The sequence below is a fragment of the Lissotriton vulgaris genome, unplaced genomic scaffold (assembly GCF_964263255.1).
Source record: "Lissotriton vulgaris unplaced genomic scaffold, aLisVul1.2 SCAFFOLD_2698, whole genome shotgun sequence".
Taxonomy (NCBI): domain Eukaryota; kingdom Metazoa; phylum Chordata; class Amphibia; order Caudata; family Salamandridae; genus Lissotriton; species Lissotriton vulgaris.
Window position 1 is genome coordinate 80,184 of NW_028241065.1, and position 144,179 is coordinate 224,362.

At 47.6% G+C, this 144,179-nt stretch overlaps 1 protein-coding gene across 2 annotated transcripts; it reads right to left on the reverse strand.

Annotated features, from left to right (window-relative positions):
• Positions 1–4,708: 4,708 nt before the first annotated feature.
• Positions 4,709–113,530, reverse strand: LOC147672117 (uncharacterized). 2 transcript variants are annotated; one of them, XM_086948022.1, is made up of 3 exons: positions 113,345–113,530; positions 63,252–63,417; positions 4,709–7,464 (listed from the first exon to the last, which is right to left on the reverse strand). In XM_086948022.1, the coding sequence occupies exon 3, from the start codon at positions 6,170–6,172 to the stop codon at positions 5,213–5,215; it is 960 nt and encodes a 319-aa protein (XP_086804148.1). In that variant the 5' UTR covers positions 6,173–7,464; positions 63,252–63,417; positions 113,345–113,530; the 3' UTR covers positions 4,709–5,212. The 2 variants fall into 2 exon arrangements, with proteins under 2 accessions (XP_086804148.1, XP_086804149.1); XM_086948023.1 differs by lacking the exon at positions 113,345–113,530 and having other exon boundaries at positions 4,709–5,641; positions 5,726–7,464; positions 63,252–63,357.
• Between the last annotated feature and the right edge of the window lie 30,649 nt (positions 113,531–144,179).

Genomic DNA, 144,179 nt, shown 5'->3' on the forward strand with positions numbered 1-144,179 from the left:
AGTAAAACCGCTGCCGCTTTTGTAGTGGGTTGTAAATAGTGTGATAACGCAAATAGTGATTGAGTGTTGTGTGACGTTGACCGTGTGGGGATGAATCCTGCCTGGTCCGGTAAAACTAATTTTGTCATCAATGGCGTTAGGCGAACTGCTAGTAGTTTCGCTAGAATTTTGGAGTCAGTATTTACGAGTGATAGCGGTCTATAGGAGTCACATTTTTCCGGGTCTTTGGAGGGTTTGAGGAGAGCCTCTTGAAGCGTGGGAGGTAGTTCTTTCTGGTCGAACGCTGCTCCAAACATGCCCACTATGTGTGCAGCAAGAAGATCTACATACTGCTTGTAGATTTCATTGGTGTAGCCATCTGGGCCAGGCGCTTTACCGTTGGGAAGGGTCTTAATTACATCAGTGACTTCTTCCACTGAGATTGGCATCGCTAAGTACTCCCTATGTCCGTCCGATAGCCACCCTATTGCTACATCATCTAGATATTGGAGAATTTCGTCCCCTGGTGCAGTCGGTTGCGATTTGTATAGTGAGGAATATGTGTCTACAAAGCTATGCAATATGCCCTCAGCCTGTGTGTGTATTTTTTCCATCATCCGTTTGGATCCGTAGCACAGCCGAGTGACTCTTGCCTTCACATATTTTATGTGCTAGCATCCTGCTGGCCAACCCCCCTCTCCAAATGTTCTTGCGGTGTGTTTTCGGTCTAGATATTTAATTTCATCTTCGACGAATGTCTGATGCTCTGAATGTATCTGTTGCAGCTCAGCTAGCAAGACGGTATCCTGTGTAGCTTCAAACTCTGTCTCAAGCTCTCTCATGCGTTTTTCACGTTGTTTTATCTGGTGTCGGATGTCTTTTAGTATGCCAATGGTAGTTGTAATACAGACCCCCCTTATAGTGGCTTTGAAAGCCTCCCAGAGAAGCACCGGGTCATCCACCACCGGTTCGTTTATGTGAAAATATTCTTTGATCGCTTTTTTTATAGTATCATCATAGACATTATCAGTAAGTGAGACCCTGAGCTGATGGTGAGCAGAGACCTGGGGGTGACGGAGGAGTGCGCGCTGGGGTGGAGGGGGCGCTACGTGGCCCTTGTGTTGAGCGAGGCGCAACGGGGTGGAAGGACCTGGAGGTGGTGGGGGGGCAATGAGTAGAAGGGTGAGAGCCTGAGCTGATGGTGAGTGAGCGGGGGACCTGGGGGTGATGGAGGAAAGCACGCAGGGGTGGAGGGGAGAGGGGGCGCTACATGTCCATACTGCTGAGCACGGCACTATAGGGGTGGAAGGACCTGGGGGCGATGGAGGGGTGAGGGTGTGAGAGGTTGAGCTGACAGTAATGGTTATTTGAGGGGTTACCCACTGGGGTGACTGAGGCCATCCTCTGCAGTACAGCAATCAGGTATTTCCATTCTATGGAATCAAAAGCCTTGGCGGCGTCGAGTAAAACCGCTGCCGCTTTTGTAGTGGGTTGTAAATAGTGTGATAACGCAAATAGTGATCGAGTGTTGTGTGACGTTGACCGTGTGGGGATGAATCCTGCCTGGTCCGGTAAAACTAATTTCGTCATCAATGGCGTTAGGCGAACTGCTAGTAGTTTCGCTAGAATTTTGGAGTCAGTATTTATGAGTGATAGCGGTCTATAGGAGTCGCATTTTTCCGGGTCTTTGGAGGGTTTGAGGAGAGCTATTATTACAGCCTCTTGAAGCGTGGGAGGCAGTTCTTTCTGGTCGAACGCTGCTCCAAACATGCCCACTATGTGTGGAGCAAGAAGATCTACATACTGCTTGTAGAATTCATTGGTGTAGCCATCTGGGCCAGGCGCTTTACCGTTGGGAAGGGTCTTAATTACATCAGTGACTTCTTCCACTGAGATTGGCATCGCTAAGTACTCCCTATGTCCGTCCGATAGCCACCCTATTGCTACATCATCTAGATATTGGAGAATTTCGTCCCCTGGTGCAGTCGGTTGCGATTTGTATACTGAGGAATATGTGTCTACAAAGCTATGCAATATGCCCTCAGCCTGTGTGTGTATTTTGCCATCATCCGATTGGATCCGTAGCACAGCCGAGTGACTCTTGCCTTCACATATTTTATGTGCTAGCATCCTGCTGGCCTACCCCCCTCTACAAATGTTCTTGCGGTGTGTTTTCGGTCAAGATATTTAATTTCATCTTCGATGAATGTCTGATGCTCTGAATGTATCTGTCGCAGCTCAGCTAGCAAAACGGTATCCTGTGTAGCTTCAAACTCTGTCTCAAGCTCTCTCATGCGTTTTTCACGTCGTTTTATCTGGTGTCGGATGTCTTTTAGTATGCCAATGGTAGTTGTAATACAGACCCCCCTTATAGTGGCTTTGAAAGCCTCCCAGAGAAGCACCGGGTCATCTACCACCGGTTCGTTTATGTGAATAGTATAGTATCATCATAGACATTATCAGTAAGTGAGACCCTGAGCTGATGGTGAGCAGAGACCTGGGGGTGACGGAGGAGTGCACGCTGGGGTGGAGGGGGCGCTACGTGGCCCTTGTGTTGAGCGAGGCGCAATGGGGTGGAAGGACCTGGAGGTGGTGGGGGGGCAATGAGTAGAAGGGTGAGAGCCTGAGCTGATGGTGAGTGAGCGGGGGACTTGGGGGTGATGGAGGAAAGCGCGCAGGGGTGGAGAGGAGAGGGGGCGCTACATGTCCATACTGCTGAGCACGGCACTATAGGGGTGGAAGGACCTGGGGGCGATGGAGGGGTGAGGGTGTGAGAGGTTGAGCTGACAGTAATGGTTATTTGAGGGTTTACCCCCTGGGCTGACTGAGGGCCCGGGATGAGGGAGGGGAGTCCCCTTGAGACATCGGGAGCACTGTTTACAATGAGGATTGGAGTCGTGTGGGTGTGGGCAGGGGGTTGCGTAGCTCCTAGTGTGCGCTCGTGCCATAGTCAATAAAGTGTCAGAGAATGGAACAAGGTTCTGGAGAAATGTTTTTATAATTAACACATGTATAGCGCCCATTGCTTAATTTGTGAATACGCCCCCAGCCCAAAGGGTTGCTCAGAAGCCCTCAGCGAACCGGGCCTGTCTGCTGCTTGTGAACAGCACTTGTGCAGCTGACCTTCTGCCCTGATTCCTCACCTTGACAAACATCCTCGACCAGCACTCTTTCCACCTTCCGCAGGGATTCGCTGTCTCATTCAAATACTTTTCGAGACTTGTTTTTGTCGCTTACCAAGTAATCTGCACAAACCTGTAATTACAGCGCAGTTACCTGGCGCTCGTTTACCGGGGAGTCCCCAAGGCTGGCTGCGATGAAAATGTAATGTAATGTAATGTATGTGTTCTTGTAAAGCGCACTGCTGCCCTGAGGCGTCGTGGCGCTGTAGATCGCTGGGGAACCCGTCCTGGCTATCCCTGTGAGATGGTCCCTACTGGGTATCTCCAAGGTGAAACCAGGCATCCCCGGCGAATGTGGGGGGCCGTTGTAGAGATGAGGCAAGCTAATGCCCAGAGTTGCCGAGTGTGATCCCTGGTTATAGTAGGCACCGAGGCGAGAATTATCGAGTCCGCTGACCCTGGTCCACGACCCTGCCGCGTCGGGAATTGAACCCTGGTCCCGGGCCGTTCTCTGCTTCCGGGTCTGCCGCCTCTAACCAGTGAGCCACACCACTCCACAACAGGCCCGGGCTATTTATTGCCGGAGTAAATGAGAAATATATCATTTACCGTGCTCCCAAGTGCCCCGACATACCTTGGGGACCGGATCACTGACAGCTAAACAGAAAGCAGCTCAGTATCCGGGCTGTGACTGAGAGGGCGGGGGCTGCCCGCGCATGCGCGCTATTTGTAATGAAAAGGGAGCCCCGGTGTCAAAGCGAAGTGCGGCAGCTGAAGTCCTGGGTCCCAGGAGGGGGCCCGGGTGAAGACCAGTGGATAGCACTGCGGGGCTCCCATGCCTAAGGGGAGAGCCCCGTGTGTGCCAGGTGATGCAGAGACAAGAGCACCGTGAGGTAAGGGGAGAGAGGGGGGGAGGGTGTGTGTGTGTGCATGCGCGCAAGTGTGTCTGTGTGTTATCCACTTGCTACCAATGTGGGACAGGAGATGTGCACGGCGTTTGGGTGAACGTGCGCGCTCACATGGGGGATTCTCCTGCACGTGCCCATCCCCTATCTCACATTGCGGCACCAGGGGGTGGGGTGGGGGGTTGTGGTGTGTGTCTCTATGTGTGCGTGCGTGTGTGTGCGCTCGTGTCTCTCTGTGTGTGCGCTTGTGAGTGTGTGTGCGCATGCGTGTGCGAAAGCAGGGGGGGTGTGACTGTGTGTGTTGGAGGCTTTCAAGGGAGACAGGAGACGGTGAACGCGCGCGCGACCTGATCCGATTCCTGAGACTGCGCATGCCCATCTCTTGTCTCCCTTTTGGCTCCTTGTAAGCAGAGCCGACAGCTATAGGTCTCGCTCTGCGACAGGGCTTTCGCACTGTATCGCAGGTGCGAGACCTAAAAAAGCATTTGCAATGCAATTGCGACGGAGATGATCAATATTCAGCACATAGTTGGTCCATGGTACCTACTGAAGATATACAGGCATACTTCCACATTCATCCAGTGCCTATTTCTATATATATGCACTGTCTAATTTTTAACATAATTGTACAACAGTTGCTACATTGTAAGGACAGACCAAAAGAGTAACATCAATGTAATTGTTGTCACATAGTTTCACAGTTAAAACGTAATCATTATTTTAATGGCTGAAGAATTTGTGTCCTCATTAGTTCTACATCAGAGCTTCAGAGGTAAATGTCATGCACTGCGAGGGTTAACCCAGAGAGCTGCAGCTCACATTCTCCTGCTTTCACTTTTGCTTTTCTACACAGTTCTCTGGCCACTGTCACAGAACAATTAATGATGCATAAAATGACAAAAACCACAGCCAGCTCAGGAGACCTCATTTTGTGCTTGTTAAATTGTTTTGAGTGTGTTGGGTTTATATGTTTTAAAATTAGCTGAAAATAGACTTGTTAGTCCAAGCATTGTTCATGGTGTTGCCTTTACAGGTAGCATGGTCCGGTGTTCTTGGATTTCTTTCGTTAAAACTCTCTCACAGAATAAAAACCAACAATGTTTCTTTACTTTTAGTCCACTTTGTGCTAGTCTCCCAATGGGTTTCGTGATATTTCATGTTTTTCCTAGCTGTAGGGAAATAAACAATAGCACAGAATAGACATGTTCATTGATGGTGATAGAGTGCTCGCTGATTTTTTTTTAGGTTTGAAGACTGACAAGAGCTTTTTGCACGTTCACTGCCATGATATGGTTTTTCTCCTGTGTGTCTTCGCTGATGAATCCTTAATATTGAAGTATCACGAAAGCTACTTCCACATTCACTGCAATGGTATGGTTTTTCTCCAGTGTGTGTTCGCTGATGTCTATGTAGGTCTGATAAGCGACAAAATCTCTTCCCACATTCTTTGCACTGGAATGGTTTTTCCCCAGTGTGTGTTTTCTGATGCCGCTTTAGGTGCGATAATTTATAAAAACTCTTCAGACATTCACTGCAATTATATGGTTTTTCCCCTGTGTGTGTTTGTTGATGATACTTTAATCCTGAGGAGGAACTAAAACTACTTCCACATTCACTGCAATGATATGGTTTTTCCTCTGTGTGTGTTCTCCATTGCTGTTTTAAGTTTGTTAATTGACTAAAGCTCTTCAGATATTCACTGCAATGATATGGTTTTACTCCAGTGTGTGTTCTCTGATGACATTTTAGGTGTGATAATCGATTAAAGCGCTTCAGACATTCACTGCAAGGATATGGTTTTGCCCCAGTGTGTGTTTTCTGATGCCGCTTTAGGTGCGATAATTTATAAAATCTCTTCAGACATTCACTGCAATTATATGGTTTTTCCCCTGTGTGTGTTTGTTGATGATACTTTAATCCTGAGGAGGAACTAAAACTACTTCCACATTCACTGCAGTGGTATGGTTTTTCACCAGTGTGTTGTCGATGATGTACCTTTAATGTTGATGAGTCACTAAAACTACTTCCACATTCACTGCAATGGTATGGTTTTTCCCCAGTGTGTGTTTTCTGATGCTGCTTTAGCTGCCATAAGTTATAAAAACTCTTCTGACATTCACTGCAATGATATGGTTTTTCACCTGTGTATGTTTGGTGATGATGCATTAATACTGAAGAGGAACTAAAACTACTTCCACATTCACTGCAATGATATGGTTTTTACTGTGTGTGTGTTCTCTGATGCTGTTTTAAGTTTGTTAATTGACTAAAGCTCTTCAGACATTCACTGCAATGATATGGTTTTACTCCAGTGTGTGTTCTCTGATGACGTTTTAGGTGTGATAATCGATTAAAGCGCTTCAGACATTCACTGCAAGGATATGGTTTTTCTCCGGTGTGTGTTCTCTGATGCTGTTTTAGGTGTGATAATTGATTAAAGCGCTTCAGACATACACTGCAAGGATATGGTGTTTCTCCAGTGTGTGTTCTATGATGTCGTTTTAGGTCTGATAATAGACTGAAGCTCTTCAGACATTCACTGCAAGGATATGGTTTTTCTCCAGTGTGTGTTCTCTGATGCCGTTTTAGGTCTGATAATAGACTGAAGCTCTTCAGACATTCACTGCAAGGATATGGTGTTTCTCCAGTGTGTGTTCTATGATGTCGTTTTAGGTCTGATAATAGACTGAAGCTCTTCAGACATTCACTGCAAGGATATGGTTTTTCTCCAGTGTGTGTTCTCTGATGCCGTTTTAGGTCTGATAATAGACTGAAGCTCTTCAGACATTCACTGCAAGGATATGGTTTTTCCCCAGTTTGTGTTCGCTGATGACTCATGACTTTAGATGATTCCGTAAAACTACTTCCACATTCACTGCAATCATCTGGTTTTTCCCCTGTGTGTGTTTGCTGAAGCTCTTCAGATATTCATTGCATTTGTATGACATTTCCGTTGTGTGTGTTCTCTGATGCAGCTTTAGGCTTGGTAAATATACTCTGTGTTTTATATAGCAGAACCCCCATTTCCTTTAACTTTCATTCAACTGTGCTTTTCGCTGATTGCTGTGGAATGGCCTGAAAGAGTTTAAAATATACCTCTAGCTCTGACTGGTGGTCTGATATCACTTTAGGAAGCAGAGTACTGCAGTAACCACCTCATGATCAGAGCTGGTATTGGATATGTTTACACAAGAAGTGGTTGATCAGTGTTGCCTTCATTTTCTAGAGGTCATTTCTTCATCTTAAGGCACAGAGTTGCACAGCTGAGACTCGTAGAACCACCGAATTGCCCTTGACGGTACTTCCAAGATCTGTCAGTTTATGTTCAGGTTCGGCTGCCTCTGAGGGCTCTTATGTTTTCCTGATTACTGAAACTCAATGTTTCGGACTTTGCTTTTGTAGAATTTCAGTATTATCTTCATTATTCCTAAACATTTTGTGCATTCAAGGATTGTTTTCTGTTGGATGTAAAGAGATTTAAATTACTCATATGGAAAATACCGGAATGTGCATATACAATTTTTAGTTGATTGTAAAAGCATCTCATTTATTGCTATTGTTGAAACTTATCAAGACATATTTAAGACACATTTAGCCATACAGAGATATTTGCATAAAAGTTTCTTTGAACATGCCACAAACTTATTTTTATCAGCAAAGGTGTTCATAGTGTAACTTTGCAAAAAAGGGCACTCGCATAGCACACATATACTAGTTACAGCTTTAGGTAGATGCATATGGTCAAAGGTTTGTTAAAACAAGAACAGCTCTTGGAGTAAAAGATGGATCAGGAACACTCAAGACAGCAAGGTGGGCAAAAGGAAGTTGTGCCATACATCAAATCTTATTGCTCACGGAGGTGCCTGGCTCTATTTACTACTAAATCCTAACTCTTTTTTCAGGAGGATTCGCCTGGCTGTTGTCTCAAGGCCTGGTTAATGGGGGCCTTTTGTGCGCTGATTGTGTTTGGGGCCCTTGTGGCATAAAGGGGCTCTATCTGGGCCTTGTAGGCACTGCATCATGTATCAATCCTCTCCCCATATAAAGTCCCTGCCCAATCTAAAATGGCGGCGCCTCTAAGACTCTAGGAATATAGATATCGACATAGGACTTTGCATGTCCTTCTTATGTACATGAAAGAAGGACTATCATGTTCTATAGCTTCAAAGTATTTCCACGGTGGCGGCCATCTTAGAATGATGTTGTTTACTAATTTTGCTTAGATTTCCAGACTGGCTCGGTCTATCGAATTTCTAAGTGCATCCTAGGCCACTGTTCATTCTATCCCCCTATCCCTCTAATCTGGATTCTGTCTTCCTAATTGCATAATCTAGTTTGACCTAATGTATTTCAACTTCCCCTTTTTATATTCGCAGATGAGCCCTCTCCTGAGGATTTTTTGTTTTCCACCTAGTAATCACATGCATATAACGCTGGGAAGCCTAAAACAGAAAGAGTACCTTCTCTCTTGACATCTTCTGTCATTATGCTGCTGTTTAATGGGCTGTCTTTGTAGAACGGAGTCATCCAACTTTCCTCCAGCCACCCCATGGTTTGCCCCATCCCTTCCTTCCTTCCTTCCTTCCTTCATCTGACCATACCCCCTTCTCCTCATATCCCCTCAGCTTCCCCCCACGTGAGCATTGAGTACCCTGGTCCCTCCCCTCTTTCCACTCTGAAAATTTGGTGCCCTTAGCCATGGATTACCTTTCTCTGTGTGAAGCAAGCACACAATGTTACTCTCATCTTGGTACAGTGGTAGTCTAAACGCTGAAAGATGCAATCTAAGATTGAGTGAAGGGTCATGGAGATTCTCTTCCTTGCTCGAACACCTCCAGCACCTGAGATCTCTAAGAATCATTTACAACAAACACATGCATAGCTCAAAAGCAAACTTCCTTAGGAAACTGATAAACAATGCCAGGAATCGACCTAAAAACTGTTTGAACTCGTTAAATTGCAATCTAACAGGAAACCCAACCTACTTTCTGGGTCTTATCTGCAGCCTAACTGCGAAGAACTTGCCGCCTTCTTCCTGGGAAAGACGAACAAAATTGAAAGTGACTTAAAGACTGCATTGGATCTCCCCCCGATGCTTTCACACGTCAGTCCCCTCTCACCTGTGTGGCCTGAGCGTCCTACACACACCCCCAAAAATATTGCTGCATGGTGTTCATTCAAATCCTTTGATGAAACAACCATACTAAAAATCCTGTCAACACTTAAACCTTCACAGCACTTCAGCGATCCGCTTCCTTGAAATCTCTTAATTGAGATTAAAACCTCTCTTCTCCCACTCTGGACCAAAATAGTAGATGATTCATTAATTCAAGGCAGCATAACAGACTACCTCAAGTCTGGACAGATAACCGCCGTTCTGAAAAAACCCACTGCAGACCACACTGATCTACATAACTTCCGCCCTATCTCTAGCATCCCAACTCTTTCAAAGCTCCTCTAGAAATGTGCCCATACCCAGCTATGCAAACACAGAGCATGTTCAACTCTTAAATCAATACCAATCTGGATTCCTTCTGGGACGCAGCACTGAATCAGCCATGACTCACATAGCTGACGATGTGTTACACAATGCTTGATCAAATTTAATCCTGCCTTTTAAGCGTCCTTGACCCGTCATCAGCATTTGATGACTTCAAGTCAGTTGCTCAAGCCCTAGTGCTTTCCAGGCTGGACTATGGAAATGTAACCCTTTGCGTGCCGCTCACTGACCTGCTCTCTGTGCCAAAAACGAGGAACTGCTTATCTGCCCAAATCTTGAACCGCACTCCCTGGAGCAGAGGTCGGCTGGTGGGAGCGTCACTGCAATCGGCAGTTCACCATCTCGCTCTCAGCGCGACCCGCCCAGGTAGCAGTGCATTGGTTGTGTCTACGAACAGCCCACCGGGGGACTGCGAGGCCCAGAAACCACCGCTCCTTGCAGCCGGCGCCTCTTCCCCCGGCGGCCACGCCCACTGATTGGAACGCTGCTTTATAACCTTTCGCGACACCCGCTGCGCGGGTGCCGCTCACTGACCTGCTCTCTGTGCCAAAAACGAGGAACTGCTTATCTGCCCAAATCTTGAACCGCACTCCCTGGAGCAGAGGTCGGCTGGTGGGAGCGTCACTGCAATCGGCAGTTCACCATCTCGCTCTCAGCGCGACCCGCCCAGGTAGCAGTGCATTGGTTGTGTCTACCAACAGCCCACCGGGGGACTGCGAGGCCCAGAAACCACCGCTCCTTGCAGCCGGCGCCTCTTCCCCCGGCGGCCACGCCCACTGATTGGAACGCTGCTTTATAACCTTTCGCGACACCCGCTGCGCGGGTGCCGCTCACTGACCTGCTCTCTGTGCCAAAAACGAGGAACTGCTTATCTGCCCAAATCTTGAACCGCACTCCCTGGAGCAGAGGTCGGCTGGTGGGAGCGTCACTGCAATCGACAGTTCACCATCTCGCTCTCAGCGCGACCCGCCCAGGTAGCAGTGCATTGGTTGTGTCTACGAACAGCCCACCGGGGGACTGCGAGGCCCAGAAACCACCGCTCCTTGCAGCCGGCGCCTCTTCCCCCGGCGGCCACGCCCACTGATTGGAACGCTGCTTTATAACCTTTCGCGACACCCGCTGCGCGGGTGCCGCTCACTGACCTGCTCTCTGTGCCAAAAACGAGGAACTGCTTATCTGCCCAAATCTTGAACCGCACTGCCTGGAGCAGAGGTCGGCTGGTGGGAGCGTCACTGCAATCGGCAGTTCACCATCTCGCTCTCAGCGCGACCCGCCCAGGTAGCAGTGCATTGGTTGTGTCTACGAACAGCCCACCGGGGGACTGCGAGGCCCAGAAACCACCGCTCCTTGCAGCCGGCGCCTCTTCCCCCGGCGGCCACGCCCACTGATTGGAACGCTGCTTTATAACCTTTCGCGACACCCGCTGCGCGGGTGCCGCTCACTGACCTGCTCTCTGTGCCAAAAACGAGGAACTGCTTATCTGCCCAAATCTTGAACCGCACTCCCTGGAGCAGAGGTCGGCTGGTGGGAGCGTCACTGCAATCGGCAGTTCACCATCTCGCTCTCAGCGCGACCCGCCCAGGTAGCAGTGCATTGGTTGTGTCTACCAACAGCCCACCGGGGGACTGCGAGGCCCAGAAACCACCGCTCCTTGCAGCCGGCGCCTCTTCCCCCGGCGGCCACGCCCACTGATTGGAACGCTGCTTTATAACCTTTCGCGACACCCGCTGCGCGGGTGCCGCTCACTGACCTGCTCTCTGTGCCAAAAACGAGGAACTGCTTATCTGCCCAAATCTTGAACCGCACTCCCTGGAGCAGAGGTCGGCTGGTGGGAGCGTCACTGCAATCGGCAGTTCACCATCTCGCTCTCAGCGCGACCCGCCCAGGTAGCAGTGCATTGGTTGTGTCTACGAACAGCCCACCGGGGGACTGCGAGGCCCAGAAACCACCGCTCCTTGCAGCCGGCGCCTCTTCCCCCGGCGGCCACGCCCACTGATTGGAACGCTGCTTTATAACCTTTCGCGACACCCGCTGCGCGGGTGCCGCTCACTGACCTGCTCTCTGTGCCAAAAACGAGGAACTGCTTATCTGCCCAAATCTTGAACCGCACTCCCTGGAGCAGAGGTCGGCTGGTGGGAGCGTCACTGCAATCGGCAGTTCACCATCTCGCTCTCAGCGCGACCCGCCCAGGTAGCAGTGCATTGGTTGTGTCTACGAACAGCCCACCGGGGGACTGCGAGGCCCAGAAACCACCGCTCCTTGCAGCCGGCGCCTCTTCCCCCGGCGGCCACGCCCACTGATTGGAACGCTGCTTTATAACCTTTCGCGACACCCGCTGCGCGGGTGCCGCTCACTGACCTGCTCTCTGTGCCAAAAACGAGGAACTGCTTATCTGCCCAAATCTTGAACCGCACTCCCTGGAGCAGAGGTCGGCTGGTGGGAGCGTCACTGCAATCGGCAGTTCACCATCTCGCTCTCAGCGCGACCCGCCCAGGTAGCAGTGCATTGGTTGTGTCTACGAACAGCCCACCGGGGGACTGCGAGGCCCAGAAACCACCGCTCCTTGCAGCCGGCGCCTCTTCCCCCGGCGGCCACGCCCTCCTTCCGTCCTCCATATCTAGCCAGTCTCTAACGCGCCGCGGGTCGCGCCGCGGGTGGCAGCCCGGGGCGAAGACCCGGGCAAAGACCGGGCCGTTTTAGGCCGTTAGAGGCTGGTAGAGACTGGACTGGGCCACCCCCCTTGACACCAATATTATTCTCCGATTCACTGCTTTTAATAGCAATATTCTCACGACTTACCTCATCCCCACAACCTAAAAAGAATAGCAATGGTCCTTACGAGAGGGAATAAAACTAAAGCTAAAGTCCCCAGCGCCGCAGGTAAATTGCTTGGTCCCATGGATGACTTCCTAGCGAAGGCAAACACGCTCATAGACGAAAGCATAACACTCATTGAAGAAAGGGTCTCTCTAGATCTAGCATTTGCTAAAAGATCCTCACTAGGAATCCTGGCGGAAGCCAGATCTCCAGCGCTAGGAGTCCCAAACGCAGAGTTGGTCCCAACTAGAGAGAGACGCAGCCTACCAAACACAGTAGATCTGTCGGTATCTCAGCTAGCGGACTCCCAACTCAGCTTCGACCTAGAAAAAACCCCCGAACTGCTTCCAACAACTCCTGCAGAAATCTCATCGTCAGAAAAAAGACTAGAAAGGGGTAGGAGGGAGGGAGCAATCAGTAAGAAAAGGGCACCAAGAAACCCAACTATCCCAGAAAACTTGGTAACAACATCAAGTATCCCACAAATTCAGGATGATAGGGCGACACATGTCGAGATCCTAGCGTCAGTCCATCAGGTAGAGAAGGACCCATCCTCCCTGATAGTTTTGGACCCTTACTCCACAAAACAAACCCCGGTGGATCTGAACGCTGTTGAGGCTCAGGAACTAACACTCTCCAGCATAGCCAACGTAGTCAAACATGCGCTACAACCCTTAGAACATCGGTTAGCAACCCTAGAATTGCAAATTTCCAAGCTTCTAAAAAATCAGCAGTCACTTCTACCACCATGTCCTCAAAAACCACCACAAAACAATAGCAAAAAACCAATAAGCTCCAATGCATCAATCGCCAATCCACCTTTACCCAACCCACAACAAAAGACCCTCAGGATAACTACTCCAAATTTGTTGACCAATAATAACACCTCAAATTCAACCAAAACAACAAAAACTGTAGCAGCTCAAAGCTCTACTAGCAACCCACAACAGACCACCGTTTTGATTTCCCCAGCTGTGCCTGCGACAACTGTGCCTGCTACTACTGCCGCAATTCCGACGGCACCGAGCAGTACAGCCAACAAAACCTCAGGGAAAACCACGCATAACGCAACAACAAAAACCATACCCCCCCCGTCCGCGCCACCTAAAACACCTGCGGGCAGGCCCAAGAGAAACACTGCGGGGAATCCTGGTCCACCAAGATTCTCAGCAGATTTCCCTCCAGAGGCCTCACCCTATATGGCAGTTATGGCTGGAGTGCCAGAACTAATAGATCTTACCCCAGAACCGGTCTGGTCTCTGAAAAATAAAGTTCAGCATTGGCTCCAGACCAACCGCCCAATTCCATCCTCCTGGCGCGGTAGAATCAGATCCGTAGCCAGGGTACCATGGGTGGGCAATACCCGAAAAACCATTCCCGGGGACTGTATCACAATCACTTTCGAGGACCCTCGAATAGCGGATTATGTCTGTGCCTGGGAAGACATCACCCCAAATGGAGGAATCAAGATCAAGTCCCTCCCCTTCTTCTATCCCTTCAGGCAAATAGACAGTTATACACAGGAGCAGGAGCCCCCTTGGTCCGTCCCATTTCCCAGGCAGGATGACTTTCCAAATACCACTTATAACGGCCCCCATAACCAATACGAGCCAGACTACTCCTGGCACCCAGTGAGACAGCGCCGCCAGGGAGGAAGGTGGGACGACAGAAGACCTTATACACATTGGCCCCCACATAGAGAGCAAACACGATGGGACCCATGGCAAAACATCCCACTAAGTAATAGGTTTAGCGGCCTAGAAATGGTCGACTGACCACTAATAGAAATACCTCCCATTGATACCCAATTATCTCCCCCTTTGCAGCCCAACATTACCGCCTCGCTTACCAGTAACAAGAACACGATAACCCCAGAAGCAGAATCCACCGATGACCCTTCATTTCTCATAGCTTCTTATTGGAACATCGCGGGCCTCCGAAATAAAATCGAGGATGGCTCTGCGCAGAAGTTTTTAGCCCCATGCCAAATATTTTGTCTCCAGGAGACATGGTCCGTAGAAGAACTCCATCTACAAGGCTATAAAACTTATAATGTTCCAGCCCTAATCAGTACAATGGGCAGACCAAAAGGTGGGTTAGCCATCTATATCTCAAATTCCCTACCTCTTAATAAAGTGGCCACACTTTCGCAGGACGCCAACCATCAAATCCTATCACTTACTTTTCCTAACAAAGACACTATTATCCTGACCAACACATATAATAATCTATCGGAAGAAAACTTTATAATTCTCCTCACTACCATAACCGATAAATTAAAACAAGTACTCCATCAGAGCCCTGCAAATAAAGCAACCCATTTAATTTGGGGAGGCGATTTCAATCTTCATCCTTGCACAGCTCCCAACTTACTGTGTTGTGGGATCGTGGACGACTTTAATGTTCCACTAGCACACCTCGCACACTCTAAACTGGGAAACATAATTAACATCGCCCTATCAGATCTGGATCTCCAGATTGCCAATCATGTAAAAGCAGATCCAAACGAATTCATACCGACCTATGTGGGTAGAGGACATAAGACAACAGTAGACTTCATATTTCTCTCCCAAACCCTAATGTCGACATTTAAAGACTTTGAAGTCATTGTCACCCCCCTTAGCGATCATGCAGCCTTAATACTAACTATGCCCATGCCTGCCAACCTTTCACATAAATCAGAGATGGCGACCACTCTCAGGCAGAACAACATAGAGGTCGGTAAACGTAATGGACTAACAATCAGATGGGCTAAAATTAACCCAAATGACATAATGAAAAAATTAGTAACGCAGTCCTACTCAAACATAATGAAATGCCTGGATCTCACAACTAGCCATAAAGAAGTCTTGAGAAATTTTAATCTAATATTAGACGCTATAAAAGACCTGCTCACCACAAAACCTAAAATAAACCGCCCCTCAAAACCAAAGTGGTTTAATCATAACTGCACAGCGGCCTTATCAAAGCTGAAATCCGCTCTCAAAAATAATCCACGTGATGCGGCTCAGATCCAGCTGCTCAGGCGCCAATACACAAGGGAAAGAAAGCTGCGAACTGCACAACTAAAGCAAAAGCTATGGGATGATCTCCACCATGGCGCAGTCTCACAAAACAGTGAGCTTTTCTGGCGCACGGTCAGAACCCCATACCTCACAGACAGAGATACCCCAAAAATAGAAGTCGCTATCGACGAAAACACCTGGGTCTCCCACTTTGAGGAAATCTTTAAGAACACCCATCCAACAGAATCCCCTCTCCCCATGGTAAATTACCCTATCCTGGTCCCTTTTGATATTTCAGACCTTATAGACGCTCTGCAGAGTAGTAAAACAGGCAAGGCACCAGGACCCGACGGGGTCCCGGTGGACCTTTTTAAAAGTAATCAAGATCTCTGGGCCCCCATCTTAACTAGAGTATGTACAGCAGCAGCAAGTGAGGGAATCCTAACATCTTGGACAAAATCAATAATGGTCCCCATTTTTAAAAAGGGGGACCGACAAGATGTAAAATGCTACCGGCCCATATCACTGCTGGATTCTCTCGGGAAAGTAGTGGGGAGAGTGATTCTTGAGCGCCTCCAGCAGTGGACTGAGGACCGGGGCATAATTTCGGATATCCAATTCGGTTTCCGAGAAGGTTTTGGCACCCTAGAGCAGGTCCTTAACCTTACCCTAATAATGGGGAAATATACACAGGCCATCCCTACCAAGATATATATGGTCTTTGTTGACCTCTCCGCAGCTTTCGACTGCGTTTCGCACAGAAAGCTGTGGAGGGTCTTAGCTCAATTGGGAGTAGATCCACCCCTTTTAGATTTTCTCAAAGAGCTTTACACTGGGGCCACAGCCAGAGTACGCTTCGGAGTCAATGGTGAGTTGACGTCCCCGTTTAGCGTAGGGCGCGGGGTCAGGCAGGGATGCGTCCTGGCCCCCTTCCTCTTCTCACTCTACACCAACGGCTTAGAGGAGGAGATGTTGAGGGGGGCCCAGGACCTCCCACGCATAAACCGCCGCCTGATCCCAGCCCTGCTCTACGCGGATGACGCCGTCATCTTAGCGCGAACACCCAAAGAACTTCAGAATGCAGTGAACAGATACACGTCCTTCATGGGCAATTTAGATCTAAAAGTGAACGTAAAAAAAACGTTCGTAATGACTGTTGGCAGACATCGAAAAAGAACCTATCCAATAATCCTCAATAAGCAAAAGCTTGAACCTACCCCACACTATCCCTATCTGGGGGTTATGATAGATGACCAACTCTGTTGGAAGCAAGCAGTGAGCACAAGGGCACTTTTATTTAGGAGATCAATTGCAGCACTAATAACTTTCTCCCAGAAACTAGGCAAGAGGCCTCCAGTAGAGCTCCTTAAGATTTACAACGCCAAATGCCAGGCAATAGCAACATATGGTGCAGGAGTCTGGGGGTATACTGATGTTAGCCCTATTCAGAGGGCGGAAAACACCTTCTTAAGATTCTTGCTAGCCACCCCCAAAGGCACCTCAATTTACGCAATGCACCTAGAATTAGCCATACCATATCTAGAGGATTTAATTAAAATTGAACCTCTGATGCTGTGGCGCCGCATTTGGAAATCAAACAAAAATGCTCTGACTCAAGCCATCATCACAGATTCAATGAATATGGACAATTCTGCAAAAATAAAGTGGCTCCTATATGTTAGGAACTTTCTTACTGATTTAGGCCTTGAGAAGTACTATTTAGACCCGACATCTATAACGGACATTCCAAAAAAAGTTCTTAAACGTCAAGCATTATGCCATTTGGAGTCGTTAAGACTCGCATCCAACTCGACAAAAACGGCAGTGATCCATTCAAATATGATCCAAGTAGCCTTTGTCATTCATCCGTACTTAGAACTTCAAATGCCAACCTACGAGAGAATGCTCATCACAAGATTTAGGCTAAATATATTCTTTAGAATGGTCACCTTCCCGTCACAAAACTGTTGGGAGGCTATCCTCCCGCCCTGTCCTTGTGACGGTATATCAATGCAGTCGAATTTGCACGTGATCTTGCTTTGTAAATACCACCAAGCCCACAGAAAGATCTGGCTTTTACCGATACTAAAATCCTGGGGATTGCGACAATGCAGACCTGCCCTTTTAAGACTGCAAATGTTGGAAACACCAAATGTCTGTTATTTTATTAGTAGTTTCTTAAAGTGTATCATGAAACACAGAACGAATCTCTAAAAACCTTGTCAGTGTGAGAATAAGCGGTACTTTGCACATTTTTGATTAACTTTTCTCTTTTTAACTATGAAATGAATTTTATCAGAAATATATGTAACAAGTGTATTTTTACTGTGTTTGCTATTTTGTGTACTTTTATGGTTTTTCCACTGTGAACAAGCCGAATAAAGATTTTATATATATAACCCTTTGCGGTCTTCCTAGGTCAAAGTACCCCCCTTAATGCCTCCCTTAACTCAGCTGCAAGGCTTATTACTGGATCTGAATGAAATAACCACATCACACCTTATTTGAAATCACTAAACTGGCTCCCTTACGAGGCACATATACATTTTTAAATTGCCTGCAGGACACACAAAGCCATACACTCCAACACCCCGAGGTACATTGCACAAAAACTGGAGCTGCCTGGTGACTCTAGAACCTCAGGAAGCACCACATGCAGAAATTCAACAAGAAAAACTTACATGGCCCAATTTGAGGCACCAGACGTGATGAATTTGAGAGAATGGATACATGTGAAGTTATATTGCCGCTTCATCGATGATATCTTCTTAATTTGGGACGACACTCAGGAATCATTGGAACACCTAATCAGAACTCTCAACCAAGTTGAGGCAAGAATACAATTCATATACAAAATAAGCAAAGAAGTAATTGATTTCCTGGACGTCAGGATAACTAAGACAGATAATGGATTTGACATGGAACTGTACACAAAGTCCACAGACCGAAACAGTGCACTCAGTTACACCAGCTTTCACCCAAGGAGTCTAATAAGGAATTTACCGCTATCACAATTTATTCGGATCAAACGTATATGTTCCAATACACAAACGTGTGAAAACACCTTGGAAAGACAAGTCCAAAAATATGAGGAGAGAGGATACCCAAAGGCCATACTTCAAGAGCAAATACAAAAGGTCTCATTAATGAACAGAACAGAATTGTTGAAACCACGGACAAAAAATCAACAAAACAGAATGGTATTTGTAACAAAATACACAACCCAATCACACAGAATCAAAAACATCATCAACAAAAGATGGGAACTATTATCTATGGAGCAAGACTTTAATGGATTATTTAAAGAGCCTCCATTACATGCGTACACCAGAGGATTGAACTTAAAAGAAAAATTGAAATTCAAACAACAGCCATCATCAACGAGAATAAACAAAGGAACAACACGCTGTCTCAATTGCATTAATTGCAACAACGTAATAACAGGAAGTTCATGCACTCACCCAACCTCAGGAAAACTGATCCAGTTAAAACATACCAGTGACTGTAATTCACAGAACGTTGTGTACGGGATTAAGTGTCCGTGCGGAAAGATGTACATCGGGAAGACGGAACGGAAAATAAAAGTTTGAATATCAGAACATAAAAGCCGAATTCGCAACAACTCCCTAACTTCACCATTGGTACACCATTGGACACAAGAGAAACACAGTATCTCTCAACTTAGATTCCTAGTTTTGGAACAGGTACCCTTAAAACAAGGAGTTAACAACCATCAAAAACTATTGCAGCGTGAACTTTTTTGGATCAAATATCTTAATACCATGGTACCAATAGGCCTTAATGATAAATATGATTTAGCGTGCTTTCTGTAGGGTCAGTAGATGAACTGAATAGCAAGGGAGGCATAACTCAAAGCGATTTTCTGATTTTTAAACTCATTAACCAAATGTCAATGTGACCATAATGTAATATCTTGGACAAACCTGCTATCAACTGTATGTATATAATAACATGAGGTAACCTGACAACAACGTTATACACTTAAAAAACACATACAGATTCCTTCTGTTTCACAGGCTAGCACTAGATTATACAATAAGTCAAGCAGCCAGCTGTATAACATTCATGATCAATCATGATAGTGGTAGAAACAGTTAACCACACAACAGAACGAGTGTTTGATCTCTTTAGAGTGTTGATAACTTTATATTATCCGGAACGCTTAGTTTTTTACAAATAATATCCAGGAATTATAACTAATATCTGGAAAGGCAGCACGAGTTTCTGAATCCTGTAATAACAAATTGTTGTAGCGGGTTTCATTAATGGCAGCAGAATTAGGACCACTCTAAGGAGCGTAGTGAACAGAGAGATACCAACAGATAGTCCGACTTTTATTTCCACCATCACAGAGTTGTCCCGGAGTTTTGCGGAGTGATTTTAAACTCAGTTATTCTCGACACACGCTGATGTGAAAACAACTAACTAGGTTGCGGTTTTTGTTGAGGACGGAAGAATGCTTTAACAGGTATGAGCAGTATGCGTAACGCGGTTATTCAGAGTAATGAACTTGGTAGCACCTAGAGATGAAGGGTAACTGACGGTTATTATTGTTTGTTCTGGTTTCCTCAGATACGAGTTGGAAACGGAAGATAAGGTAAAGTCGGCTTTTTGCCGAGAGTTGATTAAAGCTCATAATTTATAACAATACGGTGCTAAGGCATTTTTCCGTTTTTTGTTTCAGAGATTTTTGGCACATTAACATAAGGTACATTGCCCATTGAGTGGCTGGCTATTCAAAATAAGTTAATAACAATAAGGTGTTAAGGCATTTCCCGTTTGTTGTTTCAGAAATTATTGGCACAATAGCAGAAGGTACGTTGGCTATTGAGTGGCTGGCTATTCAAAATAAGTTTAACACATTATACCTGGTCAATTAAAGAGAAGTTTGAATTTTGTTTTTCCAGAAGCATTGTGTTCAAGGCGGAGCATTGCATTCATACGTCACATACCAGCAACATTAAGGTACGCTAGCTAATATATTTTTAACTAAGTGAACCCCCAAGAACTAATATAGTCAACACACTTACACCATGTTTTTTACTTTTATTTTCTGCAGAATTGCCCCTGATGAAGGCACTCCAATAGTGCCGAAATGCATTGGGCTCAACCAAGGAACATTGATTATATGAATAATGTACAATATTGAAAATGTTGAAAAATTTGAAGAAATGAAATATGCATTGAAATAATGTATTCAAAAGCAAGTTGTTATGAAAATTGTGAATAACAAAACTATAGTTTATATGATGAGGTGAACATGAGCACAAATTTAAAACTAAAGTAAAAAATAAGACATACTGTTGGTTTAAATTGTGTTTAAAAACGTAAAACTAAAAAGGTGTGCAGCACCAAGTGAACAGTGCGCGATTGGGTGGGTATCAATATCCATCATAACGAATCATGATGCCAGCTTCTAACATATGGTGTGGGAGTACCTCAAGCCATGACTACAGGTGGCATGGCTTGAAGTTACAGCCACTATAGCGGAACTCGCAGACCATACATGGTCACCTACTCCTGAATCCTGACTGCTAGGCCTTTGACCTAAAGTAAAGAGGGGGCAAATACTTACACCAGTTTACAGACCTTGCATAAGTACTTTTCAAGAATATGACTCGTTAACGAGTCATTACATCGCGTGGCATTACAACACGGTCGTTACAACAACCGTTTTGTTGCCACGCAATGCCATTACTATGCAAGTCATTACATCGGCTTGCAGTAGATGGCGCGCTAACATTAGAAATGTATAATTTACTACTCCAACTCCAGTCTACGTAACAGTAGGGAAGGTGTTGGAATAGTAAACTATACTATTCCTTTTGTTAGAGCGCCATCTACTGCAAGTCGTTGTAATGACCTGCCTTGTAATGGCATTGTGTGGTAACAGCGCGGTCGTTGTAACGACCACGTTGTAATGGCATCATGGTGTAATGACCGCGATGTAAAGGTCGTTTCCCACTTTTCAAGCGCCAAATAGAAATGTCTTGGAAAGCAGGCTCTGTGCTGGACACCAAGAGGCAGCTGCATACTCTCAGCACTGTGCAGGACCAGAGGCCAACACACTACACATGCTACTCACTGGAGGAGTGGGGAGAGTGGATGGGAGGGAACTGTGATATGTATATCTTAGCATAGAAGCCAAAAACGATATTCGACCACAATGAAGGGACTATGTCCGGGACCTCATGAATGCACAACTTCTGTACAATTGTACCTAAGTATGATGTATATCATCCTGTTCATCTGATCTCTGTTCCCCTGTTGATCTACCCATATGTGTTCCCTGCAGCATCCCCCTTACACCTACTTCCTTATAAGTTATTATTTTATTGAGGCACTGTCTGCTATTAGGATTGGCATGTTTTGTAGTCCTCACCGTCCTCCTTGCCTTGTGATCATACTTTACTGTAATGATGAAAGGATCACCAAAGGCTGGATATATCAAGTGAAGTATTTATTGGTCACAGCTGTAGCAGGTCCTGAGTAACTGAAGATACATAGAATGTCTCAGGCAGGTAAAGCATTGTACATTCTAGACTCAGGTGACATGGGCATATGACATGGCTGATGACACAGTCCAGCCAGATCACCACATTTACCTTAGTAGATCTTGCTCTGAGACTGATGTAAATGGCAATGCTGCCCAACCATGATCGGTTTACATATGTCACATATATGTTATGTTATGTTATGTTATTTTTATTTGTACCGCGCACAGCTGCCCCAGCAAAGGGGCATCCTGGCGCTTTGAGGAGGTAAACACTACACAGCATTAATAGCGGGCAGCAAAAAGAGAAAAGACCTAAGATGAGCTAAACAAATAAAAAGGTCTTGATAGCCCGTCTAAACTGAAAGAGCTCATCGATGGCCCGGATTTGTGGAGGGAGAGAGTTCCACCAGCTCGCCGCCAGGACTCGAAACGAACGGCCACCAGTTTTGTCATTCATGCTCCCTGTAACCTGTATTCCTCAATTCGTTTTTCTTGTTGATGTTTTTTTTTAAAACACCATCATTTTGAACCTATGTGTGATGGTGGGCGTACTGCGGGCCGGAAAAGCAGGCGAGGAGGCCGTATATAGTGAGCTATAGTGCAGTTTTATTTCACAAAAAGGCAGATGGAATGTCACAGCACATGAAAGATCAGGGGGGTCCGTATCCGCTCTCCGCTCCGGGTCTTGCGTGTAGTCCTGGGTCTTCGGAAACTTCACCGACAGCTCCGATGTAGGGGAGGTCCACGGAGGGCGATAAGAGAGGAAACAAAAGGACCGTTAGTCTTATCCTTGGCTTTCAAAGCTATATGCCGAACACCGTCACCCGGGAAGTGATAAAGGGAGGGGAAAGGAAGAGATACCGTGAGGAAAGGGGGACACGGGAAGGCAGGAACACAGGGAAGGGTTGATAGAAAGGGTGTCTGGGTGGGGGGTGCGAGGAAGCAGTAAACGGTCGTCACACAAACAGTGCGAGTGCTGTATATTGATATTTACAGTGCAGGGGTCGTGATTGCTAAAGAGAAGGGTTATTTACAGGGCTTTACAGGAACTCCTAGTGAGCGGGGTTTAGGGAAGGCTTAAGACACTCACCCGGTCCGCCGTAACTCTCCAAGTGAGTTACGGCCGCTCTTCAGCCACCTCCTGTGGGCTCCACCACTCTTCGGTCCACTCCTCGTCGTCAGCCGTCACTTCTTCTTCTCCAGCGCTAGTCTGAGCCTCCTGCCACGATACTCCGACCCTGTGCTCTTCTCGCGTCCTGGTTTTATCCTGGGTTGACTCCGCCCCGAGGGCGGGACTTCCGGGTCCGGAGGGATATGGTTCCTCGGTGCACGTTGTTCTGGTTGGTCCCTGAAGAAGAGAGAGGGGCGGGGAGGCGTTGGTTATGGCTGGCCCGCCGATTCCTGTGTGTCTCATGATGTCTGGCTTGCACATTCGCAATCCCGGTGGAAGGGACGGAGGTAGGTGCGAGGGAGGGCGGTCTCCGGTGAGGGGCGGCGGGGACGCCGTCTCACACCATGGAAACTGAAAACAGAAAAACCTACGCATCTTGATTTCAATGATCATTATCAGAGAAGAGGACTTGCTGCATGCACAGGAGGATTAACAACGAGACCTAGTGTGCCGTGATAGGGCACCAGGTTCAGTTTTCCGTAGTCATGTATTCCAATGGGCTTTGGGAAGTGCAGTCTTTTTGTAACTGTGTTTAACTTGGATGCTGATAAAGCAAGGGATGAAATGCAGAATATTTGAGACTTTCTAAATCTTTAAACTTAGGAAATCTACATTCTGAGCGTGCACACAACGTGAAGTGAGTGAGCACTTGGATTAGAACAAACAGATGGCACCTCTCTCATCTTTTGCTTCCTATATACACGAAGCAGCCTTCCCCTCACACCAATTCTGACCCACTGTGGGAGTCTCAAAGGGAAGAGGACCAACCAGGCGATGACGCTGGATAACGACGGCCTAATCCTTGCTGACAGACACAGAGGTGAGGAGTGGGGGGAGTGGCATTGATCAAGCCCTGCACCGCAACAGAGGCAACTAATTGCCCTGGGGCAGAGACTGAGGACGTGTGAGTGCCCAAACAGCAAATACTCATGCTGGCTATTGGATTGCCAATATTGTGAAGGGGAAGGTTGCAGGGGGGCAGGGACAGATAGATTAATACACCAAACAAGTGGCACATGGCGGGTCGGTAGAGGGAGAAGCACAGGGCCTCCCATACTACCACAGGAAGTGACAGTTTCCACAGCAGCAGTACTCCAGGTGATCAAAGACAAACACAAATACTTGACAGACAATATTTATGGGGTAGGGGTCTCATTCCTTCGTCAATACTTGTGTAACTTATCTTCGCGAGCGATGGAGGCACAGGGGCGCATTTCCTCCCTGCAAGATGTGGCAGGCACCATTACATGAGCATAAAAGACTGAATGAGCAGACAACACTCCTCGAACACTGCATGGAAGATGCAGAAGGCCAATCATGCAGAAATAATCCGTGGCTGGTGGGACTGCCGAAGGGCATGGAAGGACAACAAACCAGGGAGACTGGTTTAAAACATGAATTCCAGGCAGAGTTATATCCGTGCTTTAATATAGAGAGGACGCAGGCCCCAAAACTGCCTCCGTCATCATCTGGAGGGAAGTACCCTTTTTGTATGGTCACACCCATACGTTTTGCTCCAGATACTGTTGGTCAGGACTCTGAAAGTGCACTGGAGCAGGTTGAAATTGCTATATGTGAATTGGCATCCTCAATTGGCAATGACTTTAACCCCCTTATAAGTCCCTAGTACATGGTCCCAATGGTACCCAGGGCATGGGTGTTAAAGTAGTCACCAGGGCCTGAAGCACTATTTATGCCACCCTGAGTAGCCCAGGTAAACTACTAACAAGAGGATGGCCAATGCAGACTGCAGAAGAGAATAAAGTGCTTGATCTTGACTCTGCCTTCACCATGTGTGGTAAAGTCAAACACGATTTTTAATATAGGTCTGTCACCCCTAAAGAAGGCCTCCTGAGGCAGACAAATGGCCGGGCCTGCTTTGGCCCAAGGATCCGAGTACACTCCGAGCTGAGCAAAAGCCAGGCGTCCTTCACTGGCTCGCCCACCTCCATAAAATAATGGAAATTAAGGGCACAAAGGCATAGTAGGATATTATTTGACTATCTACAAAAAAATTGATGAAGCAGCAGTACCCACACCACGGAGCAGAACTCCTTGTTTCAGGATTCATAACTTTCTCACTACATCATATTTTAGTTAGTGTATTATGAGACTAGGTGTTCTCTCCCCAAGGGTCAAAAGAAATGATCATTGTTTTACAGCGCAGTTTTATCATCCCATACTTACTACCAGTGTTTAGTTTGATTTAAGTTTCCATCTGGGTCACTACACAATGGGGTTGTGAGTTGGTCTGATAGTTGGACTCAGGAACTCCTCTCACCAAGAGATATGCCACTGTGCTGTGGAAACTGTCCAGGCTAAGTATAGATTTCACAACCAGCATATTTTGGTAAAACAAAGATTAAATGCTAACCCTCATCGTTAGATGGCTAAAGCTTTCCCACTGCCCATGTCTTGCGGTGAAGGTTTGGTGTTAGAGTCTGCCCACCACAAAATAGAATAGGCTTAGAGTGTGAAATCAAAAAAGCATAAAGCTTCAAAACCCAATTAGAGCTACAGAACTGCCCATAAAGAGTAGTTCATAATACTCAGCTGAGCCCCAATAAATCCAAGTAAAGCAGCAAACAGTTGTAGCAGCAATCTGTCAAATCAAATAGGAAAAGGAATACAATGAGGGGAAACAGCAGCAGAAGTTGCCACAACCATCAAGGGTCTGGGCGGGAAAGGGAATAAGAATAAGTTGTAACTACCTAGGAACACACTAATATAAAAGTCAAAACCATATGTCGTAAACATTGACATATGTTTGCTTGCTCTCATCGAAAGTATGTACCTTGCGACCATCTTCTCTCATAAATCATCGGACTCTGGCCCACATCACCCACTTACCCCATAGTTGGGCTTCCGCTCCTCATCCTAACGACCCTTAATGGCCATCTAGATGTAGATCCTCCCTGTCCGATATGGATATCCATTCTCTCCAACCATTCTATGATCCAGAACACTCCTCCAACATATCCAACTTGCATCAATCCCCACTGATCCATTCCGGGAACCGAGGCTAAACTCTAGACTCTAGAGCATTAAATGAGAACAACTTCACGTAAGTCACCACCACACTATCTGCACCAATTGACACAAACACAAAGCTCAAATCCAGGCTCCTGAAACTGTAGATCGGCAGTGAAACACGCTGCTGACATTGCATAACTCATCCCTGCACAGGACTTGGACCTTGTAATGCGGACTGAAACGTGGCTGAATGACTCAGCTTCTCCCATTCTAAACATTGTAGTACCTACTAACTATGATATAATTCGGTTGGATAGAGCAAGCGGTCATGGTGGAGGCATCGCCTGCTTACATCGCAGCAACTTAATGAACAAGTTACTTACCTTCGATAACAATATATCAGTAAAAAACATTAGTTCGTGATAGATAGACGCATGCCTTTGTCCTTCTTGGGCATCAGAAATTAGTGGGAGTAGCAACCACGACCTACTTCTGGTGCAGGAACGCGCTTGATGGCCCCCTTGGCCAAGGGGGCCGTGACTTCCTGCTGGAGAAGCACCAAATGATCCCTGGACATGCAGTGGTACTGGGGTGGCATGGCTGGAGGGGTAGTCTTGAAGGGGAGGGAGTAACCCCTTCGGACAATTTGTGGCACCCACGTGTCCGAAGTGATATTGCGCCAGTGGGGGAGGTGATGGCGAATCCTGCCGCCCACTGGTGTTTAATGGGCTTGAAAGGTCGTATTAGGAAGACTTTGAGGCAGATGCTGCGGAGGTGGAGGTGGAATGACCCGTCCGCTGGCTCCCTGCACCGCCTCGGCGGGGACCACATCCGGGCCGCGTTGAGGCAGGTTCTGTGCAGGCCTGTGCCTGAACTAACTTGTCGGCGTCCCTTCCGTGGCCACAAAATGGCCGGAAAGCAGAAGTGGCCAGGCGCCTGGTGGAAAGGTCCAAGGACTTGGCCGTAGCCCGGGAGTTCTTAAAGCGTTCCAGCGCACTATCTGCTTTGTTGCCAAAAAGGCGACGGCCATCAAAGGGTAAATCCATAAGGGAAATTAGAACATCCCCCGAAAAGCCAGTAGACCGAAGCAAGGCAGAGCGATGGAGCGTCACTGTCGTGGAAATCGCTCTGCCTAGCGTGTCCGCAGTGCCAAGTCTACACCGTATGGCGAACTTTGCTGCAGCCTTCCCTTCAGCAACAGCCTGGGAGAGCACTGTTCGGGTCTCCTCTGGATACTGAGGCAGCACCTGCACACCCCTATCCCACACAGAGTGGGAATAACGGCACAAGAGGAATGCAGTGTTCACCGATCGCAGCCCTAAGCTGGCACATGAAAACAGTTTCTTGCCAAACTGCTCCAGCTTCTTGGATTCCCTATCTGGAGGGGCGGTAGGGAACGTGCTCTGGGAAGTAGAGGCCTGAATAAGTAGGTTCTCTGGGGTGGGGTGGGTGGACAGAAAAGCAGAGTTGCCCAGAGCCGGGGGGCTGCGCCTGGCCACGTTCCTATCCACACATTGGATGGTCCTATCCCGCCTGTGGTGGGCCAGGACCAAGTGCCCAAAAGAACGCCTGTCAGTGCTTCATTGAAAGGCAGTAGAAGCTCCAAGGAGCTTGCTGGAACGCTTCAGTGAGGAGGTTAGTTGTCAAGGCCATCGTAGGAAGTTCGAGGTCCTTGGCTACCCTACGTAGAACCACACCTAAGTCGCACCCTCCTCCATAGCCACAGTAGAAGGAGGGAGGAAGCCAAGGTCAGGCGATTGATCAAAACCACTGGCATTCCCTAACTCTTCTGCCCAGTCCTAATCCAACTCACACTGTTGTGTGAGAGGGCCCTCAGACCCCTCCCAGTCCTCCCCTTCCTCCATAGCCCGATAAACAGGTCAAAAAGATGGAGACTGGACATAGGGATAGAAATCCCCCATCGGCATCGGAATCGAACAACACCGAACTGGCGCCGTACCGGGGCCAACGTCGTCCGAGGGACCGGGCGGCGTCACGGGCAGTGCCGGTGGGGTCGATGCCGGCAGAGGAGTTGTGAGGTCGACCGGAATCCAGGCCTGGACCCAAGGGGGTCCTGCAACGCCAGCAACAAAGTCGTTGGCGGTGCAGGGGCCAGAGCTGCCGGTAGCACAAAGCAAGGACCCCAGATGGGCCCGCGGCGCCCGAAGGCGCTCCGGCGGGGGCCGACGGCCCAAAGAAAATCTTGCACCTGGGCTTGAGTCGCTCCTGGACCCGGAAAAAGTGGGTAGGACGGGGTTGACTGCACGGGCTCCACAGTAGTCACAGGGGTGGCACCATCTGCAACTTCCGTTGAGTTGTGCGACCGGCGAGAGTAAGTCAAAGGGTGACGATGCTTCTTCGACTTCTTTTTCGAATGCCTCGACTTACCTGACCCCTAGGACTTTGAACCTGAAGATCGATGGTGGTGACTCCGTGACCGGTCCCTTGACTTCCTCCTTGACTGGGACTCGAGCGGCACGGAGCCAACTCCTGGGCTTCCAGCAACTTTAGGGACCGCTCCCGCAAAGTCTTTGTTGCCATGGCCCGACAGTCAGAGCACGACTGGGGTCGTGATCGCGTTCCAGGCAGAAGAGACACACGTCATGGGGGTCAGTCACCGACATCATGCGGGGACAGGCCCCGCAATTCTCGAAACCGGGCATCCCTACCCAGCATTAGGAGTCGATAGACTCGAAAAATAGAGACACAAATCTTCAAAAAACTCAGTCATGGAGGAGCTTCGCGCGCAACCAAGATGGCCGCGTGAGCTCGGGGCTCCGAAGACCCTCCGAACCTCCGGATATATCCTGTCACCTATCCTGTCCCAAAATAGTGGGAAAATATTTGTGAACCGACGCCGACACTGGACCCGTTGTCAGAATTGAAATCCGACTTTGTACGGGACGGCTACGTCGTGTAGAACTCTGAGGTCCGTCGCCTATGTAAGACCTGGGCCGGAGCTGGCTCGAGAGGCGACACTTGGGGGAGACGACGAAGATCTGTCGGGAGTGGGGTGACCGAACAGTAGCTACTGGCTGCGGCGACATCGAGAACGGCTGGTGGGCTCTGGTGAGGCAGGGCGAGAAGGTTTCTGCCCGTGGGCTTGGAACACCGGTGGGCTGGCAAAGCCCCGGTGTGTGTACCGAAACGCTTGCTTGGTGATTAAACATGGCGGGCAGGCCGGAGACCGAGAAGACAAAGCCCAGGACCACCAAGAAGACGCCCTACTCCCAAGTCAACAACATGGAGCGCTACGCCCACCCGAAGGAGTCGCCCGGAGTCTCAGCCAGGACGAGAGAATCAACGCGTGAGAGTTTGCCCGCAGCTCCAGATCCAACACTCCGCGACATAATGGGCGCCATTGAAGGAGTGAAGGCCACCATGGGCCAACAACATGAAGCAATGGCGCACAAGGTCGATACTATTGCGATCAAAGTCAACTTGATCCGTGTTGACCTAGGAAAAACGAATGAGCGGGTCAAGTCATTGGACATTAAGACCTCAAGCCTGACGACTGATGTCTCGGACCTACAGCTCGAGGTCCGGAATGTCAAGTCGGCCAACGACCATTTTGCGAGGAGGCTTGAAGACTTTGAAAGCCGTGCCAGGCGACAGAATGTCCGCATTATCGGAGTGCCGGAGCGATCCGAGGAGCCGGCTGCGGACTTATTCATCGAAGACTTGGTACAGAACCACTTGGCACCCAAGGGGCTGAGTAAGTTCTTCTCCGTTGAGCGGGCTCACAGAGTGCCGGGGTGTCGCCCCAAGGTAGGGGCCCCGCCGAGGCCCATCATCGCGCGGATTTTTAACTTCAGGGACCGGGATGCCATCCTTCAGGCTTCGAGGAGCGGAGGGCCACTGAAGTTCGAGAACTCTAACATCAACTTTTACCCCGACTTTACCCAGTCCATACAAAGACAGAGGCAGAGTTTTATGGGAGTGAAGCGACGGTTACGGGACATGGGGTTGAAATATGCCATGTTGTTTCCGGCTAAGTTGCGGGTGGAACACGAAGACCGGACTCTGTTCTTCGATTTGCCTGAGGTGGTGGGGGACTGGCTTGACTCATTGCCGCAAAAACATCGGGAACGTGAGGAACACACGGAGGGGGCTGATGGTGGGCAAGATTCGCAGGAGTGATTGCTGGCTGCGGAACATTTGGACAATGGGTCACGACCCGGCTGTGCGGTTTGACAATCCTGTGTTCAGTTTTTAATTTACTTTCAAAGTGGGGGGTTCTGGGGGGAATAGGGTAGTCTCCTTTGTCCTCGGGGGCTTTTTGTAGGCTAGTTTTTCTAAATAAGGGCGACAGACACACTGTGAGTTGGGGGCGCTGTTTAGTCTAATGCTGGGGTGCAGGGAGGGGGGAGGTGGGGGTGTTTGGGACTGTTCTTCTTCTCAATTTTCTTTTTCTTGGCAAGGCAGGCGTCTGACTACGTACATGTTTGATGCGACTGTGCCCATTCGGGGTGGCGCAGGTCTTGGGTTTGATGATGGGGGGTAGGAAATTGAATGTTCTTAGTTGGAACATTAATGGGCTGGGGGACCGCATAAAGAGGGGGATTGTGCTTCAAATGTTTAAACGATGTGTTCCTGACGTGATTCTGTTGCAGGAGACCCATTTAGTGGGCAATACATGCTACGCACTTAATAGGAAGGGGTACAAAATGGTGGCACACTCTGGCTTCTCTTCGGGCTCCCGGGGGGTGGGGATTTTGGTGCGCCGAGGGTGGTGGACGATAGAGGACGTTATGTCGCTGTTTCAGGGAGGTGGGAGGGGCGTACCCTGGTTTTGCTTTCGATTTACGTTCCTCCTGGTTTACAAACAGCTACCTTCACGGATCTTGGGGGCGCCATTTTAAATCTCCCGGAGGGACTTCTCATTATGGGTGGGGATTCTAATTCTGTTGGCTCAGGCACTTTAGATAGGCATCCATCCAGAGACCTCCGTGGTGCGCAGAACTGGCTTCCTGACTTTATGGACACAATGAGACTTATTGACTGCTGGAGGCTTTTACACCCTGCCCGGCGTCAATACACTTTCCACTCAGGGGCTCACGGTAGCTTCTCCAGGATCGACTACGTCCTGGCTCTTGCGGCCCATGCACCGGCAGTATCCGAGGCTCGACTTATGGCGAGGGGTATCTCAGACCATTCCCCGGTCTGGGTATCCTTTGACTTTGACGTCGCAGCGGCCGAGAGGGTGGCACCGGTTAACCCATGGTACTTCTGCGACCCTAAGACCCGGGGACTCATGGCCAGGGCTATTGAGTTGTACTTTACCGAGAATGCAGGTTCGGTTCCCTCAGCTATCTCCCTATGGGAGGCGTTTAAAACAGTTCTGAGGGGTGAGGCATTCTCCCTTATAGCGGAGGTGCGGAAGCGTAGGGAAGCGGAGGCACTACAGATTGAGTCCGACATTGCGGAACTGGAGTCCCAGTTGGAGGCCGGCCCGTCCCCGGACCTGCTGCATAATCTCTCCCTAAAGCAATCAGAGCTCCGGGCCACAGTCACGGATGCGGCGAAAGCCATGGGCAGGGAGCAGCAGGGGCGCATCTATGATGTTGGCGATAAGGCCGGTAAGTTGATAGCCTGGCTTGATAAAAAAGAGGGGGCCAACCGCGTGGTTCCTGAGGTACTGGGAGAAGACGGCGTTGCCGTGACTGACCCCGGTGCTATTGTTCAGTGCTTTGCGGAGTACTTCGAGACGGTTTATACTTCGGTCTCTGATAGGCCTGAGGAGGACTCGCGGGATCTACTGAGGGACATAGAGTTACCGAGCCTGTCAGAGACCGAAAGGGAGGACATGGACAGGGACATCACGGCTGATGAGATTGCACTGGCAATACGCTCCCTACGTTCAGGCAAGGCTCCGGGCCCTAACGGGATTCCCGTTGAGCTACATAAAATCAAGCCAGACATAGTTGCCCCGCCGCTGAGAGACATGTTTCTGGAGGCGCGGGAGACGGGCACACTTCCTCCTGACCAGAGGCTAGCTACTATTGTAGTTATCCATAAGGAAGGGAAGCCTAGAGATTTATGCAGCTCCTACCGGCCGATCTCTTTATTAAATGCAGAGCCCAAAAGTTTGGCCAAATTGCTGGCTAACCGGCTGGTCGGCGCAATTGGCGACTTGGTGCACCCAGATCAATCCGGCTTTATCCCGCATCGCAACACCGCCCTCAATCTCAGGAGACTCCATGGAGTTCTCGCGAGAGTTGGTACCCTCCAGGAGCCGGCCATCTTGGCGTCCCTAGATGCTACGATGGCCTTCGACTCCCTTGAATGGTCGTACCTCTGGGCGGTGCTTGCAAAGTTCGGATTTGGTCCAGGGTTTATAGGGTGGGTCAAGCTCCTATATGCAAGTCCTCTGGCCAAGGTGGCAGTGAACGGACACGCATTGGTTCCCTTTGTTCTGGGCAGGGGCACCCGACAGGGATGCCCACTGTCGCCGCTGCTATTCGCACTGGCTCTAGAACCACTGGCCGCGTGGATCAGGTGGCAACCGGACATCAACGGGATTCGCTGGTCCCAGGGTTTTAAGGATAGAGTGTCCCTGTACGCAGACGACATTCTCCTCTACCTCACATCGCCGCGAAAATCCCTCATTGTTGTCTGCGATGTTCTGCGTTCTTTTCGCAGAAAATCGGGACTTGTCATCAACTGGTCTAAATCCCACCTTTACGTGCTGAAGGGCGAGGCCCCTATTCTTCCTCGGGGCTGTGCTATTCAGATTGCAAGGCAGGGGTTCAAATATCTTGGGATCTACATTTCTGTTGACCCTCGACTACGTTATACGAACAACTTGCTTCCCCCTCTCGAACGCCTTAGGCGAGATGTGGAGGGATGGCGGAAGCTCCCGCTTTCCCTTCTGGGACGTGCGGCATTGTTCAAAATGATGTCCCTGCCTCGTTTCCTGTATGCACTTCAGAATACTCTCGACCCTGTCCCATCGCGCTACTTTAGAGAGGTCGAGGGCCTTCAGCGTACCCCGTTGTGGGATGGCAGGCCGCGTATCGCGGTGGCCAAATTGACTTTACCGTGGTATGACGGAGGGATGGCGTTGCCGGACATCCGAAGATATTATTGGGCGTCCCAGTTGGCGGCCCTCAACCACGGCCTCTACGGCCCAGCTCTGAGTCCAGGATATGCCATGGATCGGTGGCTTCTGAACGACGGGAAGTATTATAGGGCTCTGTACTCGAGGTCTCTGGATGGACGTATGACTGGCCCCACTAAAACAGCGGTGCACATTTGGAGGATAGTTACCAGAGCGCAGGGATGGAAGGACAGGCTTACTCTAGCAACCCCCTTGTTTGACTCCGATCTGCTTGGATAATTGTGGCACACCAAGGGCTTTGACGGATGGGACTTAATTGGAATTTCGAAGGTGGGAGACATGCTGGTCAAGGGTCAGGTCAAGTCCTTTGAGGTATTGCAGAAGGAGTTTCAGCTGGGGGGCATAGAGTATTTTCGATATGCACAAATAAGACACGCCCTGCTCTCAGTGAGACGGTTCCCGAGTCGTCCCCTCTGGAGGACAGGGTCCTAGATGGCCATATGCCAGACAGCGCAATCTCGCTTATATACAAAAAACTTATTAATGTACGTACCGACCTCCTCCTTGGGGTGCGAGACCAATGGACCCGAGATGGTTTAGAATTGGATGATGAGGACTGGCAGTACGCGGTCTCGTCCCCAAAGGAGGTGGCAATCCCGGCCAGATTGCGCCTTGTGCAACTTAAGATTCTGCACAGGGTATATGTTACAGGACCTCAGTTAATTCACATGGGTTACTCAGAATACGATCTCTGCAAGCGGGGATGTGGATCTCTCGCAACATTTATGCACATTATGTGGGAGTGTGGGGCTGTAGCGGCCTACTGGAAATGCATACATGAGGTCATGGGCGAGGTCACTGGGGTTGATTTGTTGGCAGAAGCCCGAAGATGTTTGTTGAATGTGTGGGGTCCCACTGATTACGATGGCTCACAGACACAATGGGTTACCCTGGGCAACATGGTGGCGAAGAGAGACATTGCACAAAGGGGGGGAGCGGCTTCACCCCCCATCTGCGTCCCACCCGACACAACACCCATAGAGGAACGGATGTCTCCATAGCCCACCGTTCCAACAAACGTATTGATTGCCATAGGTCCTTTTCCCTCCCTCCCTCTCTCTAGCCTAATGATTGCATTTAAAGTATGTCGAATGTCAACTAGGGCCCAACCCGCCCCTGGAAGCGGTGACGTCGCATTATTAATACACTGCCTTGCCTTTCAACACTTATATAGTGTTTCTGGTTTTCTTTCGTTTTTCAAAAATATAAATTAAACCTCATTTGTTTATGTATTTTATTCTGTGTGCACCATACATATTGATCGATGATTAGCTGCCAAGCCTCAGGGATGTTCGGCTGAATAGCTGTGTACTACTGTGTGTAAATAAAGGTTTTCCAAAAATCAAAAAAAAAAAAAAAACTCAGTCACGGTACTTGCTCTCTCTGGATCTGCGCTTGCTGGTGTGGAAAACGAAAGAACTGCCATCAGCGCGCGAGAGTGGCGTCTAAGTACCTGCTGTGACGCCGGTGAACACGACGCCAACGACGGATGAGGAGCAGAATGACGCCACCTTAGGACACGCAGGGGTACTGCTGATGAAAACTTTCCGGATCCAGTCTGACGCTTGGGGGTAAATAACAAGAACAAAAGCAGAAAGGGACACTAGTTCTACACAAATCGTAAACTCACTTCTAGGTCAAAGTTGCCCACCTCACTGGTCTTCTGCCAAGAGACCACACAGTTATAGTAGACATAATAAAGCACAGAGAGGCAATATAAACATTTTAAAATGCACAAATGCACAGTAGATGAATCAATCCGGAAATGATGTTAGGCATGATCTTTTAGTTTAATGGATTCTTGGACCACATATGAATAGTACACCCAGAGTGCAGCCAACGCGTTTCGCCCTGAATAGGGCTACCTCAGGGCAGTCTTCCAGTTACTCCAATCTTATGAGGTAAAAGAGGTGCCCAGATAATTACTGCAAAAAACTTTCAAATTTGGTGTGTATTTATTCCACAAAAGTGAGTATTCTTCCAGTTTCTATCTTGCTTTGAGTAAATGGTCTGTAATCACTTAAAACCGTGATGTATTAAGTCTCCAGTATTCCAAATTCTGTAGTGTAATCCAAATTCTATTTTCTGGTGATCACTAAGATAGGTGATACACCTGGGGTTAATCAATATCACTGGTCCTGCAAAACCCAGGTATGCAGGTAAATGGTTAGGTGTCTCCCAAATGATAACCCTCATGCACGTGTCTTTATTTCGATCTCGTAGCGGTATATGATGGGTCCCCGCTTATTGAAGTACACGTAGGTGCATAATCATTGGGTTATTTTTTGTATAAAATGCCCCTCCACCAGGAGGTAGTACCTTAGGTTGTGACAGTAGTGATCGTGGATAGTGATCAGTGAGTGCTAGGATGTATAAAAGCGCGGACAGCCAGATGGCACAAATTTTTAATAGGTCTGGATTCGGGTGGCTGCAATGAGCACAGGGATAAAAAGTAGGTGTGTATAAAGATTTGGTTATGAAATCTAACGCAGTCATTTAGTGCAAAAAGAAAAAATAGGTCAACATGTTTCTGCCCTCATAGCCGTGGAGCGGTCAGTGGGCATTCTTCAGGCCCAACGAGTGCTAAGTGTGAGGAATAGGAAAATATTCTAGACCTGTTCCTTGGTGCGAGGTCACTTTGTACCTGTAAGAAAAAACAAGTGTACAGGACAAAACGTAGGAAGGGGGACACAAGGAGGGAAAACACATATGTACAATTGTACCATGCCAAAATCACTAATTCTGGTAAAACAACTAAAAAATGGCAATACTTTCACAGAATCACTGTTGTATTAGGTTCCCATCTTTCACTCTCATGCTTCGGCATAATAGGTGCAGTAATGGTGTTTCTGCGGTTGACTTGAATTGGTGTTATGTACTTAACTCTACAGTGTGGTCTCTCTCTCACGTGCCACACAGAAAACATTCTTAATTCTGTGAATAAACTCTTTTCATGCTGCTATGTCTGTGGGAGTACGCTTACAAATGATATGCTTTGTGTCCCACTAGCATGCCGGAGAAAGGGGCGTGTTTCTGTGCGTTTATGAAAAAATGAAAAAATGAGCGATCGTGTTTTTTATCAGCCCGTTTTGAAGTTGAAGCGACTGGTGCTCTCGCTTTTTATTATCGTTTCAAGTAAATTTAGGGGTCAAACAGGTGAGTCGTGTACAGGTGGAGTTTGCCCATGCTCAAGATTGATATCTATGCTCGGTTTGTATCGTACAAAATTGCAACTATGCAGAATGGGCATCAAGTCCCCACCGCTCAACGGACTCGGAGGTGAGGAGCCGTTTTGCGGTGAAGTGCGACTATCGTGATGTACCTCTTATTCTAAAGCGCATTGTGGCATTGGTTGTAGCTGGGCACGGTAGGGGTGGCTTGCTGTAGGGAACAAGGAAATTTAGTTGGTAAACAACCGAAGGTTATACTTGCGGTTCTCGAAGAAAAAGGCCAGCGTCTGGCAATACCTTCAGCCTTAACTTCCCTCCTCCTGCAGCTTGTGCTGTCGCTGCCTCTTCACAACCGGAACTCCTAGAGTTCGCTGCCGGTGGTGTTTTGAGTCGAGGTAGTGGGAAGCAGAAAAATACTATGGAATTGTAGTTTTATGTGCATCTGAACGAAGAAAGACTATTATTTGTCGTTTTCATTGGATATGTAAATTAATCAGAAGATCATATTAATATTGTACGTTATTATTACCATCAATTTATAAGTATTGCAAAGTACGTTGGGCATTAGGGGGCAGTAGCAGTGGTTTGCTGCTGGTGATGTATTAAGTCGAGGCAGTGGGAAGCGAAAAATTACTATGAAATTGTAGTTTTTCTGAAGGAAAAAAGACTATTATTTGTAGATTTTCCGGAATTTATTGGGTATGAAAAATAATCAATAGATCATATTGATATTGTACGTTGTTATTACCATCAATTTATAAGTATTGCAAATTACGTTGGGCATTAGGGGGGGCAGTAGCAGAGAGTTATTACTGCTAGTCGCTGTGAGGCGGTTAATAGGTGTGAGAGAGTGTCGAAGTACAATATGGGATGTTCATCTTTTATTAAAACTCAGCCATGGAACATTGACATTCAGACCTTGGGTGTCTGTTTTTAATCTATGCACCCAACGCTGCTCTTTTTCAAATAGAATGGTGGCAGCATTGACATCCACTATATCTAGTGTCTCAAGGATGACCCATTGGAGGTCAGATGCAGAGTGTCCAGTTTCAATATAATGGGTAGACATTTTTGTCGTCATTTTCTTACAGTTTATGTTACTGCGGTGTTCACAAAGTCTTATTTTCGCTTTACGGCATGACATGCCAATATACCTTAATTGGCACGGACAGGTAATCATATAAATGATGTGACTGGTGTTGCAATTAGTGTGACGTTTTAGTTTCCACTTCAGATCTGGTAATAGTTGTAGTTCTTTGGTGGGTTTTGTAGTGTCACATGCAGCACATGTCCCGCAAGGAAAATGTCCTGTCACCGGTGGGTTGTCCCATAGGCCTTTGTTTTCTTTTCTTTTCTTTGGTGGGGGTCGAGTGTGAACTAGGAGATCCTTCAAATTTCTACTCCTTTTGTTAGCAAACCTTGGTTTGGACCACTGTAGAGTATTGGATGTGATGATCTTCCAGTTTTTGTTGATCATTTTTTTGACTTGATTAGACACCGGGCTGTAGGTGGTGACGCATGTAAGTCTATCTTCCACAGGTTTTTGGTGTGACTCCAGGAGAAATTCTCTCGGTTGATTCCGCGCTCTTTTTTTGCATTGATTGATTACTTTTTTGGGTTATTGGCGTGCCGTGAGTTTGTGGCATAGATCATTCGCGTGTTGCTTGTAATCAGTTACCTCGCTACAGTTTCGTCTTCACCGGAGGAACTGGCTGTACGGAAGGTTGTCTCTTAAAGGCCGCGGGTGAAAGCTATTGTATGAAAGTAGACTCTTTTTGGTAGTTGGTTTAAAGAAAGTGCGTGTATGTAAAGTATTGGTCTCTGCAAAAATTGTTATGTCCAAGAAATCCAAGGTGTTTCTGTTTGCTGTATAGGTGAATTTTAGACACTCATCACGAGAGTTGATCCAACAATGGAATTCTTTCAGTGTAGCTTCATCACCCTCTCAAATAAGTAATATATCATCGATATATCTTTTCCAGAAAAGTATATATCGTTGAAAAGGGTTGTCCGTGGTCTATACAAAAGTGCTCTCAAAAGTGCTGACGTATAGTCCTGCTATGCTGGGGGCGAAGGTACTACCCATCGATGTTCCATGGCGTTGAAGGTACAATTTGTCTTTCCTTATACTGAAAAAAGTTTTCTGTCAGGGCTAGTCTGCAACATACCAGGACAAAGTGTCTCGGAGTTTTATGAGGCCAGGTAGTACTGAACATGATGGTTTCCAGAGTGTCCATGGTTTTCTGCTGGGGCAGGCTGGTATAAAGACTTTCAACATCTAAACCTACTAGCAGCATAGTGTCTTCTGAGTACTCAAAGTCTTTTAGTCTCACTAGTAGGTCTCGTGTGTCCTTTAAATAAGTTGGTGTTTGTTGGACAAGAGGTCATAGGTATTGATCTGCAAATTGTGACAGTGGTTCCAGAATTGAATTTATCTCCGATACTATGGGTCTCCCGGGTGGTGGCATTTTCTCTTTATGAGTTTTTGGGAGAGAGTAGAAATATGGTGTTTTTGGTGTCTTAGTCTCCAGGTATTCTGCTTCTTTTTTAGACAGCCAATTGTTGGCTTCTGCTTCTTCGACCATCATGGAGATGGTCCTTTGTAATTGGGCAGTAGGGTCCAGAGTTAGTACCTCATAGAATTTTTCATCCGTTAGGAGGTCCATACATTGCTTGTCGTAGCCGGAGGTTGTAAGCAAGACAATGCCTCCGCCTTTATCGGCTTGTTTGATCACTATTTCTCCATTGTTTTTTAGTTCTGTCAATGCTCGTTGCTCGTTCCTAGTGATGTTTTGGAAAGGTTTGCATGTGAGCAGATTGATTTGGTCTAGTTCTTTCATTATTGCCTGCTCAAAAGTGCAAATTTCTATAGGGACTTGTGAATTAAGAGGACAAAAGGTTGATTTATTCCTCAGTGTAGTGTCTCCCTCTGGGGCAGGTGACGGTTGGTCCTTAAAGAAAGCCTTCAGTTTCAAGGTGCGGCAAAAGTTTGAAAGTTCGCATTTGGTTTCGAAGATGTCTGCTTTTGGAGTTGGGACATAGCCTAGTCCTTTATTGAGGACTTTTTCTTGTTCTACTGTCAGGATTTTGTCGGTGAGATTCACTATTAAGTTGTTGGCTCCGGTCCTGGTTTTGCCTTGGTCACGCTCCTTGTTTGATGTTGTCTCGTCTGGTCTGACCAAGTTACCCCTCCTTTTCTGGGCCGTTAATTGGCCTGGCCATTCCCTAAAAAAGGACGTCCTTGTTGATAGTGTTGGTCAGATTGTTGTTGTAATTGTTGGTTCATCTGATTCGGCATCTGGAAGAATGGGTTGGGCCTTCCCTGGAAATGTGGATTAAATGGTAAGAAGGGTATTCCTTGTGGATTGTTCTGAAAGTAAGGTGGGCGCCAGTTTCTGCGTCCTCTTCTGTTTCCTCTTCTGTTTTGATAATTGCCTCTACCTTGATTGGAAAAGTCGTCGCCACTTTGGCCCGAGCTGTCGTTTGAAGAGACACTACTCGAATCGTAATTAGAGGTATTGTCATTGGTTTTAAAATCCTTGCTACTATAAGGATGGATTTTTTCCAAAGAGAATCTTTTTAATTCTTTAGCCAATTTCTGTAATTTGTTTTGTGTTAAATATTCTTGAGCGTCCTTCATCTCTTTATTAATCTCTTCTAGTCTGGTTTTGTAGATGGTGACATTAACCGTATTGTTTAGTTTGGTTTCAATGATCTCAATCTTCACTGTAAGTTCATTTGTTAGTCTTGTAGCTGTTTTAAGGATGAGGACTAAATAGTCCCTGGTACATTTCCAAGAAATGGCCGACCAATCCTACCTGAAGGCTAAGTCTTTGAGGAATATACGGGGAGCGTTAGTCACCCATAATCCTCTAGGTGCTGCGTTCACTCTTAGGTATTCCGTCATGATTATTCCATGTACGGCGGTTCTCACTTGTTCTTTTTTGGCTTCGCTTAGTTCATCCCATTCTGTGGTAGAGGACAGAGTTTGATTAAGGTCGCCTTCTACAAGTAGTGGTGGTCTGGAAAGTATTTCATCAAAATCTTCGGAAGTGTAGCTCAATCCGAAAATGCCCGCCATGGTGAAATACCGCGGGTCTCTGTTGTGAGTGATAAGCTTACTCAATGAAATTCTTCATTGGAAATCTCCCACAGCTGTACGCTGCTTATTCACAAATAATCAGGTCGGGGGGGAGGTAGAGTACTGATCCCTTCAGTCTCCTTAGTTATGCAAATAATCAGTATTGGAAAGGATCACTGGTCCTGCAAAACCCAGGTATGCAGGTAAATGGTTAGGTGTCTCTCAAATGATAACCCTCATGCACGTGTCTTTATTTCGATCTCGTAGCGGTATATGATGGTCCCCGCTTATTGAAGTAAACGTAGGTGCATAATCATTGGGTTATTTTTTGTATAAAATGCACCCTCCACCAGGAGGTAGTACCTTAGGTTGTGACAGTAGTGATCGTGGATAGTGATCAGTGAGTGCTAGGATGTATAAAAGCCCGGACAGCCAGATGGCACACATTTTTAACTTTTAATAGGTCTGGATTCGGGTGGCTGCAATGAGCACAGGGATAAAAAGTAGGTGCGTATAAAGATTTGGCTATGAAATCTAACACAGTCATTTAGTGCAAAAAGAAAAACTAGGTCAACATGTTTCTGCCCTTATAGCCGTGGAGCGGTCAGTGGGCATTCTTCAGGACCAACGAGTGCTAAGTGTGAGGAATTCTAGACCTGTTCCTTGGTGCGAGGTCACTTTGTACTTGTAAGAAAAAACAAGCGTACAGGACAAAACGTAGGAAGGGGGACACAAGGCAATACTTTCACAGAATCAGTACTCCACCTCCCTCCCCCCACCTGATTATTTGTGTTGTTAATGAATGTATCAGCAGTTGTTACTTCATATCGCCATCATTCGTAACGCCGTGTCTCTCGAACCGCCGTCACTCTCAAAATACAATGGAGGCTTGAACGTTTTTTGCCTAACATCATTTGAAAAGTCCGGATAGATTCATCTACTGTGCATTTTGAAATGTTTATGTTGCCTCTCTGTGCTTTTTTATACGATGCCTGGGGGGAATTGTAAGGTAAGGAATCTATCACTAACGTGTTTCTTTCAGATAGTGAAAGCACTACAATCTGACCTCATGCCGTCCTGTGAATACATATGCATCGAGGTGGCTGGTAGCAACAATCACCCATGCAAACTGCATACGTTCTACTACCCGCCTTGAGACAACCTTCCCTTTGCTGAACAGATCATGGATATTATCTCGGCTTATGAAGATTTCCAGGGCACTCAGATCTTCTTGAGAGATTTCAATCCTGGTTTGAGGGCCATTGCCGAACTGCGATGAATTTGCTGACCTAGTTAAGACCACTAAGATCGAAGTTGAACTACTCTCTGGCCTTGAACAACTGTCGATCGGTCCGCTGAACACCCTCCCACCCACTGGGTTGGTTGTCATTGTCCCCATGCAGCCTTACCTCCTCAAAAACAACGCATCTTGGAGTCTTTTCCAAACCTTGGATGAAGCCACTATACGCAATACGCTGGCTACTCTGAAACAGTCTAATCACTACAATGACCCCCTCCCATCCAACCTCTTTTCGAAAGTTAGAACCACTTGCTCCCACGTTGGACACTTTGGACTTCCTTAATGTATCCCAGAATGCCTAAAATCAGGTCAAGTTACCCTGAATTCTAAAGAAACCATCTGCAGATCACACCGACCTTCATAACTTTTGCCTAATCTCTAATATCCCCACATTGGCAAAGCTCCTGGAGAAATGTGTTCTCGGCCAACTATGTACCCACATCCATCACTTCCAACTTCTGGACCAGTGTCGATCTGGTTTTCGCCCGGGCCATAATACAGAATCTGCTTTAACTCACATTGTCGATGATGTGGTAAGAATGTTGGATCAAAATGAATCCTACCTACTGATCCTTCTCGACCTTCCATCAGCATTTGACACCGTCAAACACGATAACCTAATTGACCTCCTGGAACATAGAATGGGGCTGTCTGGGCCTGTACTAAACTGGTTCTCCACATTCCTTCATAACAGATCCCAAAGCTTCAAGGTCAACCAGTCTCTCTCTCATACTTCGCCAGTCACTCTTGGGGTCCCACAGGGTTCAGCGCTTTCACCCACGCTTTTCAACCTCTTCATGGAGCCTTTGAAAGAATTTCTGAAATCATCCAGCATTCACTATCACATGTATGTGGATGACACCCAACTATACCTGAAGATTGCCTCCCTTGAGGACATCCTGTCCCTCAACACAGTCCTACTGGAAACTCAAAGCTGGCTGACACGCAACCACCCTGAAGTTAAACTCTCTCAAAACATAATTCCTCCTAATCGCACCACACAAGCAATCCCAGGTCATTGAACAATGGTTGAAGCAGCTCACTGCTCTGAATTGTAGGCCGCACCTTGTTGATTCTGCAACCTCTCTGGGAATTATCTTAGACAAAAGTCTGAACATGCAGAAGCACACCAGCTCCCTCACCAAAGGAGCGAACTTCCAACTCAGCATTCTAAGGAAACTCAAACTTTACCTCTCTGCTCATGAACTCAAGGCGGCAGTGCAAGCCTTAGTGATATCTAAGCTGGACTAAGGTAGTGTAACCCTCTGCGGCCTACCTAGAGTGAAGACAGCTCCTCTTAGGGCTGCACTCAACTCTGCTGCTAGGATTGTAACAGGTGTCAAGAAATACAACCATATCATCCCTGACCTTTTGTCCTTGAACTGGCTGCCATATGAAGCTCGGATACAATTAAAAATTGCATGCATGGCAGACAAAGTCTTCACTTCAACACCCCTCTGTACCTCGCTCGGAAACTGGAGCTCTCATGCGGTGTGAGAGCCTCCAGAAGCTCCAGCACACTATTGCTCAAACAAACAAAATTCAAGAAGACAAAAACCTACAATCCAGACTTCTCAGGTATAGCACCGAGGATTTGGAACTCCCTCCCCCCTGAAGTCAGGGCGAATCCTTCCATTATCCTCTTCAAAAAGGAAGTCAAAGGGATCTTGATGAAGAAATCTCTGCTTCAGACTGGCTATTCCAGTGGACACTGAGGTCACAGTTGCTGATCTGTTGCCCAGCTTCTATGGTCGCGAGAATCCCTTCATTATTGTGTATTTTTTGCTTTGTTGGTTGTGTTTCTGATTGCTTGTTTCCCTCTTGTTGTATAAACTGTAAAGCGCTCTGATACCCGAGTTGGTCATGTTTGCACTATAGAAAACTTTCAAAATAAATACATTTGAACAGGCTTCTTCCTTCACAGGCCAATAGGATGGCAGGATTCTTCAGCAGCAGACTCAGTTCCACCGTTCCCAAGTAAATACAGGCAGCTGATACTTTTTATCATTTGGTTAGCTACAGACAGTCTTACGTAGTTAAATAAATACAGTATTTGTAAAGCGCACAGCTACCCGAAGGCATCCCGGAACTGGGGGCTGTAGGGAAGATTAGGTGAGCTATTGCCCCGAGTCACATGGTGATGGGATGACCTGCCGCCGGAGCCGGGGATCAAACCGTGAGTCCGGCGTCGAGCATCAGTCTGACACATCAATAATTTTGGATTCTTTGTCAGCGGGGGTGCTTCACCAGAAGTCTGAGAATTGGCCCTTTTACGTGCATTGGACTAAGGAGTCTAGTGGTAGGTGTCCTTTAATATAGACTCTGTCTGAGGGTGCAGGTCTATATTTCTTTTCAATCCTGGGCTTCAAAATTCTGGTACGCACAGGATCTTTAAAGACCTCAGTAGCATGTTTAACCACTCCTTTGATCATGGGAAGAATTTGAGCGGATCTCTGAGACTGCTCAAAAGTATCTAAGAGAAAATCTTCCTCAATGGTTTCACAATGTATGGAGACACCATGGTATGTAGCAGCTCTGTTTATCAGCTGTCCAAAACCAATAGTATCCTCAGGAGGAGAAGGTTTAGATGGGTATGAGGGTGTCTCAGGGACATCAGGTTAATTTGCAGGGTATGGAAAGTCCCACCCAGACGCAGGTTTTGTGTATGGAAAATTCCACGTGCCCTCGCCTACAGGGTATGCAGTGTCTCCTTCCCCGTCCCCTCCACCCAAATCATATTCATCATCATTCTGTGGCGAATGTGGTGACAATGGAGACTGTATAGTAGAGGTTTGAAGTGAAATATAGGGAGGAGCGGGAAAAGGAGGAGAGACAGGAAAGGAAAAGTGCATAGGAGAGGTTACACAGTCCTTCTTTTTGGCAGAAACCACAGGTGTAGGTGGTGTAGCTGCAGGTCTCTTCTTAAGCGGTGTGGCACCAACATGACTGGTTTTCGGGTCGATGAAGATCTTTTTCTGTTGAGGATCTAGTTGAAAAAGGTCCTCTTGAGGCACAACCTTCTTGGACGTTTTTTCGGAGCCGGCGTAGGTTGTCTAGTGTCCTTAGCCTTGGAAGGTATTAGAGCCTCCTGCGGCTTAGGTTTCTGCGCCGAAGGCGTTGTTTTTGGCTTGGAAGGCATGTTCGAGGGCTTGGAGACCATAGAATCAGGCTGTGTGTCTTTCGGCACCGTGTGCGGCTTCGGAGCAGGTGCGTCTTTTGGTTTCGGTTTCGGGATCGAAACAGGTTTCGGTATCAGCACTTCTTTCGGTGTCAGAGCGGAAGGGTGTTTTGGCTTCGTTGCCGACGGAGTCTTGCTCGGTGACGAGGCACCGGAAGGCGGAGGACATTTTTTCGACAGAAGACTCTTGGCGTGGAAGATTTCTTCGGAGTAGAGCCTGAAGGCGAGACTTTCGAAGTAGATGATTGGTCTCGACTGGGCCCAGCAGGCAGAGTGCTGATCTTTGCCTTCTGTTTGGGCATATGTGTGGCCGGGGCAGTAGTACTCACGCGCTGACCCGATGGAATGGAGTCGTCGGAGTCATCTGCCTCGGAGACGATCAGGAGATCGGTGAGTCTTTTTCGGGAACGAGTGGAACCTCGCTGAAGATGTCTTCCGGTGCTGGAGCTGTTCTCCTCATCTCGTGTTGACGGGCCCTCCGGTCTCGGATGGTTTTCTTCGAGCGGAAGGAAGCACAGGCTGTGCAGGTCGACTCGTTGTGGTCCGGCGACAGGCAGAGGTTACAAACCTCGTGGTGGTCGCTATGTGGGAACTTTGCTTGACATTTTGGGCATTTTCGGAATGGAGTCCTTTCCATATGGTGCAGGCCGCACGGCGTCGATAGGCCCAAGGGCCCACTTGGATGGCCGGAATGGAAACTTCGTTGTCGAAAGGTGCCGCAGTCGATATCGAAGGCAGGTAGTATATGTTTTATGAAGTTCTGCGCATCGAAGTTGCAGGCCGGAGCGGAGAAACTTTCATCCGTACCCAGTGGCGGAAAAAAACAATCTGAGGATGGAGCCGATTCCGATGCGCAGTATTTCCCAAGGGAGGAGTCACCTATCGGGACTAACAAAGACTTCATCCGAGCCCAACACCAGGTGGCGATCTAATGCAGTGTACTACTCTGTAGATCATATGCCTCGAACCATGAGTTTCTGGAAAACTATCAAGCACCCTATCAGAATCAGCCGCCCTTCACAACCATGAATGATTCAGTCTTTGGAGGGTGAATTGCATGTGGTATAACAGGAACACTACATGACTCAAAGCTCACTTCTCAGGGATGTACTGAAATGCCAGCCTCTGGGCACACTTAGACAGCTCTTCACCTCCTCCTCCTCAAACTGTTGTCCAGGTATCAGGGCAAATGAGCCTGCAGCAAAGCATCGCTGGCTTGAGGCAAGGGGGTCATCTCCATACTCCTCCAAGCCAGCAAGCACTCTGGTCGAGCCAGTCCTAACCCCACATGAATGTTCCCCATGACAACTATTTTAACAGTACTAAGTTATGTTCCTGCCAAATGATTGAGTCAAAAATTGAAAGGTTTTACTATGAAGTGCTGGAAGAGAAATCATGAAGTTTTTCAATATTTCTGAGTCCGCCACAGTACACACGCTCAGCCCTCCACAGGGCTTGTTCGCCCCACTCACTACTGCCGCTCCTGCCTGCCTTTGCCTCCTCCTGCCTGCAGATTCCTTCGCTCGCTGCCCGCTGCTCCTGGGAATTTCCCGCTGCTCCTGGGAATTTCCCGCTGCTCCTGGGAATTTCCCGCTGCCCGCTGCTTCTTGGAATTTCCTGCCGCTGACTCCCTGCGGCCCGCGCCCCCCTGTGATTTCATTCGCCGCCCCGCACCCGCCACCCAGCTGCTCCTCCCTCCCGGCTCCTTACTTATGACGCCCCCAGAGCGACCGCGCAGCAGACGCGCGCAGCGGAAGCACCGATTGAGCGCCGAAGGTGCGCCAAAGGTAAGCCCGTCTGCGCCCATCCGTGCCTGGACCGCGCCCAGCGCCAGAACCCCTGGCCCCCGCAGAGGCCACCCCACCCGCCGGACTGACGACGCCGCCACCCTCAATGCACTCAACACCGGCCGAACCCCCGGCTGCTACCGAGCCACCCCGAGACGCACCCACGGACCCTTCACCTGCCAGTCCTGCAAGTTCTCCTGCATCCGGACCTGCACCGCACCCACCAAGCCGACCCCCAGCAGCAACCACCTCAAGTGCATCCTGCTCAACACCCGCTCCGTCCACAGACACGCCGTGTAACTCTGGAACCTCCTCGACTCGACATCTCCAGACGTCGCCTTCCTCACGGAAACATGGATGAACGCCTCCTCAGCGCCCGACATCGCCATCGCCATCCCGGACGGATACAAGATCACCCGGAGGGACCGCGCCAACCAGACGGGAGGAGGCATTGCCATCGTCCACAAGAACACCATCCGTATCACGACCAACTCCGACGACACCCTCACAGCCGCCGAACACCTGCACTTCCAGATCCACACCGACCCCAAGACCACCCTCAGAGGCACCCTCATCTACAGACCCCCGGGACCATGCACACAATTCAGCGAAGACATCGCCAACTTCATCAGCCCGCACGCCCTCCCCTCCACTGACTACATCCTCCTCGGGGACCTCAACTTCCACCTGGAGAACAACAACGACCGCAACACCACCACCCTGCTGGACAACCTCGCCAACCTCGGACTCAAGCAGCTGGTGACCACCCCCACCCACTACGCCGGCCACACGCTTGACCCCGTCTTCTCCTCCAGCAAGGACATCTCCTTCAGCCACGCCACCGGACTCCAGTGGACGGACCACAGCTGCGTCCACTTCAGCTTCAGTAGGACCACGATCCACCACCACCAGCAACAGATTCCACGCAGAAGCTGGAACAAGATCACAGCCGACCAGCTCGCCACGTCCCTGAGCCAGAACCCCACCGCCAGCTCAACGAACACCAACCATGCCGCCAACAACCTCACGAGGTGGATCAGCAACTGCGCAGACGACCTCGCCCCACTGAGAGCCCCTCCCAGCAGACCCGGCAGCAAGAAAGCATCCTAGTTCACCGACGAACTCAAGAGCTCCAAGATGAGCTGCCGAGCCCTCGAGAAAGCCTGGCGCAGAGACCCGACACCAGACAACATGACCACCCTCAAGCTCGCCACTCGAAAACACCACCAACTGATCCACACCACCAAGAAAACCGCATTCAAGGAACGACTGGACAACAACGCCCACAACAGCAAGGAACTCTTCAACATTGTCAAAGAGCTCTCCAACCCCAGCGCTGGAAACAACGACATCACCCCATCGCAAGACCTCTGCAACTCACTCGCGTCGTTCTTCCACAGCAAGATCGCAGACATACACAACAGCTTCAGCACACAGCCAACGCACCCTACGACCGCACCAACGCCCCCCACCACCACCCTCCGTACCTGGACCCCGATCAACACTGAAGACACCATCCGCACGATGAACTCCATCCACTCCGGATCTCCAACCGACCCCTGCCCTCACCACGTCTTCAACAAGGCCGACTCCGTCATCGCACCCCATCTACGAGACATCATCAACGCCTCCTTCGACACCGCAACCTTCCCGGAGAGCTGGAAGCATGCCGAACTCAGTGCCCTCCTGAAGAAACCATCAGCAGACCCCACCGACCTAAAAAACTACCGCCCCATCTCGCTCCTCCCGTTTCCTGCCAAAGTCATCCAGAAGACCGTCAACAGACGGCCGCCTTCCTCGAGACGAATGGATCCCTCGACCACTCGCAGTCCGGCTTCCGGGCCAACCACAGTACCGAGACCGCCCTCATCGCAGCCACTGACGACATCCGAGCCCTGCTCGACAACGGGGAAACAGCTGCCCTCATCCTCCTGGACCTCTCCGTGGCGTTTGACACTGTCTGCCACCGCACCCTAGTGCAGCGCCTCAGCAACGTCGGAATCCATGAGAAGGCACTGGAATGGATCATCTCCTTCCTCGCCGGAAGGACACAGAGAGTCCGCCTTCCCCCGTTCAGATCAGAAGCCACCGAAGTCATCTGCGGCGTACCACAAGGATCATCACTCAGCCCCACGCTGTTCAACATCTACATGAGCCCTCTTGCGGCCATCGCACGCCAACACAACCTCAACATAATCTCCTATGCCGACGACACTCAGCTGATCCTCTCCCTCACCAGCGACCCCACCACCGCCAGAACCAACCTACACGAAGGGATGAAAGACGTAGCCGAGTGGATGATGAACAGCCGCCTGAAACTGAACTCAGATAAGACGGAAGTCCTCATCCTGAGATCGTCGCCCTCCGCCTGGGACGACTCCTGGTGGCCCCCTGCCCTGGGCAGCGCACCCAAACCAACGGACCACGCACGCAACCTGGGCTTCATCCTGGACTCCTCCCTCTCCATGACCAGACAAGTCAACGCCGTCTCCTCGTCATGCTTCAACATCCTACGCATGCTACGGAAGATCTTCCGGTGGATCCCCACGGAAACCAGGAAGACGGTCACCCAGGCCCTCGTCACCAGCCGTCTGGACTACGGCAACTCCCTCTACGCCTGAACCACTGCAAAACTCCAGAAAAGACTTCAACGTATTCAGAACGCCTCAGCACGACTCATCCTGGACATCCCCCGACACAGCCACATCTCCGCACACCTAAGAAACCTGCACTGGCTCCCCGTCAACAAGAGAATCACGTTCCGACTCCTCACCCACGCACACAAAGCTCTCCACAACCAAGGCCCAAGATACCTCAACGACCGCCTGAACTTCTACACGCCCACCCGCCAGCTTCGATCGACCAGCCACGCCCTCGTCGCCGTCCCCCGCATCCGAAGAGCCACAACGGGAGGAAGATCCTTCTCCTACCTGGCTGCCAAGACGTGGAACTCCCTCCCCAACCACCTCCGCCTGACCCAAGACCACCTCTCCTTCAGGAAGCAACTCAAGACCTGGCTGTTGGAGCAGTAGCGGACCCCCCTCCCCCAAGCGGCTTGAGACCCTCCGGGTGAGTAGCGCGCTATACAAATGCATTGATTGATTGATTATTTCTCTACAGCAGCAAATCATGTATGTGCCCTGTAGAAAGCATGTTTGAATGAAACATGGAATGCATTGCAGCCAACAAGCTATGTAACATCATAGCAGAGTACAAGATAACTTGTGTTATTATTCCAGCAGAACGAAATGCCATTCCTAATGTGTACGTCATTTTAAACAAGGTGCCAGGAAATGTATGGTCAGTGTTGTTCTTCTGCCAGTTAAAAGACTATCGCCATTAATGTGCCAGGAAATAAAATACTATGGGAAATCCTACTCTATGCCAGGGTGCTGCCTGCCACTGTATTGCAGGTTACTTCCAACATAATCTGATTTATACATACATACTCCAGGGTGCTGCCAGCTATCAGGTCTGCACACAGAAGTCATTGTAGTGTAGTTCCTATATCCCTAATAGGCTCTGCGCATTGGAATAATATACACTATAGTTTTGACATAGGACTGAGGTCAGTATGTCTTTATTGAGTAAATTTACTTAATTACTTGTGTGTGCTAGCTAACTCAGAGGTCACTAGAAACGTTCTCGAATGAACAAGAAGGGATTCGCTTCTGACAACCGCATAAACATGACAACTTTGTCCATTTAACCTGTTGACTAATATCTTTGCAAAGATCTTATAATCACAGTTCAGCAAAGATATTTGCCGATACGAACCACAATTTTTTGGGCATTTGCCTGGCTTCAGGATTAGAGAGATGTTAGCCTCATCCCATGAGGCTCGCATGTTAGCCCCCTTCAAAAAGAACTCGTTAAAGAATTCTACAAAGATAGGTTTTTGTACACTGGCCAGTACTTTGTATACCTCAAGAGGTAAGCCATCGGGACCAGAGGCTTTTCCTTTCTTACCTTGTCTTATTTCCCCTTCCCCAATCTCCTGATTCAACTGCCTGCTCTTCTCTGCTGAGAGGGTGCTACTTGAGCCCTGTCCCAACCAAGCTTCGACCTCATCTTGGGTGGGTTTTAGATCTTCTTGGTATACCCTGCTGTGATAGCTGTGAAAAACATGCTCAATCTCCCTATTATCACTAATAAGGTCGCCAGTTTGTTCACATTTAACCTGGTCCATACTGCTTCTCACCTGCTCCTTTTTGACCTTCCAGGCCAGCAGCTTACTGCAACGTTCACTATATTCGAAATAAGCCAATTTACTGGCGTCCTATTTCTTCCTCATCCTTTCTTGTAGGATTACTGCCATCTTACCTTTTGCTTACTGCACTTTTTGAAGCAGACTTTCCCGGGCTTCTTCGTCTATCGTGGGATCAGTCAGATCTTTCTCTAGGGCCAGAACCTGTACCTCAACTGTTGACAACTCTTTGTATTGTAATAACTGCGTCTTTTTCAGCTGCCAAAGCCCCTAATCTACCCCTCAGAAAGGCTTTATAAGCATCCCAAATTATTCTGTGTGCTGCTGACCCCTGATTGAGATGGAAAAACTCTATTGTCTCCCTAGAGAGTGCTGCCATAACTACTTCTTCTTGCAGAATTGTGCAGTCTAGAGTCCATCTGGAGTGGGGGATTCTCTCCTGTGACTTCAAATGTAGGACCACAGGTGAGTGATCCGACAGATGAACTCTCACATGCTCAACCTTCTGGATCCAATCTACCACATTACTGTTGATAAGGAAGTAGTCAATCCTCAACTGGGGCCTATATTTTGTTATTATAAAAGGTAAAGCCTTTATTTTCCCTACCTTCTGTCTCCAGATGTCACAAAGCCCCAGCTGAGCCATAATTTGCTTGATAAATGTGGACATCTTTGGATTGACGCATGCTCTGCTGCGTGAAGTTCTATCTAGGGAATGATCTAAAACAGCATTAAAGTCCTCTGCCATAGTGATTGGATCCGGAGATTCTATTAATTCTGCTAGCAAATCTCTTAAATGAGAGACATCATCTTTGTTTGGACCATAATATCCAACTAGAGTAAAGGCCTGCCCTTAGCTTTAACGATTAGCCACCTTCCAGCTATGTCAGAAATCTGTGCCCCAAGAACCACCTGTGCCCCTCGCTTTACTAAAATCACCACCCCCTTTGTTACAGCCGTATGGGATGTGCAAGCTACCTAAGAGATCCAGTTTTGGGCCCCGAAAAAGATCCAAGGGCTCCTCCTTTGATAGGTGGGTTTCCTGCACAATGATGATCTGGGCTGAACAATCCTTCAGGTACTGTAGAATTGTGTCCCGCCTCGCTTGTACTCTAAGACCATTGACATTCCAAGACAGGATTTTAATTTTTATTGTTTTCCCTCCCTTCTCTCCCATCTTTCTAGGGGATCAAAGAACCAGCACCAAAATTCCAAACACCTAATCAATACTAAAAACTTTATAGAGGCAATAGAGGATCTTTTTTTTGTCTTTTACTCCACTGCTCCCATGTGAGAAGTTGGCCTGATATATAATGCTCACTAATTCTAGTGAGCACTTTGTATCAGTCCAAACAACCCTTATGGTGATTGGTTGTAAGTCAACCTTATAGACCAGCTATCCTAGTAGGAGAGCAGTCTTAGGCTAAACTCTTTAGGGCATGTGAAGCCAGCTGTTTTACCACATATAACCCTTTGAATACCAAATGAAAGGACACCACACAGGTTGTTATAAAAATAAACAGTGTATTTATTTATAACATACACCTCTGAACTCTTTATGAGGTCAGAGGGCTAAGCACATGGCAATGACTTAGGAGGAATACGAGTAGTCGCACAAATTACAAGAGTGCCTTAGGGGCACGACAAACCATATACTATGAAAATGGAATGCAAAGTGAAATGAAGAATGTCAGTAGGTCCAGAGGCTGGAGGACCGCTAGGACTACGCTACCCTAATCGTAAGTAAGGAGCAGGAGGCCCACGGGACTCACATGCAGAGTGGAAACTCACACGCGAGATGCGGAACAAAGGCTATGGAGCCTACAGTTTACAAAGTTACAGATTACGGACGTTTCCAACTAGCTAGGACAAAAACGACTGTGGAACTGGACACTTGGATAGTCTATCCCTACAGGAGCACCGAGATGCCCACGTTACCTAACCCACGGGCTGCGGGTGTATAGGCTTGAAGTTGTGTCGGGTTTCCTCGTTGATGTTAATGGAGCCTGAAGACAAAGATGCTGGCAGGCGACCAGGTGGAGGTGTTCGGATGGATCCAAGGGCGGATCAAGGAAGATGAAGACCTGAAAGCAGAGGGGACAATGTTCACAGTCACTAGCCCGTGACCGGAGTGGAACCAGAGTGGAACCAGGTGATGTTGTCGCAATCAGGTGAAGAGGAGACGCTTGACTCTGCAGCTGCACGGACCAGGAGGCGTTGTCGACGACCAGGCTGGAGGCACGAGCTGTCCCACGTAGGCTTCTGATGATGGCGGTGTTGGATCGAAGAGCGGAACAACAGGCCTTGGCAAATGCAAGCCCACGCGGCAAGCAAAGATGGCGACTAGCGCGGACCAGGAGGGTCCGGGGTACTTCTCCTTTGCAAGGAAGCAAGGGCCAGTCTGGAGCAACCAGACCAGCGGTGTAGATTCAGGAGTTCGTTGTCAGGAAGGCCACAAGCCAGCCGACAAGTGACCAGACAACGAGGAGAGCAGCAACCAGGCAAAAGGGCCCCACACAGATCTCATGGAGGCTGGGGGTCTGGTCTTTGGTGCAAATGCTGCTCAGGGTCAGGGCTTCTCAAACCCTAAAGTACTTTCTCGAGGATCCCTCGGCGGTCGTGCTGGTAAGCGAAGTGCAGGTTTCTGATGATGGCCGGTCCCACGTGTCTCGTCACACCGACGGATCTCAGCTGTGCTGCAGAGGTAGGTAGAGGTCGGAGAGGTCTGGAAGTCCGAGTCTTGTCGAGCTATGCAGTCTGGTTCCTGGAGGAAGGACGACACAGCAAACCGCGCTTGATGGTGCCTGCTTGTGCAGGGTGGTCACTCCTTGACCACAAGGGAGATTCTTCGGTCTTCTGAGGAGCAGAACGTCGAAGGTCAAGAGTTTCTTCTTCTGAAGAAGTTCAAGATTATCTGATTTGAAATGGGACCAGCTCCTACCTTTATTCTCCTAAAGGGGGCTGCACTCACGACTAGGTCCCTCCCCTGGGTGGGACCAGGAAGGGGGGTGGTTACACCCCCTATCCTTTGTCTAGTTTCGCGCCAGAGCTGGGGCTGGAGTGCCCCAGCGACTGGTTTGAACCGGTGTATGCAAGGGACACCTTGTGTGCCCCAGGCATGTCTCTTTCCTTTGAGCCGGGTCCTACCTAATACACATGTTGATACTTTGCTTGGACCAGTAATGGCTCATGCGCTGTGTTGTCCCCAACGGCTACCAATCCTGATGACAGCATTCATTGAGATCTCACAGAGGCACCATGCTACTGCTGAGGTATGAGAGGAAAGTGGCACACATTCAAATTCAAACATTGCCAATGCTACAAACGCTGACGGCGATGCTTCACATCTATGTGCGATTGACCTTCTTAACGAGGTAATCCAGCTTTCCCCTACAATGGTAGACAAATTCTTTACAGACTTAGAAGGCTTGATGTTTTCCCCAAACAATTACACTGACTTTTGATTTGGCACACAATGTCTGAGAGACTCTGAATTCGACCTTCATTTTTTAATTTTTTCAAAACAAAGTTTCTAACTTTGGAACCCTTTTTTCTATGATTAATTTTTGTTTTCCAAATTTGTACTTTTAAATTTTTGGGCAACAAGTAATCTGCTTAAAGTAGAACTATTCATAGAGAACCAGAATTCTTTGAAAAATCTTCCATGTAAGACAATATTTGACCTTGTCCACATTCAACAAGTTTATATATTCTGCCATGAATTGGTCTCGACTTTTTCTTCTGTATGTAAGAGCCATTTCATAAATGTATTTTCGTGATTTATTCGGATAGCATTTTCAAGTATCAAATGATCTGCTTTGAATGAAACATTGCTTCAAATGCGTACAGCACAAATTCTTCTTTTTGTGTACAACCAATTCCAATGCATTTTTTATGTATTTTGGGTGGGTTTTTAACATATCATGTTTAGATACGTTTTTATGTGTTTAGAACTTAGCAATGTCGTACTTGGGAAAGTGGAGTGGGTGTTGTGTGGAGTTTTAGGCCCTGAGTGAATTTTTCCGATTCATGCCCTTATATAGGTACAATTCACATTGCCCTTATATAGGCATAGAAATCAAAGCCCATGCTACCCAAATACAGGCATGGCTACTTCCACCCGTACCAAACGTCATAACGATTTTTTGGAAAACCGGCTTAAGCAGTTAGGGAACTTCCCCTTGCTTGAATATTGATTTCTCCAAGAACTCAGTTACTTACAATGAAAAACTATTCCCCAGGGGTTAATTATGACGTTCATATGCCTGACTTTACGTCAAACTATGGCATTCCTAAACACCTTCAAGGTATAAATATACCTTCACTTGCTGTGGCAAACTACGGTGGTTCGGAGCAGTTCGGCTATCTACTTGCCTGACGCAGCTCGCTACAGCAAGTGCCGAAGGATGCCGACTCTCCAGCTGACGCACTGATCAGGAAGCTGCCCTGCTCCTGCCGAGAATCCAGCTCCAGTGTTTCCAGCTCCCCTAGCGGGGTGTTGGGAAATCGAGTCCCGAGACTGAGATACCAGACCTCCTTCATTCTAACCAAGGTATGGAGCTGATTAGACCCTAGAGAAACCGTTGCTAGATTCTTGGCAAAGAAAACTAAAACCTATGCTACACAATACCTACTTCTTCCAGCGTACTAGACTTAGGTTAGGTACATTGGGGTAAGCGTATTTTAGAAGCACCAGGGGGTATTTTAGCCTGTGTATTTATGTATGTATTTTTATATGGCTTAGAAACCATATAATGCTCTTACAGTATTATTTCATATTACTGTTTACGCTGTACTCATTATACTTTGAAGTCTGCCTAACAATTGTAGCAGTTCACTTCTCTTGCATGAGAAAGAAGACTGTTCAATAAACCTTTTATTGAAAACGCCTGTCTCTCTATTATCCTGCAACTCTGTAGAAACTAAGCATGCACGATTGACACTCTGAGAGATATATTCTTATTCTTGGGAAACAAAGTTGTCATGTTTATGCGGTTATCAGAAACGAATCCCTTCTTGTGTATACGAGAAAGTTTCTAGTGATCTCGGAGTTAGCTGGCACACACACAATTAAGTTTAGTATATTCGATAGAGACCTAGTTGACCTCAGTCCTACGTCAAATCTATAGGCTATATTATTCCAATGCGCAGAGCCTATTGGAAATATAGGAACTACACTACAGGACAACATGGATTCCTCTGATAACCCTTTTAGTATTGAAGCTAACCAAAGAAATGCAGGAAGTAAGGTAGGAAAACCGGGCCCTTAGACAAGAGCTGGATAGAACACAAACAGAATTTACTAATTGGAGAGACCCACAACCAGGAGAAACTGAACCTATCATTGCTCCCGGTAAATTTGGTCCCTCGTCTTTTTTTCCCCTAGTACATAAGGCCCTAACACTGATCAGAACCTGCAAGTCACCGTGGTAACTCGAACCCCAGTTCCCTTGGCAAACCCGGAACGATTTACTGGTGGTAGTAGTCATTTTACTACTTTTATGAGCCAATGCCAGTTACATTTTTTATGTAAACCGCAGGTTGTTTCCGACACTTCCAAGATCGCTTTCATCATCTCTTATTTAGGAGGTGTAGCGGCCACCTGGGCTAGCCTTTGGTTGACACAAATTATACTTTATTGCACAATCTAGCTGCCTTTAAAACAGCTCTGTCCAGTTTATTTACGAAACAAGTTTTTATTCAAACATCTGATAACTGTCGGGTGTCCCCACAAGTACCTTATTCTTGTGGTGAGTCCTCGCAGAGACGACACAAGCTAATGTCCCCACACACACCCTGTCCTGATGTGATTACAGAGCAAACCAGAATAAGGGTGTGAGTGAAGATGATAGCTAAAAAGGGGCCTGGGACTGGAGGGCTGATGAGTAGGGTAGTGGAGCGTTCCTCTGGTAGGTGGTTCTGTGATAACAGCTGGACAGAGAAAGGGAACACAAGTCAGCGGTATTCTCTGACGTGACAATGACATCTGTCATACACACATATGGAACCCAGCTTACCTCCTCCTTATCTGGCCTTGCTGCCATCATGGAAATAATATAAAGGATAATATAAGCGCTCCTGCGCTGTCACTGTAAATGTCCCAAAGTGAAGCGCCGCTGCTATGCCGAAAGTCTGGTTCTCCTGGGTGAACCAAAGGAAAGTAAAGCGCTCCTGCGCAAACTAAGGAAATATAATGCGCTTCTGCACTTCCACTGTAAAAGTCTCAAAAGCGCAACGGCGCGGATGTGCCAAAAGTCAAGTGCTCCTGTGCATCAAAAGGAAAACCAAAGAGCTCCTGCGCGGTCAAGGAAAGGTCGTTAACAGTTTTTAACGTGTGGTAGTTCATGAGGTTTCACCGAACCTCTTTATGTCTGGAACGGTGCTCCGATACTGAAGCACGCCGAGAAAGTACACAAAGCGCTTTCTCTGAGGGAATCGCCGATGATAAGCGTCCATCCCCGGAAGTGCTGGTGACGTGTACGGACTTCCGGTCGTTGACTGAACCGCTAACTCATTGCGGCCGGAAGTGTGTTTTCTGGAATCGATTCAAACGTCAGTTTCATTCACATGGACAATACGTGGGGAGACGTCCGCATCATTCACACGGACAACAGGTGAGCGGGGATCATAGGGAAGACTAGGAACCATGACACAGACAATACTTGGGGAGACGTCCGCATCATTCACACGGACAACAGGTGAGCGGGGACCATAGGGAAGACTAGGAACCATGCCAATTATGAGTTTTTAAATCTACGCCAGGGGTCCAAGAATCTTTTAACCTATGTAACCAATTTCAAAAGATTGTTATCAGAAACACACTAGCCGGAGGAGAAAAGAATATCTTTATTCCATCAGGTCTTAGAGATGAATTAAAAGATTCTTTGGCACACATTGTTAATTTGCCTGAGGACTACGCAGAATTTTTAGATCTAGTGGTTACGTTAGATCACAGATTGGGAGAGTGAAAGAGTGAAAGACCCAGAAGTGATTTAAGAACTTGGCATTTTAGAGTTGGGAAAAAAGTAACAGAAGAAAAGAACACACATGTGGAACCAATGCAGATTGGTGGTCTGAAAAGACCACTTTCTGCAGAAGAAAAAGAACGCAGGCGAAAGGGCAATTTGTGTCTTCATTGTGGCAAGGCAGGTCACTTTGCTCAGGATTATCCAGTTTAAAACTAACAAAAAGAAAGCTATTGCAATAACAGACAAACCATTGAGCGAGTCGGAAAACTGGATTTCTCAGAGAAAAAAGAGATTGTTTCTTTGAGAACAACTTCAGTACAGATCTCACAGTATGCCACTAATATTGTTAATCGTACTCCGAAGCACTTTACAATTAGGGTAACCTTTATTATAACAATTCAAGAAAGACACAGCTTGGCTTTTCTGATTGATTCTGGGGCTACCTGCAATTTTTTAATATTTGGAATTAGCCAGTAAATTAGGAATAACTCGAGCTGCAAAATCTGAACCAGGACCAGTCAGAGCTTTAGACGGCTCAGCTTTAGCCTCTGGATTAATTAAGTTTCATATCAAACCTTTGACCATAGTTGGAGAAAATGGGCACACTGAAGAAACTGTTTTTGATCTAATTGATACACCCACTTTTGGTGTCATACTGGGAGTTCCTTGGTTAGAACTACATAATCCGAAAATAGATTGGATTAAAAGAACTGTCACTTTAGACTCCTCCTATTGCAGAAATCTTTGTTATTCGGAAACTCAAGATCCCATAATTCCATTATTTTGTTCTGCCTTACAACAAGATTCTCCACAGTTACCCACTGAATATCAAGACTATGCTGATGTATTTGATCCTGTCCGAGCAACTAAATTACCACCACACAGAGTGTACGACTGCAGGATAGACTTGATCCCTGGTACAGTCTTACCCTGTAGTAAGATATACGCCTTAACTGAGCCTGAAAACAAATATTTGAGAACATACTTAAACAAAATGTTAGAGATTGGTTTTATAAGACACTCTACGTCACCAGACTCTTCTCCACTTTTCTTTGGAGCTAAAAAATCTGGCGATCTGAGGGTGTGCATAGATTACCGCGCAGTTAACAAGGCAACGATTAAAAATCATTATCCATTACCTCTTAGCTCAGTCTTGCTAAATCAAATCAAAGGATCAAGTATTTATACTAAATTGGGTTTACGTAGTGCGTATCACCATGGTCGTATTAAGGAGGGAGACGAATGGAAGACCACCTTTCGCACGAAATATGGTCTATTCGAATATACAGTAACGCCATTTGGTCTCTGTAACGCCCCGGCAGCATTACAGTATTTCATCAATGAAGTCCTACATGATTTACTTGATATCTGTGTCATCGTATATATTGATGACATACTGGCCTTCTCTAAGACTGAGGAAGAGCATACTACACATGTTCGCTCAGTTCTACAAAGATTAAGAGACAATTCATTGTATGTAGAACTTGAAAAGTGTGTATTTAACACAAATAAGGGCAAATGTTTAGGTTATTGGCTTTCTCCCGAAAGAATAATCATGGACCCAAAAAATGTTGAAGTAATTTTAAATTGGCCCACTCCCTCTTCTGTAAAAGACACGCAGCGAGTATTAGGTTTTGCCAATTCTGATAGTAGCTTCATATCTAAATTGTCTGAGATAGTGGCACCTATCACTCTATTACTTCGAAAGGGTGAGAAAGTTCAATGGAACCCAGACGCTTAAAAAGCTTTTTTTAAATTGAAGCAAGCTTTTACATCAGTACCTTTTTTGATTCATCCAGACGCTGATAAATCATTCTTTGGTCGAGGCTGAGCTTCCCAAACTGCATTGGGAGGCATGTTAATGCAAAACTATGCTGCAACTGGACATTTACAGCCAATTGCCTTCTACTCGCGCAAACTGTTACCAGCTGAACAGAATTATACCATTGCAGAACGCAAGTTGTTGCCAATTAAAGCAGTCTTTCTTGAATGGAGACACCATTTATTGGGTGCAAAGCATACAATTACCATATTTTCAGACCATAAATATCTCCAGTTTTTCACCACAGTTACGGCACTCACTCCCAGACAGATGCGCTGGTTACTTTTTTTTAGTGAATTCGATTTTGTCATAACATACTGCCCTGGACAAAAGCAACTCCTGTCTGGCGCTTTGTCTAGATTAGTTTGTGAAAAGCATGTTAGTGAAACAAAGAATTCATAAAGTATAATTCCTTCTGAAAAAATAGTTGCAGTCACACAAGCGGTCACCTTTTTAGGCCAAGTTAAATTGAGTGTTCAGACGTTAAATGAACAGCAATGGCTAGCTCAGAAACAAAACACCATAATTGAGGGTTACTTCTTCCAAAATGATAAACTGTTTATCCCTCAAGAAAACTTGCGACAACAGATATTACGAATCATGATATTAGTACAGCAGGACATCCAGTGGTCAATAAAACTTTAGTTATGTCAGCGGCATTTCTGGTGGAAAAACATCAGACAGGACGTCCAACAATATATAAAAGCCTGCCAGTGTGCGCACAACAAAAGTCCTCCCATTCATCCCCTAAAGGTCTTCTACAACCATTGCCCATACCTCCTCTTCCCTGGCATACTATCAGTTTGGACTTCAGCACAGATTTGCCTAAATCCCATAACTTCACTGCAATTTTAGTAGCTTTGGATCTTTTGTCTAAAATGGGGCACTTTATTCCCTTACAAAAACTACCAACAGCTACAGAATTTAGTGAAGTGTTCTTAAACCATATTGTAAAACTACATGGCCTTCCCAGTAAAATAATTTCCGACAGGGGCCCTCAATTTGTTTCAAAATTCTGGAGTCAGTTGTGCAAACATTTAGGAATTGAAATAGCATTATCCTCCGCTTTCTACCCACAGACTGACGGCCAGACAGAAAAAGTTAATCAATACCTTGAACAAAGTCTACGTTGCCTAACCTCCATTATATCGGCTCATTGGGATGAGGTCCTACCATTGGCAGAGTGTTCATACAACAATAGCTATCATGCAGCTTTTGGCTGTTCCCCTTTCTTTTTTATAACTGGCTTACATCCACGATCTATTCCTGCCATCCTTCCAGATTTATGCCTGCTGTGACCAAAAGATTAACAGAATTGCGAGGATTTCAAGAACAAGCCAAGCGTAGTTTAGCCAAAAATAAACAAAAAGGTCAAATTATCAGTCGATAAACACAAAACAACAGCACCACCCTATAAAGTAGGGGACCTTGTCTGGTTATCAACCAGAAATATCCAGATTGAAGGCCCCAAGAAACTAAAACCTAGGTTCATTGGCCCCTTTCCCATAAATAACATTTTGAATCCAGTTTCAATGAGATTAACTTTGCCCTCGGAATATGTCATCCACCCAGTTTTTCATGTATCTTTGCTCAAACCACATGATCCGTTGTAGTGACTGAGGTATTGGTGCTTTTTTGGCTCAGTTATGACCGTTGCCCACCACCATCTCATTATATGCTGCTGTCATTCGAACATGTATGGTGTTTGTCCATTCCCGACCTTTATTTCACCTAGTTGGTAGGGCTTGCCTATAGACTTTGACAGCTTTATGTCCCCTTATATGCTGCTTTTTGCTCTTTTTCTGGCCTAAAGGCCTATGCTCGAGCGATGCCATGTTCTTTTCTGACACCATCCTGCTAAGCCTCTTTAGGTGAAAGGCAATGTTTTAGTTTCAATGTGTTGTTCGCTAGTAGTGAACCAGCAAAGATCGGTTCTTATCGGAGGAATGTGCTCTCTTCGCGCTGGAGCCATAACAAACGCTTGGCCAGCTGCTGTTGTGTGCCAGGTACGGAAAGGTACAGGAATCTCATGAGAACGGTAAGCGGGATCTTCTAGAAGCTTCGAGAGAGAGCTACATTCTATAGTAGTGAAAGCGGGTCCAAGTGAGGGTGAGATGATTGTCTGGTGGTTTTGGCGGTCTGGTGAAGCATCACGGTGCAGCTGTGCAGTAGTGTTTGTGGAACAGAGAGTCCTGACCCAACCGAAGAGGGAAAGAGAGATGGACCTGTCTTCAGATTGCAGATGTCTAATAATATGGTGAGGTGTTCCATGTATGACTAATTTGATCTAATTATTCCTTTATTTTCAGGTTCTATATGTGTGTATGTATATTAATAAGTCATTTCTTTCTATGTCCTTTCATCATTGTGTAATAAAAGACCCCAATTTGCATTAATTCCATTTGTTTGTTGTCACTAAGAGGGGGTGTGGGTTCTTCTTAACCAGGTGCTGTCGTATAGAAAGATGGGTGATTCCCTTCTTACAAGTAACTGATGATGGGTAGGTGCGCTGCTCATGATTAGGGATGACAACATGGGAGAATATATAATTTGTCCTTATTCTCTGTGGAGGAAGGTCGGGCCCCTTTTTTACCAAGTGCTTACAGAGGGATGTGCTAGTTCCCCTCTAGTGAGTAATTGTAGATACGGAAGGGAAATCGGCTCCTAAGCAGGAATACCTAAATTGCTGGTAGACCAACCCAACATAGCGTAAGAGGTATGTACTGAGTTTCACCGGAAAGTGTTGCTGATTCGCACCAGGGTGCATTGCTCGCGTAAGTGCGCGTTGAACGTCGGAAGATGTTGCTGACTTGATTTGATATTTGATTTGTCGGAAGACGTTGCTGATTTGATATTGATTCATCGGAAGACGTTGCTGATTTGATATTGATTAGTCGGAAGACATTGTTGATTTGATATTGATTCGCACCAGGGTGCGTTGCTCGCGTAAGTGTGCGTTGATCGTCGGAAGAAGTTGCTGACCTGATTTGATATTTGATTCTGATTCGTCAGAGGACGTTGCTATACATACCCTCTGAGCTATGATCTATAGTATCTTTAGTTATTTATGTTATTCCTTTCTCAGATAGGTAGTCTGAATGTGGTGTTTTGTTGTTAGGCATTCTGGGAAGGGACTGTGATGAGTAATTACTTTATAGCTAACTAGCTGAAACACCAGAAAAGTAGGAAAATATCAGTTATTACATCCGTCCAAACGAAAAGATAACCCTCCTCCACCTGTTCTAGTTGGAGACAATATTGCATATGAAGAAAATCGCATTATAGATGCAAAACGTATACATGGTTGATTACAGTATTTAATTGACTGGAAGGGTTATGAAGCGTCAGAAAGATCCTGGAAATAGAAACACATGTACATACTCCAAGATTGGTCAGATCTTTCCATGCCTTGCATCCGGAAAAACCCTGTCACATACGAAGACCTTTGGGGGGGGCAGGAGGCATTTCCTGCATGTGTAAACGGTCTTGGCATGTACACATGAATTACTTGGGAAAGATCTAAGGCCCAAATCACCTTCACATGCACACGTGAGAAAACCTGAGACCCAAAGCTATTTAAACCCCACCCACTTGGTTCCCGATGCTTCGCTTGGTGCCTAAACACTCACCTGACTCCGGACCTTGGTGGCAGATCATCCGAAGCTCTTTAGCGCTCCACCCTGCTTCCTTCCCTGTCTACAGCTGTGTTCTTGCTGCCCGGAGCACATTTCAGACGTTCCTTCCTGTTTCTGAATTTCCGGCTCCAAATCCTCTCCCGGCACTGTTTCAGATTTCCTGCAAAAGAGAAAAGAAAAGAGAATCAACAAAGGGTTGCCAAGCAACACCTCGCTCTGAATGGTAAAGCGTTAGCATGCTTGAACACATACCAGTAAGAATTTAAACTTAATGAAAGCTGTGGCAGACCTCTTGACCTTCTATAAATCAAGAAAACGTTTTGAAACTCTTCCTGAAACAATCCAAGGACTTTAAGGACATTGAGTAAGTGAAGAATGTTAAAGTAAAACGGACATGTGTGTAAATACCTTTAGTCTGATTAGAAGACTGAAAGGGAACAGAGAGCTCGATTGGTATTATTATTTATATATATTTAGTGTGAAATTATGGAGCAAAATATTGTAAAGGAAATCAGTAACTCTGGAGATAATTTGAGCAATCACAGATTATTAGTGCATCTGTAGTGTTTTTTTTGTTTATTCTTTCTTTTAGTTTCAGGAATCCTTTTGAGAAAAGGTCAATGGTAATTCAGGTATACCTAATTAAGAGTTCCAAAGCAGATGTTTGACCTAAAGAAGTGATTTAGGGTGTTCAGATTAATCAGGTACATTTATCAGATTATACACGAGCTGAAAACTGAAGCCCAGTAACACTTTGCCTTTCTCGAGAGACATTCTACACAACTGAATTGTCAAGTCGGTCTACAAGAATCCAGTGTGTCTTCTCTTTTCTCTCATACCTATTCCCCCCTCCCCCGGGGTTCGATCAGGGCGGCAAGTGAATCCTATCCTTGCCTCTCTGGTGGAGTTCAGAGGGAGTTGGGTAATAGCGGCATCAACGAAGGAACAAACCAGAGTACAGGTGGGTGAATTCGTGACACCCTGGGCCCCGGGGACCACCACCTCCAAGGGGCTTTGTACTCGTTGGGAGGGGGGCCGCGCAGCCCCCATTCTAGAGCCCTTGATGGCCTGGGGACTATCACCCCCTAGGGCCAGCTGCAATGTCTTCCGCCATGCCATAGCAAACTCTTCCAAGAAGCAAAGCAGAATTGCTTTTGGCCAAGGGGAGCTGCATGTTAGCAGCTCCCCTTGCCCAAAAGCAATTAGGGCTCCCGCAGGAGACGAGGAGCCGGCAGGGACCGTGGGGGCATTACGGCTCCCCACAAATTGAGGGTCGGCCCCCGGGGATGGGGTCCCTGGGGCCAGAAATGGCACGGGAGGGTGGCCACAAAGCCCCTACCCCTTTAGTTTATTGATTATTTTTTGTTTAATGGAAGGGCAGCCCTGGGGGATGTGGTCCCCGGGGCTAGAGTTGGCTCAGGGGAGTGAGGCCACGCATGCATGGGGACCCCCTCCCTGCAGAAAAAGAAATAACACAAGGCCAGGCCCCGGGGGATGGGGTCGCCGGGGCCCCCTTCCTGTTTTTTTTTTAAATCTCAGGCCCTGGGAGATGAGATCCCCAGGGCTCAAAAAATGTTAAGAGATGGCGGGCCACACAGCCCCCTCCTAAAAAACGAAAAAGAAAACCGAAGCTGGATCTCGCCGTAGGCTCGCCCCGTCCCTGTACCACTTGAAAACACGACTTCTGGCACGTTTTGGTTTGGGGGATGAAGTCCCCTTGCATCTTATGGGTCCTTAGGGGCCAACTAGCCCACCAGGTACCTCCAGCAAGCACCACACAGTGGGATTGCTGAGGGGTGGACCGAGGCCACTCCCTTTTTTACACCACTTTGCAAACGCGCCTTGTGACGCATTCCTGATGGGGCAATGAGGTCCTGTTGTGTCCTGAGGCCCTCAGTGTGAGAAGTTGGCCTGATATATAATGTTCACTATTCTAGTGAGCACTTTGTATCAGTCCAAACAACCCCTATTGATGATTGGTTGTAAGTCAACCGTAGACAAGCTATCCTAGTAGCATGGACAAGAGCAGTCTTTAGGCTAAACTCTAGAGGGCGTGTTAAGCCAGCTGTTATACCATCACATATACCCCTTGAACACCAAGTGAAAGGACACCACACAAGTTGTTATGAAAATAAACAGTTATTTATTTAAAACACAACAACCCTGGACTCTTTATGAGGACAGGGTGCTAAGCACAATACAAAGCTCTTTAGAAAATACGCAAAGTTGCACAATTTACACAAATGCCCGAGGGGGACGAAAAACCATATACTCTGAAAGTGGAATGCGAAATTACTAGCAGGTAAGTACTACTCTAATAGACTTTAGGATCGCTAGGACTGGACTACTGAACCTTCAGATTACTAGCAGGAGGCCTAGGGGGATCGGGTGCAGAGTGTGCACTCTCACGCGGGATGCGGGATAAAGTCTATGGTGGCTAGAAATTACAAAGTTAGTGTTATCGGACGAATCCGACTAGGTAGAGCTGAAACGAAAAAGGATCTGGACCCTTGGATAGTGGGGCTATGCTGGGGCACCGAAATGCCGAGGTTACCTAGCCCAGGGGCTGCGGGTGCATAGGTCTGGAAAGACGTCGGGAATCCTCGTTGCAGTCTATGGAGCCTGAAAGAAGAAGTTGCTGGCAGGCGACCAGTGTTGAAGTTCGAAGTGATCCAAGCCTGGATCGAAGATGGAAGACACATGTAAGCAGAGGGGACCAAGTTCTGAATCACTAGCCAGTGATTAGATGGGCACCAGGATGGCACCGGATGGAGTCACCTCGACCAGGTGAGTGGGCGACGCTGGGCTCTGCAGTCTCACGGACCAGGAGGTGTTGTCGGCGACCAGGATGGAGGTGCGAGCTGTCCCACGATGGTTTCTGCTGTCGACGTCGCTGGACCCAGGATTGGGGCAACAAGTCTTGGGAAATGTAAGCCCACGCGGTGGACTTAAAATGGCGTCTGGAGTGGACCAGGAGGGTCCGGGGTGCTCCTCTGTTGGAAGGGAGCAAGGGCCAGTCTGGAGCAACCAGACCAGCGGTGTTGTTGTCGGTGGGCGTCGTCAAGAGGGCCACAAGCCAGCAGGCAAGTAGCCGGACAACGCGGTGAGCAGCAAAGAGCAGAAGGGCCCCACGCAGATCTGGTGGATGCTGGGGGGCTGGACTTCGGTGCTGGAGCTGCTCAGGGTCAGGGCTTCTCGAACCCCGAAGCACTCACTCGAGGATCCCTCGGCGGTCATGCTGGATAAGCATCGTGCGGTTCTGAAGATGGCCGGTCCCTCGAGGTCTCGTCGCACCCACGGATCTCAGCTGAGCTGACGATGTGGGTAGAGGTCAGAGGTGCCAGGGAAGCCGGGTCTCGTCGTGCTGGTCGGTCGGATTCCGGAGGAAGGACGTGAAGCAAACCGCAGTGTTCTTAGATGGTGCCTGCGGGTGCAGGGTGACTACTCCTTAGTCACAAGGGAGAAATCTTGAGAAGAAGTCTTGAGTTCCTTTCGTGGAAAGTAGTTTCAGGATTCAAAGATGATCTAATTTGGAAGGGGGCCCGCTCATATCTTTATACTAGTAAAAGGGGCTGGCACGCGACTAGGTCCTGCCCATGGGTGGGACCAGGAAGGGGGGTGGTTACACCCCTCTTCCATGCCGGACTTTCCCCAGGTCAGGGGCTGGTGTGCCCCTGGAACTGGTTCTAGCCGGCCTATGCATAGTGAGCACCGGGGTGCCTCTTGCAGTCACCTTCCTCTAAAGCCCTGCCTACCCAGGATACACAAAACCCTGTCTGGGATGGTGCTAGCACTGCCCCTGACAGGAAGCCCTTTGTCCAAGCTCCCCTCGCTGGAAGGACTCCCAGCTGCAGGGGGTCAGACTTGTGTCTGTGGTGGCAGCATCCATTTTGTGATGCTGAGGCTCGAGTTAACTTTAAAAGGGTTCACAGTTACATACATGTCGTGTCCCTCTAGAAGGGTGGAATGCTAACCCCGTCGCCAGAATTGGTGAGGGGTTAGTATTCCAATTCGTATGACACCTTACTCGACATGTTTTGATAAAGCATATAACCGCAAGGATTATAATGCACTTAAGAGTATATGGTATGCGTTATCATGGAACAGCTATTAGGACTTGGTTCCGCAAGCTGTAAACGGGCTCAGCTCATGCCAGAGCACCATCTCACATGATTCCAAGCACTCTGCCTTCAGGATTGTCAAGGCCTGCCATAGGAGTGACTGATAGGAATCTATGTGTCCATTTTAGGGTTAGATATAGGTATACTATATCTAAAGCAAAGGGTGAGTACACCACCTTGCCGCAGCTGTCGTGCAGCCAGTTATGTCAGATTTAGATGGCCAGCCAGGGGTGGCATAATACATGCTGCAGCCCCTGGTAGGCCCTGGGTACACCTATGCCCTGAGTTACAGGGTCTGATAAGGTGGCCCAGTACCAATTGGTAAATGCACCTAAGGTACACGTGTCAATTTAGTGAGAGAACAGCTAGGCTGTGGGTCTGATTAGCAGGCCCACAGCCAGGGAAGTCGTAAACCAGTGAAGCAAAAAGCAAAAATCTGGGGTGATCATAGGATTGCAGACCCTACTCTCCTACATGACCCCCCCAAACTTTGGGACAATAAACTAACCTTGACCAGGTGATTCTTCTTGCTCTAAGTGGAAATACCTGGAGAGCCCATCTGCATTGCCATGATCAGTGCCAGGTCTATGCTCCACTGTAAAATCCATCCCCTGTAGGGAAATGGACCACCTAAGCAGTTTGGGGTTTTCACCCTTCATCTGATTTAGCCACAAGAGGGGCTTATGGTCGGTCTGAATCTTGAAATTAGTGCCAAACAAGTATGGCCTCAGTTTCTTCAGGGCCCAAACCACAGCAAAGGCCTCCCTCTCAATAGCTGACCAATTTTTCACTCTGGGGGTCAGCCTTCTGCTTATAAAAGCAATGGGCTGGTCATGACCATCAAAATTCAGCTGAGATAGAACAGCTCCTACACCCAACTCAGAAGCATCTGTTTGGACAATGAATGGTTTGGAGTAGTCTGGACTCTTTAGGATAGGTGCTGTGCACATGGCCTGCTTTAGGTCATCGAATGCTTTTTGACAGCCTGCTGTCCACGGAACTTTCTTTGGCATCTTTTTACTTGTCAGTTCATTAAGTGGAGTCACAATTGATCCATTATTTCTGACAAATTTCCTGTAATAACCAGTCAGGCCCAAGAAAGCTTGAACCTGAGTCTGAGTGGTTGGAGGAGCCCAGTCCTTGATGGACTGTATCTTGCTCTCCAGTGGCCGAACCTGGCCTCCACCTACAAGGTGGCCCAGGTATACAACCTGTGTCTGCCCTATCTGGCACTTTGTGGCCTTGATAGTGAGACCTGCTGCTTGCAGTGCCTCTAACACTTTCCTCAGGTGGACCAGGTGATCCTCCCAGGTGGAACTAAAGACAGCTATATCATCAAGATATGCTGCACAGAAGTCATCCAGCCCAGTGAGAACTTGATTCACCAGCCTTTGGAAGGTGGCAGGTGCATTTTTCAAACCAAAGGGCATTACCACAAATTGATAATGCCCACCAGGGGTAGAAAATGCTGTCTTGGGCTTGGCATCCTCAGCTAACCTGATTTGCCAATACCCAGCTGTCAGGTCAAATGTACTTAAGTAGTTGGCAGAAGCCAATCTATCTATAAGTTCATCTGCCCTTGGTATTGGGTGGGCATCAGTCTTAGTGACTGCATTGAGGCCTCTGTAGTCTACGCAAAACCTCATCTCTTTCTTACCACCCTGGGTGTGAGGCTTTGGCACTAGAACTACTGGACTAGCCCAAGGGCTGTCTGAGGGCTCAATGACTCCCAGCTCCAACATTTTCTGCACTTCTGTCTTGATGCAGTCTCTAACATGATCAGGCTGCCTGTAGATTTTACTCTTGACTGGCAGGCTGTCACCAGTGTCAACCTCATGGGTACACCAATTGGTTTGACTGGGTGTCAGAGAGAACATATGTCTGAAGGATTGAAGAACTTGTTTACAATCCTTCTGTTGATGGTCAGAGAGGCTGCCACAAAAGACAACACCATCTACTGATCCATCATCAGGATTCTGAGTGAGCAGGTCTGGGAGAGGGTCACTCTCCTCCTCCTGTCCCTCATCTGTGGCCATGAGCAAGCTCATGCCCTTCCTGTCAACATATGCTTTGAGCCTATTCACATGGAGCACCCTGTGGGGGCTCCTGGGAGTTCCAAGGTCCACCAGGTAGGTGACCTCTCCCTTTTGCTCAAGGATTGTGTGGGGCCCAGACCATTTGTCTTTGAGTGCTGCTGGGGCCACTGGCTCCAACACCCACACCTTCTGTCCAGGCTTGTACACAGTCAGGACAGCCTTTTGGTCATGCCAAGCTTTTTGGAGTTCTTGGCTTGCCTCAAGGTTTTTAGAAGCCTTTTCCATATACTCAGCCATCCTGGAGCGGAGACCAAGTACATAGTCCACTATGTTGGTTGCAGGCTTTTTGAGAGGTCTCTCCCATCCTTCCTTCACCAAACACAGGGGTCCTCTCACAGGATGCCCATACAGAAGTTCAAAAGGGTTGAAGCCAACCCCCTTCTGTGGGACCTCTCTGTAAGCAAACAAAAGACAGGGCATCAGGACATCCCATCTACGCCTGAGCTTTTCAGGTAGTCCATGAATCATCGCTTTTAGGGTCCTGTTGAACCTTTCAACAAGCCCATTGCATTGTGGATGATAGGGTGTGGTGAACTTGTAGTTGACACCACATTCCTTCCACATAGCAGTCAAATATCCTGACATGAAGTTTGCACCTCTGTCAGAGACAACCTCCTTAGGGAAGCCAACTCTGGAGAACACTCCAACTAGGGCTCTTGTCACAACAGGTGCTGTAGTGGTCCTAATGGGAATAGCTTCAGGATACCTGGTGGCATGGTCCACCACCACCAGTATAAACTTGTGCCCTGATGCTGTCTGGGGTTCCATTGGACCAACAATGTCAATCCCCACTCTTTCAAAGGGCACCCCCACCACAGGCATTGGTATAAGGGGGGCCTTTGTTGTGCCACCTGACTTACCACTGGCTTGGCAAGTGACACAGGAGCGACAAAACTCCTTGGTATCTTCATTCATGTGAGGTCAGTGAAAGTGTGAGACAATTCTGTCCCAAGTCTTATTCTGGCCTAAGTGTCCTGCAAGGGGAATCTCATGGGCCAAGGTGAGAAGGAAACCTCTCAGAGACAAGGGGATGACCAGCCTCCTGGTTGCACCAGGTTTGGGGTCTCTTGACTCAGAGTACAGGAGTCCATCTTCCCAGTATACCCTGTGGGCACCTGTGGCGTTCCCTGCAGCCTCAGCAGCAGCCTGCTGTCTGAGGGGTTCAAGGGAAGGGCAGTCTAACTGTGCCTTCCCCAGGTCTTCTCTGGAGGGTCCCCCTGAACCCAGAAACTCAACCTGATCAGGTTCAAGTTCTTTAGGCTCAGTTTCCCTCAGCTCTTTGAGGTCACCCTCCTCTGAGACTTGATCCACAACCTGGGGTAAGGGGGAAGGCAATGCCTTAACCCTACTGCTCTTCTTCTTGGAAGGTGTCTGGTCCATTGTTCCAGGATCCAGCACCTGTTCAGTGGGGCATCTTCTGGCCTGTGACCTAGTCACAGCAAGCACATGTGCTGGCAAGCCTAACATTTCCATGTGAGTCCTCTGCTCCACTTCTGACCATAGGGATGACTCCAAATCATTGCCCAACAAACATTCAACTGGGAGGTCTGAACTAACAACAACCTTCTTTTGGCCACTTACCCCTCCCCAGGAGAAATCAACAATTGCCATACTATGGTGGGTAGTGACATTGCTGGCATTGGTCACTAGGTACTCTGGTCCTAGCATGATCTGTCCAGGGTCCACAAAGTTAGGTGTCACCATTGTGACACTGGCACAAGTGTCCCTATAGGCCTGAGCCATCTTGCCATTGATAAAAGGTGTCTGTCTGTATTTGCCCAAAGTATTGGGACTGGCATCAGGGGATATGTCCATATCCCCTGTACAGACAAGGACAGCCTGAGTGAGTGTGCCAACTAAGTTGTCATACCCCTCAGAACCCAAGGTTAACCCAACTAATCCCTTGGGAGGTGCACTACCACTACTGGCTGTACTAGGGGGTGCAGTTGCCTTAGGGGCTGTAGTGGTAGGAGTTTGCCCTCCTTTCTTGGTGCACTCACTAAACCAGTGAGTTTTACTTTTACAGTATTGGCACCACCTTTTAGACTGGCCTTCTTGAGTCTTCTTCTTCTGGGAAGCCTGACCCCCACCCTCTTTGGTTTATTGGGGACCTGTCGAAGACTTCTGGTCATTTTGTTCACCTTTGGTATTATTACCCTTCTGGTCTGCTTTCTTCTGACCACCCTGGTTCTGGCCCTGGTTCTGCTTGACCCTTGTTCTGACCTATCTGTCTGCCTTCTTTCCCAATTCTTGGGGAGAGGTCAGATCTGAGTCAACAAGGTGCTGATGCAACAACTGGTTCTGACAATTGCTTAAAATCTGTTCCCTCATGATCAGATTGTACAATCCTGTGTAACCAGTAACCTTACTGCCCAGCAACCAGCCCTCCAAAGCCTTAGTGGCACAATCCACAAAATCAGACCAATCCTGAGACTGAGTTTTCTGGGTATCCCTGAACAGCAACCTGTACTGCTCAGTGGTTAGGCCAAACCCATCTATCAGTGTATTTTTCAGGACTTGGTAATTGTTAGCATCCTCAGCTCTAGTAGTGAGGAGCTTATCTCTACCTTTGCCTTCAAAGGAGAGCCACAGGACAGCTGCCCACTGACTCTGGGGGACACACTGGACAGTGCAGGCCCTCTCCAAAGCAGTTATCCATTTGTGGATATCATCCCCTTGTTTAAAGGGGGGCACTATCTTATCAGGTGTCTAGTGTCTAAACTCCTGTCTTTTTCTCTTGGGAGAATGCTACCACCAGTGGGATCTACCCCACTCAATTTCTGCTCTCTAGCAAAGGCAAGTCTCTCTTTGGCCAGGGCAAGTTCTTCCCTTTCAATCCTCAGATTGACTTCCCTCATCTTAGCTTCATGCTTTCTTCTCTGAGGGGATGTCATCCCTCTGTGAGAAGAGGTCTGAGAGCCATTGGTTCGAATGGATCTGTTAGAGCCTCTGGATAGAGACCTAGCTCGTCCATTCCCAATGTTAAGCCTGCCTGAGAGTGGCCCTGGGGGTCCCCCAAATCCATTCTCATGCCTGCTTAAGTTGGTCCTGGTTAGTCTACTGACTTCTACCTGACCTTTGTCTGCCTCATCCCCTGATAACTCCTCTTCCTCCTCCTCTGCATCATCTGCTGCCTGGAGGTTGAGGTCAGGGTCCCCAAGGGTTCCCTCTAAGGGAGGCATGTTCCCATCTGGATTAGAAGAATCTGGGTTAGCAGTTCTTCTGGCATCATAAGTCTCTAAGAGACCAATCAGAAAGGGAATGGTAGGGTTAGAACCTTGTTTTAGCTTCCTGGAGGTACACAATTGTCTCATCTCCTGGAAGCTAAGAGCTGCATACCTGTGGAGGGTCAACTGACACAAGGGGAGGCTCAGAGTTTCCTCCTTTGTCTGACATGCTTTTCTAGTGTGGTGTAAGTGATGCACCTACCTACACTATTTGTTTGCCTACTGATCCCTTGCTAAGAGTTGTAGTCAAGGTGTGCTAAGCCTTGTTGAACTACAACAGCTGGTTCAGTAGAACTCAGAGTATTCTAAGCTAAGTTATATGTACCTTGGTACTTATGTGATCTTTCACAAGGATATTCTTAGGATACGTGTGGTAAAACAACAGCAAGCTCAAATCCCACCGCTGCCACCAATGTGAGAAGTTGGCCTGATATATAATGTTCACTATTCTAGTGAGCACTTTGTATCAGTCCAAACAACCCTTATTGATGATTGGTTGTAAGTCAACCGTAGACCAGCTATCCTGGTAGCATGGACAAGAGCAGTCTTTAGGCTAAACTCTAGAGGGCGTGTTAAGCCAGCTGTTATACCATCACATATACCAATGCAAATGCAAGCCCACGCGGTGGACTTAAAATGGCGTCTGCAGTGGACCAGGAGGGTCCGGGGTGCTCCTCTGTTAGAGGGGAGCAAGGGCCAGTCTGGAGCAACCAGACCAGCGGTGTTGTTGTCGGTGGGCGTCGTCAAGAGGGCCACAAGCCAGCAGGCAAGTAGCCGGCCAACGCGGTGAGCAGCAAAGAGCAGAAGGGCCCCACGCAGATCTGGTGGATGCTGGGGGGCTGGACTTCGGTGCTGGAGCTGCTCAGGGTCAGGGCTTCTCGAACCCCAAAGCACTCACTCGAGGATCCCTCGGCGGTCGTGCTGGATAAGCGTCGTGCGGTTCTGAAGATGGCCGGTCCCTCGAGGTCTCGTCGCACCCACGGATCTCAGCTGAGCTGAAGATGTGGGTAGAGGTCAGAGGTGCCAGGGAAGCCGGGTCTCGTCGTGCTGGTCGGTCGGATTCTGGAGGAAGGACGTGAAGCAAACCGCAGTGTTCTTAGATGGTGCCTGCGGGTGCAGGGTGACTACTCCTTAGTCACAAGGGAGAAATCTTGAGAAGAAGTCTTTTGTTCCTTTCGTGGAAAGTAGTTTCAGGATTCAAAGATGATCTAATTTGGAAGGGGGCCCGCTCCTATCTTTATACTAGTAAAAGGGGCTGGCACGCGACTAGGTCCTGCCCATGGGTGGGACCAGGAAGGGGGGTGGTTACACCCCTCTCCCATGCCGGACTTTCCCCAGGTCAGGGGCTGGTGTGCCCCTGGAACTGGTTCTAGCCGGCCTATGCATAGTGAGCACCGGGGTGCCACTTGCAGTCACTTTCCTCTAAAGCCCTGCCTACCCAGGATACACAAAACCCTGTCTGGGATGGTGCTAGCACCGCCCCTGACAGGAAGCCCTTTGTCCAAGCTCCCCTCGCTGGAAGGACTCCCAGCTGCAGGGGGCCAGACTTTTGTCTGTGGTAGCAGCATCCATTTTGTGATGCTGAGGCTCGAGTTAACTTTAACCGGGGTTCACAGTTACATACATGTCGTGTCCCTCTAGAAGGGTGGAATGCTAACCCCGTCGCCAGAATTGGCGAGGGGTTAGTATTCCAATTCGTATGACACCTTACTCGACATGTTTTGATAAAGCGATACCAGAGTTGGCATATAACCGCGAGGATTATAATGCACTTAAGAGTATATGGTATGCGTTATCATGGAACAGCTATTAGGACTTGGTTCCGCAAGCTGCAAACGGGCTCAGCTCATGCCAGAGCACCATCTCACATGATTCCAAGCACTCTGCCTTCAGGATTGTCAAGGCCTGCCATAGGAGTGACTGATAGGAATCTATGTGTCCATTTTAGGGTTAGATATAGGTATACTATATCTAAAGCAAAGGGTGGGTACACCACCTTGCCTCAGCTGTCGTGCAGCCAGTTGTGTCAGATTTAGATGGCCAGCCAGGGGTGGCATAATACATGCTGCAGCCCCTGGTAGGCCCTGGGTACACCTTTGCCCTGAGTTACAGGGTCTGATAAGGTGGCCCAGTACCAATTGGTAAATGCACCTAAGGTACACGTGTCAATTTAGTGAGAGAACAGCTAGGCTGTGGGTCTGAATAGCAGTCCCACAGCCAGGGAAGTCGTAAACCAGTGAAGCAAAAAGCAAAAATCTGGGGTGATCATAGGATTGCAGACCCTACTCTCCTACACTCAGGACTAAAGTGAACTTCATCCCCTGAGCAGCAGTGCGCCAGGAGTCGCGTTTGCAGAATGGTGTAAAAAGGTGGCGTGGCCTTTGAACACTCTCAGCAATCCAGCTGTATGGGGCTTACTGGAGGTAACAGGAGGGCTAGTTGGCCCTGAGGGACAGGGCACTATCGCAATTAAAACTCACATGTTTTGGGGGGGGGGCGTGGCTAGCAGCCAAGCATAGCGGCAGAGTAAAATGAGAGCTCCCTGAGGCATTACGGCCTTTTCTAAAATCCGACACTCTAATCCGTCACATTCCCCACCCGAAGGAGCGGAAACCAGGTCCGGTACCAGAGCGGCACCATCCGAGCCAACCCAGAAGAAAATCGGGGGCTGGAAACTGCCTCATCGAACACTGGCGAAATTGGGCCTGCGGCTGGGGTGAAGCACCGGTCTCGAGTGAAGGCCCAATCCCGGCGGAAGTGAGGTCTGGCCGGCGTGAACTCGAGGAGACCTCCCCTGACCGGGCCAGAGCGGAAGACACTCCCTAACAAAAGGATACAGCAGGGGCTTCCGCGGCGCCGCTGAGGCAGAGACAATCGGGGACGCCTGCCGGGGTCTTGGGGATACCAACGAGGGCGTAAATCTGCCGCAAAGATCGAAAGTGAAACTGGGCCGACGGCGACGACTCGGCCCCGGCCTCGAGTGCTTAGGGCGCCCCAGCGAAGGTGAGACCTGACCGGCGTGAGTGAAGCGGGAGGAGTGCTTGCAAGCAGGGAGAGGAGAAGACCCTGCGGCACCATCGGCAATGGCGCAAGTGAAAGCACATAGCGTCGGCCATCGGCGGTGCTTACGGGAGCCCCGGGGGTCCCGCCGGGAATGCAGGTGGCAATAGGAGAGCATCCGGGGGACAGACGACTATCGCTACAGCCCCCAAAACAATAAGCAACCCAGGCCCAAAAGAGGAGCGAAGAAGGGTGTCCCGGGTGGGGGAGACTCCAGTCGGACTCCAGTCGGACAATTCAGAAAAGCGCGAGTAGCAGAATTACTAAACCGGCAGTTACATACGCGGCGTACTCCCTAAAGACTAAAGGACCAGGAATAAGTAGGTGCGGGCAAAACGGCAGGGGGCAAATCGGGGTTGTCGCCACCCAACACCTCATCGGCGAATTGCCTCAACACCACACAGTAGGCACAGGCAAGGAGCGGCAGTACAAGCCACAAACACCCCTGCCGGGCAGGCGGATTAACGGCCGGATAAGGCTCACATTGTGCGCATAACAGACATTCTGCACGATCAGTGTGGGGGGAGAGACTAAGTGGCGGACAAGCTGCGGGCAATTCCTCGGAGCACAAAACGGACTCGGTGTACTGGATACCCCTGCCGAAAAAAGCCAATGTGATCAGAGGGGGAAACGCTACGAGACGCACAAGATCGCTGGGACCACGCCGCGCCGCTGCTCCCTGGCCCACAAAATAGACATGACGATACTTGCAGTGCAGTGGTGACAGTTCTGGCCGGAACTGGGGCCAGTGTCTACAGGCTTCGGGCCATGGCGGGCAAGGGACCCAGAAGTGGGTCAACACAGGCCAGACTGGATAAATTTGCCTATAGCCAACACGGCCAAGAGCAAGTAAATGGGCGCAATTCCACGGGCTCTAGTCAAGACACAGACGGGGCCAAGAAAGTGACGCTGGAAGACATAATGAAGACCCTCTCTGATGTGCAAACGACAGTGGGCTCCCTTTCCACCAAAGTTACTCTACTGCGAGCAGACTTTAAAAAAATAACCGAGAGGTTGTCACAGGTAGAGGTGGTTTACAAAATCTCTCGTAGAGGACACTTCAGAATTGCAAATAGCTATGGAACGCATGGAGAAAGTCACCAGGCTACTGCAAGACAAGCTGGACGACCAAGAAGGGCGTTCCCGAAGAAATAATATACGCATCCTTGGTATTCCGGAGACAGAAGGGAAAAGAGCAGTGGATCTCTACGTCGAAGATCTCATCAAAACTAAATTGCAGCCTAAAGGACTATCGCACTTCTTCTCGGTGAAAAGGGCACATAGAGTACCTGGCGGGGCACCAAAACCAGGTGCAGCACCGCGGCCTGTTTTGGCTAGACTTTTCAACTTTAGAGACAAGGATGTGATCTTGCTGGCAGCGAGAGTGTTGCCACCCGTTAAGCTCCAAAACTCAACACTAGCATTTTTCCCGGACTACACAGCGGAAGTGGCCAGACGCCGGAAAACATTTAATGAGGTGAAAAAGGCACTGAGAGAGAAAGAACTGCCATACTCAATGCTGTTCCCTGCCAAATTGCGAATAGTAGCCGATGGGAAGACGTGGTTCTTTGATAAGCCGGAAGTGGCGCAAGACTGGCTTGACGGATGGAGACAGGTAGGACAGCCTCGCCGTTCACACAGGGGTCGGCAAAACCATCGTAATGGCAAACACACGGATATGCAGACCGAAAATTTGACGAGTCAAGGTGGAATATCAGAAGCAGAATCCGACATTGACCAGAATCCGCCTGACTCTGGACAACCGGCCCCTGTCCGAAGACTGGATGACTATGGGACAGACCGAATGCAATGCACTGGAACCTAGACTTGGTGAAGCGGAGTAGGGTGGGCAGAGCCGGTGCCTGTAGGGGACTCACCAACCCCACGAGCAAGTAAGATAGTTGGGGATGGGTTAAAGCACTCTGCGAAGTTGGGGAAGCGGGCGGGGGTAAGTCCGTGGAGCAGGGGAGCAGGGAGGGGGGATGGAGTGGAAGTTTTGAAGTTAATGTTAGTATTGATAGTCATCACTCACGCCACATGGTACACGAACGCACAGAGTAACGAGCTATTCCTACGCCTCAACATAGAACGCTACATATAAACTGAGGCCTGTAACATGGCAGCTAGAACACTACCCAGACAATCCAATGGCCCAACAGTTACACGCTGCACCCACTGAGGGCGCGCCTACAACAATTGAAGTACCCCCCCTGCGCTTGCTTACTTGGAACGTCAGAGGATTGGGAGATAAAATAAAGAGGGGATTGGTTCTGCAAGCAATTAAATGCCAAGGCCCCGACCTAGTATAACTTCAAGAGACACACCTCACGGGGACAGCATGTAAGGCGCTTGATAGACGCGGATATGTGATGGCAGTACATTCCGAATTCACGACAGGCTCCCGAGGGGCGGGGATACCCATGAAAAAGACATCACCCTTTATGGTAGAACACCGCAAGACGGCTGATCAGGGTTGTTTCGCAGCACTACATGGACAATGGGAAGGGAAGCCCCTCAACGTGGTTTCCGTTTACATCCCCACGGCACTCCACTCTGTTGCTTTGCCTGCCCTAGGTAAATTCCTTCTGGACCTCCCGGAGGGCGACACGATCATAGTAGGGGACCTCAATCCAATAGTAGACCCAACACTGGACACATTTCCCATTAGAGAACGCCCTCGGGGAACTGCAACGTTCCCTGGATTTCTAGAGGCAATGGGCATTGCAGACGTATGGCGACAGTTACACCCCACAGCGACACAATACACATATTATTCTGCTGCACACAATAGCCTATAGCCTGTCACGTATAGACTATTCCTTGTTCCAGGGGTTGGACTGGGGAAAATAGACAAAATAGACATCCTGCCCAGAGGCATATCTGATCATTCACCAATATCTCTGTCACTCACCACCAAAGAAAAGAAGCGTGCTAGAATTTATCCACTATACCCGAACTACTTAAAAATCCCTAAGATCAGGAAGGAACTTAAATTAGTGACCACACTCTATTTTGAGGAAAACGCGGGATCAGTGTCCTCTCCCTCGGTCTTGTGGGAAGCACACAAAACAGTCCTGCGGGGTGAAGCAATAGCAGCAATAACAGGGCACAAAAGAGAGTCCCGGCGAGAGCTCACAGAGCTCGAGCTGACACTCCACAACGCGAACAATACCCACATGGCGGATCCCACACCGGAAACAGCACACCTATTACAATTACGGCAGCAGCAGTACCAGGCCCACCTTAAAACGAAAGTCCAGGCTATATCACAAGCACAGCACATAGAATATATGATGTAGGCGACAAAGCTGGGAAAATGCTGGCGTGGTTAGATAAGAGAGGGGGAAGTAATAGAGGTATACAGAGGCTACACACACATGACAGAAAGTTGCAGACGCATACGGAAGAAATAGTGTGCACCTTAGCACGCCACTTCCAAGAGATATATACCCCAGAGCATGACGTCACTGCTCAGGCGGCGTCAATCTCGCTTGAAAACATTGACATGCCCAGGCTCACACAGGAGGCAGTGCAAGAGCTAGAGGTCAACCCGACAGAAGATGAAATTCAACTGGCAATTCAGGCACTGCAGTCAGGAAAAGCGCTGGGACCCAATGGAATACCCATATAATGGTATAAATCGATGGCCGAAACACTCAGTAGACCACTACTGGAAATGTACATGGAAAGCCTGGAAAAGGCAGAACTACCGCTGGACCAGCGCACCGCAACGATTATACCAAAGCCGGGTAAGCCTCCGTCTGAATGCTCCGCGTACCGCCACATTTCCCTACTTAACGTGGAGGCCAAAGTTCTGGCAAAACTACTGGCCAACCGTCTGGTACAACACCTGCAAACACTGATCCACCCTGATCAGTCAGGCTTTATGCCTCACAGGAGTACAGCACTGAATCTCAGGCGGGTTCATGGGGTGATGGCACGAGCACACCTTATCTTAGAAAAAGCAGTGATTCTCTCCCTTGATGCCAAAATGGCTTTTGATCTAGTGGAATGGGAATATCTATTTGCGGTATTGACACGTATGGGCTTTGGACCGAAGTACATAGCATGGATACGACTACTTTATATGAAACCGGTGGCACAGGTGGTAGCTAATGGTCACGTCTCGCAGATGTTCCCGCTGGGAAGGGGGACAAGGCAGGGATGCCCTTTGTCACCCTTGCTTTTTGCCCTGGTGCTAGAACCCTTGGCGATCCTAATCAGAAAAACACCATTGCTCAAAGGAATCAAATGGGAGGATGGGTGGGAAGATAAAATATCCCTGTATGCGGATGATATGCTGATTTATATGGTTGAGCCTGAAAACGGGATCCCAGCATTATTGAATCTCTGTAAGGCACATGGGAAGTCGTCACGCTATACCCTGAACTGGTCCAAGTCGGTTATTTACATACTAAAGGGTCCGGAACCGGTGCTGCAGGCGGACTGCCCCCTTGCATTGGTGCCAAACTCCTTTAAATATTTAGGCATTGTCATTACGAATAGTGCCACAGACTTCTTTGACAAGAACTTGAAGCCACCTATGGAACGCCTTCGTGCAGATGTTAAACACTGGGCGACCTTGCCACTGACCCTCCTCGGCCGTGCAGCTCTTTATAAAATGATGGCACTTCCCAGATTCCTAAATGTGCTGGAAAACACCCCATATCTTGTTGCACCGAGATATTTCAAGCAAGTCGCAGCACTGGTCTCAAACCTACTCTGGAATAATGGCCCGGCACGTATAGCATATGATAAGATGACAAAGAGTTGGTATGAGGGAGGTATAGCATTACCTAACATACAGCTATACTACTGGGCAGCCCATCATAAAATAATAAACGAATGGATACATACTCCAAGAGATGACCCAGCATATAGAGCGGACTGGTCGCAGCTAGGGACAGACTGCATGCTCTCAGTATTATATAACAAATCGCAAGTCAAGAGACTGTTGGGACCGACGCAACACAGAGTGGCCTTGTGGCACATAGCACAAACGCGGCTAGGTTGGAAGGGGAAAATCACCAAACTGACACCACTATGGGACACAAAGACATTAGGGAACCTACTGTCCAGTAAGGGATTTACGCAGTAGGACTGCATAGGAATCTCCACAGTTGGGGACTTATGGGACAAAGGCACAGTGATCGCGTTTCCGCAGCTCCAACAGCAATATGGCCTGGGCCCAACCGAGACGTTTAGATATGTGCAAATAAGACACGCACTGCTTCAGGCGATCCCAGCAGGCACTGATATACCAGAGTCCTCACCACTGGAGGATAGGCTGCTAACGGACAATATGCAACAAAGCGCAACCTCCCTCACATATAAAAAACTGATCAACAACCTAGGGGACCCTACAATAAAACTACAAGAAAAATGGGTGGGAGAAATAGGTGAGGTTACTGAGTCAGAATGGAACGAAGCACTAGCCTCCCCGAAAGAAGTAGACATTTCAGCAAAATTCAGATTAGTGCAACTTAAAATCTTACATCGCATTTACTACACTAGGACTTTGCTTCACAAAATACACAGGGCACCACATCCCTTTTGTCTTCGAGGATGCGGGGAGGAGGGAACACTGTACCATACAATCTGGGATTGCCCGCACATACAGGAATTCTGGAGACAGGTTATGCGCACTGTCTCGCAAACGCTTAAGATCTCCGTTTTACCAGAACCTCGCAAATGCTTATTGAACATCTGGGACCCCAATGATCTGGATAGATATGGACTAATATGGGCTACCCTGGCCATGATGGTAGCTAAACAAGACATTGCGCAAAAATGGGGAGCACCAGAACTGCCTACAGCTAATATGTGGAGTAAAAATATGGACATGCTGATGGTTACAGAAAGAGCGGTGTATGTGCTCAGAGCCTGCCCCGCAAATGGAACAAGGTATGGACAGCACGGAATATTTATAGAGGAGAAATTTGTGAACCCTTACCGGAAGAAGAAGACTTAGACTCTGAAGGGGAGGATGAGTAGATAGCTGGGTGATGGTTTGCTAAAGTTACTGAATCAGACAGTGTGTCGTTTGAATACAGATTTACCGAGCTGCGTAACATGGAGCAGGAGGAGTGGCTGGAAAGTCGGTGTGAACGTTAAATGGCTACCTAATTGTGATGACTCTTTTTAGTTTTAAGAATTCATGTTATGATGGTTAATATAGTATACTGTACAAAACGGAAGGCCTTTAAAATGTGCTCTAGGAATTGATTTATGCATGCATGGTTGCGAAACTACGCATTATTGTCTGAAACCGGCTTGCTATATGTACGACTGAGCAGTAGATACTATGATCATAAGCTACATGGGTATACGGTTAAGAGATGAAAGTTCAAATGTAACCTTGTGACTGCAACTTATGCCTTGAATTTCAATTTCAATAAAGATTTTTTTTTAAAACTCACATGTTATCAATGGCAGTGGTCTGCATTTTCTGAGACTCTGGTTTTACTGCCTCACTGATGAGTGATCCAATCCACTTACGGGTACTCACTGACACCCAAGGTGCTCCTCAGCCCTTACCTCTACACTCAAAGATATCAATTTATAATAGGATCTTCCAGTTAAGCCATAGGCTAGTTAGTAAATTCTCTCTCTCTCAATCTATGCAGCCTCCATCTGTAACTGCTTCGACTGCCTACTCTTTGGAGTGCAGCACGTTGGCAATCAAAGTCTTGTATTGATCATGATTACTGGACTATTTATACTTCACAGATGTGCCTGCGATCACTCTGTGGCATACTTTTCCCCTAAAACAGCAGTCTACAGACAGTATTTCCTTGTGAGAACTAGTTGGCACTGAAAGTCGATGTACCATTCTATTGTGAGTTAACTTCAAAACTGTTTATCCTGAAATTTTTTAATGGATCAATATTGCTGATTTTTCTTTATTCCCACCACCTACAGGTGGTGTAATTGTTTTAATTTTCATTAGTAAATCCCCGTGCTAAAGACATTGCTACCTGCGCCTGGTTATAGTATTTATGAAAAGTACGTCCGTTTATGAGAAAAAAACCTTTAACATCACAAATTCCTTTTCTACTGCCTTTCTTCTCAGTCCACTTTACTTTCTCTCCTTACATGTCTCTCACAAATGTGGTCCCTCTTCTATCCTTTTCAGCCTCTCATTCCCTCACTCTGGTGGTCCTTCATGCTCTTACTTTATCTCTTACTTTCTCTTTCTAGCTTCTCACTTTCGTTCTCCCGAATTATCTCACTATTTTCTTTTAACTCTCTTCCTCTATTTCAACAGCCTTTTTTTCTTTCAATCTTGTTTTTTTCTCACTCTTTTTTTTCTTGCTTTTACTTTTTATGTCTCACTGTCTGTTGTATTTTCGCTCTCTTGATCTTGTTCTCTTCTACTAGCTCTGCTGCTCTTTTTCTCCCTCTGTTCTTCTCTCATCCTCATCTTTGTCTCCTTTTATCTCTCTCTTTATTTTTGCCTTATTTGCTATTCTTCTCATCCATTGTCAGCATCACCCTCTTTCTTTCCTCTTTTTCACTCTGTTCTCTGATACCTTTGGGTTTCCTCTTGCTCTCCATTCTCATCTTTCTCACTCTCCACCCTACTTGCAGAGTGTGCACCTTGAAGCACTCTGAATAAGGGGGACATCATATCTGACAATCTCTGGCTGATATCCATCATCTCACAAATTCTAAATGCTAACCTTTGACGTTTTCACTCTATTCTATAATTCCCTTGATTTTGCAGTCACTTTCATGTTAATTTGTTTCTCTTTTGCTCTGGTTCTTATCCTATTTCATTCTCTCATGCTATTTCTCACTTAGTTTTCACATTCTCTTAGTCTATCTTATTATCTCTTTTGCTATTTTGGTCACACATAAGACTACCAGATTTTGAAAACAACAAAAAAACTGTTCATTTCAAAAACTAAAAGGAGGACGACTATTTTACATCAACTGAGGGGTATGGGAAGACGGTGCTTATCAACATCGAAATGCCAAGGAAATAAATAAAATGCCATTTTAAACACCGTTTCATACCTGCTAATTAAATTGCTTTCTGATCACAGAAACTAGCCAGTCCTCCAATGGAATACATAAAAAGGTGCCTCTTTCAGTTAGCCCCCTATGAAAACAGGGACACAAGACAAATTTCTTGAAATTTGAAACAACCGGGGTTGTCCTGGTAAATCCGGGTCACCTGGTCACCCTAATCACACACGCACTTCATAACCTTTGTTTCTCCTTTGCTGTTTCTCGTTCTGTTTTCTACAACATTCACTCTTTTTTATATCCCCATTTTCTCTCTTGCTTTGTTTTCTTATATATATATTCTCTGCATATCAGGTTTCAAAGAGGCCCTTCCGTATCTCAGAGTTGAAAGGGTCTTATCTAATGTATGGTTCATATGAGGGCAGACGGAGTCACATGAGGGCACATAAATGTAAACAGGCCAGTGCAGCCAACTCTCAGGGCACTGAAAGTTAGGGTCAAAGTGCAAAATGCTCCTAGGACAGAGAATTTATTCACATCTAGTATTAGCGCAGCAGGCACAGTGGCAGCAGGGCTGAAGAAGAGGTAAGAGCTGGGGGCGTGGCCAAGCCAGATACCAAGATGGTCGCTCGGCTTTGAAGCTCCGCCAGCAGTCGTTGCAACAACGTGATGTCCCGCTATCCAGCGAGGCTACCGGGCAGGGAAAAGACGCCATAATGCAGCGGAAGGGATCCTGATTAAAAGTCTCCCTGCGGTGCTGCGAGAAAACCACCGGAACGGCAGAAATCGGCGACTCTAGGCGGACAGACGACTTTCAAGATGGCGGCATCGACGATATGAGGAGACTCCGGGTGAGGCTGCGGAGGGACTGAGCCAGCAGCTGGGGTGCTACGAGTCACCGGGCCACAGGCCGGATCGTTGATCGGCCACAATCTGGGCAAAGCAGCGCTCGGTACAGCCGGGAGGTCCGTTTGACCTACGGCGGTTTGAGCGCGGCACTCTTATGTCTGCGCAGATCGCAGGGGCACACAGGGACGGTGCCTGTGATCGCTCCCCCGTCGACACCTGGTACAGCATTTCCAAAGCGCTCTTTGGGATCTCCTCCCCGCATATGCACTCGCTCGGCCACGGCCTGCGCTGTTCTCCCTCTCTTCTCCCGCAGGGCTCCATTGTTGTAACGCTTCCTGGAGTGTCTGCGCTGCTCCCGGAGCGAACAACTGAATCCAAACCTCAGCAGTGTCTCCGCCCCAGCCACCAATTTATGCTGCAGCAAACTTGAAACATTAACTGCCCACTGCACATTGCCTTGTCTTCAAACAACCTGCTTCGTGGAAGTACTGTGCCTTGACCACTGCTGCGCCACAAGCTCCATTATGGGAGACAATAGTGAAATATCCAAAACCTCCCCTGTTGCCAGGAAAATACAAACACGGGTTGGATGCCCATTCCTTGCTGATTAGTTCTGCTTGCCTAATCTCTCTTCGCCAGTTACTTGCACCTGGGCTTAATTAATACTTGGCGGGTGGAACTGCGGTATGGGCAGCAAAGACCCCAAACAGCGCCTTCTCCCCTTCGAAAAGGTCACCGAAGTAGTCCAAGAAGCCCCTGACAACATGGCGGAAGGTGGCCAGAAAGACACAACACCAGAGGGTGATACCAACCAATTAGGTTCCCTGCTACAAGAGATGAGAGCAGGGTTCAGAGCCCTAGATGTGCGCTTTGATGACCTAGATAAGCACACAGCGGATCTGGGATCGACGATCCAAGTTCACGACAGAAAACTCGACGTGGTGGAATCGCATACATCAGATCTAGGAGATGGAACGGCGCAATCCTTGAAAAGGCTCGGCCGAATGGAACGTTACCTCAAAGACGTCGCGATCAAGAAAGAGGACTTAGAGGTGCGCAGTCGCCAAAATAACGTGCACATTTTGGGTGTTCCGGAATCGACAGCCACTGGTCGCATGGACACCTTGGTAGAAACAATCCTGATAGACTTGTTTTGTAGACAAGTGTTAACTATGGGCTTTGTGATAGGACGCGCTCATAGATCACTAGGTCCAAAGCCCAATCCTGGATGCCCGCCCAGACCCATCACTGCCCGTGTCATGAACTTTTGGGATCGAGACACGGCACTGCGCCTGGCATGAGAACAGGGCGAAACGGTATGGCAGGGCTCCAAGCTGTCCCTATACCCAGACTTTACAATCATGGTACAGGAGGCCAGGCGGAAATACACTGGAGTTAAGGCAACACTCAGAAATCTAGGACTGCTCTATCCAGCTCGGTTACGTGTTGAGATCAATGGGAGAGCCTGTGTCTTTGACAATCCTACGGAGGGGCAGGAGTTCTGTCACACTTACAAACTTAACACCAAACGCCCAGCTGAGGACAAAAGACTTCCTCCTCCGCAGAGTGGTTCAGACGCCAGCATGGAACTATTCTCGGGATCTGGGCACGGCTAAACTGTTAATATGGCCTTCCTTTACATGGAGACTTTATTAAGTTGGGATTTCATTCAATCACTTTATAGTATCATTTTTTATTGCCACGTAGCTGTAGGGCCGCTGCCACCACCACGAATGGTGTTCACCTTATAATTGTTGTGTGAATTTAGTAAGTACTATTTATGGTTGTTTTTCAGCGATGCAGAGGAACTATTAGTACTGCACTGTTTTTGGATAGTAATGTTTTTGCCTCTCTGGTAGGGTGGGGAGGCTGGGTGGGGGGTGAGGCTGGGACATTGTTTAGCTACACTGAGATGTTCTTAGGTACACACTTGGATGTAACTGGTAAGTACGCACAGTTGATTTCATTAAGCACTCATTTTTACCACCACCATGGCTCAGGTAGGGCGTAATTCTGTACCCTCAGAGGTGGTTTTGGTGACATGGAACGTCCGCGGCCTGAACAACACTCACAAGAAAAGGCAGATAATACAGTATTTACTACGTCACAGGGTAGATGTAGCTTTCTTACAGGAAACTCATCTGCCTCCAAGTGATCAGGCCCACTTTGCCGCAAATTGGGGAACACATCGATATTTTGCCAACTTCAGCAACTTCGCAAGGGGAACTGCCATTCTTATACATAAATGACTCCCCTTCCATTTGCATTCTGTAATACGTGACAGTGAAGGCAGGTATATCATTGTCCTGGGCACGTTAATGGGTCACAGGGTGGCATTGGTCTGTGTGTATGGCCCCCAATAGCGACTCCCTGGACTTTAATATACCCTACTCTCTAAACTGGCGCAGCTAGGCCCAGTTCCCCTTTTACTGGGGGGTGATTTTAATATAGTCCAGGACCAGTCACTTGACACCACTTCGAGAGCACTAGATCCCAAACCGTGAGCACGAAAGGCATTGAGTTCGCTTTGTGATCAATTCTCCTTAACTGACATAGGTTTTACGCAAAACCCGCATAGCACTGACTATACTCACTACATTGGCAGTCATACCACATGGACGAGGCTCGAATATTGGCTGGCATCCCCTGGTGTCATGTGATCGGGACGCTTCCTCGCACATATTCGGATCACTCCCCGGTATTATTAATATTGAAGGTCCCGCGTTTCCCCATCCGCGCATTAGATGATGAAGTTTTTAGACAGGAATAACGAGAAGCGATAGAGGACTACTTCGTCATTAACACTGGTTCAGCAGACACTGTGACAATGTTATGGGAGGGTTTTAAAGCATACATGAGGGGTGTGTGTATATCCAAAAATGCTGGTGTAGTGCGGGATTTGTGCAGTAAGTTAGCCCGCCTGGAAAAGGACCTAGGGCCGTTAGACTCTGAACAACGCCAGGCGACAGGTCCCAAAATAGACAAGTGAAGTTTGTCCCTGCTCACAGAATTCAAAGATACCGGTGAGAGGGAGATCTTTTTTATGGGGAAATACTACAATGCCAGGAAATACGGCGAAGGCGAGCGGCCGGGACGAGTCCTAGCACAGATGATTAGAAGTCCATATTGTAAGGCATACATCCCCGAGTTGAGAACTTCGTCGGGACAGCAGATTACTGACCCACTGGATATCCAGGGGAAATTTATGTCCTATTTTAAAACATTTATACACCACTAGATTGGGTCAAGACAGGGCGCAGCAGAAGGTTATTTGTCCGAGGTCGCTTTAGTTTATCTCGAGAAGTTTATGCAGGACTTTCTCGTTGAGCCTATCTCTGAGGGGAGCATTGATGAGGCATCTCCGCCCTGAAGAGTTCCTCGGTCCCGGGGCTTGACGGTTTCACAGCGGATTTTTATAAGGCCTATAAAAATTTATTGATTCCCCATCTCCTTAAAGTATATGCAGAAGCCCTGGAGAGGCAGATATTACCTCCCACCCTGCGTGAGGCAGTCATCATTCTTCTCCCCAAACCTGGCAAGGACCCCCTGCTATGTGGTTCCTATCGACCGTTATCACTCTTAAACCTAGACTACAAGATAATGGCAAAGGCTCTGGCATGTCGCCTGCCTCTCTTAATTGAATCTATCATTTCCCCGGCCCAGTCTGGTTTCATAACCAATCGCTCGACAGCCTTCAATCTACGCACATTATTTAACACTCTGCATAGAATTAACCCGAAAATCCCTGATGCAGCAATCCTATTTGATACAGAAAAGGCATTTGACTCCCTTGAATGGCCTTTTATTTTATCCATCATGGATCGCATGGGGATGCCGTTTGGTTTCATTGTCACAACTGCCCTGCTATACAGTCAACTGCTGGCCCGACTCCAACTAAATGGTACATTGACGGCTCCCTTCTCACTTTCACGCGGCACGAGACACGGCTGCCCGTTGTCGCCTCTGTTGTTCATTTTAGCCACAGACCCACCAATACGGCACTTCCAAGATAAACACCTTCATAGGTGTTTACACTTCACGACCGGCCCATTGTTAGTATCATTGTATGCAGATGACACGATTTTATATGTACGCAACCCCCAGACTAATTTGGATCCCCTTATCTGGGAAATTCTGCTCTTTGGCAGACATTCCGGAATGGGAATCAATTGGAACAAATCTGTAATTTTTCCACTCACTGCCAGGACAGACAAGTGGGACTTGGAATTCCCCCTGGAATGGAATACTGACTCGGTTAAATACCTGGCCATACATATACACTTAGAAACAGAGCAGATCATCCGCCGCAATTACGGACAGCTGTTTCCAAATTAGAGACTCAAACAGAGAAATGGCTAAAGCTCCCCCTATCCATGGCTGGACGAGTTTCCCTCATTAAGATGGTTGTGCTTCCTACATTTTTATATCTATTTCAAAAGATCCCGATGCCTCTCATGAATAAATTATTTTCGACCCTTCAATCACACTTAATAAGATTAGTATGGGGTGGCGGATACGCCAGGGTAAACTGGTGTGTTTTGACACTCCCCTGCAATAGAGGTGGGTTTGGGGTCCCTGATTTACAACTGTACTATTTAGCTGCACAGTGCAGTTTTGCACAGACATGGTACCACCCTGATGCCAGAATTCCACACCTCCGACCAGAGTCTGACTTAGTCCTCCCGGACATTTTAGCAGCGATATTACCGAAGGGTTTCCCCAAAGATATCCAACGAGCATCGACCACTAGGGCATGTGAGAAATTGCGTTGCATAACACACACACCATTGCTTTATTCTTCTGATCTCCCACTCCCGAACCCTAAATGGATACCTATAACTAGCAAAAAGCTCATACAGAAGACATGCGCTAAATTTGACATTGCTAAGATAGGCGTTCTATTTCCAGATGGACATATTTTTGATCCCGGTTACGAGTCCTTGTTCCCTGGTGCTACATTCATGGACAGATAAGTCCTTCTATGAATCTGTTCTGCCCTGCGAGCTATTTTACCGGACTACCCTCTGGAACCTCCTTCCTTCCCCCCACTCACGACAGTGATTAGCAGCGAGAGAGGGGTACATCTAATATCCCAGCTCTATAAGGCATGCGCTGCAATCGTAGGCAGAGTACGCACTGCCTGGGAGACCGACTTGGGTAATCCGATCACAGAAGAACAGTGAGCTGCCTGCTGTGCAGTTACGAAAAATGTCTCCCTTAATAGCCGACACAAACTAATACACTTTAAGTTTCTTTGTAGGATATACATTACGCCCTCCAGACTCCACAGGATAGACCCTGCCAGACCGCACCATTGTGCAAGATGCAACGCTCCAAATGCAGACTTCGCCCACCTCGCCTGGACCTGTCCAGGCAAACACTCATACTGGGTAGGAATACATAAGATAGTGAGTGGCTTGGTTAAGGTACCGATGACCCCCTTGCCCGAGATTGCCCTGTTGGGATATGTAAAGCATTTCCCACCGGTAATTTGCAGGTTTGTTGCCATCAGCTTACTACTGGCCAAAAGGAAGGTATCCATTCATTGGGGTGGCAGAACAGCACCCTCAGTGAAGGGATGGCTGAAGAGCATGGCGTCCTGTTCCACACACAGCGACCTATACGCAATAACGGTCCCCCCACCTCCAGGCCCAGAGATATCTGGGGAACTTTCAGAACATACCTAGAGGCGCAGCGGCAAGACCTCTCCTATCCAGAAAGAACAGGGCATAGTCCCAACAGGGGTGGGTTAGACTGTCCCGAGATGCATGTCAATAATCAACTACACCGGATGCTAAACTCCTTTTTTGACGTTCGTACAGTTGATGTATTCCCATGCCATGATTGTAAACACTGTTTATGTGAATCAGAGTCAAGAACGATTGTAACAGAAAATATGTTAGCAGCCGAGGGACTTGCTTTATGTAACATGTGATCACTCTGCGGCATTGATTGAGCCCTTGACAGTGTGTATTATGTCTACCTGTACTTGCCAAAGGATTTTACTTGTCCTAGTGTACTTCTTTACTCATACCTAAATGCAAAATAAAGTTTTAAAAAAAATAAGGGGTAAGAGCTCACTGAAGCCTACCCTACGCCCACACAGGAGCAGCAATCATTAGTGAAGCAGGTGCAAGGAAGCTCACCAAGGTGCAATTTCTGTAATCGGATGTAGGATAGATATATAGCCAATCACCGTTGCATGCAAGACCGTCTGTCTATCAGATCGGATAGATGGCTTTGCATACCCGACGAGACTACATGCTAGGACTTATCAAAGGCAATAATCCTATCATGATTTTATCTGACTGGATGCAATGGTGATTACAAGCTTATTGATATTGCATCTCTTAATAAGAATAAGCGACTTGGTGTTTTTCAATAAAACTATTTCAATATGGATCGAAGGAATTAAATCAATCATGATTTATACAGTGATTGCCTATATATCTATACTACATCTGATTACAGAAATAGCACCTTGGTGAGCTACTATAAAAGACTATTCCAACCCTGATGAAGTCCATGTTGGACGAAACGCGTTGGCTGGGCTGATGCATTTGAGTACAAATAAAGAATACATTGAAAAACAGAAATCTCAAGACTCTGCGCTGTATTTTATGATTTGGTGGATCTTATAATATTTTGTTTAGTTTGCAAAGGAAATGAGGTTTAATTACATGCTTGAGTATAATTGATGAAAGAATCTAGTTATAACTGTATGCTCCTTTTCAGAATTTGACAATCCTAGTCAGGATAAGGCACACGCAAACCCCCAAATTAAACTGTGGTCAACCCCCTGGTAGCTTGGTACAGAGCAGTCAGGCTTAATTTACAGGCAATGTGTAAATATTTGTGCAACACTTCAAACAGTAAAACAGCGTAAACAGCACAAAAAATCAACACCAGGTTAGAACAATAGAGCTTAGTTTGACTAACAAATCGAAACCCAAAAGGCAAAAATCCAATCAGTATAACCGGAGATATGAATTTTAAAGTATAAACTTCTATATAGCACCTAAAAACATAAAGCGCCAACCGAGGCAATCTGGTCATTCTGGACCAGGTTAAAGTCAAATGTTCACGCTGATCACGATAGAGCGCGAATTAGATAGAGCCCCAGATTAGTTCAGCTGAAGGTTTACTTTCTCAAGTTTTAAGCCAAGAGCCCCGTTCGCATTGGAGAGTGTCGCAGGGAGTAAGGAGAGAGTTGATGGCGGTGGTGGACATGGCACAAAGAGCAGGCCAGGTGTCGCAGAAGGTCGGGCTGGAGGTTTACGTTGTTGGTCTTCCAGATCGATTGATGCTTTCCGTGCAAGGAGATAGGCGGCAGGGGCTCATGCTGAAGTTCTGCGCGAGCAGTGGGTTTCGGGTTCGAATGGGCTTATTTGCACTCATGAAGAGTTCAAAAGCTTGATTTAGGAGCCCACTGAACCACAGCAAGAGTCTAGGGCCTGAAAAGCACCATTTGGGAGCAAGGAATGCGCTGAAGACTGATCCAGGCACTACCACAAAATGAACGGGATGTCAGGAACAGCACCAGCCCTCACTGCACAAGCTTCTGTTGATTGTAAATACAAGAGCATGGCTTTAACCCGTTTACTGCAGCGGCAATTCCTCTGCGGTGTGGGTCTTCGAATGCGCAGACGGGGCTGTGTCGGCAAACGGACGTGCGCAGCACTACTGAGGTAGTGTTTGCGACGGCCGTTGGCCGACGCACGCACGCAAAGGGTTAAAAAAATATTTGCTGCAAAACCTCGATCAGCCAAATTAAAAGATGCTCATGTGGACACACTTGTGTCAAAAACATATTTTATAGATGCGGGCAGCAAGTGGGTAAAGTTTGTGGTTGCAGTGTCCCAGGAGCAAGGTAAGAATGTGCAACTTGAGATTCGGCGACTATGGCGGCATTCAGAATCATGCCTGAAGCCTCCAAAAGCAGCCCGCCGGAGCTTGAGGAATTGCCAATTCTGAGTTGCAAGGTGCAATAGTCTTTAGTCTACAGACCTGAGGACGTGTGACTGGGAGCCCCAAGGCCACGACGAGCCTCCAACTGCCTGGTCGCAGGGCATTGGATTTATTTAGGCATTTTTTTATAGCGCATACTTTACCCAGCGGTGTCAGAGCGCTTCACAATAGAGCGAAGTATATAGGATTAGATATTATGGTAACATATTTACAGAGTATAAATCCGCCAAAAATTACACGATACAAACTAAAGTTGGAGCGATTAGGGTTCCCAAAAAACACATTCCACAGTTGAAGCGTAAGGACAAACTAGTCTCCAGTGAGGAACACAAAACAGTCAATGCCTCCAGGCTGTGTAGGTGTATTGTTCTGACCACTCCCACAGGCCCTGCCCCCAACTCACAGACCCCGCCCCATTGCCACAGGCCCCGCCCCCACAGACACCACACCCTTGTAGGTCTCATACGTTAATGCTCTTCCACCGCTTCCACTGCTGCCTCTAGGCCTTATCTCCCCTTACCTCTCTTGTGGGTTCGAGAGGGGAGTGCCCGGGCAGAAGGGGGGACAGTGTCGGCCTGGTTGGAGGGGACACACCCGTGACAACAAACCGCGCGCGGGACAAGAGCCGCTCTGATGATCTGTAGCTGTGCATGCGCAGGATGTATGCTCGTTATAGCCGCACATGCGCTGAGAATAGCGAAGCACATAAAACTGTAAGAGGGAAGCGCGGCCTACAGAGTCCAACCAAGAGGGGACGCAACTGGGACCATCCACACTGTCTTCCATTCAGATAAACAGAAAACACCAGGACTGAACTAAGAGCGCGGGTTAAAGAGGTCTTGATGGGTTAACAGCTGCGCATGCGCTGGGGACAGACACTTCCTCCCGCCACGGAGCGCGGGTTAAAGAGGGCCTTGTATTAACAGCTGTGCATGCGCTGAAGACAGACACTGCTTCCCGCATCGGAGCGCGGGTTAAAGACGGACTTGCATTAACAGCTGCGTATGCGCTGAGGACAGACACTGCTCCGGGGCCTTGGATTACCATGAGCGCCTCAATGCCATGACAGGGACACTGCTGAAGCAGCTCCAAGCAGCAGGGAGAGGGAGCACAGAGGGGTGAGACTCACATTTAAAAAATCAATCAATAAAATCTTTATTCAATCTCTTAAATACAGATCATAAAAGCACAATTTAAATCAGTGATCAACAACCAGCCCCAGTTCATAACAAGTTAAACTCCTAGAGCAAGTAGAATTATTTAAAAAGAACAACAAATAGTTTTACAGGACATTTTATCTCATAAAGTGCATCATGTGCCTCATTGACCGAATCCAGTCAGCTAACATCAAATTACTCATTTCTGCATATAATTGTTAGTTAAAACCAATCTCGCGCCTTTCTCCTTTTCATACAGGCCCACAAACAGGTGGCTACCGAAAAACAGACAACGGGATCAGGCAGAGATTTAAAGAAGTAACGTGCCACCTGGCATGGTTTAAAATTGGGGCGCCTTAAAATCTGAAGGATAATGTCTTCTCATACTGTTTTATAAAACCCACAAAACAAGACTAGATGCAGGTCGGATTGGGGGGAATGGTTGACGCAGGGACACAGCATTAATCTGAGTGTTTGAATCTTCTCTCCGTATAACCTAACATCAAGGGGAGGAGAGTCAGACAAAATCTCAATAGTTCCTATCTAGATCTAGATAGGAATATCCTCCCTCTGGCCCGGGGGAAATCAGATGATATGCAAGAACCGTCTTTTTTCTGTAATTCCTTTCCCTGCGAAGATAATGAGTCCTCCGCATAAAAATCTCAATTAATTTCTGTTTTGAAATCTTCCTGCATGCCGTTTAATCCTTAAATAATTCTCACAACCAAATTGCCATTAATTCCGATTCCACATAACTCAGCCATCTGATCTTATTGTAATGGTCTAATTTTAAACAATCTTTAAATATGTTTTGTATTAAATTGGTGCTAGTCTAATGGTATGTAACATGTAAGGTAACCCCAATTCTATATGTAAGATATCATTTGAATAAGTGGAAGGTAGAAACACTAGGGACTTAAAAATTATCTTCAAGTTTTTGGAGACAGCCGGTAGGCGCCATACCCCAGACTCCTGCCCCTTATGTATCTATTGCCTTCATTTTGGCCTGAGAAATATTTTAATTGGGTCAAGGGGGCTAGTGTCTAACTTTTGGAGAAGGCCTTAATAGCTTTCAGACTTCTTTCCATTCCTAGTGCTCTTGCCGATACCAGGTTCTCCCAAGTTTGATTTTTATCAAATAAGACTCCCAGGTATGGGAAGGACTCTACCACTTCTGTTTTCTGGCAATCCATATGGAAGTGTGGGGATTTATCAGCTTTGCCAGACACTGCTATAATGACAGAAGATTTTGTATCAATTACTTTAAGGTCCAGCGAAGCCATGAATGATGCATATGTTGTTATGAGCCATTGGAGAGCTTCCCCCATTCTTGCAATGAACACTGCATCATCGGCGTAAGCTAACATTGGTAGTGGGTTGGTGTCAAACACGGGCACGTCCGGGGATGAGTCCGAGAGGGCTGCCTCAACCCTGTTTGTATATCTGGATAAAAAAAGAAACGGGGCGAGGACACATCCCAGCTTAACTCCTCTAGTGATCTTAAAGGTCCGGGTTCATTTCCCATTTTTGCCATACGGGACACATGCAGTGGCATTTACATATAGTTGGCGGATAAAGTTAATTATAAGTGGATCAATCCCCATCTCTGCCAATAAATACCAAAGTTTCTGATGGCTCACGCAGTCAAATGCAGCTGATACGTCTATAAAAGCCATGTAGATTTTCCCGTCTTTCGATCTGGTATATTTGTCTATACATAGTGACAGGTTTAGACATTGGTCTGTAGTGGCTTTTTCCCTCTGGAAGGCATACTGCAGCCTGCATTAAGATGTTTCTTGGGTCCACTCTTCCAGCCTGAATAAAAGGAACCAACCCATAAGTTTGGCAGTTGTGTCCAATAAGGAGATAGGCATATAGTTCTTTGGGCTTCCCCAGTCCCCTTTTTGTATATCAGAATAATTACACTATGTTTCCAGGAAGGTGGAGGCCCATCTATAACTATGCTGTTAAAAACATTTGTTAGCAGCAGAGCCCACAAATCTTGGTTTTCCTGAAAAAGATCTATCGGCACCACATCAGGTCCTGGGGCTTTTCCAGCAACACAGGCCGCCAACCCTCTTCTGAATTCTGAGAGTGAAAAAGAAACCTGCAATTTAGTATCTGTGTCACTAGAGGGCACCACAGGAGCAGTGTTTGAGGTGAATATAAATTCACAGTGTGCCACCCCATGCTTCTTCACCTACATATGAGTCCAGTGTCGGATCTTTAGTATTTTTGAAATAGGGAGTGTTTATTACTTTCTAAAAATCTCTGCTATTGCATGTCCTAGCCGCCTGATCGGGCCTTCCCAGGCCTCCACCCTCATATCCCTCTCTCTTTTCCTTCGAACTGACTTATAGTCATAGCGATCTCTCTCAAGATTGGTATGTTTGCCAAAACCAGTGGAGAGGTCTCTGGGAACTGTTCTCTGGTAATTGCAGAGACAGACTTCTGGCCCTTTCTGGGCCAGATGCAGGGTCCTATGACCTCATGAAGAAACTCTGATTGAGGGCTTTGGACTCACTACTGAGGACTATAGAATTAGGTTCAGGGGGGCTCACAAAACCCAGACCCAATCCTGGATAGATTTCGTAGACTACTCAGTAAAGACACTGGATGGTTGGTTAACTGGACACAATGTGCATGATTTTACTGGACTTTATAATTTGTTTATGAAGGAACACATTTTGAGTAATTGCACAAATTAAAAGTTGCATCAGCATTTGGTAGACCTAGGTCTAATTTCTCCCCAAGAATTGTGTGGTGGGAATTCCTAAGAACTGGAGGAGAGTGATCACTGGGTTTCCCAACTGGGAAGTCTTGTGAGACTGCAGTGCGCACAGACCAGTGCTGAGGTCTAAGAAAATATACGGATTCTGCAGCATAAAGGGTTAAAATGAAATTGAGAAGTAATTTCAAACCCGCCGCTGAAGTTATACCGAACTTTTGAGTATACACTAATGCAATAACCCCATAACAGAGCAATGGAGATTCTGGAGAACGTGGTCATAGACGACACAAAAGTGCCGATCAGGAGTCAAGTTGCAACGCTGGGATCCCTAATTGGTCTCGTAGTGATCCGATACCTGTGCAGCGGCAGCCACAAGTCTCAGAGAACCGCTGGTCAGACGTACCTTGTCGGAGCTCCAAAGCGGAGGGGTGCCGTGGCTGTCAGTGGAAGCGTCATGGCACCAAAGAATGCCACGGCGGTGGCTGCTAAAGCAAGGGCGGCAAGACTGGCAGTCCGGGACGGTGCAGAGCCTGTGAGGCAAGCGGGCGGTGTTCCAGAGCCTGCCCCAGGAGCTACCGAAAACATTCCAGCTAAGACACCGAAGCAGGGTGTAACTTCTACGCGGAAGGGAAGTCTGACTGCCCCCTCTGTCATTGACCTCCTCCGCAAGACGCCGGCGAAAATCCTTCCGGGTCGAGGCAGGAGGAGTCAGCCGGGAACTCAACAGACACCAGCAGCCCTGAAGGGGGCGAAGGCGGTGGATGAGCAGAGTAACCAGCAAAGCAGCGACGAGGACCTCCCTGGGATAACTGTGATAACGGGGACAACTGACGCCAACACAGTAAGCCCTACACATAATGATACAGCAGCTGGGGTTGAAGCAAGCATGAATGGGATAGGGGGTGTTGTGGTACAAGGGGGTGGAACTCCTGCGGACTTGGCTGAACAAATTACTACTCCCCTCCACATAGCCATCGATGACATTATCCCTATAGATACTCAGGTGCATACAGATGATCGCAAAATGCCTGACAGCACAATTCAAATAGAAGTGCCCCAGACGGAGCCAATGAGTTCTATGGCAGCTAAAATTAACAAAAAATGTATCGATTTCGACCCGGACAGAGATAAAGATCCGAGCAATTTTTTCTCATTCTCGGACGAACTTGGGTGGTCTGATGACACAGGATGTCCTCTGAGTGATTTAAGTGATGACAAAATGAGTGCAAAAGCGCATAGAGCAGGCCAAAAAACTGTACTACAACGCAGAAAGAGCCATCAGGATACAGCAGAGCTAGCTTGGGACTACACGCCATCAAATCACCTCACAGCATCATTAACACCGCCAAGCTTTATAAATATAACACAACATTCGGACTCCCCAACATACCAAAGCTCAACCTCACCTACAATTGAAACTGTACTTCAAGCTATAGCGGCGCACAGAGAGGAGACATCTCATGATGGGCGCAAGGCCCAAGCTGCTCTCAGTAAGGCTCAAGGGGTGGTGCGCAAACTCTCAAGAAAAGTTGGGACATTTAGTGATCGAATGACAGATTTAGAGTCTAGAATTGTCTCTAATGAGTCTGAGACGGCTGAAAATCACGAACAGATTGACGCACATGAGGCTGAACTATCAGATGTGAGGTGGAAGCTAGAGGACATGGAAAATCGATTACGTAGGAATACTCTACGCGTGCTAGGTATCCCTGAGGAAATTGAAGGGGAAGACGCCCGCTCCTTCGTAGTACAACTTTTTCGTGAATCTCTCCCTGAATTGTCTAGCTAGAACTGGGACTTAGAAGTTCAACGAGCCCACCATGTCCCTCTTACTCCAGACACCCGGTCAAACCTGGGGGGTATCCAAGGGCTATTTTAGTCTATTTCGGCAACTTCCTCTTAAGACAGGCAATTGCTGAGAAGGCCAGGCCAGAAGCAAAAAGATCCAGGGGGTCAATAACCTACTTCTACGCCCGGACTTCTGCCACGCAACTGTGGAGAGGAGGTGGCGGCTTCGCCAACTCATTAAACCCTTCCAAGAAAAGAAGGTGCAGGCATATTTGAAATACCCGGCTCGGCTGAAAGTTATAAATGGGGGACAAATTTTTCGCCTCCGAGATCAAAGCGAAAGAATATCTAGATGGTCTCAAATGAGATATGATGTACATTTTTCGCTTGCTTTTTTTTTTCTCTTCTCTTTCTTGATTTTTAAGGATATCTCGTAACTTGATTGATAATTAACCTTGTTGGAAGATAGCTAAACTGCCGTACCTGCACGTTCCTTTGGCCCGCATTCTTCTTCCTGTGCTGGTTTGCCTGCTCGCCCCCGCCGCCGCAATTTACAACCTTTTTGCGGCCGCAGTGTGGGGGTGAGCTCGCCGACCCGGGACCACGACTCCCAGAGGGCAGAGCGGCCGGAAGCCGCGCAATTGAGAAACGCGCCAGGAGGCGCATAAAGAGACTCCTCACTACCGTATCGCGGGAGTGCCCGGGGCTAAGCCCAGGCGAAGGGCGGGCCCTCTGTGGCCCTCAGAGGACCAAAGGGGACGGGACGGGCCACCCCCCTTTCATCTACAGCAGACTGGGACACAGCTCAAGGTGACAGTTTTATATTTCTTACATTTCTTGCCAGTGTGGAACTTTATATCAACTATACACCGCCCAAGTAAAGTGCTTAACAGTTTAACTGTACTCAGGAAGTTGTACACGATGACTAAAGCCAGAAAGACCCCGGAGGCTACAAGATCCTCCACTCGAAATAAGACTGTCCCTACCACACCACTTCCAACTCTTACAAAAGACTATAGGTGCTGTAGCAGACGCAATACAGAACAGAGAGAGGCATCTCTCATTAACACCAAATCTGTGTTTTTCTAACCTCTCAAAGCATACTCCCACCACTAATAACACCCTGGATTCCACAGTAAATTCACAGGAATCGCTCTTAATGCAATCTTTCACAGGGCTACCTAGTGGCCAAAGTAGTAGGAAAAATGCATTATCAGAGTCACCTATATGCTTAAATAGCAGGGAAAGCAGCCCCACGTTGATCTGTACCTCTGGGGAAAATTCGTATATTCCCTATGCTGGAGTTATGTCTACAACCCCCCTAAGGTTAGGTGAGGGACTTGCAGGGAGCTCAACTCCTGTAAACAAAACAACTACAGAAAAAACATCCTCCCCTATAATGTCGAAACGGCGGTATGGGAAAAAAACAAAATCGATAGTGAGGAAAACTTATCGTCCATTAGGTAAACATAAGCCCTCGGCAAAGGATATTTGGTTCAATTTTAGATTGGCCAAATTAACTAGCAAAACATCCAATTCATTAGCATCATTCTCTAGTCAGGGCACACCATTGTTTCCTAATGAATCACAGCCAGAGCACACGAAAGTTACCACAGATCAGATAAGGGAGACTGAAATGGCATGTACACACGATAAATCAGTTCTGACGGAACTGGAACATCTAGTAAGGTCTCTTTTGCTGCCTATAAGCGAAAGAATCATCAGCATAGAGAAAGTCCTAGTGAAGTTTGAGAGGTCCCAAAATGAAGACACTACAAGCATTCTAAAAATTCTTAGTGCACCGCAGCCAAAGGCCGCCCTTACATCGGCAAGCACCAGTACCTCCAAGCAAACTAACAATAAAAACGTACGAGCTAAGAAAACTCCCAACAGTGGTAAGTCTAAACTGTTACTGACCCCCTCTTTGGGAGTAACAGTGCATAAGACCCCAAACCCTATCGCCTGTGTAAACACTCCACCTGTAGCGGTTTTAACCCCGCCCATTATCACAGATGCCTCTACAACTGGAACTGATGAAAGTGAATGGGCTGCTGAGGGTCTATCTCCTGATTTACCTAATGACCAGGTTGAGCCCTTAAGGCCCTTAGTAACCCAAAATATAGCCACAAATGCACGACCAGTGCAAATATCAAATTTGGCACAACCTAAAAAACCCATCTACATAAATCTCCCACCTGAATCTCACCCATACACCATAGTAATGATTGGTGTACCGAAACTAGGTGAGGATAAGGTAGAGACTTATGGGGAACTAAAAAAGAAAGTGAGCCATTGGCTAACCTCTCACAGACCGATCCCCCTCACATTAACGGACCAATATCTTATGTCAGGAGGGTTGACTGGGTGGGACATAGATTTAAGTCCACTGAGGGAGATTGCATTATTGTTAGTTTAAAGGACAACCGTGTGGCAAGCCATATTAGCAGCTGGAGTGACGGCCCTATAAATAGCTTGATTCGTACAATGGACCTTAGTTACTTCTATCCTGCAGGTGACCATGGGTCAAATACAGGGTATACACAACCCTCATTAGAGCAGGGAATAACGCATGCTAATTATAACCAACATCAAACGAGGGCTACCCCTAGGAATTATGGTCTTCACACTGTAACTGATCAAAGACAGCAAAGGAGAGAAGTACCCTGGGATAATAGATATGTTAACTATCCAGTAACTCATTATGAGAGGAGGGACGCTTCACAGCGAATGCGCCAACATGATTATCCCTACCCAACATATCTAAACACTCAGTACAGTGTGCCTATCTCAAATAGGTTTGATGTCTTTTACGATCAGAGTGGCTTGGATGGGATCGACTGACTACATGTCCCACACATTATAATCTAGTATCAGGCAACACTAAGGACATAAAAGTAGTAATTGTTCCCTCCCTTGACGATGAATTAGATATAAAAAGCCAGGTAGAGCCAGATACAGGTCCCTCAATAGATAGATCTCCATCACACGATCAGATGTGTACACTACATGACCCGACTGATGCTCTCAGTTTCGTTCCACCTCATACCGAATATAACTACCCTGTAATGGAAACACAGGGAGATACGCAGTTAGAACAATCACCTCGAAATATGCCAGATATTAGAACTGCAGACCCTGGCACCATAACAGAAACTTCAACTGCCAGCAGTCTGAGCTTAGTCTCCTGGAACACAGCGGGTCTGGCAGATAAAGCACACGATCCCACTTGGTTGGCGTTTGTAAAGAAGCATGCCGTGATATGCCTCCAAGAAACATGGATGGAAGAGAATACTGTTGAGGGATACCAAAGCTTTTTCTCGCCAGCGGTCCCATCAAGTAGTGGGAGAGCAAAGGGGGGCTTGGCAATTTTCATTAACCTGGCACTTACTTGTCAAATAATTAACCGTAGCCTTGAAAATAGAAACATCCAAGTTCTGGTGTTGAAGAGGGGTAAACATGCTCTGACCTTGATTAATTTCTATAATGCAGTAAGCAACCAAGGAGAATGTAGTATACTGCAGTTATATGACCTTCTGAGAGACGGAGCAGGCACTTTGCCACGTAACATATTGATTGCAGGTGACTTTAACGCACATCTGTGCGGGAACCCAGGAGTGACACCCATGGGACTGTTGGGATGTAACAGCATGAAAGGTTTCCATTTTGACCACTCTCGGCGAGGAAGCCATCTTAACAATTTGATAAATGAAAACAATTTAACTGTAGCCATGTCTATGGCGCCGGACTCTAAGGTTTTTGATGTCCCCACATATAAAGGTTGAGGACATGGTTCCTATATAGACCACATTCTACTATCTGCTGACCTTGCAAATTCTGCCTCCGGTTTCACTATTTTAACAAACATTTTCAGTGATCATAACCCCATCTCTATCAGACTGGGCGGGGGCATCTTTGAACAGAAAAAGCATTGTGAAGATTGTGGGGCCTTAAAATGTACAAATGGCAAACGTCGATTGAAATGGACAATGGTAAACTGTGACAGCTTGTACACCTCAATTAATAATTCATGTGGACATGAACTTGCACTTTGTGTTTCCCCTGCATCACCCCCGGAACTGACTTTAGCTGTTTTCGGGATAGTGGTATCAACAGTAGGGTCTATGTTAACCGTACCAGTTAAGGGACATACTGGAAATAACCCTAAATGGTTTGACCACTCTTGCTCCAAGGCAAGCAGAGATCTGAAAAGGGCTCTAAAAATCAGACCTAGAGAGCCAGCCCAAATTAAAGCTTTGCGAGCAACTTACAAGACAACTCTCGCCACAAGGAAAAAAGAAATTAAGGCAAGCACCTGGGAGTCCCTGCTTGATTCAACAATCCTGGGTAACAGTGCCAAATTCTGGGAAATCATCAATAACCCACTGTTTGATGATCCTAGCAGTACTGTACTTGGCACTAATATTCCCGAGGAGAACTGGGTCACTCATTTTAGCACAATTTTTAAAAGCAATGAGCAACATGTGGAATATAGCTCTACAACTCCTATGGAGAATCTTTTGTTTTTTTCAGTCAATGAGGTAGAAAAGGGCATTCAGGGGTTAACCAGTAACAAGGCTCCTGGTCCAGATGGACTACCACCGGACCTTTTTAAACCTTGTATCTCGCTATGGGCTCCCGTCCTCACCGCTGTAGTTAATGCAGCTGTGGTCTCTGGTTGCCCAAAGTCATGAGGGATATCGACCATAGTGCCCGTGTTTAAAAAGGGTGACCGTAACAGCCCACTGTGCTACAGGCCTATATCTTTAATCAATTCTGTAGCAAAAGTGGTGGGGGGAGTAATCCTGAATAGGTTAACCACATGGGCAAAAGATAACAACATAATATCCCCAATTCAATATGGTTTCAGGCCTAGACACTCAACAATTACCCAGTGTCTGAACCTATATTTGATTATTGGAAAATACACTATGGCCCGGCAGGGTACAATCCTTTTTTTTTTTTTTTTTTAATATTTTTATTGAGCGTTCATACCGGTAAATACATATTCATAGAAGCGTACATAAATACATAGTTAGAAGCATTACAGTATTACGTCAAGCGAAAAAGCAAAAAGAATACTATACAGTACAGAGTCAGTTGACATGTTAAATATCTACACAGCCAGTAAATCATTCATTTGTAATTTTGCTGTCCTCCAAGTGGCCACTGGGGCCCAAAGTCGCTTACCCATATCCCTTAGCTTCACTCCCTTTAAATCATATAATGCTTCCTCAATATTATGTATACCCAGCATTCTGCACAACCACATTTGAAAAGTTGGGGCTTCTGAATCCTTCCAGGCTGCGCTAATTAAAATCCTAAGGACTGCTACGGAAATGAAAACTAAAGCTTCGGCCTCAGTACTCATATTTAGTTTCACATCACAACCGATTATTATCAAGGTTGGGGATAGGTTAATTTTGACGTCGAGTAGCCCCTCTAAAAACCGTGTTATTTCGGTTTTAATAGTTTTTAATTTTTCACAGCCATAGAACATGTGTATAAGATCTGCTGTACCATTACCACATCTGGGGCAGTTGCTATCTGTCGCTTTCCCCCAAGAGAATAATTTTTCGGGCGTATAGTATAAATTAAATAGAGTTTTGAAATGTTGGGCCCTGAGATTCGAGGAACGCAGAAACCGCTTATCCATAGCTAACGCTTTATCAAGGTCTACTTCGGGATCTCCCAATTTTTTGGACCATGTGGTTTAAATTTTTCCAATATCGTCGATTGATGCGTCGTTAAATATTTTATATATATCTCTAATTCTATGGCCGCCTGACTTCAAATACTCAATTAGTTCGAATTTCCCAAGCTGAGTGATACGTGGCCTAATTGCTTTAATTCTATTTACAATCTGTAGGTATTTGAACTTTTGATAGCCTTGTAGTGAATATTGGTGTGTGAGTTCTTCAAGCGTTCTGCAGTGATCTCTCATCATTCTTTGCCCCAACTCCACAATACCATGACTCTCCCAATGATGCCACGTTCCACCCCTACTACGATTTGGAAAGAGTGTTGAGTTCCACAGTGGCGTGCGATAATGGATAGTGGGTATATCTAGAACTTTTTTAACAGTTTTCCATATAGACCATATACCTTCCAACGTCTTGTATCCAATTTCCTTGTAATAACTCCTCTGGGTTCTCCTTAATAAAAGCCCTACAGCTTCACTTCCCACCAATAGCTGATGAATTGATGGTATCACCGCCTGCCTGAGGGTTGGACCCCCCGGATGGAGTAGGATAGCCGTGTCTGCAAGGAGGCATGCAAAATGATAGCTCTTAATATCTGGCAATCCCAACCCACCTCTATCTTGTGGTAATGACATATATCTATTTGACCGCCTTATTTTACCATATTGCCATAAAAATTTCATGAAAATGGACTCAATCTTCTTAATAATTTTCTCGTCAATTTTGAATGGGATTGACCTTAATTTATAAAGCACCTTAGGAAACATTGTCATTTTTATGACGTTAGCCCTCCCAATCAGTGACAACTTTAATGAGTCCATTCTTTTTAGATCTGTTTCCATAGATTTGAAAAGAGGGGTGTAATTATCGTCAATTATTTTACCTGGTTCTGCATTTATTGTTATACCCAGGTAAACTACAGATTATACATACCTTCCATCCACCTTGGCTATTTTTTTAGAACAAAGTACCTGTGTTTTATCCACATTTAGTCGGTAGCCCGACACATCTCCAAACTGACTAGTTATATTAACTACCTCCCTCATAGCTAGCTCTGGATCTTTTGTAATGACTGCTAGATCATCCGCATAAGCGAGAAGTTTGGTGTGAAACCCATTTGATATTATTGGTTTAATAAGCGCACTGTTCATTAATTGTGTAATTAAAGGGTCTATGTAGAGTGCGAACAAGATTGGAGAGCATGGGCAGCCCTGTCTTGTACCCCTTGTTATGTTGATCCTATCTGATCTTTCCCCCATTAATTGAATTCTTGCCATAGGCGATGAGTACATAGCCTGGATGGCTTGACAAAATCTAGGGCCAAATCCCCTTGCCTCCATAACCTTCCATAGGAAACTCCATCTGACGCGATCAAATGCCTTCTCCGCATCGAGGAGGATCATTGCAACCTCCTCCCCCCTAGCATCACCGATGTCAAATAGTGTAATAGCTCTCCTAATATGGTTTGTGGTTCCTCTTCCTGGGATAAACCCATGCTGCCAGGGGGAAACCAAGGACGCAATGATCCCTCCCATGCGAGTGGCCATGATTTTGGCATATAGCTTGTTATCACCGTTAATCAATGATATTGGTCTGTAGGAGCCCGGGTTAGTCTTAGGTTTCCCTTTTTTGTGGAAGATTACTATATTAGTTTCTTGCCAGGACTCAGGTATTATTCCGGTATTCATAACACCATTGAATAGATCTAAGAGCATTGGTGTTGTTTCCTCCCTTAGACTTTTATAAAGCTCTACTGGTATAGCATCTGGGCCCGCCGCCTTTCCGCTTGCAAGATCTTTCAGTGCTTCCAATACCTCTGACATTGTAATATCTTGTTCCAGTAGTTCGATCTGGCCTGGTTTTAACTTACTACCCATGTCTAACCAGCATATATTTGGTGCCTCTGCAGCTGCTTCCTCCTGATATAATTCTTGATAAAACTTCCTAAACCCCTCCAGAATTTCACCAGGTTTGTCGTGTATTTGGCCCTGATATTCAATTTGTGTCACAATGTTCTTACTTGCCACCTGCCTAATTCGCAGGGCAAGAGCTCTACCTGCTTGCTCACCAGTTTCGTAAAGGCGTGATCCCTGTGCCTGATAATTTGCTGCCGCCTTTCTTGCTAGTTGTTTCTGGATCTCAGCTTTTAAGGAGTTCACTCTATGTAGGCTCTCGACAGATTGAGCACCTGTAATTATATCTAGTCTATGTTGTGTCTCTGCCTCACTCAGTTTTCCCATCAATGCTTCCCTTTCCCTATTAACCTTTTTCCATATGTTGGTGGTATAGCTTATAGTCTCTCCTCTTATTCCCGCCTTGAAGCTATCCCACACCACTCCCCTTGATGCACTATACCTATTAGCGTCAAAAAAGGACTGGGACCATATTTTCATATGAGTGATATAGTCGGCATCCGCTAATAATTTTTTATCAAATGACCAGGGTCTAGGAACCTTGTATGGTTTATTGATGGCCATATTTAAGACTAGGGGATTATGATCAGACATAATTTTGGGAAGCTTATTTATTTGTGCACTCCTAAGTAGGGTAGTCGAGATCATTAAATAATCCAATTTCGAGTATTTATTAAAAGGATGTGAAAAATAAGTAAACCCGGGGTCTCCAGTCAGTAAATTTCCCCAAACATCATCTAAGCCATGTGACTGCATCATTGACGTGATTGCTCTAAACACCCTTGGCTTCATACCTATGTATGCGCTGCCATCCGTAAAATTTGCAGAGATGTTAAAATCGCCACATAATACTATCGGGGTATGCCAATCAATTAATTCATTTTCAATTTGACTAAAGATTTCTGGCTCGTCTGTGTTGGATCCATATACTGTGCAGATAGTGAAACCTAAGTTCATTTCACAAATTGCCCATCTTCCCAATGAATCCGCCTTACACCTTTTGGCCCCCCCTAACCCCACTTTACCAATTATGGCCACACCTCTTATCATAGAAGTCTGGGATGTACATGACAGCAATTCATAGCTTTTAAAATTCAACCAATGTTTTTTGCTCCAGGGTAAGTGGGTCTCTTGTAAACATATTAAATCTAAGTTTATCATATTTAGATATTGTTCAAGCTTCCCCCTCTTTTTCCAATCATTTAATCCTCCTATGTTGAGGGATCCAATCCTTAGTTTAGGCATACCTAATTTTTAAATATTTCCATAACATCAACCTGTCCAGATAACTGATGCATACACAATATACATAATAAGAACATATCCTTTGTTTTAAATTTACTCTTTCATTCGAAATCACTTTAACAGTACAAACTCTCTTCAGTTTTTTATTTTCTCCCCCCACATCCGCCACCCACCCCACTTTCCCCCCCTCCCTTCCACACCCTCTAGCCCCCCCCCCCTCCTGCCACCCCTTGAGACGGCAGGGTACAATCCATATGGCCTTTATGGACCTATCGTTCGCATTTGATTGCGTAGACAGAAGCAAGCTATGGGATGCCATGTTAAAAATGGGAGTAGTGCAGAACTTGGTCAATCTGTTAGCCGATTTGCACTCTGATACGAGAGCAAACGTCCGTTACACCCAAGACATGAAAGTAACGGGTGACATAAGAATAAATCGGGGCGTCCGACAGGGGTGTATCTTAGCTCCATTCCTCTTTAACTTGTACATCAATGAGCTAGAGGAATACCTTTTAAAAACTGGAGCAGATTACCCCTATGTTGGACGGAAAGGTGTGCCAGTCCTGCTCTATGCGGACGATGCTGTCCTGATTTCAAGGACAGCACTCGGACTTCAAACCCTGTTAAACTCCTTCTTTGATTTTATGGAGTCCCGAGGCTTAAGCATTAATAATTCCAAATCCTACGTCATGAAGACAGGTCTGGGATCAAGAAAGCCAAATCTTTTTAATGTTAATGGGGAAAAAATAGCCAAAACCTTCTCTTATCTCGGTGTCCTCTTCGATCACCAACTATCGTGGGGACCCACGATTCAGAAGAAGAAGGGACAGGTAACTCGAGTCAATGCAGCTATACTTGACTTTGCGAGAAAAATGGGTAACAGCCCGGTGGCTGCCTTGCTTAAACTCTATCAGGCTAAAAGCACCGCCGTAGCATGTTACAGAAGTGAGCTATGGGGGTACACCCACACTAGAGAGTTGGAGGTTGTAGAAAACAACTTTTTAAAGCAGATATTGAGGGTGCCAAGGGGAACTGGAAACTTCTCTGCCCATGAAGAGTTAGGCATGCCTTACTTATGCGACAGAATAGCCACAAACCCCCTTTTGTGCAGGTTGAATTGTTGGCTGAACACAGACATACCACTCACCCAACATATACTAAAAGAAGCTTTAACATGGGATGGTAGGTTTAAGGTTCCCTGGATAAGGTATATCCGTGATTGTTTTACAGAAATAGGGCAGCCCGACTTGTTCTTAACCCCAGATTCTATTACCAAACCTGATGTCACTTTTGTGAAGAACACCTTCATGGCAACTAGGTATTTAGCCCGGGAGGAGGTTGAGTTACAGAAAGACAGTGTTAGGAAACACGTATTATTAAAAACCTGCTTACAAATGGAACCATATCTGTCATGGCCCCTGTCGGGTTATGAACGCTTTCTGCTGACGAGGTTCCGCCTTGATTTATTTCATTTATTACTGGCTGTACCGAGTGGGGCCCATTGAGGTCAAGTGTTGCCTGCTTGCGGCTGCGACTTAAAGGCTCCGCAAGATCTAACACACTTCTTATTTATTTGTTCTTACTACATCATACCCCGGAGGCTTTACTTAAAACCTTGCCTCAAACAACTGAAATTTGCACAAATCAGACCAGCACTTTATTATCTTCAACTACTAAACTGTGACTGCACTTTATTTGTATGTAGCTTCCTGAAATTAGCAATAAGATTTAGGAAAAGTATGGAGGGATAAATGTGCTGTTGTCAGGCATATTTTTAAGCAACATTAATTATTTATATTTTTAATTGTATATTTCGCTTGTGACTCTTTGTCTTATATTGTTCACTTATTCTTTTATTATTAATGTAATGAATCACATGTGCCGATTGTATATTTTCTGTGAACTGTGCTTTTATGATTGTATCACAAACAATCTAATAAAGTTATTTGAACATTGAACATTGATTGATATTTATAATCATAGCTCTTAAGCCAGATGAGTTTTCCTAGTAGATGTGTTGGGGGGGGGGGACCACGGTGAGACAGACTGAGTGGAATAGGTGCGAGGGAAGGAAATAAAAAATAAAAAATAAAAGAGTGGTCAAAAATATATAGGTTGTACGGTTTCAAATTTGCATAATCCGTAGGATAAAAACTTTATCTAATTTAAGCACTGGTTAGGAGACGCACTTTCATCAAACAGACTCTAATGGAGTCTGCACGCCTCACTTTCAGGGATGGGGAGGGGGGTTTGGGGGGAGAGGGTTGGGGGGCGGAGCAAGGGGGGGAAAACAGTAAAAAAAGCATCCAAAATTGTACAAACAAAATTTATAGGTTAAGCATACATTTTTCACATGGTACAACCAGAATCTATAACAAGTCTACTAGATCTAAGCCACAAAAAATAAAATATTATGGATAAGCTGAAAATATGTTCTTGGAATGTGGCGGGACTCAATGATAGGGACAAAAGGGTTCGGCTGTGTGGGATATTTAGTCAAAATCCATTTGATGTACTATCTCTAAAAGAGAAGCATATCCCATGGGAAGAAAGAGATTCATTGAAGGTCCCTGGATTTAACTTGTTGGTAACTACAACACACACATCTAGAACCCGAGGTGTTGCCATATTAACTAGACCCTTTTTGGGACAGGCCATACGTAAGGCAGCTGATCCCCTGGGAAGGTGGATTATCGTTGAGCTCAAAATTGGTATTACAATTTGTTCAATATATGCCTCTAATCAGGACGATCCCTCTACATTTAGGGAACTTGAATTGGAGTTAGCCTCTTAGCCCAGAACATTGATATTTTGTGGGGATTTTAATATTTCTCTGAGACAAAATGGGGCAAGACAAAACCAAGACAAATATACATACGCTGGACATAAACCAAAAGTGTTTAGAGCCATTTCCCAGCTTAAAGAGAGTTTAGATTTAATAGACATATGGGACATAAAACGACACTCTGACCCCGGATATACTTATTTCTCATATCCTCACAACAAATATGTCCGGATCGACTACATATGGGTAACCAGGGATTGCTCAGACAAGGCACTAATTAGTAAATTCCCAAAGATCATCTCGGATCACAATCTTTCAGCCCTTACACTCGATATCACCAATCTTAACAGGCCTCGGTCAGTATGGACTTTTGATAGAAAATTGCTTGTAAATAAAGACTATATCGAATACATTAAAATATGGACTCAGGGTTTCTTTGACTGTAACTGATATAGTGCATCCAGGGGTACAGTCTGGGATTGCTTCAAGGCCGCACTTAGGGGGGAGACAATTAGTTTTGTAGCTAAGCGCAGGAAAGATGCAGATAAGGCTAATAAGCTACAGATGTAAGAGTTAGCTAAAATAGAGGAAAAGCACACCACTCTAATAATGCGAGGCGAGGATGGGGGATCGACTCTAAGAAAAATGCTTATTCTTAAAACTGAGCTAAATAGTAGGCTCACCCAGAAGGCGGCTGAGACCTTCCAGTCAAATCGTAATAAGATCTACGAAGATGAAGAGAAGGTTGGGAAGCAGCTTGCTTTACGTACCCGCCGGAAGCATTCTCTTAATACAATCACCATCATTGAGGTAGAGGGTCAGGAATATACATCGCCGGGAGATATATTAGAAACTTTTAGAAAATACTACCAAAAACCATATCAAAATGAGGATACGCTCGATTATGAAGCAATCAAAGAGGCCCTGACTAGATGGCTAACCGAGTCTGGATCAAATAAGGTCATAGACGATATTACTAGGGAAGACCTGGAAAAGAATATTACGCTTATTGAAGTACAACTCGCCCTATCAAAACTGGCCTCGGGTAAAGCCGCGGGCTCTGACAAACTGCCTCTAGAATTGTATAAAATTTTGGGAGATTTTATAACACCCTATCCGTTAGATCTATTTGTAGGGATTCAAGGGAGCAGCATCACTCCGGATTCATGGAAGGAGACGAATATAGTAATTTTCCCAAAAAAGGGAAAGCCCCCTAAACTACCTTCATCATACCGCCCAATTTCTTTAATAAACTCAGACTCGAAGCTATACTCAAGGATCTTGGCTAATCGGCTCAGGAGGATCGTCGAACATCTGGTCTCCCCGTGGCAACATGGCTTTATCCCCGGCAAGTCTACCACGGATCATACACGTAGGACCATAACGCTATGTGATATCATGAATGCGACTGGGGGCCAGATGTCGATGATCCTCCTTAATGCCGAGAATGCTTTCGACCAAGTTTCTTGGGAATTCCTATGGGCAGTGCTTGATGAAAATAACTTTGGGCCATGTCCTATGAAGTCAATTAGGGCAATGTACCATTATCCAAAGGCCAGGGTACTAGTAATGGGCCAGGAATCTAGGCTATTTGATATATTTAGAGAAACAAGGCAGGGATGTCCCTGTTCCCCGATTTTATTTGCCATTTATATAAATCCCTTGATCTTGAAGCTAATCGCAAGTGATGTAATTAAACCAATCACGGTTGGCTCCCATTATACTGAGATACTGGCGTACGCCGATGACGTGGCGGTAGTAACACCTACCCCGACCGAGGCAATACCGGAAATAGAGCTAATCACTCAAGCTTTTGGTCAGATCTCTGGGTACTCTCTCAACCATGATAAAACTGGCGTACGCCGATGACGTGGCGGTAGTAACACCTAACCCCACCGAGGCAATACCGGAAATAGAGCTAATCACTCAAGCTTTTGGTCAGATCTCTGGGTACTTTCTCAACCGTGATAAAACAGCGGTTATTTGTACTGAAAATATACGGTTCGAAGACCCTAAGAAGGTAGATAACGCAGTGCATCTAGGAATATGTATATCCCCCAAGATAGGGAAGATCATTGAATTAAACTATGAGTCCCTCCTCAAAACCATTAAGAAAGACCTAAAGAGGGTTGACAGTCTGCACCTCTCAATAATTGGGAGCGGTAACCTTCTCAAAATGAACATTCTTCCTAGGGTGTTGTATTTGTTTCGTGCTATCCCATTAATAGTGGAAGACAAAGTCATCAAAACATTTGAATCCCAAATGAGTAAGTTTATTTGGAACTATGGGAAAGTAAGGAGAGCTCTGAACTATCTGTCCCTTCCCTGACACAGAGGGGGCTTAGCAATCCCTAATATAACGCTCTACCTGTGGGCTACTTTACTCCAGCAAATGTCACCGCTATTTAATATAAAAACAACAGAGTCAACCATAGAAGTGAATCCCATACAGTCAACCTATGAACTAGCGTTAGGTAATAAGGCAAAAGGCCCCTTGCTAATAGGTAGAACCATCATACTTTAAGAAGGTCAAGTTTAAGATTATAAATAGTGAGTGGAGAATCTGGAAGAAAACTGTGAGACATCTCAATATTTTAAAATGTAATAAATATACACCATTATGGCATTCTTCCTTGTTGCCAGTACAAGTCAATGATGACATTTCTAGGAGATGGGAAAATCTGAGGGTTCTAACTGTAGGGGACTTCCTTTATCCAGTTCCAGCTACTAGGTTTCTGTATCTTCAAAACAATTTCTCAATCCCGAATACAGATATTTTTAAATGTATCCAAGTCAATACGATCCTTAACTTGAAAACTCCAAATATTTCCCTCGCTAACATTCCCTTACTGGATTGTATAGCAAAATCCTCAACTAGGATAGGTACCCTCTATGACATATTAATAGAAAGCCAGAAGGATGGACAGGCCTCACCTCCTCGGACCCCTGGACAGGCCTCTCCTCCTCTGCACCCCTGGACAGGCCTCTCCTCCTCCGCACCCCTGGACAGGCCTCACCTCCTCTGCACACCTGGACAGGCCTCACCCCCTCTACACACCTGGACAGGCCTCTCCTCCTCTGCACCCCTGGACAGGCCTCTCCTCCTCCGCACCCCTGGACAGGCCTCATCCCCTCTGCACACCTGGACAGGCCTCACCCCCTCTGCACACCTGGACAGGCCTCTCCTCCTCTGCACCCCTGGACAAGCCTCATCTCCTCTGCACCCCTGGACAGGCCTCACCCCCTCTGCACACCTGGACAGGCCTCTCCTCCTCTGCACCCTTGGACAGGCTTCTCGTCCTTTGCCCCTCCCCTGGACAGTCCTCTCCTCCTCTCCTCCTCTGCTCCCCACTCAGGCTCAGCAGCAGTTAGAGCTGAGCTCTCCTGACCTGGTCATGAATGCCAGGGGGGGGGGGGGGGGGGGTGATCTGATCCATGGATTCATAAATTGCAGCCAAGTGAGCTAGCAGCTCCTACCTGAGCAGAAAACTGTCCAGGCTCTCTCCTCCTCCTGGGTTCGAGGGGGAGGGAGGGGGCAAGGGGGGGCAGATCTGGGGTCTGAGGGGGGTCTGTAGATGGAGGTATCTGCCCACCAAACAGGGCTCCTTCCTCCTCCGCTGCAGGCTGGACACATCAGTAGAGGCCGGAAGTGAGGTCAGAACCACTGCTGGTGCTGTCTCTGCCGCTGCTGACCCGGAAGAGGAAAGCCTTCTCCCTTTCATACAGTGTGCAGCTTAGTGGATTTCATCAGCAGGCGTGGAGCGCCCTCTGGTGGCCGCTGACGGAAACGCTGCCTCCAGGCTCCAGGAGTGAATACATTTCACACAAACAAGCATTTATACCAGCAAAGACCTGGGATTTCAGAAGTCACAGACGTGAATGTTTTTAAGGGTCAGACAGTTCAAGTACAGGGTCTCACACTTTGCTGCTGTAAAAAAGTATTTATAGCTTCTCTTCAGATTGCATCTTCCAAACACTGACGTAAAGGACTAAAGAATATTTACAGAAAGGCGACAACTGGAAGAGACAGTCTGTATTTCAAAGAATATATCTGTATTTCAATTAATATATCTGTATTTCAATTAATATATCAGAATATAAGTTAGTTTTCCAATTAAACTGGACAGCTTATTTATTCTTTATTCTTTAAAATAATTTATTTGCAGTTTTTCCAACCCCCAACGTACTAGATAGCAAAATAAACAGAGGCAAATACCATGTTTATTTATTTATTTATAACATTTGTAGAGTGCGCTGTTACCAAACGGTGTCCTGGTGCTATAGTCATACAACAAGACTTAATTGTAAGTTCTAATTAGGTTTTGCGTTTCTGGTTTAAGAGCACTACTGTCTCCTAAAATATTAAGATAGCGGTATCTTCCTGGCTTTGGTGTTTTGTTTCCAGTAACCACCATCCTCTCCAAACAAAGATTCACTGACAAAAAATAAAGCAATATATATTTGAAACAATTAATTCCTAAGATAGGGCAACCGAGTATGAACCAGACATTTCTCACACAGTTTACATTGTATCATAAAAATGAGTGGGTGTTACTGGCCTGAAGAACAGGGCAGGGACATTTCACGAATCTAAAATATTCTACTCCTTCACATAGGCCCCTATATCACAGTACGCTCGTCATCAATACACCGCTGATTAGAGAGTGTGTCAACTCTTTGTAGCATTGTCATACAAGCAACCTTGAGTCCCTCGACAGCGACATTAATTCAGACGTGCATATATCAGAGATTTCAAGCGTCACTCATCACGAGTGACACTAAACCATATGGAGGTCGTACTGAGGTCTCACACAAACCTGGCCCATTCTTCCAAACTATGGGGATTAACTAGAACTTCACACATTACTATTCGGCACAGAGCAGACCCTGTCGCACATTTTGGTGCAAAACGTTTCTCATATTTCACCATGAGTACTGCACACAGTTCAGTAGAATGTTAAATTGAATGTCTATTTTAGTGAGACTTGGTTGTTAATTTTATTACTTTACATGTGTGCTGATCATATCTATAAATTCAGTAATGTCTCTTCCTTTGGATTTGTCAAAGTCAAATGTTAAGTGACTCCACTCCCTCTATCTTATTTAAATACCTCAATTCTCTATTGATTTTTCATATACAATGAGCTTATTACAGGGATGGAAGTTTATCAATTCAGCAGAGTCCAAGATACTCTGTAAACTAGAACTTGTGAGAAGACATTGAAAACAGGATATACAATAAATGAAATTAACCCTCTAGATAGAAGTGATGTGGCTCAGACGATCCCGCAGATGATCAGGGAAGGAGGATGAGGGAGAACACGAGGGGAAGGGACATGGGAACAGGAAAAACAAATGTCATTGTGCCAGGCCCCATGGTCGCCCCCAAAAAGCCAACTCCCACTATGAAGGCCATAGCCAGCTAACTCTTACATTGGTGGGTTAAATCCTGAAATACTGACATTTTAGTGAAGCAAGGTCAGACGTGCCATAAATTGCTGTTCCACCCCTAGGTTGGTCATCAAGGTATCCCAAACAAAGCCCCAGTAGCACAAAGCACTGTACAGTCTGCAGGAAATGTAAAATGTCACAGGCGAGTGTGCCACACCTTCAGCACCTCCAGCACTTGGAATCGTCTGCCGTATGTGCTTTATAGATCCACTCCAGCGTCCAGTTCCAGTGGTGTGGGAACTTGAAATAACTGAATTTCAACCTGACCTCCTGGAGGAAACTGCCATGGTCTTTCCAAAGGTCGTGTCCGTCCTGCTCAGACAGTGAGAGGCACAGCCTCTGCTCCCACAAACAGCATAAAGTGTGGGCAGTGGTGCTCGAAAAAAGGCTGTCCATAATGGTAACATACAATCCCACCATAGTGTCCTTGAATCCTTTCCACATCAGGATGTAATGCAACATTGGGTCAGTCTCTAGATCGTAAGGGGGAGCACCCAGCATGTGTCGCAGGCTCTGCATGAGCTGTTGGTACTGTCAGTGATGCGACTGTGGCAGCCCATAATCACGCATGAGTGTAGCAAAGTGGGCCAACTCACCGTCCCCTACTATATCGTCAACAGAAGCGTATCCATCTGGTCTTCCACTGTGTAATCGAAGTTCAGATCATACTTGGCCCCAAGCAGCTCCTTGAGAAGAGCAGGTGTCACCAGTGCGTTATTCGTCTGAGCCAGGTGAAACGTGAGGTCAGTCAACCAACACTGTTATGCCTCACAGTGGCACTTATAGGCAGCCAAATAATTCATCAAATTACCTCTAAAAGGCCTTCCTGCCCTCCCACAGCACCTGTGCAGCGGAGATGGACCCAATGTTCTCCTCCAAGTACTGGCTCAGATATTGGCACCATCTGTGCTTGTTTTCAGGAGCTTTATACCGTGCTGTATACATATGCCCTGAAGTCCACACTGTGATGGTCTGCAACTGCGCACCATTAACAGCCAGGGAGGAGTCATGGGCCTAGTCGGCAAAGCTTGGCTATGGCAATCTGTTGGTAATTGGCTTTTCTGTCGGTCTGTCTGGCAACACATCAATCATTCCAATAATTCCGACCAGGCTCTAGCAGCCCAGCTTCGACGTTTTCCTGCCTCAGCCTGTTCTCCTGCCCAACCTTGGTGTATGTCTACCGTTTGTGCACAGAACTTTAATACATAACTGCTTCTGAAAAACGTGTTTAATATCATGGTTACTCATTCGTTTAACACTATGATCTGGTGGAGAAGTGTGGCTCACTGGTTAGAGCAGGCAGACCCTGAAGCAGAGGTCAGACCCGGGACCAGGGTTCGATTCCCGACGCGGCAGGGTGTTGAGCTCAAATGTCCACGGACTCGATAATTCTCGCTTCGGTGCCTGACCTAATCATGGGTTCACACTATGCAACTCTGGGCATTAAGCTTGCTTAATCTCCACAACGGCCCCCCGCGGCGGGATGCCTGGCTTTCACCTTGGGGATGCCCTGTAGGGGCTATCTCACAGGGAAAAACCAGGACAGGTTCCCAAGGCAAGCGCGGAGATACCCCTTCGGGGGTCGATTCTGGCGCTATATAAGAAATGCAATAATAATAATAATCTGGTGGTTACAAGGGCACACACGTTTTTCAATTTCTGGTGCTTTGCAGTAGGTTTAAAACCTTGCAAGGTTTTCTTGTTGGTTAAATGGGTGTAATTTCAAATATTTATGTTTCCCTATGTTTAATTTCTTGATTTTTGCTCGTGAGTAAGTGTCACTCATAGTTCTTGAATTGTCACTCACAATTACACTAAAATTATGAAAATGTCACACTTAGCAATTTAAAACCTGCAGAGATTCCCTCCAGGATTATTCAGTCTATTTCTACAAACACAGCAGAAGGTGCTTACAATCTCCTACCTGAGCAGAGACCTGTGCAGACATGTCTAGGCTCTCTCCTCCTCCGAAGGCGAGGGTTTGGGCGGAGGGGCAGATCTGGGGGGCAGATCTGGGGTGCGAGGGGGCAGATCTGGGGTCTGAAGGAGGGGGCAGATCTGGTGTCTGAGAGGGGTCTGAAGATGAAGTTAACTGCCCACCAGACAGGGCTCCTTCCTCCTCTGCAGTAGACTGGACACATCAGTAGAGGCCGGAAGTGATGTCAGCACCCGCTGCTGATGCTGTCTCTGCCGCCGCTGACCCGGAAGAGGAAACCCTTCTTCCTTTCATCCAATGTGCAGCTCAGTGGGATTAAATCAGCAGGCTAGGTGCGCCCTCTGGTGGCCGCTGACGGAACCGCCGACTCCAGCAGTGAATACATTTCACACAAGCAAGCATTTATACCTGTAAAGACCTGGGACTTCAGATGTGAGGCCGTGCAACAGTATGAGACACCTGAGGCCTACCAAGCCACTGCTCACGTCAATCACAGACCCGTCCAGAGTCCGGCATGGCGGGGCCTCAGAAATGGACAGGGCTGAGAGCGGGAACACTGGGGAACCGAACGGCGACCGACCAGAAGCGCCCGCAAGTCCAGAACCCACACTACCCCATGAAGGAGAACTGGTATAGCGCTTACGCCGTGATGCTGCTCTCATTGATCATCTTCACCGTGGGCATCGTCGGCAACCTGTCCTTCATGTCCATCATGTGGCATAACTAGCCCTGGTGCACTGCGGACCGGACGGTCACGGACCGGGAAGAGACAGCAGTCTGAACTCATCTAGTCCAAGTAAGAGTTACTTAAGTTACATCAGTCAAATTGCTGCGCGTCAGGCAGAACCGTGACTGACTTAGTACTGTACAGTCAGTTAATTATTGTACTTTTGTGTCAGTACAGCCGCGGACAGCACGAGTCTGTCTGATCATCAACAGAAAAAATAATTTCACAAACAATAGCATCTGGAGGCAGTTACCTAATTGCTGTTTAAACGCTGCCGCCCGGCCCTCCCCATCCAGCACCCTCCCTCCTCACTTACTCTACTTAGACACTTACACACAGTCATACAGCAGAGGTGCTTCCGACTCACCCCCCCCTTGGCCTCCCACTCGTAAATAACAATCGCATAAACTAACTTTGCCCGTCTGTGATTTAAAGCGTCAGGAAATCCCTCAGCCCACATGGCCTATGTGCAAAAATCCATTACTTAGCATATACTTTATGGCAATATCATTTTTGGTAAAGCCTCATGTTAGACACAATTTCGCACCTTGACAATTGACGGGCAATTAACCCCTTGCATGCTGGGGTTATTCCCCGCTGTGCTGGGGGAGGGGGCGCGCGCACAGCGCCCCCATGCTCATGACGAGCTCAGCTCGTCATGAGGTACAGCGCTCCGGTACTCATGACGAGCTGAGCTTGTCACGGCCGCACCCGTTTTCATGGAACGTTCAGCACAGCAGGGGATTTATCCCAGCGTGCGAACGTTCCACGGGCCATGACGAGCTCAGCTCGTACCAGAGCACTGTGCCTCATGACGAGCTGAGCTCGTCATGAGCATGCAAGGGGTTAATTATTACGTTGTTTACAGAGGAAATAAGAGTCTGTGTTTTAGAATAGTGTGGTTGAAATGAAGCATAGGATAGAGCAGTCATTAGATCTTACAAAGCGTACCAGCTAACAGGCGTGAACCTAGGTGCAGAGGCCGGCGTTTCCATCTGCTCGTTACCTACTTAGAGCAAGTAAATCGGCTATTAAGCCTGACAGCTGTCTTATGAACAACAGAATAAAAAAAGAGCAGAGGACAAGAGGCCTGTCCAAGGGTGCAGAGGAGGAGAGGCCTGTCCAGGGGTGCAGAGGAGGTGAGGCCTGTCCAGGGGTGCAGAGGTGGAGAGGCCTGTGCAGGGTTGCAGAGGAGGTGAGGCCTGTCCAGGGGTGCAGAGGAAGTGAGGCCTGTCCACAGGGTGCAGAGGCGGTGAGGCCTGTCCAGAGGGGGGCTGACGAGGTGAGGTAGTCCAGAGGGTGCAGAGGAGTTGAGGCCTCTCCAGGGGGTGCGGAGGAGGTGAGGCCTGTCCAGGGGGGTGCAGAGGAAGAATGGCTAGTCCTGTCCTGGGGGTTGCAGAGGTTAGGCATGTCCTTTGTTTTGCTGGGGAAAAGGAGGTGATGCAGAGAAGTCGAGGCCACTCTGGGGGGGGGGGGGGGGCGTTACAGGAGGTGAGGTCAGTCCAGGGGGTGCAGAGGAGGTGAGGCATCTACTGTGCTGAGGGGTGCAGAGGACGCAAGTCCTGTCCAGGGATGCAGGGGAGGTGAGGCCTGTCCAGGGTATGCAGATTAGGTGAGGCCTGTCCAAGGGATGAAGAGCAGTTGAGGCCTGTCCTTTTCTTGGGGGGGAGGGGTGCAGAGGAGATGAGGACTGTTCATGAGGTTGCATAAGAGGTTAGGCCTGTGTCCAGGAGTAAATCTAGTATCCAGGGTGTCAAGGCACTGGGGGCCATCGGGAAGAATAAGCAAGCTATTGCACAGAGTTACATGGTGCTGAGCCCTGGCCGCTACACCACACCTCTTCCGAAGGGTGCAGGGGAGGAGACACCTGTCCAGGGGGGGCAGAAGAGGTGAGGCCTGCGAGGGGAGTGCAGATGAGGTGAATCCTGTCCAGGGAGGTAGGGAGGACATGAGGCCTGGCCTGTGCTTTGGGGTGCAGAGAAGGTGAGGCCTGTCCAGCGGTGTGCAGAGGCAGTGAGGCCTGTCCAAGGGGTGCAGAGGCAGTGAGGCTTGTCATTTGCTTGGGTTCAGAGGAGGTGAGGCCTGTCCTGTGCTCGTGGGGTGCAGAGGGGATGAGGCTTGTCCAGGAGGGATGCAGAGGATGTGAGGCCTCTTCAGGGGTGCAGAGGAGGAGAGACCGAATTAGAGCGTGCAGAGGAGGTGAGGCTGGTCCATGGGGTGTACATGAGTTAAAGCCTGTCTGTTAAATATTGCAGGGATTTTTTAGTATGAGCTGAAAGCCATTTTATATGTCTGGCAGCCATCTTGTTTGCCATGTGCTGCCACATACTCGCCATGTGCTCTGTCCTCCCTCAGTGTTTACTGCTCTTGTTCTCTGCCTAGAAACGAACTATATTTAGCATCTTCCACCTTAGCACATGCTCAGAAAGCCTAGCTAGTAGAATGCACCTTCTCATCTTGTAGAACTGTCAGGCTATTTTTGTTGCTGAATGGAGAAGTAACTCTCCTCCCACTTTGTTGAGCAAGCAGATCTTGCATGCCCACATCAGGCATTTTGCATGCGTACATGAGCTAGGACTGCCCCTTGGTCTTATGCTGACTATGTAACCCTAAGCATATACAGGGCCCCAGTTTTCTGTACTCCTTAGACTGCCTCATTCAGTTGCTAAGGCTTCTGTGTGACATAGTCGCCGTCATTTGGGGTTAATAAAGATGTTCTTTTTATATTTCAGCTTCTGTGCCAATTTCTTCTTTGTTGGTTTAAAAGGACCAAGTATCAGTGGGACCGCCGAGAAGGTTTCTATGTTCTACATGTCCAGGGGATGCAAAGGAGGTGAGGCCTGTCCAGAGTGGTGCAGAGGAGATGAGGGCCTGTCCTGTCCAGGGGGGTGCAGAGGGTAGGCCTGTCCAGGGGTGGTGCAGAGAAGGTGAGGCCTGTCCAGGGGGGGTTGAGAGAAAATCAGGCCTGTCCTGTGCTGGAGGGTGCAGAAGTGAGTACTGTCCAGGGGGGTGCCGAGGAGGTGAGGTTTGTCGAGGAGGGGTGCAGAGGAGGTGAGGCCTGTCCAGGGGGTGCCGAAAAGGTGAGGCCTGACCAGGGGGGTGCAGAGAAGGTGAGGCCTGTCCAGGGGGGTGCAGAGAAGGTGAGGCCTGTCCAGGGAGTGCAGAGGAAGTAAGGCATATCCTGTGCTGGGGGGTTTAGAGGAGGTGAGGTCTGTCCAGTTTTTTGCTGTGGGGTGGAAGGGAAGAAGAGAAGTTGATGCCTCTCCGGGAGTTTAGGGGGGTTGGGTCAGAGGAGGTGAAGCTCGTCCAGGGGCTGCAGTGGAGGTGAAGCCAGTCCAGGGGGTGCAGAGGAGGTGAAGCAGGTCTACCGGGTGCAGAGGAGGTGAGACCTGTCCAGGGGGTGCAGAGGAGGTGAGGCCTGTCCTGAGGGGTGCGGAGGAGATGCCTGTCCAGGGGGTGCAGGGGAGGTGAGGCCTATCCAGGGGTTGCAGAGGAGGTGAGGCCCATCCAGGGGGTGCAGAGGAGGAGAGGCCTGTCCAAGGGATGCAGAGGAGGTGAGGCCCGTCCAGGGGGTGCAGAGGAGGAGAGGCCTGTCCAAGGGATGCAGAGGAGGTGAGGCCCGTCCAGGGGGTTCAGAGGAGAGGAGGCCTGTCCAAGAGATGCAGAGGGGGTGAGACTGTCCTGTGATTTGAAGAGGGGTGGGGGGTGCAGAGAAGGTGAGGCCTCTCCGGGGGGAAGGGGCCAGAGGCGGTGAGGCTAGTTCAGGGGGTGCAGGGGAGGTAGTGTCTGTACAAGGGGTGCAGAGGAGGTGAGGCCGGTCCTCAGTGCTGCGGAGTAGGTAAGGCCTATCCTGGGGGTGCAGATTAGGTGAGTCCTGTCCAGCGGATTCAGAGCAGTTGAGGCCTGTCCTCTGCTTGGTGGGGTGCAGAGGAGGTAAGTACTTTTCACGTGGATGCGTAAGAGGTGAGGCCTGTGTTCAGGAAGGGGAGGTGAGGCCTATCCAAGGGGTATGCAGAAGAGGTGTGCCCTGTCCAGGTGGTGCAGAAGAGGTGTGGCATGTCGAGGGAGGGTACAGAGGAGGTGAAACCTGTACAGGGGGGTGCGGAGGAGGTGAGACCTGTCCTGTGTTTTGGGGTGCAGAGGAAGTGAGGCCTGTCCAAGGGGTACCGAGGAGGTGAGGCTTCTGGGTAGATCGAGGATGATTCTTGCCGCTGATTGATTTATTGTCTGGATTTTCTTCAGGAGGCGTGCAGTGATTGTACGTAGAGTGTGTTTCCATAATCCAGTCTGCTGGTGATGAGTGCCTTCGTGACCATCTGTCTGGTGTTGACTGGGAGCCACCGGAAGAACTGGTGAAGCATGCAAATTGCGTGAAAGCAGGCGGCTGAGACTGCCTTGACTTGTTTCTTCATAGGTAGCTTGCTGTCCAGGATGATGCCAAGGTTGGGGGCATGGTCTCTTGGGGCAGGGAGCAGACATAGTTTCATGGGCCACCATGCATCGTTCCATGGCAAGGCACTGTTGCCGAAGACGAGGACTTCTATCTTGTCCGTGTTGAGTTTGAGGCAGATATCCTTCATCCAGTCAGCGCCATTCATCATTCATCTGTTGAAGTTGGCCCTGGTGATGGATGGATCTTTGGACAAGGAGAGGATGAGCTGGGTGTGTCATTGGCGTAGGAGACGATATTGAGTCTGTGCAATCTCACTGTGTCAGCCAGGGGGTCATGTAGGTGTTGAAGAAGGTGGGGCTGAGGGTCGATCTTCGGGGCATGCTGCAGATGATCTTCTTGGGCTCCAAGGTGAATGGAGAGGTGGATCCTCTGGGTCCTATCGGTGAGGTTTGAGGTGATCCACTTGAGGGCGTTTCTTTGGATCCCGATGCAGTGAAGTCTGTTGATCAGGATGTGATTGTAGACAGTGTCAAACGTTGCTGTAAGGTTCAGAAAGAGAGGGCTGCTGTTTCTCTGTGGTCCAGGAGGGCCCCGATATTATCGGTGGCTATGATCAGGGCTTATTCGGTGCTGTAGTTGTCTCAGGAACTGGATTGGGAGCAGTCCAGGAGGATGTGGCATTCCAGGTGTTGGGTGAGTTGCTGGTTGATCACTTTCTCGAGGACCTTTGCTGGAGATGGCATAAGAGAGCTGGAACAGTAGTTCTTCAGTTGGGCTAGTTTGGTGGATGTTTTGTTCCAGAGGGGTTTTACTTCAGCGTGTTTCCAGTCCTCAGGAGAGGAGACCGAGTTGATGAAGATGTTCAGGTCTTTCCTGAGCTCGTTGCCGATTGTCTTGCTTCCGAGGTTTATAATGTGGTGGGGGCTGGTGCTTGTGGGTGCTCCCAAGTGCACGGAGTTCATGATGGAGATAGCTTCTTGTGTTAGGAATCGAGCTAGTCCTATTTTAATGACCATGCCTTAACATCACATGACAGTGGAAAAGAGGATAAATGTTAGTCCTACCTTTGGCTCATTGCTCGATATTGCCAGTGTTTGGATTCCCTTCCTGGTTGTTGGTTGCTGAGTATTGCAGAGCAGAGCCTTTCCTGCTGCCCGACGCCTTTGTCGCTGCCTTGCCCTTTCTCACGGGCTCGTGAGAAGGGTTTGTAATTATTCCCGATTCGTTTGGTTCCCTCCCCGTCTTTTTTCCCTTGTCTAGCTAGTTAGCGGGTTCTTGGTGTCCTTTCCCCCCTCCCTCGTTCCTTTTTTGACCCAGTTTAATTATTCATTTTTTCCCTGGGTGTTCGGGGGCTCCCGTTCACTCTAGCGTTACATAACAAACAACGCTGATTTTCCGAGGCTTGCTGTTGTTTCCAGCGCATCTTTGCTGGACTACGCTTTTCCTCGTTATGTGCGGAAGTGACGTTTTGGGTCACTCCGCGGTGGCTTCGTTGCCGAAAGCGCTGTTTGTGTAGCGATACGGAGGGTTTCCCTGCTCCCTGTCCCTTCGGTCTACCTTATTTTGATAAAGGTTTTTTTTTAGGTGTTGGCTAAAGGCCATCAGACGACCTTTTTCCCCTTGCCTTATTTTTGGTACGTGGACATATTCATAAAGGCTCCTTCCCTAATTCTGCTATAAGTTATTAGCGCAGATACCGGAGTACCACGTTTTTGCTGTTGTATTACTCCACATCTTTACGAGGCAGAGCCTGCACTCTCCACTGGTAAGAAGGGTTCTGTATGTTTGGTAAGGCATGGTCATTGGGGGTTGAATTCACTATTGTAAACAGTGTATATGAAAGGTTTTGTTTTCCCCCCATTGTACATAGGTGCAGAAGCATAAAGACAGGAGGGAGCTGTGTCCTGTTACCTCTAAGGGTGGAAGACTTGGTGTCTCCTCAACATTACCACCCTCTTTTCAGGTCCATTGGTGCACCCATAGAGCTTGTCCTGTGGGTGTCCAGTGGGCAGGTAAAGGGGACTGGTGCATGCTACGTTCCCGATGTGCTTGGGCTGGCTGGAATCTAACATCTTGCATGGTGAGTGGGTCTCAGTGGGTGAGCAGGTGTTCGGGCGTTACTGTTCATCGGTGTGAGCTAGTTGATACTGTTGGCGGCGGAGTGTTGGCGTTCAACGTTTTCATAGATGGCTGAGATCTGGTAGTGGAAGAAGTTAGCAGAGTTGTCGCACAGTTCCTGGGAAATTAATGTTGTTCTTGGTGGCAGTGGAATTGGAGAACTCCTTTACGATGGTGAAGAGTTCCTTTCTGTGGTTTGTGCTGCCATTGATGCGGTCTACTATGTTGTTCTTCTTGGTTTCTTTCAAGAGGCGGTGGTACTAGTTGAGTGCTGTCTTGAAGAACTGTGCGGTCTTCCGTCTTTTTGCTGATTTGCCACTTCCTTTCTAGTTGCCAGCAGTAGCACTTGGTCGATTGCAGTTCCTCTGTAATCAGCTGGCTCTTTTGGTTGGTCCTTTTGTGAAAAAGCAGCTTTTCTCTAGAAATCACCAAACACTGCTTGGCGTTAGTCGCCTCAAATTCACTTGGTTATTAGTTAATCAAATAAAGAGGCAGGCGCTGGGAACTGGAAAGCAAGAAACAGGTGTATTTCTCCAGAGGAGAACACGTCAGTTCGGACAAACGAAATGTCTTCTCGAGGTGCTCCACCTGCATCTCTGTGGCATTGCCTTTTATAAATGATCTCACCTCTTTATTGCAGGGTAACACATTCCTGGCATTGGTTTACTACATCCCGGAATCCCCGCTTCCGGCTAGTTCCCACACATACCCAACAGCAAATGTCCCCCACCCTAGTCTCAGCAGGTGATTGCTATCGCGCAGCTGGGCATTCCGGCAGGATCTGAAATATGCGTAATAGGTCAGATCTAAGGGGGTCGTGGCATTGTTTAATTCCGTCCCCTTTGATGGGGAGCAAGATCTTACTGTACGGGGGCAATAAACTGTATCCGCAGGGGTTGGTTATTGCCTGGGCCAGGATCGAACAGCCAGGTGCAGGGGAGCAGGTTATCGATGGGGCCTGTTCGTGCGTGGGGGATGAAAGGGCATGGGGGTTTGGCACGGGAAGTGGCTCCGGGGCTGGGTCGCGCTGAGGATGCTTTATGACTCCAGCATGTGTGCTTGGGGGTTGTCAGCGCGCGGGGGATGATTGCGAGGTCAGGGTGACACGTAGGTGATCAGCAATGCACGGAATGGTCGTGGTATCTTAAAATGGCTGCCGCTTACGCGCTCGCAGAGGCCTAAGTTAGACAAGATGGCGCCGGTAATGTTCATGTCAGAATCTAATTTTCCACTCTTTGGACTTGGCTGTCTTGGAACGAACAATAATGTCAGGGCATTCAGTGATCCACTGGGAGAAGTTTTTTGCTGCTTGTTCTTGGAGGGTGTAGAGTCTGGGAGGTGTGAGCAGATAGCGTTGTCCCACCAGTCTTCTGATATTTCTTTCCACTCTCTGCGCTTTCATCTGGGGGGCTCAGAGTGGGGGTTTCTGGGTCCTGCAATGGTGAAGTAGGCGCTTTAGTAGTCAGACCATGAGAGTAGTGTGGAGTCGATGTACTTGACTCTGTCGCTGGAGGTGAAAATGGGTTTGATCGTGTGTCCTGCGATTTGATTAGGGTCTGTGACTAGCTGCTTGTGGCCGGCCGATGTTACTCATGCTCTTCAGGAGGTCAGTGCAGTTGGTATTGCTAGGGTCATCGAGATGGAAGTTGAGGCCCCCTAGGAAGATGTAGTGCTCAGAGTTGATAGCGATTGGGGTGATTATTTTTGGTATGGTGTTGCAGAAGATGGGGCGTGTTCCTGGTCTGTAGGCAAGTGTGCCTCTGATGGCGCTTTTTCAGTTCCTGGGAAGTTGGGAGTTGAGGTGTTCCATAGTCGGTATCGGGCCGTCTGGAAAAGTCGTGCAGTGGATGGCGTCTTGTAGATGATGGCAATTCCACCTCCTTGTTTGTTGGTTCAGTTCTGGTGGGTTATTTCGTAGCCTTCAGGGATGGCGATGGCGATGTCTGGAGCGGAGGCGGGGTTCAGCAAGGTCTTGATGATAAGGATGACATCTAGGGTGAGGGATGAGATTGTTTCCCAGATCTTCGTGTTATGTTTGCCGAGTGAACGTGTGTTGAATAGGATGCACTGGAGTTTAGTAGCGGTGGTCTAAGACGACGTGGTGGACATGGTCACATTTGCTGTATCTCTGGTGTCGTTGGTTGTCTCTGTGCTGAAGGTGAAGCAGCAGTGTCAGCAGGTGGCCGGTCCTCTGGTGGTACATGGGGAAGTGCAGCAGCAGTTGGTATCGGTGAGTTGGCTCAGAGGTCTACAGCGGTGTAGCTTAGTGGGGTGAAGGTGTGCAGACTGCTTGCCTTTGGCGCATCTTCAGAACCCCTAAGACACTAAAACGCCACCAAGTAAAAATCTGAAGCAACAACAAAAATAAATAAAGTAAATGTAAATACGATTTACAGGCCAGGAAAGGTCCCCACAGTGGGATCAAACCAGGGGGCTCAGGGACTGCATCGCGGTCACCTAACCATGGGAGCCAGGGCAGATGAACTGCATCAGCGGTGGAGCAGTGAACAAGACCACAGAGGTCAAGGGCTGCTTACAAGGGTCGCAGAGTGGGCTCCATAAGTAGTCATAGGAGGTGAGAGGGGCCTGCAAGGAGGCAGGAGGGCAGGAGGACAGGAAGTGGTAAATCTGGTGGGAGAATCGGCAGCAAATACCAATACAAACAATAGGAAAACTTCTGAAAAACAGGAAGGACCCCCAAGCCACTAAAAACTACCAAGTAAAAACCTATAGGAACGGTCATCTAACCAGGGGAGCAAGGACAGATGAACAGCGGCCACGGGGAATAGCAAACAAGGCCATGGAGGTCAGTAGCTGCTTCCTCCTGGGAGGTGGGAGGGGCCGGCAGGGAGTCGAAAGGCAGGAGGATGGGAAGTGGGAAAACTGGTGGGAGAATCAGTGGAAAATACAAATTCAAGCAATAGGGAAAACTGAACAACAGGAAGAACCCCCAAGCCATTAAGTCAATAAAAAACCACCAGGTAAAAAATTGAGGCAACAAAAAAACAAATAAAGTAAATGTAAATAAGATTTACGGGTCAGATAAGACAAGATTTCCACAACAAGATTGAACCAGAAGACTCCGGGACTGCGGCGCAGTCACCTAGCCAGGGTCTAGCGTTATAGATACTGGAAAGGGTGAGCCTTGAGGAAAAAAGTGCTTGCTTGGTTTTTATCCTTTTTGAAAGATCTGACCCTAGCGTAGCATTAGCTAACTACGGATACACCCATAAGACGATCACCACAGGAGCCCCAGGGACTGGTTTTGAGCCCAATCTTTTCCATATTTATGTAGCCCACTTGGCCAGCCTGATTGAGTTATTCTATATCACCTCTACTCGATGATACACAGATCATTAGATTAGAAGAGAATACACCTCATCGGGCCATTCGATATCACCTCTACCCAATGATACACAGATCATTAGATTAGAAGAGAATACACCTGATCGGGCCATTCGATATCACTTCTACTCGATGATACACATATCATTAGATTAGAAGAGAATACACCTGATCGGGTCATTCTATATCACCTCTACTCGATGATTTTTCCATACATCATTGGACACAGTAACATACAGATATTTTACGTTCCGCACAAGCTGACATGATCGCTCCTAAATATTTACACAAGCGTGTTAACACAACTAACCTGGTGATCTGCATAGTCGCTGGAACTAACCGGGTACATGTACATCACTTTCAATTAAATGATACAGTCCTTATTGCATACAAATCACATTTGTACACAAATGCTGTAAGAAGAATTCAAACAAAATTGGCAGTAGGGGATACATGTGCAAGGTAGTGTACAATATCTCTCAATATTTCAGGCAAGCAAATGCTCAAAGGCAGGAATACAACCACTGCCAGCAGTTGTAGAAACAGATAGACAAGATCTACCCTAAAGCACAATCATAGTTTCAAACATGAGCAAAGCTAGCATAAATCAGTGTACATATCAATAACAAACTCTCTTTAGTGGTATTGAGTTTCTTTTCTTCTCTTTATAATTCCATTTTCATGGTTTCTTCAGGGCAAAACAGTTCTTATTTCTTTTCAACCACGGGTAACCATAGAAAATTCTTGCCACAGTTCGTAATTTGTAAATTCCTCAGCCAAAGGATAGCCAAAAGGTCTTGCCAACAGGTGTTTCTACGTTCTGCATCCACTGAAAAAATACTCACAACAGTACAGACTGCTGCAGTGGGAGAGAGAGCGCTAACACGGGAAACACATAATTGTCGTGACTCCGATACTGACCTTATCGTCATTATGAAAGCGATAATTCCAAACGCTAAGCTTTACATCCAAGATGGATTCAATGGGCTAACTCTCTCACTGCAGCCGATGCAGATTACAGATTTAACTCTACATTACAAACACAAGCATTCTTGCAGTACGAATAATAATATCCTCTGCCGAATGAAATTTTGCCTCTAGATCGATATGAATGCATCATTTATACCTATGATTCTACCCAGCCTGCCGTAGGAATTAAACAGCAATATTCTGTGGCATGTGCAATTGTTAAATGGCAAATACATAAAGGAAAGTTCAGTCTGGGGAAAATACACTCAGCACAGCTGGCGGAACTCAAAACCCTGATACTGGCACAACAAAAACATGGATTGTCAATTACCCACACTTATTGTGTGCGATTCATTTTACTGGGCCAGATTCACAGAACTAACTTAAGACAAAATCCTAAACTTACTACAATTTTGGTATTCACAGAAGGCACTTACTCATTTTGCCATTCACAGAAGGAATTTACTCATTTCGGTATTCACAGAAGTTAGGAGACCTAACTTTAGGACTCCTAAATGCCTTCTGTGAATACCGAAAGTCTTAAAGTTAGGATTCTTCTCAGTTTAGGAGTAGTAAAGGACTCCTAAACTGAGAAAAATCCTAACTTTAAGACTTTCGGTATTCACAGAAGGCATTTAGGAGTCCTAAAGTTAAGAGTCCTAACTTTACTACTCCTAAACTGAGAACAATCCTAACTTTAAGATTTTCGGTATTCAGAGAAGGCATTTAGGAGTCCTAAAGTTAGGAGTCCTAACTTTACTACTCCTAAACAGAGAAAAATCCTAACTTTTAGACTTCCGGTATTCACAGAAGGCATTTAGGAGTCCTAAACTTTGGACTCCTGACTTCTGTGAATACCGAAATGAGTAAGTGCCTTCTGTGAATACCAAAATGAGTAAGTGCCTTCTGTGAATACGAAAATGGTAGTAAGTTTAGGATTTTGTCTTAAGTTAGTTCTGTAAATCGGGCCGACTGTGTCTGGTCTCCAAATGTATATTTACACTATGGGGGCCAGAATGGATTTAGAGATTCTAAAGTTTGAACAGTAAAGCACTATATGCTTTGGGAATAGGTGACAAAGCTGAAAGAAGGTCTGCCACTGGCTTATGTTATTCATGCATTGAGTCATCAACATGTTGGAGTTCACATTGAGGGAATTTTATGGAAGATGAAGCCGCCAAGGCAACAGTTCATACTGCTACAGTTGCTGCAATAATAACATTCTCTACCCTCAGATTCCAGATTTGGCGGATAGAGTAATACCAAACATTGATCACAGATTAGTTCTGATAAAAGCTGCACATTAGGGTCTGGGTGTGCCTATGCAGGGATTACTGCTACAGTTTTATTACTGAAGCACCGCTATTGGTGGCCAGGTCTATCAAAACAGACCAAGAATTTTTGTCCAAAAATACAACATCTGCCAGCATATGAAGGCTCCACCTTGGCACGTCCAGCACAGACATCTCTTTTGATTTCAGGCAAGCCCTTGGCTTGTGTGTATTTGGATCACTGTGGTGCCTCACAATCAGATGGGGCTTACAGGTACATCTTGGTGGCAGTGAACTAATGGTCCAGATTCCTGTGGGTTTGTCCACAGTGCTCAGATGATGCTCAAACTGTAATAAAGGATTTATGAGTCTTCATTGGGACATACTCAATTGGCACACTACATTCCGACTATGGTCCGGCGTTTAGCTCTCTGGCTTACAAAGAAGCCACAGGAAGTTTGGGTGTGGCATTGCGGTACTCCACTGTTAGAAATGGGGATATATAGTTGGCAGAGGCTGGCGCTGAGGTCCAAATAGGGATGCTTCTTCCTAAGTCAGAGTAACCCTTTGATAACCCCTGCTCAACTCTTTGGTATTGTAGCACGAGCAGACAGGCCTATCTTAGAGGGAGTGTGTGAAGCATTTATGGCCATACACAATAACGCAGGAAACACACTCAAACGGACACCACAAGCAGTTATAGAAAAATAAGTACCTTTATATAAGCTTAATACAAGGCTCAAAAGTGATCAAGAAGCCACAATGCACATAAATACAGATTCACTTAAAAAGCAATAAATGCACTCAAAAGCGGGTGAAACGAACTTAGTTTGAGGCAGGGGTCTCAGCGACCCGGTGATGCACAATGTACCTGAGGTTTAAAGGGGGCACAGCATGCAGCCTCACAAGGAAGCCGCGGTGATGACAGGCGGACTCGTAGCGGCCACAGCTCCCAGCTGTAGTGGTCCTTGGCGTACACTAACAGTAATCTGGGGACGGGGCTTAAAGGCAGGCACCCAGCGACACACGCAGGTAATAACAAGATCCTCAAAGTGGTTACAAGAGTGGCCACTCAGCGGCACAGCTCCTCAACTGCAGAGGCCCACAATAGCGGTAGCGATGATTCTCGAAGCACAGCAAATGCAAGTGGAGAAGTGTGGCTCAATGATTAGAGCGGCAGACCCTGATGCAGAGGTCTAGCCCGGGACCAGGGTTCAATTCCCGCTTCAGCGGGTCTTGGGTTCAAAAATTCCACGGACCTGATAATTCTCACCTCGGTGCCTATTCCAATCATGGAGTCCCACTCTGCAACTCTGGGCAATAGCTTGCTTAATCTCCACAACGGCCCCCACAACGCTAAGGAAGCCTGGCCTCCACCTTGGGGGTGCCCAGGAGTGGACGCCTCACAGGGAAAGCCAGGATGGGTTCCACAGCGGTATTCGTACAAGCGCCTTGAGACCCTTGCGGGTGAGTAGTGCGCTATACAAGTATCAATTTCCAATTTACAATGCGGGCACTCAGCGGCATAGCTCCTCAGCTGCAGCGGCCCACAATAGTGATAGCAATGATTCTCGTAGCACAGCAAATGCAGGGTTTCATCTGCAACAGCTCCTGAGCTGCAGTGGCCCGCGTTAGCAATGATTCTCATATTACAGCAAATACGGGCACTCAACGGCCCAGCTCCTCAGCTGTAGCTGCACACAATAGCGATAGCGATGATTCTCGTAGCACAGCAAATGCGGGCACTCAGCGGTACAGCTCCTCAGCTGCAGCGGCCCACAATAGTGATAGCGAGGATTCTCGTAGCACAGCAAACGCAGGCTTTCAGATGTAACAGCTCCTGAGCTGCGGCGGACCACAATAGCGATAAAGATGACTTTCAGCCTGCATTCCATGCAGTACAACGAGTGGCTCCGGAATTCTCAACAGAGGCCTCATCTGCGAATAGAATCCCCCTCAAATAGGAATTCAGAAGGCAGATGGGTGAAGTCTAATGACCCTGAGACTTCAGCGGGAGACAAGCTCAAATCAGACCCTTGGGTAGTTGCTTCAGCAAAATGGATGAAAGTTTCAAAGTCCTTGTCCACTAGTTAAACGGGCAGAGGTTCGTCTTGACATCCAGAAGTAACAAACCGTGAAGAGGTTTTAGCACAGATCTTTATACCCTAAAAGTCTTTGTTCTCAAAAAGTCACAAATCACTAAACCCAGCCAGAACCAGTTTGGTGTCGTCCTCGAGCACTTTATTTATGAGGTTCCATCCTGCGTTTGAGGGAGAGGGGGTCTGCCATCAGACGCACAGTGGGAGGTGGAGCCATCATTCACCTTGCCAGGCATAGCCCTGCTCAGCTCAAAGGGTCACCCCTCCCCATACTCCAACTGCAGATCTCTCTATTTAATTAAAGTCGATCTCAGCTTGCCTGACCCTCCAAAACCAGACAGCCAATACACACAACAGCAGAGCACACGGGAAGGCTTAGGAAAGAAAATTCCTACTTCCTAAGAGGGGTAGTTTTAAACACAGAATGTAAAAAATAATGGTCACTAAAAGTTGCACTTTAATATTTGGAGCTCAGGTATACTAAATTCGACTTTCCTCTCAGGTTCCTTGGGTCAATTAGGATTATACCAATTTATGCAGTCAATTTTCAATAGGGTACATTTGCGCTGTGGCACTGAATGGCAGTGGCACAGCACCCACAGCATCTAACACCAGCAAACACAGAGGAGCCAAAAGCGAAAAATGGAAGGGAGACCCACGCCAATGGTGCAAGGTCCAACATGCATCTCCTCCAGCTGAAATGTGGGGAGAACTACCCACCCACTTGGAAGTTGTCCTCACTAAGGCGGAAAAATCTGGACAGACCATTAGTCTTGGCGTGTTCTGTACCAGGGCTGTGGTCCACCGTAAAGTCCACACCCTGTAAGGAAATGGACCACCTCAAGAACTTTGGATTCTCTCCCCTCATCTGAATCATTCATCTGAGGGGCCAGTGGTCTGTCTGACCCCAGATGTGAGTCCCAAACAGGTGTGGTCTCTGCTTCTTCAGTGCTCAGACAACAGCAAATGCCTCACACTCAATTGCACTCCACCTCTGTTCCCGTGGAAGTAACCTCCTACTGATGAAGGCCACAGGTTGGTCCCAGCCTTCCTCAGTAAACGGCCCCCACACCATGCTCGGAAGCGTCTGTCTGGACATCAAATTCTTTTGAAAAGTTGGCGCCTTAAGCTTTCTGACAGGTGTCAGTCCCGTTCACAATCTTTGGCTGCTTCTTAGAAGTCAGCTCAGTCAAGGGTGCAAAATTGTTGCCGTACTCCATGACAAACCTCCTGTAATATCCTGTGAGTCCTAAAAAGGTTCTCACCTGCGTCTGGGTCTTTGGGGGCTCCCAAGCCAGGATGGTTTCAATCTTGGGCTGTAGGGGCACAATCTGGCCGATCCCCACCTGGTGTCCCAAGTACACCAGAGAACCCTGCCCAATATGGCATTTACTTGCCTTGATTGTGAGGCCTGCCCTCTGCAGCACTACCAAAACTTCCCAGAGGTGGCACAGGAGGTCCTTCCATGTGGAACTAAACACTGCAATGTCATCCAGGTAGGCAGCACTGAAATCTTCCAGCCCAACCAACACGCTGTTGACTAACCTCAGAAAGGGGGCAGGGGCATTCTTCATCCCAAAGGACATCACTCAGAACTGGTAGTGCCTGTCTGGAATGCTGACCTCTCTTTTGCCCCATCAGTCATGGCGATCTGCCAATACCCACACGTCAAATCAAATGTGCTGAGGTACCGGGCAGCCCCTAGCCGATCTATGAGCTCATCAGCTCTGGGGATGGGGTGCGCATCAGTCTTCGTGACTGAATTGAGACCTCGGTAGTCCACGCAGAACCGAAGTTCTGAGGTAGCACCAAGCGCTGCACTAGTCAGCTTTTGGTACCAGAACCATGGGGCTAGACCAAGGACTACTAGAGGTCTCAATCACCCCTAAAGCAAACATTTTGGAGACCTCCTCCTTAATGTACGCCCTGACCAGGTCAGTCACTCATTAATCCTTGTGCTTCACAGGAGGACTGTTCCCAATGTCTACGTCATGGATGCACCAATCAGTGACACTAGGCACCAGGGAGAACAGATCACTGAATTGCCCCAACAGTGATACACTCCGGACTATAAAAGCCCTCTCGAGTAATTTACCACCATAGCACAAGTACTGTTGCTCAATTGAAGTTGTTCAAGGGCTCGTGGTTTCGCTGGGTGGGCCAAAGGGTCCCGGTGTCTATTCAAGAATTGGGCCGAAGTTTGATGTGTAGGCCCACTGCCCTAATCAGTCATGATTACCGTACTGTTTTTCACTTTAATTTGACCTAGAGTTTCTATTTCAACTGGGTGGGCCAAAGGTGTACCAGTGATTGTTCGAAAACACTACTATATAGGCATAGGGTGGGCCAAGTGGGTCCACCAATCTATGTTTTACCTCGGGTAGTGGTTGGGCCGGGGTGGATACTGTGTAATATATACATTTGTGGTTGGGAGTGGGGTTGCTCAAGTTCCCTGAAGTTGTTTTAGGTTGGGCGACAGGCATTCTGCATGTAGGGGGTGGTGGGTGGTTCTAGTCCCATTGAGCAGGGAGGCAGGGGGGGAGACTTCAACTGGGATTGGCTGGAGTGGGTTGGATCTGTAATTTTTTTTTGTTTGTTTTTTTTGCAGCGGTGAGTGATGATCATTGGAATATTATAATCTCATTTGGCATCAACGTCTTTAATATTGGCATGGTGTTTCATGGCATTTCATGGCATTGTAATGCAAATTGGCAGCCTTGGGGTCGCTCAAAAGGAGACTCTGGGGTGACAGGGTGTGACGGACTATCCGATCTAGTAGTTGTACTGTTGGCATATTCTGATGGCGCCTGGTCAAGGACTTGGAGTGTCCACCTGGAACGTAAATGGACTGGAGACAAAATTAAAAGGGGCATTGTTCTACAATATATACATCGGCATGAGCTTGACATAGTACTGTTACAGGAGACCCATCTGGTAGGGAATACGTGTATGGCCCTGAACAGGAAGGGATACCGCATGGTAGCACATTCCGGTTTTAAAAACAGGGTCGAGAGGGGTTGGGGTTCTCCTACGCAAAGGCTGCCCCTATGTGGTACATAACACCTGGACAGACGCACAGGGTAGGTACGCAGCATGCACAAGTACGTGGGAGGGTAGGGTCATTAATGTGGTTTCAGTGTACGCCCGCCAGGATTATAGCGTCTAACACTGAAGGATGTTGAGGCATTGATGATGGAATTGCCCATGGGATCGCTGGTAATGAGGAGGCGACTTTAATTTGACCAAGGACGGCCTACTCGACCAGCTTCCGCCCATACATGAGCTAGCACAAGGCTCACAACTTCAGGGGATGGTAGATGTATGGAGGTGATCACACCCACACTACATGCACTTAACATTTCAGGTGTACATGGTTGTCAATCATGTATCGACTATCTGTTCACTCATGCCCAAGACATAAACGATTTCACTGACTCAACTTGCTTGGCACGAGAAATATCAGATCACTCCCTCGTTCTGATAGTTTTTGGCACACAGCGCACTAGGCGTCCTGGCACAATCATGATACAGCCATCGGCATTGAAGGTACCTCACATTAAAAAAAACCATCGGCAAGATACAGACGATTACTTTGGCGAAAATTTGGGATCGGTCAAGTCGGCAGTGACTCTTTGGGGTGCTTATGCGTTGTCTTTGATCATGGGCCACAGAACCAAGCGTAACCGGAGGGTGGTCAAATTGGAAAGGGATATTTTGCAAATGGAGGAGGCCATCTCTCAGGCCCCTGATCCCGACATTCAGCACCGTATTAAAATTAAAAGACAGGATTACAGACAGCTCCTTCTGGAGGATGCCACTATGCATTCCCCGGCTACTCATCACCGGATTTATGAACAAGATGAGCGTACGGGTAAACTTCTGGCGTGGCCGGAACACAAGGAACAAGCAGCGAGATGGGTGCGAGCAGTAAAGGGCCCTGAACATGATTTGAAAACTGACCCTCAGGGTATAGCTAATGCCTTTGCGTCTCATTCTGAGGAAGTGTATAGAGTCCCACAGGCTTCACAAGCCTCGATGGCAGCAGATCTCCTGGCCACTATAGAGGTAGTATGCATCCCCCATCAGGAAAGAGAAGCATTGGAGGCGAACATCTCTGAAATAGAGGTCCAAAAGGCAATACAGGATGTTTGGGCCGCAAAGCGATGGGTCCTAAGGGACTTCCTATCGAGCTTCTTAAACCAATGGCAACGAAGCTAGCGTCCCATTTGCTGAACTTATATAATGAACGCAAAGAATCTGGGCTTCTCCCGGTGGATATTCGCACAGGCTGCCATTGTAGTTATTCACAAACCCGGTAAGCCAGCAGAAGATTGCAAATCTTATCGCCCTATTTCACTGATTACGGTGTGTAGGAGAGTAGGGTCTGCTTCCTATGGTCACCCCCACTTCTTGCTGTGATTTTCTGGTTTTTCAACTTTAGTGTGGCTGTGGGCTTGCTAATCAGACCCACAGCCCAGCTAAATTGATACCATGTACTTTAGGTACATACCTGATTGGGTATTGGGTCACCTTTGTGAGACCCTGTATAGTGTACCATAGGTACCCAGGGCATAGGTGCATCCAAGGCCTACCAGGGGCGGCAGCATGTATTATGCCAACCCTGGCTGGCTATCCAAACTGACATCACAGGCTGATCACTCAGCTTGGGTAAGGTGGTGTAATCACCCCTTACTTTATATATAGTACACCTATATCTACCTTTATATATAGACACATATGCACTTATAAGTCACTCCTATGGTAGGCCTCGACAATCCTGGAGGCAGAGTGCTTGGTTTTATGTGAGAGGGTGCCCTAGCATGAGTGAGCCCCTCTGCAGCTTTCGGAACTATGTCCTTATAGCTGTTCTATGATATAGCCACACCGTATACTCTTAAGTGCATTATAATCCTTGCGGTTAATGCTAACTTTGGTTTGGCTTTATCAAAACATGTTGTGTAAGGTGTCAAGCACTTTGGAATACTACTCCCCCGCCAATTCTGGTGGCGGGGGTAGCATTCCACCTTTCTAGAGGGAAAAGACATGTATGTTACTGCTTTACCCGGTTAAAGTTAAACAGAGCCTCAGCATCACAAAATGGATGCTGCCGCCACAGACACGAGTCTGACCTCCTGCTGCTGGACGAAACTCCAGCAAGGGAGGCCTGGACAATAGGTTTCCTGTTGAGGGAGGTGCTAGCACCCCCCCAGACAGCCTGTAGTGTATTGGGGCAGGGTGGGTTGAATGGAAAGATGCTTTTCCAGACACTCCCTGGGGCACACAAGGTGCTCCATGCATAGCCCGGTTCAAACCAGTTGCTGGGGCACTCCGCCCGCTCTGGCGTGAAACTGGACAAAGGGAAAGGGGTGTAACCACCCCCTTCCCAGGTCCACCCATAGGAGGGACCTAGCAGGTAATCCAGCCCATTTTCTTAGTATAAAGATAGGTGCTGTGTCCCCAGGACTTTAGATTATTCTGGAACGAAACTCTGAAATGAAACTCTTGGACCTTCGACATTCTATCCTGAATAGAAGACTGAAGACATCTCCCTTGTGGTCAAGGAGTGACCACCCTGTGCAAACAGGCACCACCAGTAACTTGCCGGTCTGCTTTGTCGACACTCCCGACGGACCCAGAAGACTCAGCAACTCAGGAACTGGACTCTCAGACTTCTTTGACTCTGACCCACATCCACAGCAAAGCTGAGAACCGTGGCGAACACGAGAGACGTGGGACCGGACACCCTGGACATCCTGCATTTTGCTAACAGTGCAACTACAGAGGCACCCTCGCAATTGTGCATTGGGGTACGAGAAGCCCTAGACCAGAGCGCCATTTGCACCGAAGCTCAGCCCTCCACACTCCACGGGTGCCACGTGGGGCCCGATCTTGCATTTCAGCTCAACGGGTCTTCCTATGTTGCTAGTCTGATGGCTAGTGAGCCCTTCCGAAGACGAACCTTTGAAACTAAACTGCTTTCCTGGTTGCTCCAGGCTTGCTCCAGCTTCCCTGCAAAAGAGAAGCTCCCTAGACCTTGCTGGCCTGACTCAAAGCCAATCTTCACTTCCTGTGTGGATTGCGTTTGCCAAGGATTGTTGGGACAAATCTGGATATCAACACCGCAGTCAACTAGATCCTTTGTGGGGCAGCTCGAATCCAGCTCTTGGTCATCGTCGACGCCTCCTGGTCCTCGTGGCTACAGAGACAAGCTTCACTTCTTCACCTTCACATCGCCTGGTTCCTTCTTGGTCACTGGCAAGTAACCCAGACTCTGTCCCTTCTGCTTCCAGGTTCTTCATTTCTTCGATCCACCCTTGGAGCCCCCAGACACTCTTCCTTTGGCCGCCTGCAGCACTTCTTTTGCAGATCTCCATTGAAAGCATCGACGAAACCCGACACGAAAATACACCTATGCACCCGGCTTCCCTGGGTGAGGTAACTCGAATGCTCCGGTGCTCCCGTGGGTATTGACTCTCCAAGTGTCCTAGTTTAAAGGGGTTTTGTCGTAGTCCATCTGGAAGTGCCCTAAAACAGTAACTTTGTAACTTTTTGTTCTCCATTATAAGTCAATGGTATCTTGCAACTGTGTTTAGACACTGCACGCGTCTCCCGTGGGTCCCCTACTTCCTAACCTTTGGTTGTTCAGTGTAGCCTCAGTGATTCCCTAGGCCCTAGGCCTATTCACTATTTCTGAAGTGGTTCTCATATCACTTACTTAGTATTTGGTTTGTGAGGCCCCTAGAGCAGAATTGTATTTGTGCAATTCATCGTATGCTAATTGAGTAGCTTGTGATATACTTCGATCTCTGCCCTCATAAAGAGTGCAGAGGGGTATGTTAGAAATAAATACATATATATTTGATATATACCTTGTGTGGTGTCCTTTCATTTGGTATTTAAGGGATTATAATTGGTAAAACAGCTTGCTTTACATGCTCTCTGAAGTCTTAGCCTAGCACTGCTGGTCCATGCTACCACTAGGATAGCTTGTCTATACGTTTGACTTTACAACCACCATCAATAAGGGTCGTTTAGACTGGTGCAAGGTGCCCACAAGAATAGTTGACATCATATGCCAGGCTAACTTCTCACATTGGTGTGCCGCAGATCGGATAAGAGCTTGCTGTTGTTTTACCATATAATCTTAAGATATCATTTGAAAGATCACATTAAGGTACCTGTAGGTACATATAAATCAATTTCTTATATTACTTTAAGTTCTACTGAACGTAGCAGTTGTAGAGGAAAGGGCTTAGCACACCCTGACTACAACTCCTAGAGGGGTTCTAGTAGGAAACCATTTAGTGTAGGTAGGTGCACACACCACACTGAAGGGATATAAACCCGATAATACATGTTATTGGCCTAATATATACAATATAACCTTATATCCGCATGTTAGCATTACACTATCACCTCTGTATTATTGTAGTTAGGAATGATTCACTTTAGTACCACCTCAACCTATTGGTATGACCGGAGCCATCTTGTTTCGTTTCTCCTCATGCATGGCTTGTTTCCGGGGCGTGGCTTGGACGCCGATCGGGATGGCGGCGTGAGCTCGCAGCTCCGCGCGGAATCCCGCTAATTCTCCTGATTTCAGCACCCTGGGCGACCCGTGGTCGACGCTCCTGCCCTACGAAGTGTAGGGGGTCCACTGGGCGTTGATGGAAAGTGGTCGGGGGACTGCTGGCCCCGTGGAGACCCAGTTGGGCGACGGCTGAGGTGTCGCCGAGAGTGAGAAGAAAATGGCGGCGGAGCGGCCGGGCAACTCCGGACGTCGACATTGAGCTGCCTTGGTGCCCACTGGTGGAAGGATCTGAAGCTGAGAAATCGAGGCGGTAGGGACTGCGGCGACAGTCCTGAAGATCGGGGGACAGAGGACCCAACCCCGCTCGGGCTTCGAGGACACTTGCCGGCCGCTACCCTTCAATTCCCCCGTCCCCTCCGAGCTCACGGGGGTCGGGTCCGACGGGGCTCACCCGCTTGGCCCTTGGAACTACGGGCACCAGCGGTGGCATTTGATCCTGTTCAATATTGGGAGGGCTGCCCCGGCTCACGAGTGCCGGGACCGGACGGGCTTTCTGGTCTGTGACGCAGTACCCTAAGATGGCGGCCAAGGGAGGACCGGTGGCCGGAGAGCGCGGACAGGGGGACCTAGCGGCGCTGTCCCAGATGGGCGAGACCCCCTCGAAGGAGTTGGACCAGGAGCAGCGACTGAATCGACGTCTGGATGCCATACTAGATGCAATTACCTCGACCAAGGAGGCGTTGCAGCAGGACATTGCGCAAGTAGCCACGGGGCTGGGGCTCTTGCGAGCGGATCATGCGAAGCTGGCGGATAAGGTCAAGGATCATGATCAGATGCTATTGGACCTGAAACCGTCGGTAGTGACCGCGGGGCATAAAATCACGGACATCCTGGCCCGGCTGGACTCGCTGGAACGGTGTGCGGAGGATGCCGAAGGCCGCAATAGGAGGAACAACGTGCGGGTCGTAGGCCTGCCGGAACGAATTGAGGGGGAGGATGCGGTGGCCTACATGGAGGACTGGTTTCGAACTGTGGTGGCGCCGGAGGGGCTTACTCCTTTCTTTACGTTGGAACGAGCCCACAGGGTGCCTGCTCGCCCGCCGGGGCTTGGCCGCCTCCCCCGACCGATGGTGGTGCGGCTCCTCCATTATAAGGACCGGGACCTCCTCATTCAGAAGGCTCGGATGTCGGGCCCGTTTGAGGTGGAGAACAGTAGGGTTACAATCTTCCCGGACTACACCCAGGCGGTCCAGAAAAGCAGAGCATCGTTCCTGGCGGTGAAGAAGGAGCTGCGAGAAGAGGGCATTCAATACTCCCTGCTTTTCCCGGCCAAGCTGCGGGTTATCCTGGATGAGACTACGCACTTCTTTCAGACCCCGGATGAGGCATGGCAGTGGCTGGAGTCGTATAGAGCGGGGACGGATCGGTCCCACAAAAGTAGGCGAGATCGGTCTACACAGCCTCAGATCAGGAAATCGCAACGCATCCGGTCCCGAAATAGGCGCCAGCGGGAGAAACGGGAGGCTCAAATGGCTGCGGAAAAGAGAGATGCGCTTGCAGCGACGGCGGCCATCACGGGGTCGCAGCAGGACAGTGAACTGGTGGAGACGGAATCCGGCGGAGAAGGCAGCAGGACAGGAGAGGACCTTTCGGAAGCGGAAAGCTCGAAGGGGCCGGTGGTGACCCCCCAGACTTCTGATGGGATATTTCACGGTTGAGACTGTGCTGGGACTTGGACAAGAACTGATGGTAGGGCGGTATCCTGTTGGCGATGGGTGGGTTGCCGGATGGGGTGCCACGTCGGCAGGATGGGATGGGAGCGCGGGGCGTGGGCTCCGCTAGCTGGGGTCGGCGATAACTCACCCCCCTAGGGCCCTTAAGGCCTTCTGTGGTGGAGACCACAGGTAAGGGGAATGTGTGGTTGGACTGAGGTTTGGATTGGGGCTGACACTGGGTTTGTGGGCTCTGTCCTGGGGAGTGGGGTTTGGGGTGTTTTTCTTTTCAGAGTTTGTTTTGGGGGGGGGGCAACTGCTTTTGGGGGATGTGAACTGGCGGGGTTTGATCTGGACTAATTGCAGCTGGTATGGGGACGTTACCTAGCTTAAAATGCCTAACGTGGAATGTCCGGGGGCTACGTACCATGGTTAAGCGCCACAAGGTGCACGCATATCTGGTGAGAAGGGGGGTGCAGATTGCTATGTTGCAAGAGACCCATCTGACAAAAAAGGAGTGTGCGGCGTTGCAGAAAAGATGGCGGGGCCAGGTGTTCGGCACCACTTACTCAGCATATGCCAGGGGGGTATTGATTTGGGTGAGGGGTGAGGGCAGGGATACCGTTCCAGGTGCTGCACCAAGTGGTGGACCCTGATGGCTGGTTTGTGGCGGTGGAGGGGAGGCTGTATGGTAGAGATGTGGTTCTCTGTTGTGTGTATGCGCCGAATACTGACCAGGCCCGATTCTTCGACGGCCTTTCTGGGTCCTTAACCTCTTTCCTAGCGGTTAGTCAAAGGGGAAATCCCTGGAGTCAACTAGTCCACTAATCACTATAGGCCTTTCTTGTTGTAAAAGGAAAGGTCACAGTATACCATGGGTATTCGGACAAACATAAAAATAGGTTTCCACAAAGAAATAGTCTTGTTTACAATCTAGATTTATTAAAATTACATTTAAATAAACAATAAAACAAGATAAATTCATACAATTCTTCCGAAACAATTAAAATCCAAGATTAAGTATCTTGGAGGGATAAAAATGATTATTCAACAGTATTACACAAACACAATATTACGGTATACGATAAATGGAAAGACAATCAAAATATGTTCACAATAAACAACAGACTAAACATAATCACAACAAACCCCTCATGTATAAGTGGCCCACTTGATATCTCTGCCACTGTATTTCACTAGATCCAATGGCCGTGGACAATTTGGTTACTCTAAAGCTTTAGTGGAAAGATGTGATACCCATCTAAAGTTTTACCCGGCCCTAACTGGATTCTTTTAGACCAAACAGTGCGTCGACGCGTTTCGGTGCTTAACACTTGATATCGTGGCACCTTCCTCAGGACTTCTTATTTCTGGGGTTTCGGGGAACGGATGGATACACCGTATCCTCGGGACCGTGTAGGAAACGTTCCTAGATGGGGTCTATTTGAAGTATCACTTATTGGTACTACAGGTGTAGTTCTTGGAGCCTTCTGTTAATTAAAAAAACTCTCTCCTGTAAAGGGAGCTCCTTTTGATGGGGTTCCTTGGTTTTTTGTTTATCAGGCGATTGCCCACTTGTCGTATATCTCAAATGTTTTTAAAACGTACTTAGAACGGGCATATAAAGTCGTTGGTCTACTCCTGAACTGGATGTGTTCGGGTTAGCGCTGTTTGTTAGCTTCTGCCTCGTTCCTTCACTCGATCTAACTAAGTTAAACCTCTTTCCTAGCGGGCCCGGTGGTACTGGGGGGGGATTTTAACTAGATTACGGATGTGGTATTGGATAGGTCTCATCCCCCCCTTGTCGATTCCCCGGTACGTAAGTTGGCCTTGCACAGGAAGGACTGGCAGGACAAGTGGGGGTTGCTGGATGTGTGGCGGGAACAGCACAGGGACACCAGGGACTATTCCTTTTACTCAGTTCTCCATGCACTACATGTGAGGATAGATTCAATGCTTTGTGGCGGATCCCTGGCCCCATTGATTTCACACACAGAATACTTGGCTAGAACCATCTCGGATCACAATCCCCTATTGGTACATATTCAGTGGCAGCGGGAGCGTTCAGCGATTCCAACATGGCGGCTCCGGCCAGACACGCTGGAGGACTCAGTGTTTAGTGACGCTATCCAACAGGGCATCGATAATTACTTTGGCGAGAACGAGGGTACAGCCACGTGTAGGTCCACTGAATGGGATGCGATGAAAGTGGTGGTGAGAGGGGTATGTCTGGGTCGGTTTTCGAATGTTCGTACGACTGTATTGAATGCTCTTGCGAAAGCGGAGGAGAATCTGAGAGACTTGGAGCGGCGCAGGCCAGCCAGGCCAGACTTACAGGCCCGGTTGTTGGAAGCGAAGGAGGTGGTCGCCACCGAAACGGAACGGTTGAGGTGTTACGATTACAGGCAATACGCCATCAGAGCGCATGCTGAACGGGATAAGGTGGGCACGCTCTTGGCCTGACTCGCTACGCCTGAACTTAGGGGCTGCCCGGTCCTTAGCATTAACAACGCACTGGGGGAGACGGTGCATTCTCAGGCGGCGGTGTTGGAGTGATTTCGGGTGTATTACGAGGAATTGTACCAGAGTCAGTTGGGAGTGGAGGCTCAGGAAATTGCGGAGTATCTAGGGGCGAGGCAGCTTCCGGTCCTTGGTGAGGAGGACGCGAAAGAGTTGGGCGGCCCGATCACGCTTACGGAAATACGGGTGGCCATTAAAAATATGGCTCGGAACAAAACGCCAGGGGTGGACGGGTTGCCA

What these genes read in the sequence shown, in the direction of transcription:
- LOC147672117 (XM_086948022.1), bottom strand. Translation starts at nt 6,172, where the DNA reads ATGCATCATCACCAAACATACACAGGTGAAAAACCATATCATTGCAGT.